At 47.5% G+C, this 101,707-nt stretch overlaps 2 protein-coding genes and 1 long non-coding RNA gene across 5 annotated transcripts; 2 read left to right on the top strand and 1 right to left on the bottom strand.

Annotated features, from left to right (window-relative positions):
• The first annotated feature begins 15,347 nt into the window (after positions 1-15,347).
• Positions 15,348-19,313, top strand: LOC146890215 (uncharacterized). Its single transcript, XR_014998949.2, has 2 exons — positions 15,348-15,593; positions 18,869-19,313. It is a non-coding gene; the product is annotated as an uncharacterized LOC146890215 (long non-coding RNA).
• A 5,959-nt stretch (positions 19,314-25,272) lies between these two features.
• Ccsap (centriole, cilia and spindle associated protein) lies at positions 25,273-42,226 on the top strand. Of its 3 annotated transcripts, none has more exons than XM_048450229.3 (4): positions 25,273-25,430; positions 25,583-26,193; positions 38,468-38,736; positions 40,555-42,226. In XM_048450229.3, exons 2-4 carry the CDS (start codon positions 25,863-25,865, stop codon positions 40,729-40,731), a joined length of 777 nt encoding a protein of 258 aa, XP_048306186.1. In that variant the 5' UTR covers positions 25,273-25,430; positions 25,583-25,862; the 3' UTR covers positions 40,732-42,226. The 3 variants fall into 3 exon arrangements, with proteins under 3 accessions (XP_048306186.1, XP_048306187.1, XP_085538015.1); XM_048450230.3 differs by having other exon boundaries at positions 25,299-25,430; positions 25,587-26,193; XM_085681889.2 differs by lacking the exon at positions 25,273-25,430 and having other exon boundaries at positions 25,467-26,193.
• A 5,225-nt stretch (positions 42,227-47,451) lies between these two features.
• Positions 47,452-71,721, bottom strand: Rab4a (RAB4A, member RAS oncogene family). The gene is made up of 8 exons (XM_048450231.3): positions 71,527-71,721; positions 55,777-55,857; positions 54,125-54,239; positions 52,675-52,737; positions 51,231-51,385; positions 49,018-49,113; positions 48,728-48,860; positions 47,452-47,995 (listed from the first exon to the last, which is right to left on the bottom strand). Exons 1-7 carry the CDS (start codon positions 71,555-71,557, stop codon positions 48,745-48,747), a joined length of 657 nt encoding a protein of 218 aa, XP_048306188.1. The 5' UTR covers positions 71,558-71,721; the 3' UTR covers positions 47,452-47,995; positions 48,728-48,744.
• Between the last annotated feature and the right edge of the window lie 29,986 nt (positions 71,722-101,707).

Here is a 101,707-nt window from a genome sequence, read left to right as displayed (position 1 = left end):
TCAGAGAAGACTGCTTAGCCGTGGGCTTAAGCCAATAGAGTGGCGTTCAGGATCCCAGTGAGCCCGATCCTTTCTCAGGACGTGCTTTTAAGCACAAAAACCATGTTCAGAGTTGATACACTTCAGTTAACAAGAACAGTTAGCCAGACACATAATTACAGAAGTCGAAAAGCAAAGTTAGTACATTTAGAGACTTTTCTAGAACTATGAATTAGGTCTTCCTTTTAATTTTGGTAGCTGGTGCTGTCTACATAATGATTTTTTGTTTGTTTGCTTTTTATTTTTCGAGACAGGGTTTCTCTGTAGCTTTAGAGCCTGTCCTGGAACTAGCTCTTGGAACCAGGCTGGCCTCTAACTCAGAGATTCACCTGCCTCTGCCTCCCGAGTGCTGGGATTAAAGGCATGTGCCACCACCGCCCAGCACTTCACTCCCTCCCAATAGCAGCTTTTCATTCCAAGATATGATTGGGGGAAAAAAGTACAACTCCTTCTTAACGAGTTTGAAGAAGAATGTTTAAAAATAAGGTGGGATTCATTAGAAACATTAAATATTAGTATTTTCTTTCAAAGACAGGAAAATTTGTATTTATGACAGGGAATTCAAGTCTTTTACCTCCCCCACCTTGTAAGACTTTTATGCAATGTTTTAATCTTCCTTCTTTCCAACACAAGCCATTGTGAATAAAGCAACGATTGGACATCTCCAGAAAAAAAAAAAGCTTACAAGGTGCCTGGACTCCTCTCTGAAATCTGAATTTTCTAGTCTTCATTCCAGCTTCTAGTGCTCAGCACGGAACAGGTGGGGAAATTAGGACTTGGGGTTCCTCAAGGCCCAGGCAGGGCTAGTCGAGCTCCCTAGTGTTAAAATTCAGGCCCCTGTCACCTGGCAGGATGAAACCAGGTAGTACCCTGGCCAGCCCAGGGTCCTTCGGCTGCTACGTCATTACATAGTCTGTATGTGCAAAGGGTCCCTTTAAGAGACAAGCTCCACCCACTCACGATCTCTTTTCCGGCTGCTCTTCTGAAGATGCGCAGGCTGGTTCTTTCTTGCTTCTTCTTCCTCATCTTTCTCTCTGTATTCTTCTTTCTTTCTTCCTTCCCCCCCTCCCTTTATCTCAATAAAACTCCCACATAAGCTCTGCCTACATGGCATGTCTATCTCTCACTGGCTGTGAGCGCTCACCCACCGCAGGGACCGCCAAGGTCCCCACAATCAGGAGTTCCCAGACAGACCCCAGGGACAACAGTGGAGGACAGGGCTGTGTCTTGCTCCCACCATGCTGGGCCTGCCCTACAAAGGAGGAATTTGGGAAAGGGACCACAGCCCCTCAGAAGTCACATAAGGCAGCGTGCGGAGATGCACACCTTTAATCCCAGCACCCGGGAGGCAGAAGGCAGGGAGATTTTTGGGAGGCCAGCCTGGTCTACATAGACCATTCCAGGCTACCCATAGCTACATAGTGAGACCTTGTTTTAAATAAAAAATAATAAAATGAAAGAAGATAAAGAAGGAGGAGGAGAAAAAAGAAATCACATAAGGTCACTTATGCTAGGGCAGCTAAGCCATGAGAGACACCACCTTTCTCCTCAGGTCCTGGTGAGGCTGTCTCTTCCCTGTTGTACTGAGGTAATGCTCCTCCTAAAGATCAGCCCAGCACTGGGGGAATAATGGATTATTTTGTTTTTCCTATTGGCGTCATGCTCAATGCACATGGTACAGGGTTACATAAGGACACTTTCACATACAATGTGCACTGAGCGTTTCCTCCACCCACCCTCCCCTCCCCTTCTCTCGCCTCCCTGCTCCCATTAGTCCCCCACAATGCTAGGCAGTTTCATTTCCATTTTGGAGGATTTACCAAAGAACTCCAAGTCAAGCCACAGAGTCACCTGCACGTCGACGTTGACAGCAGGATTGCTAAGCTATGGAACCAACCTAGGTGTCCAGCAAGAGGAAGAGATAAGGAGAACAGGGTGTATGTGCACAACAGGATTCTTAGTGTAGAGGAGAAGGACGCTGTTCTGTTTTCAAGGAGATGGATTCATCTGGAGAGAGTAAATGTGGTGACAGTGGGCAGGAGACGCAACAGAGACCAGAGAACCAGCGCCTCCTCCTCCAGGGAGCTGAGCCGCCTAGCAGGGAGGTCCATGCTCATCAGCCAGCAGGTCCACACAAGCCATAAAGGAGAAGGGTTAGACTCAGACACAGTGCTGGGGAACGGGTTCAGGGGGCCAGGAGGAGTTGACGTGTGTTGGGAGGGGAGGCGCTTGCAAGGCCATGGCTGGGCCTGAAGGGAGGTTGTGGCTGGAGAGGGTCCAGAGTTTAGGAAGGTCGTGGGGGGTACATTGGAGCCTTAGGGCTAACAGGGAGGTTCAGTAGAAATGGAACTTGGAATGTTCTGTGTAGAACATCCAAGACTACTGAAGGGCGAGAGCTCCTGCTGCCTTGGCCCCTGCCTATTTTATGCCCCTTATCCTGCTGGGGAGGCCCTGCTCTGTAAGCAGGGGTGGGAGTAGGGGAAGGAGAAGGAAGGGAAGGGTACTGGCTGGGAGGGGAGCTTGATGAGGGGAGGGGGAGGGAAGGAGGAGGATTCACAGCAGCTGTCTACAGAGCCATCCACCAGCCTGCCTTAGCGAGACACTGAGCGGCGCCCACTGCCTGCCTCTATTTTTAAACCAGCGCCTGCTCATATCTTACATGAAATAAGCCTTCCAGTTGGTGGAGGGGAATCTGATGGCAGAGGGTAAGGACTGAAAGCCATTTGAAAACCTACACAGGAACTGCAGGGCAATTACTCTCTGTAACTAGGAGCTCCTTGCCTTCTCAATTGTCAGTGATTTAGGCCTCTGTCCGGCAGGTGCAAGGAGCTACCAGCCCTCGGTGCCATTAGAGGCTCTGGAAACAGAGAATCTCCAAGAACAGCAGCAGCAGCAGCCTGGGATGCCGAAGGCAACTGCTTTGGGCAGGGCTCAGAGAGCAGTGTGCACAGGCACCCATGTGGTAGGACTCAGGTACCAGAAGCGAGCAGGAAAACCACATACAGAAGCCCCGAGGCTGCCATTTTGAAAAGGATGGTAAACTTGGATCAATCAGTCCACACCTTTAAGCCTCCATTCTCTCTGTAAAGAGAATACTAAACCAAGCTTTGTAAACCTTCTCAGAAGAGGGACCCAACTGAGGTAGGAGCAGCAAGCTTCTCCCGACATGCTTTGGGAAGGTGGATAGTTAAAGTGAATGTGTGTCCCACATCCCCAGGACAGACGCTGGCTGCCAGTTTGTGGACCTAACGGAGACGAGTCAGAACTGTCTTCAGAGAAAGAGCCTAGGCAGGGCCTCTGTGCACCCTGAAGCTCACGACCAGCTCCCTCTTCTGGCACAGTTGCCCCTTCTGGAGGCTTCTGGCTGCAGCTGACCTCTCATCAACATCACCTGACCCCAGCAGGACACCCACAAGCCTGCGGTTCTTGCTCACCTTAGGCAAGTGAGCAGAGCCTGAACTGCAAGCTTGGGTCTGAGAGCCACTTTGCTAGGCGCTTCTCATGGGTCCAGAGAGTCACGGTTCCGGTCCCCAGCGGGAAGCGACCCTGCCTCAAGCTTCTAGACGCTCTCCTTCACACACCATTCTCTGACTTGGCCCTTGTAAATCTCAGAAACTTGGGAAAAGTGGAGACCTAGCTTCCCCTCACGACTGGTTCCCTCCCACCAGGGCCAGTTGGGGAACCGTCTCTGCTTATTTGGACCTGCGGCGAGGGTTTGTTCCTCTGGGAGCTGCCTGCTGGGGTGAAGATTTTTGAGGAGCCCCTACTTAGTGACTATGAAGAGCAAGACTGAGGGGGCCGTGATCATGGATACCACAGTAACAAGAGGTGGTCTCTACCTGCAGCTTCCCGAGTCATGAAATCTTGAGAAGAGTGCTGGGTTGCTGGGGCCCAAGGTGGTTCCCTCCCTATGAGAGATGTGGGGTTCCACTTAGGCCTTGTTCATGCTGTCATGCTCTAAGTGACATCCCTTCCCCGTGTGTGGTGGTTGGGTTCAGACTGGAAGAGAGCAGAGCTAAGAGTCATGACAGTGCCCTGTGGTCTCAGCTCTGCTGGTGGCTGGGCAGGGCTGCCGTGACAGCTGGGCGCATGCCGGCCATTCCCGCCAGCAGGCTCACGCTCTCAATATAGGCCCTGCTGGCCCTGGGCAGCCGTGCCGCCTGAGGGCAAAGCCAAGGGACAGGCCAGGGCAGGCATCAACTTTCTTCCTGTCCTTGCATGGCTAAGGACTGTGGCCTGCCTTCTGATTTGTGTGTATTATTAGGTCGCAGGAACTCCACAGCTTGGACAACCCAGAGACAGGGGGTAGGGTGGGGTAGGGTGGGGTAGGGTGGGGTTTTCATTCTGGACAGGGCCCTGTCTCTGAACCTGAGCTTGCCCAGGGTCCTCAAGTCCTGCAGGAAGCCAGGCCCAGGGCCTTCAGACAGAGAGGGTATCTGGCCTATCTTGTTGTCTCCAGACTCCCACTTGGGTCTACCTTGCTTAGTTGTCTGTTTCCAACTCCTGGTGACTCTTTCTCTTCTCGAAATTAGCCTGGTGGGAGCCTGACCAGGCCCTGCTTACTTTCCCCTCATAGTTATGTTTGAGTGTGCTTACCAGGGTAGTTAGACTAGCTCAACAAGATAGGGTTAATTTTGAAATGGGAGATAATGCTCCTAGAGAAGCAATGGGGCAGGGCCCACCTTGCTCTGTGCCAAGGGCTTGTCAGTTGAGTTTGGACTGGGGGTAGTGTACGTTGTAGTCCACTTTATTATTTGGAAGAACGGGGTGGGGGTGAGTGTGACAGGCATCTTCCCAAGTGTGCCTGTCTTTCACTCATTGCCTCCAGCAAGAGGAGTCCACTGCAGTACGGGGCTCCAGAGCCAGATCCATGGAGAGGGTACCTCAGAGCTGGGGCTGAGTAAGAGTCTGCAGTCCCCAAGGCCTCCAAGGTGCGGTCTTAGGCCCAGCAGGAATACTGCAGGAAGCAGCTGGGGAGCTGTTATAAAGCAGTGGGGGAGTTTGGTTCCACTGGTTCTCAGGTCTGTCAATCCCAGGGAGCCTGGCAAAGACTGGTAGCCTCTTGTGAGACCACAGTACCCTCACAGTGACATGCCCTGGAGCCTACAGCTGCTAGGCAGCCTCCCTGGTGTCCTCTCTACTGTGGCGTCACGCTGCCTGTCCTCCAGAGCTGGGCCTGAGTGACTCTTCTGCATGGTATGCCACGGCACAAGTGTGTTTCATCTCTGAGACGATGGCTTCCATTTGGCCTCAGATTCTGTCACCATCCAGCGCTCCCACCTTCTGCTCCCTAAAGCTGTCTTCCCTTGCTGCTGGTCTCAGCAGATGTAAAAACACCAGGGGATGCTTGCTGCAGCTGGGGTTGTACCCATGTACTTGTCGGTGGGGAGACTTCAACCTCTGGCCGTGGACACACAGTGCAAGAGAGTCACTATGGAAACCACTTCTCCATCCATGCACTGACAGGAGACAGTCATGAAAGAGATTGAGTCCTGCGTCAAGGCAGCCAGGGTCTGATGGGGGAGGAGGAGAGAACAGTGCAGGGGACCCTTTGTGCAAGCCTGGATCCTGTGCTGGCCTGATGATGGTCCAGCTCTTCCCACCCCCAGAGATGTATGCTACCCACACCAAAGTCTGTCACTGCGGAACCCATTCAGGACACTCTGTAGTCACTGTGCTTGCTGATGCTCCTCTGGGCTGTGGCAGGGCCCTAATCTCTCCTTATTTTTCAATAATCTTGACAACACTGAAGTCCTTGGTCAAATATTTTCATTTTGGTTTAATTTGATTTATTTTTGAGACAGAGCCTCATGTTGCCCAGGCTAGCTTCCAACTCAATATGTAGCTGAGGCTATCCTTGAACTCATGTTCCTCCTCCCATTGCCTTCCAGAGCTGGGATGACAGGCCTGAGCTACTATACTTGGCTCCTGGTCAGATATTTTGCAGATCGTTCTTCAATTCCCGCTATTATCTTCTGATAGAAGCTTCTAGAACAAACATGGAAGTAACAAAGTGACTTCTCATTGACTAACACATGTATGCATCAAAAGTACCCCTCACTACGTGGTGTGTGAGCATGTTGTTTGCTGGGTCTCCTTGCTAAATTAATTCATTGTTAACCTGCGGTTTCCCCGAGCCCAGGTTTTTGGGAATAGGCTCCACCTGCTAGAGGGGGAAGCAGTCACAGGTATTATTCAGAACCTTGGGCCAGGGGCTGCCCTCTCATATTTCCTTATCCAGTCATAGTTTATACTGTATGTACTTATACATATTCACTTGTTGTTGGAAGGCATCCCTTTTCTGGCCAGATCTCCCTTCTTAGCATGGACTAAATCTGCAAAGCAACAGGGAGCTGCAGGGAAGGAAGCATGTGTCCTAGGGTTGGTATAACAGACACATATCACCCCTAGGTCGCTAGCATGTAAATTACTCATGGGCTCCCATCACTTGCCTGTCAAAGTCAAGTGTGGGCTTCTTGGCCCCTTGAGAAAGAAACAGACTCATTCTTCTCTCTTTGGCATCCTTGGGAGTTCTCATTTGCAGCAAGAACCCCCCTGTCTTGGCATTTGGAGCATCTTCATTTCCTGACTATCAGATGACTCCCGCATCCTGCAGTTAGATGGATTCTAGGCAGCCCGATGACTTGTTTTCACACGTGGACTTTTCCTTTCTGAATAGCTGTCTCCAGGGAAGCAGCTTCTCCGGAGCTGGGCTACGGTCCAGCTCTTGTGTGCACGTGTCTGTGAGTGTGTGCAGGCTGTGTGTTCTAAATCTCTCCAGAAATAGACAGCTAAACCTTCAGCAGGATTGAGGAAGCCAAAGTCCTCCTCACACAAAACCAACCCACACATCACCAAAAAACAAGCCTTAGCTTTTTTTTTTTTTTTTTTGCGCTCCGTGGCTGTTCAAGACTGAGTCAGAAATAGTCTTTGACACAGACCCTCTGCCCTCCAGAGCAGGAGGGCCCTGGAGCCTGCACACATGACCAGGAGCCGGGGACTGCTCTGTTGAGCCCTACAGGCCAGGCTGAGCTCCTGGCATGGAGCCTGGCATGGTGCCTTTGGAGTGAACCAGGGAGCCCTGAGCGTGTCACTGTAGACCTGCTGGTCAGAAACCTGTTTACAAATGATGGTGTTTTCCGTTCCTTTCTCTTTTCTTCCTTCTGTAATAAGGTCTTATGTATCCCAAGCTGGCCTTGAACTCACTATATAGGCCAAGGATGTCCTGGGACATTCTTCTTCTTGTTGCTTTTGAGACAGGGTCTCATTATACAGCAGGCCTGGAGCTTGCTGTGTAGACCAGTTAGCCTCCAATTTACTGAGATCCTCCTGTTTCTGCATCTCACCGTGCTGGGATTATCAGCCTAATCCACCAGGCCCAGCTTTTGACCTTGACCCTTTGATCTCTTTCCTCCGTTCCTGAAAAGTACAGTTACAGACACGAGTTACCACACTCCATTTTACTCAGTGCTGGGGACCCATGTATACTAAGACAAGCAAGCACTCTGCCAACTGAATTCAGCAACAGACATTTATTTTTTTCTGAGAACTTGTCAGGAGAGCAGGGTTAGACCCCTTCTTAGCACAGCGTTTGAGAACCAGACCACCTGGCTGGCCTTGGGCTCTACTTCTTACTAGTTGATTGGCCATACCTCGGTCTCATGATCTTTCTAAAGCTCAGCTTTCCCTTTGTAAGAGAAAACTACAGTCTTACCGAGCACCACAGGACAAGAAGCTCCAAAGGGGCTGAGATATACATGAGCCTTCTTGCCTGGAGGCAAGGTGTGCATCTGGCACATCTTGGCTGTTACCCTAAATTCAAGTCAGTATCTTGTTTATGGTAACCTGTATCTGCCTCCACACACCTACTGATGGCCAACTGATTATCCACAAATAGGCAATTCAGGGAAAAGAAAAACAGTGATTTCAACCAATGGGTTGAGGGTGGCTGGATTTCTACACGCAAAAGAATACAATTGGACTCTTCTATGGTACTGGGCATGGAACCCAGGACTTCATGCCTGATAAGTAAGCTTTCAGTCGTCAGGTTAAATCCATAGCTCTTATTAATTAATTACCAGGCTGTTCTTGAACACAGTACTGCAAGCAAGGAAGTCTTTATTTTTTTTTAATAAAAAAATATGTGTTTGATGTTTTGCCTCTATGTGTGCGTTATATCCATGAAGTACTTTTGGAGGCCAGAAGGCATTCTTGGGGTCCTGAACTCCATCTGTATGGGGCACGCTGAGGGGAACCAGTTCTTGGTCCCACCATGAAGATTTCATCCAGGGAGCCCTGGTGCCCACCAAGAACCTTCCAGATCATGGCCGAGGTTTCATGCTGCTCCATTGTTGAGCCCTAATGAAGAGTATGGTAGATTATAGATTAGAGGGGACACCTTTGCCAGAGGACAGAGGTAAGAGTGTTTCCTCTCAGAGAGGTTCCTTCACCACTGTCACTTCATGGTCTCCGTTTGCACCTCCATCCTCTCAGGTCATATTCACAGAGGTTCAGGAGAACAATCCCCTGTGTCAGAGCGTAGGCAGCGTGCATTTCTTGCAATATCCCCCAGGAGTGGAGGCCCGCAGCCCTCCCATAGCTATGGCAGTATAAGAAGCTCACAGCAGCCCCTATAGCCCAGGCCCACATCCTGTGTTGGTCTGTATGGCTACTCCCTTGAGTGATAGACTCTAAGAAGACACTGCCAACTCCCAGACCACTGGGACCCTGAGTGGAGAACAAGGAACCAGACTTTTCTCTTCCTCCTCTTCCTTCTCTTCCTCCCCCTCCTTTTTCCCCAGTTGATGTATTTTGCTCTGAAAGAATTGAAAAGAGAAGGTTGTGCTTTTACTAGAAGGTGTGCTGACTGTTCACTGGATTTTTCTGGACCAGGTCTCTACCAGGAAATGACACTTGGGCTAATTCCTATAGAATCAACTTCCTGCCCGTGTAATTCTCCAAATAGACCTAATGCGTCCCTGGCATTTCCCTAAAACATAGATGAATTCTCAGCTGTGGAGCCACAAATGACTTCTGGGACCAGGAAAAAAATGGGGACAGAAGTCAGATGGGCTGCCAACTGCTGGCTGCAGAAAAATAGAAGAGTTAAAAAAAAAAAAAAACAAAAACAAGGGACTGATGGGCATGCGAGGGGCAAGAACCCAACCCCATTGTTGACATTTTTCAGTCATTAGAAATCTGTTATTATCATCATCATTGTTACTATTTTTGCTTTTGAGACAAGGTCTCTCTATCATGTAGCTCTGGCTGCCCTGGAATTCATTACGTAGACCAGGCTGGCCTTGGAGATCACAGAGATTTACTTGCCTCCTGAGTGCTAGGATTAAAAGTCCAGTCCTCTTGCTTAGTTGTTGACCCACAGTCTTGCTATGTAGCTCTGGCTGGCTTCAAAATCATGGCAATTCTCTTGCCTCAGCCTTCTGAGTGCTGGAACTAAGAGTGCATGCCACAGACCCCCTTTGAAGGATATACTTCCCTTAATTTCTTTGAGGTAGGTTAAATGTAGTTTTTTTTGTTGTTGATGATAAAGGATAATATTGAATAAAAAATCAGGAAAAAATTATTCAGAAATTTGATTTTGATGTGCTTTTACTTTAATCTTTTTTTAATTTTTTTAAAATTTATTTATTTATTTTTAATTTTTTTTTTAATTTAATCTCTAACATAACTTCCCACCATGTAGCCCAGGCTGGTCTAACTATCGTGAGTACTGGAATTACCACCTGAACTACCAAGAGTAGTACTTACTGTGTTTAGAGCCAGATTTTTTTTATTTCCAGTGCAAACAGGTGCACGTACTAAACATGGTGGAAGGATTTCTCCTGGGACCTCTTCTTGCCTTGCGGATCGCATCCTCTTTTCTGTTTGCTGTCCTCCTTAAGCATGCGTCTTTTCCAGTGTCATCTTTATAGGAGCACAGCACATGACAAATTAGGCCTCTCCCCGAGGACTCCATTTTATTACATGACAGACCCTCTTTCCAAATAAGGCTGCTCTCGGAAACCTCTGAACACAGTGCAGTTTATCACACCCTCCTGGGACTCTCGCTGCCGGTCAGTCTCAGAGTCAGCTTGAAGGAGGGTGCTATGGTTTGAACATGAAACGCACCCCTCCAAAAGGCTTGTGTGTGGAACACTTGTTCCTGGCGTGGGGTGCTGTTTTAGCGGTTTTGGAACCTTTAGGAGGTAAGGCCTTGGTAGTGGAAGTGGGTCATTGACAAGCCTTGTTGTTTCCACTCCCATATTCTGTCCCATTTCTGCTTCTCGGTCTGCTCAGATGTAAGCAAGTAGTTTCTTGCTACCACAACCCTGACCTCCTACCCTTGGTCCACAGGCCCAAACAAACCTTTCTTCCCTTATGTGACTCCTTGCTAGATGTTTGGTCACAACAACAGAAACAGTGGTGAAGAGTGGGTATTCACACTGGCCGCACGCACAGGTATACTCAGACTCTGTCTTGAACATTCCTTGCAGGCCAGAAAACCAAAGCCAGCACAGTCTGCGTCAGAAGGGATGCGTGGATGTGAGCAACGGCTTGTTCAGCGGGTGCAGGCAAAGGCAGAGTTGTACACATGGGACAGGAATGGGTCCGCCCGGAAGAGAAGAGGCCCAGCTCTCACCCGACAAAGCTTATGCTTCATTCAGAGTGGAAGGGAGGCCGAGGAGTCCTGTCAGACCTTGTCAGCCCATGTATCTGTTTGTAAGTGCGTGTATACATGAATATACGTGTATATGTGCACATGTGTGCAAGTGCCTGTTCATGCACGTGCACAGTCCTGTTGCTTTGGGTGTTGATGACATTCGACACTTTCATCAGTCTCTGTTTCTAAAATTCCTTCCCTGGAGAAGACAGAAGCCAAGCTTACCCCTCCTCCTAAGGTCCCAGTGACAGACCAAGACATGATTTCACAAACCACTCTGGGGAAGCAATGAGTTTATTGGGTTTAGAACATAGGTGGAGGGGTACACACAATGGTGTGGGTGTTCCTTTCCCCTAGACCTGCACTTGGAAAGCCTTTACCTGATAGGGGTGAGGGCTTCCCCATAGCCCGCATAGGGAGAGCCCCTTCTCCTAGTCTTCTCTGGCCTATGTACTCTAGCCCCTCCCCTTGCGCCAATTGCAATTAAGGCAAAGTTGCATGGAGCATGAGGGTAGCACCGAGTGACAGGATACACCAGGACAGGGTCCTGGGATGCCCTGTCCTTCCACGAGGGGACACAAACAGTCAGCAGCCCGGCTGGGATAATCCTTCTGCAATCAGGCACAGCTGAACTCCCCAAGATGACGGTTGCTTGCTTCAGAGGATCTCATACACACTGTTTTCAGAAAGGCGGGTGCTTGCCTCTGGCGAGGGTTCTAAGACTCTGGTTTAGAATTTGAAGTCAAGGCTTTGCTGAGCTGGGTCCAGCCCCCTCTGTAGTGAGAGTTACGTTGAGAATCATGGAACTCCCAAATGTCCTCCTGTGTTATATTCTCCTGTGCTGTGACTCATGTATCTTAACAGGGATTCAGGGAAGGACAAGGGACCAGAGCTAGGGAAGAAATGGATCAACAGATAAAGGCACTTGCCAACATGCCTGACAACCTGGGTCTGATTGCTGAAATCTATGTGATAGGAGAGAACTAGCTCCCATGACTTGTTCTCTGAACCCCACCAATATAGGACAGATGTGCAGTAAGTGCATGTGCATGCTTACAAGTCCATGCTCACATGTGCACACTCACATGTGCATGCTCACATATGCATGCTTACATTGCATGCTCACACGTGCACACTCACAAGTTCACACTCACATGTGCACACTCACATGTGCATGCTCACATGTCCACACTCACTCAATAACAATAATAAAATTTACTATAATTAACATCATAGCCTCTTACTTTCAATGTGAAATCTCTTTATTGTGTCCCTAGATCCCCGTGGTAGTTTGAATATAACTGGCTCCCATAAGCTCATAGGAAGTGGCATCATTGGAATAGTTATGGTCTTATTGGAGGAACTGTGTCACTGTTTGGACTGACTTGGAGGTCTCATATATGCTCAAGCCACGTTCAATGTCTCAGTTCACTTCCTGTTGCCTGTGGGTCAAAGATGTAGAGATTCTCAGCTCCTTCTGTAGCACCATGTCTATTGGCATGCTGCCATGTCCCACCCTGATGACAACGGACTGAGCTTCAGAACTGTAAGCCACCCCAATTAAATGCTTTCCTCTGTAAGAGTTGCCATGAGCTGGGTTGTGGTGGCACATGTCTGTAATCCCAACACTTAGGAGACAGAGGCAGGGAGGCCAGCCTCGTCTACAGAGCGAGTTCCAGGACAGCCAGGGCTACATAGAGAAACCCTGTGTCAAAGAAAAGAAAGAAAAGAAAAGGAAACAAAACCCCAAAAAACAAAGTTGTTGTGGTCCTGGTGTCTCTTCACAGCAATAAAAACCCTAACTAAGACAAGTCCTGTGAACTTCCTGATCTGAACAAAAGACCCTGTGCTTTCAGGAGTGATGTTGACTGCGATGATTCAAAGGGCTTGAAATGAGGCTGTTACAAGGAGAGAAATGAATAACAATGCCGCGAATGAGTCATCTCAGCGATGCTCAGCTCAGCCCTGCCGTCTGTACGCAGGAAGATCATTTCTGAGAGTCAGAGAGAACAGTTTGCACCTTTATATAACAACAGAAATAGCATGTGCTTTGTCTAGTTTGAACCTTCGAGAAGCAAAATCTTGAGCATTTCCTGTGAGCCTAGCTCTCTAGCAGGAAAAATCCCATTACCACCTACAGGGCTGGCATCTGATGGGTAACACAGCATTCTACATGATAATTATGGGAGGAGTCCCTATTTTTCTACTGGGAAAAGTGTATGTAGGCCCCGTGTCATAGCGCCTGCCTATAATCCCAGCGATGGGAAGCTAAGGCAAGAGAATCATCAGTTCCAGCTCAGTCTGGATTACATAGCCAGATCCTGTTTAAGATACAGAAACAGAGCCAGGTATGATGATGTTGATTAGCTAATCCCATCACTCGAGAAGCTGAGGAAGGATGGCAAATTTGAGGCCTAACTGGGTCACATACAAAGTTACTAAGTATCAGCTTGGACACAGCAAGACCCTATCTCAAGGGGACTGAGTTCACCAAAGTCTGTCTGAGCAAGAAGCTATGATACTGACTACAGAGCCAGATGGGGCTTGAGTGTAGCTTGGTGCTGGGATGCAGCACTGGTCTCTGTCCCGTGTTCTCACAGGGTGTCTTCACAAGGTTTCTGAAGCTCGAGGCAGGGGCTGTAATGGACACTGGGTGTGTAATTCCCTTTTCTGGGGTATGAGACAATGTGAGGGAACTGGAGAGGTGGCTTCCTGGGCCGGGACCTGGGTGGAGACAGGGGTCAGACACAGAGAAGGGTGCTTTTGAAGACCCTGCTGTGGGTGCTGACCGTGGTGTAAAATACAGTGGGAGAAGAGGATAAAGCGAGCCAGCACGAGCCTGCAGAGCATAGCCAGCTCACCGCACACTGCCTCTGGCAGAACACTCTAGAACTCTGTCCACGACGATGAGTGTCTGAGCCACTGGGCAGAGGGCAGCTGCAGGCGCTTCTTCAGAATCCACTGTCCTAACTGGGTATGGTGGCATAAACCTAGAGTTCCAACACTCAGGATGTAGAGGCAAGAAGATCAAGAATTTGGGGACACCCTGGACTACAAGAGACCTTTTTCTCAAACACAATACCAACCAGCCAAACAAACTCTGAAAACATTTCCTTCCTCTTCTTTTTTAAATGTAGCAGTGTTCTATCTGCATGTATGTTTGTGTGCCAGGAGAGGTTATCAGACCCCGTTATAGATGGCTGTATATTGCTATGTGGTTGCTGGGAATTGAACTCAGGACCTCTGGAAGAGCAGTCAGTGCTCTTAACTGCTAAGCCATCTCTCCAGCACTGCTCAGCACTGCCCACATCACTCCTCAGGTAGAAATAAGATTTACCTCATGCTCTCGGAGACCTCCAAGGGGCAGATGGGGGAAGGATCAGCCAGTCTGTCCTTCCTCCCAGATTCCAGACCAACTGTGCCTTCCTCCCGGAACCCCGGGTGAGCAGTCTACACTGACTCCTGACTGCTGTCCTGCCCATTCTCTTTCCAAGTTTCTACACCCCACGGCAGGGAGTGGGCGTCCAGCCCAATGGCTCAAGGCTGTAGTGAGAGACAGATAGTAAGAAAGATGCCAGGGTAGCGGATGTCCTTTGCATTAAAGTCAGCGCCTGAAGCTCATCCTGCTGGCTCACCCCCATGCTGGGTGATGTGTGTACATCTCAGACCCCAGCACAGGATAGGCAGGGTCTTCCCTGAATCAGACTGGGTACCCCACCCAGGGTCCCTTCTTCTGGACAGTCATGTAATAAACCCAATTCTCTTTCCCAGGAGCTGGACCGTGACCTCCACAGTGACCTGAAAAGGGGCAATTTTCCCACTAGGTGTCTTGGGGGAACTGGATCAGTGAGGACCTGCTGTGGAAGCCATGGGACATTTCTCTGCTTCTCAGTAAATTGGGTCATTAAAGCTATTTGGAAAGTAAGTCTCGAGTCCCTTCCCCACCACCGGCTCCCATCCCCTGCCAGTGCCCTAGCCTCTAAGGTTTCTGGCCTTGTGCTGTCTGGTTCTTGTGGCCACAAACCCAATTTAATCCCAAAGGAAATTAAACTGAAAACCCTGGATTCCTATAATAGTCTTGACTTGATGCTTTTGAAATCATAAAAACATTCTTTTCCCTCACCTCAGCAGTGCCCTTTACTCTCAGGAACACCTTGAACCTAGAGCAGAGCTGAAGGGCTATTTATAGCCCCGGCAGGCTGCACAGGCTTTGATGAGCGCCTGCACAAGGCTGGCTGTCTGGGCATGTGGACCTGGCTATGGTATCATTTACCTCCTAATCCACAGTGGCTGCTACCCAGGAGATTGCCTTGCCGCAGGCTTAGTCCCTGAGGACCCCAGCTGGTGGGTTTGCAAAAGTCTGGGCCTGTCACATGCGCCGGGCTGGAGAAGGAAGCAGTCTGGATTTCTGTGTCTGTTTGTACCACCAAGGAAGTTTCACGGCTCATATCGGACTGTGTGCTTAGGCAGGGTGACGACCTAGTGTGGGCCTTCTGAGCAAAGACTGTAATTGCTCAGGGTATAACTCTTTAGGGGGAGGGTATGCATGTATATATGTATGTATGCATGCATGTATTTAGAGACATGGTCTCACTATATAGCTCTGGGCGCTCTCAAACTTACAGAGATCTTGTCTTTGCACGCCTAGGACTTGGATTAAAATTGTGAGCCATCAGGCTGGGCTCAAGTGGGTTGGCCGGTGATTTTTAGTGAAGAATTGTTCAAGTACCAGAGAGAAGCTGTGTTTGGTGGCTCAAGCCTGGAATCTCTGATTGACAGAGGCAGAACAAGGAAGACTGCTGCAAACTTGAGGTCAGTCTGGTCTATACATCGTTTCAACCTATGAAGAGCTACAGAGTGAGCAAGATCATGTCTCAGAACGAATGAAGAAATAGTAAGTTGATAAATACCAGAATGATAGGAAATCATTAATTTTTTTTACAGGTTTATTTATTTATTTATTTACTTATTTATTATGTATGCAATATTCTGTCTACATGTATGCCTGCAGGCCAGAAGAGGGCACCAGATCTCATTACAGATGGTTGTGAGCCACCATGTGGTTGCTGAGATTTGAACTCAGAACCTTTGTAAGAGCACGCAGTGCTCTTAACCGCTGAGCCATCTCTCCAGCCCCCTTTAATTTTTTTTTTTTAAAGAAAGATGTCTCACTTTTTGGCTAAAATCAAGTGAAAAGGAGGGTGCAGCTGACCCTAAGAGGTGGTTGGAGAGTATATGGCCAGTGACCATCAGTAGCAAGAGTAAAGGCTACCAGGACTCTGTGTCTCAGTGTTCTGTTGCTGTGAAGAGATGCCATGACCAAGGCAGCTCTGTTTGTCTGTTTATTTGAGACAGGGTTTCTTTGTGTAGCCCTGGATGTCTGAGAATTAGCTCTATAGACCAGGTTGACCTCAGACTCACAGAGATCTGCCTGCCTCTGCCTCTCAAGTGCTGGGATTAATGGTGTGTGCTGCCACCACCTGGCTAACCAAGGAAATGCTTATAAAAGAAAGTATTTAATTGGGGGCTTGCTTACGGTTAGTTTGTGATCAGCACGTGAGGTAGCAGACAGGCATTGTGTTGGGGCAGCAGTTTAAAGCTTTATATCCTGATCTGCAGAGAGAGAGAGAGAGAGAGAGAGAGAGAGAGAGAGAGAGAGAGAGACTGGGCCTGGTGTGGGCTTTCAAAACCCACAACAAGGCCACACTTCTTAATCCTTCCCAAACAGTTCCATTAACTGAGGCCCAAGCATTCAAACACATGAACCTATGGGAGTCATTCTCATTCAAACCGCCACCCTAAAGTGTGCTCATTTCTAAAGAAAACATCAAGTTAAAGATATAAATACATGCCATTCTCTGTAAGACAGAGCTTAGCTATTACCTCAGAGGAACATGGCAGAGAGCATCGAACAGGTCTGTAAATTAGGTGCTGCACACACACCTTTAATTCCAGCAAGGCAAGGCAGAGGCAGATGGATCTCTGAGTTTGAGGTCACTCCAGTCTACAGAGTGAGTTCCAGGACAGTCAGGCCTACAAAGAGAGAAAAACCAAAATAGATAAATATATAAAAAATCTGTAAGGTTGACAATATAGCTCAATAGTAAAGGTGCTTGCTGCCAAGTCTCATGAGTTTGAACTGCAGAACCCATGTAAAGGTGGGAGAGGACTGAATCCACAGAGCTGTCCTTTGATTTTTACACATATATGTCCCTACCACAAATAAAAACAATAAAGTTTAAAGAGAGAAATTCATAAGGGACTTCACACAGAACCTGTGTATAATATAATATGGGTTGTGTGCTAGCAAAATTTGTCAAAGATCAATTCATTGAAGAGTTACATTTTTTTAAAATATTTATTTATTTGTTTATTGTGCATACAGTATTCTGTCTGCAGGCCAGAAGAGGACACCAGGCTTCATTACAGATGGTTGTGAGCCACCATGTGGTTGCTGGGAATTGAACTCAGGACCTTTGGAAGAGCAGGCAATGCTCTTAACCGCTGAGCCATCTCTCCAGCCCCCAAGAGTTACATTTTTTTAAAATATTACTGCTGACATTGTAGGAGGTGGTGCAGTGTGTTCTTGTTCCTCGGTGTTTGAAGTGGAAAACTTGCCATTATCTGTGGGTAGCACCAGGTTTATCAGGAACTTCCTAGACATTGACCAAACCCATCTCCTAAATTTAACAGCCTGAAACTGTAGGCTCAGGCCCATCTCTAACCTCCATGCTATTATGGTTTGTGTGTGTACACACATACATATACATACATACGCATCATACATACTTACATACATATATACATGTAAGATAGAATGTCTGCCAAGGTAGTGTCCAGGTTTGCATTAAGGTTCTTTCTTTATTTAGACAGGGTCTCGGTTAGCCCAAGCTATCCGTGAATTCCTACATAGCCAAGGACGACCTCATCCTCCTGCCTCTGCTTCCTTCCTGAGCGCTAGGGCTGTATGTTGTGCCATCATTGCCAGGTTTATATGCTGCTGGTGCTGAGATCAAATCAGACTGTGTACGCCAGGCAAGCACTCTGCCCACTGAGCCACATCCTCGGTCCTGCACTGAGACTTAGCAATGGAAGGACATCTTGGCAATTTCTGTGGAAGAACCCTAGAGAGCCAAAGGGACCACAGTGTGTTCCAGTTGATTAAAGTTGCCTCCAGCCCTGTCCTGTTTTCCTGGGACACCAATAGACCAACATCGATCAGAGTAGAAGAAAGTTTCCCCCCAGCTTTTGCTGAGCTTCTTGCATTTGAAGACCTAGGAACAGTGCCCAGCCCAAGGACACTGTGGGCTGGAAGAACAGGGAGGGGTCCCAAAGCACCTCACACTAAGCCTGCTAAACTTCAACGATTAATGCATATGTATAATTTTTTAAAAATATTTATTTATTTATTATGTATACAATATTCTGTCTGCATGTATGCCTACAGGCCAGAAGAGGGCACCAGACCTCATTACAGATGGTTGTGAGCCACCATGTGGTTGCCGGGAATTGAACTCAGGACCTTTGGAAGAGCAGGCAATGCTCTTAACCACTGAGCCATCTCTCCGGCCCCATATGTATAATTTAAGGGTTTTTTTTTTTTTTTTTGGTTTTTCAAGACAGGGTTTCTCTGTAGCTTTGGAGCCTGTCCTGGAACTAGCTCTTTGTAGACCAGGCTGGCCTCGAACTCACAGAGATCCGCCTGCCTCTGCCTCCCGAGTGCTGGGATTAAAGGTGTGCGCCACCACCGCCCGGCTATAATTTAAGTTTTTTATTTAAAAAAAAAAACAACAAATGCTAGTATCACATCCCTTTAAGTTCAGCACTCTAGAGAGAGAGATAGACAAGTCTCTGAATTCCAAGGTGTGCTGGTCCAGTTTGAAGTCAGCAAGAACAGTAAGACTCTGTCTCAAGCAACATCAAACAGAACAAAACAAACAAACAAAAAACAAAGCAATTACAAAAACACAACAAGAAGTTCACAGAAGATAATGAGATACCCTGACACCCTGTGTGGGGTAGTTTCTGCCATGGAGAGGGTGAGGGTGAGCTTAGGGCTGGCCTGGCTCTGAAACAGTTCCCTTTTCACCAGAGATTTAATGTTCCTGTAGCCTACCTCTAATGGTCAAAGAAAATGGCTTGCTATTAGATGTATCTGTTTTCAATCAGAAGACAGGAGGAAGGCTTCGTGGTCTTGAAGAATGCAGGCTGCTTCATGCTACTCCAGAACCAGAAAGACACAATGGGCTCACCCGGTGATTGACAGCTGGCAAACCAAGGAACTGCTCCTCCACCTCCACTACGGGTCAGGTACCAAGCACTCTGCTATGGTGTCACTTGTCTCTGTGGGTCAGCATGACCCACCAGAGAACCATCACAGCCCACCAAAGCTCCAACCTTAATCTGTCAGAAAGTTCTTTGTTCTGAGACAAATGCTGCCTCCCCTTCTCCCCACCTCCGACCCTCTATTATGGATGTGTGTTTCCATTTTAAGAAGACAAATGAGCTGTTCAGATGGAGGAAAGATCTAATGGACTGTCTCCTGCGAAGTTTCCGAGGCAGATCTAGGGCAGCAGCACACAGCGATGATCATAAAAGAATGTTTATTATCCTAGTATAGTGACGCATACTTGTAACTCAGAACCTGGGAGGCAGTGGGAGAGGCAGGAGGATTGCCCAGTGAGATCTTGTCTCATGAAGAAGAAGAGGGAAAGGAGGAGGTTCTGGGGAGATGTCTCAGGCATTAAGAGTGAATACTGCTTTTGAAAAGGACTGGAGTCCAGTCCCTGAACTCACATCAGGCTAATCACAACTGATTGGAACTTCAGGGAACCCAACACCTTCTTCTGGACTCCATGGGCAACTGCACTTACGTGTGTGTGTGTGTCTACCACACACACACATTTAAAACTAAACATTTTAAAACATTTAAAAGAAGTGTGTTTCAGAGGAGGGTTGAAGTAAGGTATTGCCCATTGACCCAGGATCAAGCTGCCCTCAGGCAGTGTTCCTGTTATGACAAGGGGCATTCCAAAAGTTTAGCAATATTCGTTGGAAGTAGCTGTAGAGCGAAGATAGTAAAGATAAACCCTTGGGCAAGGTTAAAATCCTTATCTAAAATCTAAAACATTTTCCTTTAGATAAGTTTGCCAAGGCAAACTTTTATTTGAATATACAAACCTTAGCACAACTGACTCCATGATGGAAGTACCATACAGGCTGTAAAACTCAGCGTGTAGACAGCACCACCTGCCAAAACTAAAACAGAGTCCTAAATCCATCAACATCCATAGTTCTGGGAAAGTCTCTAAACATACTAACCTTGCTTTTTAGCTTCTGTAGTTCCGCTGCTGGCTAACTGCTCTTGTTCACTGAAGAATGTCAACCCAGAACACGGTTTTCATACTTTAAAGCTCACCCTGAGAAAGGTTCAGTGCTACACTGGGATCCTGGACACCTGGTGTAGGTGCCAATCAACTAATAAAGGCTTTCTATTGGCTTTAATTTGCTTTGTTTTGACATTTTTTGTCTTATTGATCTTTTGCTTGTCTCTTTTGGTTTTTATTTTTCTGTTTTTGAGGGAATTTTATTCTATGTGTTCCTGTTTTTGTTTCTTTTTTTTTTTTGAGAGAACATGATCAAAATACGCTGTGTGAAAACAATTTTCAAAAAACAAAAAAATAAAAGGTTTTCAGTTAAAAATAATAAGGGACAAAATTAAAGATATGCAAGGAAGCAGGGACCCACTGCTAAGCACCAGCACCAGCATCATTAGCATCAATACTAGTACCAGTGTTATCAGTTGATTTAACATCAACATCAGTATCCTCAGCATCAGTACCAGCATCATCACTTCCATCATCATTGTCCCAGCCTCAGCAGCAGCAGCAGCAGCAGCAGCAGCAGCAGCAGCAGCAGCAGCAGCAGCAGTCTACATTATAGACAAAAGCAGTGAAACTCGATCTGGGCACATTCTCAAAGCAGGTGTTTTCGATGCAGCCAAATGAGGCAGCACATAGAATTTTGTGTTCTGGTAAATTGCCATGGTAATCACACTGTTCTTCTTCATTTGACAACTTATTATCTAGCAGTCAAAGTAATTGGGGGAAATTTTATTTCTTTATTACATGGTTCTAAGAGTGGGAATATCAAAGAAAGATGGAGGGAGACAGGGGCATCATGCTTCAAGACTCGGAAGAGAAAGAGGCAAAGAGAGGTAGAGATGGAGAGGAAGAGAAAAAGAGGGGGGGGCTGAGGGAAGGGAGGGCAGGCACAAGGGAGGGAGGAGGCAGAGCAGATAACAAGAAAGGAAGTGAAAAAGTGGAGGACAGAATCATGCCTGGTGCTGAAAGGAAAAGATTGAAGGGTATGGGAAGGCAGAAGTTCAGGGCATCAGTGCCAACTGAGAGGCTTCTCAGGTGAGAAGAAGCTAGGCCAGAGTCTAATCAGGGTCTGCAGTTGGCAGGTTCCACAGAGAAAATCGTTGTCTTTCCTCAGTGAATTAAGGTTGCAGGCAATTTGCCTTGGAGCCTCAGAAACCCGTACAGGGAGCAGCTGCCCTTCACTGTAGAGACAGCATGCAGACACTGTCCTCTGATCTATGGCTCGTGCATGTCCAGGGGTCCAGCTCATCTATTGGAGGGGGAACATTTCCAGTCTGACTCACGCTTCAGTTTCACAGCACATCCTTGATATTTCCTGGAGAAAGAAGGGTATGGCCGCCAGGGTAACTGAGAGCAACAGACACTGTTCTGAGCTTCACTTCCTTGGGACGCTCTCACTGCGTCTGCTGTAGATGGCCAAGAAGGGGTCAGTGAATCCTTGCTGAGCTGTCATCAAGGACTTGATTCATTTATTATTTTATGTGTATGAGTGTTTTGTCTGCATGTATATATGCGCACTACATGCATGCCTGGTGCTTGAGGTCAGGAGAGGGTGTTGGGTCCCCAGAAACTGGAGCTAAAGACAGCTGTGGGCTGCTGGGTGCTAGGAATCTACTCATGGGGCCTCTGCTAAAGCAACAAGTAAGTATTCTTAACTGCTGAGCTAACTCTGCAGCCCCAAGGACTTGTTTTAAGGATCTTTGCTCTGATTCAGCTGCCTGAGTCAATGTGAGACTCTGCCAACTCCTTTTTGGATCTCAGTTACAGGGGCTAGGGGACACTGAGAGCACAGTAGCTCAGTTGGGTCCAACCTGGCTGCAAACCCTCCCTTTGGATCTGTAGGACCAAGAAAGCTTGATGCTGGTGGACTATGTCCCAACTTGGCTCATCAGCCCCAACCAAGGAGACAATGGAGGAATGAGGGTAGGGTTAGTGATGGGACATTGTCCTGTAGATAGGATTGCCCTGCAAGTGTGTGAAGGAAGTCCATTTACACAGAGTAAACCCTTGACAAGGAAGCATAGCCCAAGACAAGAAGAGAGTCCCAATGACATTGACTGGGTTGACCTATGAACCAGAAAGCATTTGTTTGGAATATGAGGTCCCCCAAAGGCCCATGTGCTGAAGGCTTGGGCTGCCATATGGCAGCGTTCAGAGATGGAGCTCTGGGAGGTGAGTGGATCCCATGCACACTGGGTTTATTCACAGATGGATTCACACATAGTTTTATGATGGAAACCAGGAGATGGAGTGTGTTTGGAGGAGGCTGGTCACTGGCGGTGTGGCCTTAAACAGGGCATTCTGCTCTTTCTTGCTTCCTCCTTGCATGTGGTCTACCATGCTGTGAACAGCTTTGCTGTGCCATGTACTCCCACAGGCGTGGCCTGCCTTGCCTTATATCCAGAAACAATGGAGCCAACCACCCACAGACGGAAACTTCTGAACTCATGGGCCAAAAGAAATGCTCCTTCTCTAGCATTGATATTTTCTCCCCTCCCCCATCCCCATCTTTCTTTTGTGGTGACAGGGTAGCTCAGTAGTACTAAGTACTTAAGAGTACTTAGCCAGTACAAAAGTACAAAACACTCATACACATAAAATAATAAATGAATCAAGTCCTCGATGACAGCTCAGCAAGGATTCACTGACCCCTTCTTGGCCATCTACAGCAGTACTTAAGCCAGTACTTAAGAGTACTGGCTGCTCTTGTAGAGGCTTCAGGATCTATTCCTACACAATCTCTTGCTGCTCCAGTTGCAGGGGATCCATTGTTCACTTTTGGGCTCTGCAGGCACCAGGCATCCATGTGTGCAAATTCACAGAAATCCACCTGCCTCTGTCCCCCAAGGGCTGGGATCAAAGGTGTGTGCCACTACAACTGGTCTTAGATTTTTTTTTAATTTAAAAAATGTGTATGAGGACTGGGGATGCAGTTTGGGTGGCAAGGTGCTTGCCTAGCATGTATGACGTCACAGGATCGATGCACATGTGGTGTGCATGCCTGTATTCTAGCACATAGGAGACAGGATTGCCCACCAGTTTGAGGCCAGCCTTGTCTACACAGTGAGTCCCAGATCAGGAACTGTGTCAAAAACTAAAGCAATTCAGAAAATAATGAAAGTCATACCTTTTGTTGTTGTTAATACTTTGGGATAGGGTCTTACTAGGTTGCTCAGGCTGGGTTCAAACTCATGGGCCTCTGCTTCCCATGTGCTGAGAGAAATACATCTTAAGGGTGGAAAATAGACACAGTAAGATCGTGAATGATTCTGATTTTTGTTTCTATAAACATTGGTACTGACCCCTAAGAGTCCTCTTGTGACAGTGCAGGCAGATTAGTTGCACACTGAGCCACTGATTCCTGGCAGCGAGCAGTCCTCTTCCGTGTGTCAGTCTGGTAGAGTTGGGATGGGACTTTTTCTCCCTGCAATCTTCACATGGGAACTTATTTGGACATCAGAATATGGGAGATCATGCATTTGATTTTTTTAGAGACCAGTCTAGCCTCTACACATGGCAAATGCAGCTAAATTTATCTGGACCAGCCTAGTCCCCTCCACAGAATGCTAGACTTCAGGGGCTGCCCAGCTCACCTTTATGCTGTCATCCAAAGAAGCCATATTGACTGCTTTAAATCATTGTGTCATTATTCATTTTCTTTTTCAGTGATGGAACTCAAGGCCTTGTACACAATAGGCATCCCTAGTCCTAGTTTGTTTTTCTTTCTTTTTTTTTTTAAATGGGTCCTCAGGCCTCAGTATGTAACTCAGACTGTCTTGAAGCTCACTGTCTTCTTGCCTCTGTCTCCCCTGAACTCTAGAGATCTGGGTTATAGGCAGGCATCACAGGTGACCCAGTCCATTAATTTTGTAATCAGGAAGCAAAAGCTGAGACACTCTAACCCTACTCCGATGTCTCGTCATCTCTTCCATACTATTAAAAAATTATTTGCCTAGTTTTGGAGACAAGGTCTTCTACAGCCTCTGAGACCTGTCAAGTGCCAGGGTTACAGGTGTGCCACCATGCCTAGTGACAAAATATTTATAAGCTTGTTTTGGTTGCTAACACCATAGATCAATCCAGTCAGCTTAAATAAAAGGGGAATGCAATGAGATGCTTCCCGGGGCTTGTTGAAGGGTAGGGCGAGAAGCCTGGCCTCTGTGGGAATCTCAGCAGCAGCTTCCTTAATTCCTACCAGAAAATGGCTCTGAACAATTCCACAATATTAGATACCAGTTCAGGTTCTCGGGACAGCCAGGTAGGCCGTCCTGCCGGCTTAGTGTCTTTCCTTCAGGACTTTCAGCTAAGAAAGGGTCCAGGCAGGACTAAACACGTGTGAATAGTTCATCTGAACTGCAGAAATCTCAAGTGTTAATTTGCTAAGTGGAAATGGTTACACATCCTGGCTTGGGCCTATTTTTTGAACTATGGCTGTCTTTTCTGAATGACTTTCCCTTTAAACCTTCCCCTCTGTAGCAAATGACTGCATCAAGACTTCTTTTTACAAAAGCAACCTGTAGCGCAGGATTGCAACAGTAACAACCCTGGAACTCCGTAGCCCCGGAGGCAGGAGGGAGGGTGAGGGGGTAGGTTTTATCTATCTATCTATCTATCTATCTATCTATCTATCTATCTATCTATCTATCTATCTATCTACCTACCTACCTACCTACCTACCTACCTACCTACCTACCTACCTACCTATCTATCTATCTATCTATCTATCTATCTATCTATCTATCTATCTATTACAATTGACCTGTAGATAAGGGTGAGGGCAGGTGAGGCTGGCTTGCACTTGCAATCCCAGCAGTTGTGAGGTTGAAGCAGAAGGATCAGGAGTTCAAGATCAGCTTGGGTTCTGGAATGAGTTCTAGGCCAGCCTTGGCTACATGAGACTTGTTTCAAAAAGCGGGGTGAGGGAAGTGAATGTATTACAATAAGAAAAAAAAAAATCTTAAGGCCTTTCTGTTCGCTCTGCGTTGTGAACAGAAAGGAAGGAAGCAGAACACATGATTTGGGTCTGGCCCAGGTGCTGGTTGCTCACAGGCACAGGTTGCATCTACAGCTGAAGCCTGCTCCGGAGGGCGCCAGTAGCGAGTAGGCGAGCGAGCTGGGGGTTCACAGGCAGCGTCCCAGGCGGGCGGGGGCCCGGCGGGCGTGCGGGGAGGTGCAGGCTTCAGGCTGGGGCGGATCCTTCGCCTCCGGCTGCCGTAGGACCGCGGGGCCGCCGCTCCATCGGCGACATCTTGGTGGAGGACGCGCTGGTGGTAACGTTGGACACCCTGTGGCTGCAGCGCCAAGATCTCTGCTGACCTCCGGAGCGCGCAGGATCGAACACGCAGGAGGTAAGGCTGCTGCTCCCGGAGTCCCCACTCCCCGCCCAGGAGGGTGCCTGGGGACCTAGATACCCAGCCTCGCCACCCTGAGTCCGGTAATCTACACCTCTACCCGGTGGAGCCGACCCCAGATTACCACCCACGAGTACCACTCCTCTTAGCTAGGTCGCGTCTCCTGGAAGCCCTCCTGGAATCCCGCCCCCGCGGCTACCTGAACCACCGGTCCCTCCCGGCCCGAGACTCCGCCCCCGCCAGGACTCCGCCCCTCTCCCAGAATCACCCCGTCACAGACCCGCCCCCTTCCCGCCCCTACTTGCCCCAGCCTCCGCCCTCCGGTCCGGGCGGGGCTCCGGGTTTGAACCGCGCGGCGGGCCAGGCCTCTGAGTCGGGTCGAGCCCATAGGCGGCAGCGCGGAGCTTGCAGTCTGCGGCGCGCGGCACCATGTCCCCGGGCAGTGGGGTGAAGAGCGAGTACATGAAGCGCTACCGGGAGCCGCGCTGGGACGAGTATGCGCCGTGCTACCGCGAGCTGCTGCGCTACCGCCTGGGCCGCCGACTGCTGGAGCAGGCGCACGCGCCCTGGCTCTGGGACGCCTGGGGCCCGGACAGCCCCTCAGACAGCTCGGCTTCACCCAGTCCGGCGCCCAGGGGTCCTTTAGGGGAGCCCTTGGCGCCCTCCGCGCGGGAGGAGGAGCAGACGGTGGGGGAGCGCGGCGCCGAGCTGCGGGGCGCGGAGGTTGGGGACGCGGAGGAGCAGGACACAGTGCTTCCAGGTACGGGCACGGCGGGTCGCTCCGAGCTGCGCGTTTCTGCCGCCTCCGGGCAGGCGCTTCCTGTTTTGGTTTGGTTTGGTTGGGGTTGACAGAATCCGCTTGCCGAACTAAGACGGGAAGGTGCCGGCCGCGTCTCCGCTCTCCCACCCCGGATTTGTCTAATTTGGTAACTCTTGGCAGAGCCCTATATGACCTCTAAGTGCCCACCCTCCCCACCGTACCCTACCCTACCCGATCCTAGGGTCTGGAATCCTTGGTCGCAAGGCAGTGGCGGGCACAGTGAGCCCTCAGTCCACCAGATGGCGGATCTGTTTCTTTCTGCGCATCCCTCTTTGCGAGAGGCGCTTTTCATCTCAAAGATGACCCACGAAGTTAAGAACCCCTGAGCTGTCATAATGGGGTCACGGTTGGGGTGTTGGCCTGGCCGCACTGTCTCTGAAGAGCGGTGTGCGTGTTTGTGGACGAACCCTCTTTGTGTACGCTGGTGCCAGCTGCACACCCTGGTTAGGCTGTGAGCCACTTTTCCCGCTGTTGCGGAGTGGGTCTGTCAGCAGAGGGGCCTGGAGGGTGCCTGGGCTCGGAGCGGTGCTTTAGCACAACTGGAGATCACAATGGTTGTCAGCCACCTCCTTGAGAGCTTATGAATAAAAAAAAGTTATTACTCAGTCACTCGTCTAGAAATATCGCATTTTCTCACCCGGCCTTCAAAGAGTCATAAAATGGGGCCTTTGTTTTTAATCTCAGTTTTGTAAACAAAGACAGAGTCTGAAAGGATCGGGTTGCTTTGCTCTTGGTTACTTTGTTTGACTGTTCTCAGTTTCTGCCTGGCGGGGTCGCCTGTCATCGTCATTGGGTCGCTTGTGACACCGCTCCTGATGCTTCAGTGATATGGTTATAAATGGGAGGGGCAAAAGGTGTCTGTGGGGAGGGGGACTAGGAGCACGTCCTAGTTATTCCGGTGCAAACTGAGCCCTAGCTAACTATGAGGTTTATTTTATCTGAGTGAGTAGCAGGCTTTTATTTTTCACTCCATGATTTGATGGGGTTACCCACTAGCAGTGTTCCTGGCTCTATGTAAACTACCCACAGCACTTTTTTGGTGCCCGCGTTTGCCTACGTAGGAGTGCCCCGAGTTCATGATTATTTGTGTTTCCATGGAGATGCTGAGACCAACCCCAAAGATTCGCTAAATCCCTGCTAAAATTTTTGGTGCGTAGGCATCAGGGAATATAGAAGATGTGCCCTGCTTCGGATTCCCCATAACCAATTCTTTGGCATGACTCCTGCAAGCCAGTGGCAGTGTGAGAAATGCTCCTGGTGCTTGCTTTGTCTGCTGGACTGGTGAGCCACAGACTGCCTTGCTCTAAAATACAAATGCATTCGTCTTATTTTTACTGCAAGCCATTTTTTTTTTTAAAGACGGGATTTCTCTGTGTGGATCTGACTATCCTGGAACATACTCTGTAGACCAGGCTGGCCCCAGACTCAGAGATCTGCCTGTCTCTTCCTCCCAAGGGCTGGAATTAAAGGCTTGTACCACTGTTGCCTGGCTACAAGGCATTTTTGCATGAAGACTCTCGTAGCTCCGTGACGCTTCTTAGAAAATCATGGTGCCCTCCAGCAGCTACCCACTTCTTAGGTAACCTGCGTCCAGCTCCTCTGCTTTTCCCCTTTTTCCTTTTGTGGTACCTTGGGCGAATGCTCTACCACTAAACTACCTCCCTAGTTCTCTCTGTGTCTTTCGGTTTGGAGATAGGGTCTCACTAAACCACACCGGCCTTGACCGTCCTCTGTAGCTCAGGCTGGCCTCAAATTTGTGATTCTTCTGTTTCAGTCCCCGAGACAAGTAGCTGGTATTGTAGGTCTGTGCTACCAAGCCCAGCCACTTCCTATTTGTATCCTTATTTTGGGGCCAAGTCTTACTGCGTTGCCTAGGTTGGCCTCAAACTACTAGGCTAAAGACATCCTCCTGCCCCAGTTTCCCGAGTAGCTCAGCCCACAGGTGAGCATCATCACACTTGGCTGGTATTTACTTCTATGTACCTTTGTTGACACTAATTGATATTTCCCAGTTTTTTTTTTCCCACCTTGGCTTTTATTTCTACCCTCCTAATTCACACATGTCTGTCTGCACACATCCTTCCTAACCGTCACAGTCTGTGTGGTACTGGCCCATGAAAATGGAGGAGTGCTCAGAGCTGACCCATTTTGCTTCTCTGGGTCCATTTTCTTTCTCTTAACAATGTAGCCCGTCCAGTGGTTCACCATCACACTCACCTTCACTCATCCCTCGGGGCCACCGACCTACTTCTGCCTGGCCTGCCTGCTGCCCTCATAGCTGGCTTAACTGATGCTTGTTGTCTGAAGAGGGACCTCGGCATTGTGCCAGGCTCTTACAGCTTCTCTCTCTCAGGTGGGAACTGCGGTCATGTTCTGACTTACCCCCTCACGGTAGAGGTCATCAATCAGTTAAAGGATGAGTGAAAAGTTGAAGTTCTGGGACCATTGTTTAAAAATAATCATAATTTTTGAGTTTGTGATGGTGGTTCATTGTTTCTAAACTATCTGGAGGCATTGCTCCACTGCTATGACTTCTGATTATTTTTTTTATTTTAATATTTATTTATTTATTTATTATGTATAGATAATTCTGTCTGTGTGTATGCCTGAAAGCCAGAAGAGGCCACCAGACCTAATTACAGATGGTTGTGAACCACCATGTGGTTACTGGGAATTGAACTCAGGACCTTTGGAAGAGCAGGCAATACTCTTAACCACTGAGCCATCTCTCCAGCCCCTATGACGTCTGATTATTTTGTTTGTTTTGTTTTTTTCCAAGACAGGGTTTCTTTGTTTTGCCCTGTCTGTCCAGGAACTCACTATGTAGACCAGGCTGACCTCAAACACACAGATATCCACCTGCCTCTGCCCTGAGTGCTGTGATTAAAGGCCTGCGCCACTACCTCCCTCCTTGACTTCTGATTCTTGAGCCATACCTTGAACCACCCTGAGGGCTGTTAGAACCTTTTGTCTCTCCTCACTCTCAGGAATTGATGTAGGTCACCTGAAAGTCCCTAGAACCAAGCTCTTATATTTAGTTTCCTTAATTTTGTATTTTATGTGTGTGTTTTACTTGTATATGTGTCCTTGCACCGTGTCCATGCAGTACCCTAAGAGGGCAGAAGCGTTGCATCCCCCGGAACTGGAGGTTGTAAGCTTTCTTGTGGGTGGTTGAACTAGAGCCTGGGTCTTCAGGAAGAGTAGCCAGTGCTTTTAACTGCTGAACCACTCTTTAGTTCCCAATTTCTCTGTTTAATTCTGGGAAGCCTTCTTGTATTATTTTTTTTATTAGTATTTCATTTCGTTTCTCCTTTGGGGGTTTATGGTGCTGGAAGTGGAATTCAATACTTTGTGTATCTAAGAAAATACTCCAGTTTATTTCTTTTAGAAATTAAAAAAATGATAGATAAAAATTATACACATTTATAGTTTACCTTGCCATGTTTTCACAGTTACATGCAGTGTATAATGCTGAAATCAAGTTAGGCATGTGTGTCATTTCAAACTCTGGGCAGCTCAGTTGGTAGAGGGCTTGTTTGCATGAATGAAGCCTTGGGTTCCGTCAGCACAAACAGATGTGGCTGTGCTTGTAATTCCAGATCTTAGGTGGAGGCTGGAAGTTCAGAAGTGAGCTCCAGGTCAGCCTGGGATAGATACATAAGACCTCATTTCAAAGAGCAAAAAAGTAGCAAGCTTATTGTTAGTGTAATTTTTTTCTTTCCTGTTTTAGTTTTAGGCCCAGGCTGGCTAAACTCTGAATCCTCCATGTACTGGGAATCACAGGAGGGCACTACCCTCTGCTTGCAAAAGTATTAGGTTCCTGACAACAGTATACTGTATTTTTTACTTGTAAAAGATATTATTAGAGGGTTTTGTTTCTCTTTGTGTGTTTAGCAGAATATATCCTCCCCTTTTTTGTTTCTTTTTGCTTGTAATTCTGTATTGCTCTCTGGAGGCTTTTTTTCTTCAAATAAATGGGCTCTGCTGGCTTCTTTTTCTTATTTGAAAAATGGCTGTGCTAAGTTCCTTTTAAGTTCCTCGTGCCATGTTGGAGGTGGGAGTGCTTGGTTAGTAGGAATTCTCTAACTTGCTAGGCATCTTGCTTTGAACAATTGTGAAGACTGCCTCCAGATTTATTTTTGTGCTACTGGGGATCTAACACAGGGCTTCTCCGAGCTAGGCAAGTGTGTCAGCGCTGGTTCACAACAGCTAAAATGTCAGCCTGCCAGCCCATCTCCAGTTCCTTAGTCCATAGTCACATTTTCAACTACAATTTACTTATTTGGTAAGGTTTACATGTGCCTTATTTTAAACAACCTGTTTGAAGTTAGGAAGGTAACCCTGCCCCATGTACCCCTCTTGCCCCCTTCACCCTTGCTGTTTCTTGTCGCTCAGCATTTTGTCGTGGGAGGCAGAAGCTTTCAGAAGATGCTTTTCTTCTAGGTAATTCTTGGATTCAGTGGTGTCCTTTCTGTCTTTACGCACTCACTGTACTGGACTTTTTGAATATGGAAGCTTCTTGCAGATTGAGATTTCCTAACACTAAAATTGATTTCCTCTGCTTCCTTTCACTGCCTTTTTCTTCTCTCCCCTTCTCTTATTGAACCTCCTCCCAGCCCTCTTTTCCCTCTGTCTTTGAGACAAGGTTTCACACTATAGCCCAGACTAATTTCACATTGTTAAGAATTTCCTGTCCCAGACTTCTGAGTACTAAGATTATAGATTTGTCCCACCATGCTCAGGTTGTTTTCTTTCTTTGTTGGCTGATATGCCTCTTGGATCAAACCTCCTAACATTTTCAATTAAGAATTTTATTTTATTACTGGTCATGGTGGTCCAGGCCTTTAATCCCAGCACTTAGAAGGCAGAGGCAGGTGGACCTCTGAGAATTTGAGGTCAGCTTGATTTACACAGTGAGTTCCAGGGCAGCCAATGCTATGTAGTAAGACCCTCTCTGAGGAAAAAAAGAAATTGTTTTGTGTATATAAGTATTTTGTCCATATGAATATGGTCCTCAGGGAGGCCAGAAGAGGGTATCAGATCAACTGGGGCTGGAGTTATAGACAGTTGTGAGTCACCAGTGTTGGTGCTGGGAATGGAACCCAGGTCCTCTGGAAGATCAGCCAGTGCTCTTAACCACCGAGCCATCTCTACAGCCTCTCATATTGATCTCGAACTCTCCATCCTTCCACTTCAACCTGGCTAGCTGGTGCTACAGGGTGAACTACTGCACCCATCTCTGTCTCTTCTGTCTAAACGTGCACCCGTGGGCTGCTGAGATGGCTGGGAAGACAAAGGGACTTGCTGCAAGTCCGAAGACTTGAATGTGATCCTGGGTCCCACATAGTGCAAGGAAAGAACCAACTTCTGCGAGCAGTGCTCTACCCTCTACACATATGTGCGTGCGCACACACGCGCTCATACACACATACATACACACACACACACACGGGGAGGGGGTTATACCCAGACATCTGCTCCTAACCTATCTGGTCATATTTAACGGTGAGGGCTGAGAGTGCCCTGAGGGACCTGGATGTGGAGCCTTGGGATTGCTTATTGGCTGTACAAGAGAGAGACACAGGTGTTTCTCTGGGGAGTTTAGAACTTACCCTCTGGGAGGCTCCTGTGTGCCCCTCCCAGATGGTGCCTCCAATCATGACCCGGGGGAACCAGCCAGTCTGCCACTTGCGTGCTTGGAGTCCAGTAGGACAGTTCCTGAGAGCACTTTGTGCTGAGGCCTCCAGGCCTGTTAGGAAGTTAGCATCCTGGCTTTTGCTGTGCTGGGGTCCCAGGTCTAGGACCCCTCTGCTACTCCATCTTTAAATAGTCCTCTGGCATTCAGGGAGGGGAGGAAAGAAAGAGACTGGGTGGTGGTGGTGTTGGCAGCAGTGACACATTACTTTAACCCCAGCACTTGGGAATCAGGCAGATCTCTGTGAGTTCAAGGCCAGCCTGGTCTCCATTGTGAGTTTCTGTACAGCCAGAACTAAAAGAGAAAGAGTATGAGAGGGTAATCCATTGCTGCAAGGCTGTTACCTGAATTCAGTCAAAACCCACCCCACTCCTAAAGCATTGTAGGCTCTGAGTTAGACACAGACCCCTTTCCAAGGCTGGTACATTGTCTGATAGGTATTATCCTTGGTTTCTGCTGAGAGACCAGTTGAGCTGTCTCAGCACTTGCAAGGCTTCCTTCCTCCTGTGCTGGGCCTTCCTCATTGTGTGGAGATGGTCTTTCGGATAGCACACAATTAAAACAGACTAGACGCAGGGCTCCGCCTTTCCAGTTTCCCTGTAGATCAGACAACATCTCTCCCTCAGTCTGCTTTCTTTAGAAGTTCCAGAAGTCTCCACAAGTCTGGAGTTGGGGGTGCCCTGACCCAGGTCTCAGTGGAAATGTGTCCATTGCTTTACAAAAGGTGTGTGGGGTAGGGACCAGCTAGTGCCTGGACTTTGGAAAGGTCGTCCACTGCCTGACCCTGTGAGAACTCTGTGCCTGGTGGACTCTTTCTGGCTCAGCTTTTGATCTGGGCCTCCCTTCAGGCAGTCAGCCTCCTCTGCCTGATTTGAATCTGTGTTCCTCTCTCATCTGCTTCTCAATATTTTAGTGAATGTTCTGTGTGATCCTATTGTTATTTTATTTTATATCTTATTGTTTATTTATTTTATATCTTATTGTTCTGTGTGATCCTGTTGCTTCTCCTGTCCTGCATCTTTGTGTCTCTTGGCCTTTACTGAGTGGACTTGGGGGAGGAAGAGATCCAAGTGTATGTTTGTAGTGTTTATTTCACAGAACCTCCTGCTTTCTTTTTATTATTTACCTTGGCATATATGTATGTGTGTGAATATGCACATGTGCATGCAGGTGCCCATGGAGACAGATGAGGATGGAGGAGTCTCTGGACCTGGAGCTGCAGACAGGAGCTACCTGATTTGATGCTGGAACCTGATACAGGTCCTCTGCAAGAGCAGCGGGTGCTCTTAACTGCTGAGCCATCTCTCCATACTCTGCTTTGTTATTTATTGACTCATTTATCTAGAGATAGGGTTTCACTTTGTAGCCCTAGCTAGCCTAGAACTCATGTAGACTAGCTATCCTTGCACAAGAGACCCACCTGCCGTGCTTGGATTAAAGATATATACTATGTCTGGCCTATTTCTTTCTTTCTTGATTAGGCTTGCCAGAAGCTTATGATTTTAACTTTTTGTTTTGTTTTACCAAACTAACTTTTTTTTGTACCAAACAAACTTTTATCTATGTGGATTTCTTTCTTGGGGGTCTTGCTAGGAACCTCTGGATAACTTGGGACTCACATGTGGTCAGACTGGCCTCAAACTCACAGATTCTCCTGTCTCTGCCTCCTGAATGCTGGAATTAAAGGGTTACTACCACCATGCCTAATTCTGTTTTGGTGGTGGTGGTGTTTGCTTTTTTGGTTTGGGATTTTTGACACAGGGTCTGTACATAAGGAAGAGACCCTGTCAGATAGGTTTGTCTTGAAACTCCTTGTAGACTAGGCTGGCCTTGAACTCATAGATCCACCTGCCTCTGTTTCCTAGTGCCGCTATTAAAACCACCATGCCCTGGTTTTGCTTTATTTTGTTTTATTTAAGAATCTTGCTATGTAGCCCAAGTTGACCTTGAACTAGAGGTCCTCCACCCACCTCCCAGGGATTATGGGTACTTGTTATCTCATAACCCAGGTTGGCCCCAGATTTAGTGTATAGCAGAGGTGACCTTAAGTTCAATTCTTTGCTTCCATCTCCCAAATGTGATTACAGTAGAAACTCCAACTTGTGGTAAAATGTATAGAACACAAAGTTTACTGTTTTAACCTTAAAGTACACAGTTCCCGGCATTAAGTACTTTGTGTGTTTTACAACTGTGTGTTTTGGTTTTGACTCATAGTTGTTTAAGAATAGTTTCTCTCTCTCCTTCCCTCCCTCCCTCCCTCCCTCCCTCTCTCCCTCCCTCTCTCCGTCCCTCCCTCCCTCCCTCTCTCTCTCTCCCTCTCTCTCTCTCTCTCTCTCTCTCTCTCTCTCTGTGTGTGTGTGTGTGTGTGTGTGTGTGTGTGTGTGTGTAGGCCAGAGGAGGATGTCAGCTCTCTGCTTTGCCATTGTCTTCCCTATTGCCCTGAGACAGACTCTCCCACTGAACTTGAGCTAGGCTAGTGGCCTGTGAATTGCAGTGACCCTTTTCTGCCCCGCCCTCAGCCCCGGTGCTGGGTTACAGATGCCCAATGCTACACTTGACTTTTTACATGTGTTCTAGGATCAGAACTCAGGTCCTCAGGCTCACGCAGCAAGTACTCTTACCCACCGAGCCCCTAGATGTGTTTTCGGATTTCAAAAATAGAAATTTTTGTTGTTGCTGTTTTGAGATTGAGCTTCACTCAGTAAACACCCTTTGTTCAAATAGGATTTTAAAAGCGTGGATTTATATGTAATTATCATGTACCAAGCTGCCCTAGGACTCACTGTGTAGACCAGGCTGATCTCAGATTTATAGCAATCCTCCTTATCAGTCTGCCTAGTGCTGGGGTTATGAGTGTCGCCTGCCACATTGGGCTCAAAAATGAAAGAGATTTTTGAAAGTTACTTTTTGATGCACTAACTTCATTTTCCTAGTGGTTGAGAGAAGTTTATGTAAGTCCAGTTCTGTGTGTGTGTGAAGATTCCCTTTGGTTGTGAAAAGCTTGTGTGTGTTCCACCTCTGCTTGATGAATGTACCACCTCCAGCTGCCTTGTGTTGGTGCGCTCTACCCCACTGGGTCATTTGTTGTTCTGGTGTTTTCTTCTTTTCAACAGGACTCCTCAGAGCTCTGTGGTAGTAGATGCCTTTTCTGTAGCGTCCCCTGTGGTGACTCTGAATGGCTGGCCTAGCAGACATGCCTAGCGGAGGTGCACAATCTTCTCATTTTACTTTTAATTTACTTGGATTTATTTTAATAGCCACATGTGGCTAAAGGCTATTGTATTGGGCAACTCCATTCTAAAGACTGGATTTATTTTAATTTGAATGTCCTCTCAGTTGATGAGAAAAATGTTGCAGTCTTCCCCCGAATCTTGTGGGAAATACTGTTTTTGTTTGCCTGAAAATATCCTTATTTTGAACATCATTCTTTCAAATAGGATCTTAAAAGCATATACTTATATCTAATTACCTTGTACCAGGCACTATTTTGAGAGTTTTATAAATGTTAAAATTACAGCAATTACGCTCTGTCTCTTTTCTTCTGTTCTGTCCGTCTTTTGTCTCCTGCTGGGGATAGTTTTCATGCGTTATCTTTTTCTTAAGCACAGAGTGTAAGCACCGCTATGTCACCGTCTGAAGATGATAATTTCAGTCTATTGCTCCAGCTGGCTGTCTCATCATCGCTATCTTTTCTTGGGTGCTGGGCTTATCTTCTGTGACTCTGGTAATTGTGTGGGATTATTTGTAGGAGTCATTTGGATGCTGGGGTCCTGCCCAGGTCCTGTGGGCAGTGACTTTTGTCCTTCACTGAGCTGGTTTGGGTGTCTGTGGTAAAGGAGGGTTGATCCAGTAGCTTGGTGGAGCAGACTCCACTGCTCGGTCACTTGGCTTGGTCTCTGACCCTCCTGTCCCCTCCTGCTCCTACCAGAGCCTTTCTGATAAGTTGTCGGGTTTCCATCCATCATCACGCTGACTTCTGTGGGATGTGGCACTTCCTTAGGTTTTCTTCTGGTTTCTTTTCTTTAGTTAGCTATCCTTCCTGTGCCCTACTCTTGGGTCATTTCTCTTCCAGATCACTACATAAGTGTCCCAGGGACCCAGCTGTACCCTTTTGGCCTCCTGCTCCACATTTTCCTGGGCAGTCCTGTGCTCTCAGAATCTAGTCCCCAGCCTGCCGTCTCTCTCCAGGTGCCAGGGGATATCTTTTAGCAGCCTGCCTGTCTGTTTCATCCTGTACGGTCCCTTCCTTCATGCCTGGGACACCTCGGGTCCACAGATAGGAGGACCATCTGCTTAGAACATTCATGGAGACCAGTCAGGTTCTCCTGCCCCACACCCATGCCAGCACGGTGCCGGTGCATCTGTTTACCCTGGTCTGTTGTCAGCTTTTCCTGGCAGGTACTTGGCCCTATTCTTTTATCCAACCACCCTAAAATACAGACAGTGCCACATCGTTTCTAAGCTTAAAATCCTTCCATAACTCCCCATGGTTTCTAAGGTATAATCACTCCCACTTCCAGTCCACGTTCGGCACAGAACGGCTTTATTTCCCACCTGCTCCCAGCCTGGAGCGGGAGGCTCTGTGTACGCACTTGTCCTTAGAGCTGCTGATCCTTCCCTCTTCCCTTTCAGTTAACACTCCTTCTTTAGTCTCTTCATGGTCAGCATCTACTTTTTCCTCAAAGAAAGGCATGATTGTCCTCTCTGGACAGGCTGCCCTGGGAGAGCTGGAGGAGAGGAGGAAAAGGAACAAAGCTCAGGTCGCTACAGTTTCTCATTCTCTGTATTTGATCTGGGCGGGTCCTGCCCCATGCTACTTTTCCTCTTTGCTTTGAGTTTGAGGGTCCCTCTTTTCCTCGTCCTACACTAAGGTGAGGAAGGGTATGGGTGTAACATGCAGAAAGGTACTTGAGCAGTGAACTGACTTCAGTTCCTGGGATGAGGTGCAATCTGGTGTCCCATCACCCCACGATCTACTGCTGGGGTTACAGCCTGCTGTAGGATGGAGATGTTAGATCCCAGGCTTGGCTTGTGTCTCCTGATACTTAAGGGTTGTTAGAGCTAAGGCCAAAGCTAAGGCGGAAGTAAGGTTTCCTACAGTCAGGCATGCCCTGTCTGAATTGCCCACATGGGATATGCTGTCCCATAGAGGAATATGAATCAGATGCCTAGCCGAGGGCAGCAGGGCTGAGGGTCTGTCCTCTGAGGGGAGCCAAGCTCTGCAGCAGCTGATGGGGGAGGGTATATAATGCCTGAGCCACGGGTGACGCACACGGAGCTCATATTCCAGTGTGTGTAGGTGGGAAGGAAACAGGCTCAGGAAGGATTTATGTAAACATCATGTCTTACAAAGATGTGTATGTGTGTGTGTGTGTGTGTGCGTGCACGTGCATTAAAATGTCAAATCCCAAAAGGTAGGTAAGGGAAATTAGAGACATTCTGGAGCATTCTTTCATACCTGATATTCACCTCAGGTTGGGTGACCACATCCCCCATCATTTCCCTCCATTTTCCCAGGGTTGCTGACACCGTTCAGGCCCCACACACCATACATACATGTCAGTTATTTTTCTAATCACTGTGACCTGATACCTGATAAGAAATAACTGAAGGGTGGGAAGGTTTATTTTGACTGTGCTTGGAGAGGTCGTGGTCCGTCGCGATGGTGAGGTATGGCAGAGTTCATGGGAGCTTCAAGCTTCTTGATGGTTCCAGAAACAGAGGTTAGGTCAAAACTGGAGTCAAGCTATAACCCATAGCACTCATCCTATAGTGACTCACTTCCCCCGTCAAGGCCGCATCTCCCAGAGTTTCTACCACCTCCTCCAACAGCACCACCGGCTGGAATCGTCAGATTCCTGAGCCTGTGAGGACATTACATATTTAAGCACAACACTAGGACCTTGACTCATGCAGACACTTCTGTTTCATTATCTCTTGCTTTTTGCACTGGGGATGCTGTAAAGGGCTACGTTCAGGTGAGCCGCATGGTGACCACATCCTGTCGTGACAGGTGCCCTTAGGCTCAGGTGGACAGCTGCCTCTTTGGAGGCACAGGTAAGGAGGTTTTCCATCAACATACATCAAAGAGGAAGCAGAATTCTAAAACTCAGGGAGTGACTTAGAAACCAACCTTGAGTAGCCGCCTGGTGAGGACAGCCTATCTGTCCCAGAGAAGGCACAGAGAGGAGCACACACCCTGGGGCTTGTGGAGGGAGCTCCCAGATGTGTGCACTCCCTCATCATCGTGATGATGGATCCTGAAGGTGGCCCTCAAGGTTGCCTTGAAATTGTTTTGATTTCATGTTGGAACCTTTGTTGTCAATTTTTAAAATGGGGTAAATGACAGTTATTCTACAAATTTGTTTCCATACCTTGCTTTAAGTAAAACCTGTTGAGTTTAGCCATAGTAAGCATGTAACTGATTTCATGAAGCATTATTTTTCAACTTCAGTTAAATAATTATATATAAACTTGATTTAAAGTGTTTCCATCTTGTCTCATTCCTTTTTTCAAAAGCACCACCCAAAAAGGACATAGAAGGAAAACCCGAGCAACAGACTGGGACAAGAGAGACTGACAGGGTGCCCACTGGCCCCGAACCACGACAGCAGCCTAGTGCCTTATTTGCCAGAGGAAGTAAGAAAACAACCAGAAGCCCCCAAAGATCAGCAATCAAAATAAAAGAGAACAAGCACCCGTTTGCTCTGTATGGCTGGGGAGAGAAACAGATGGACACGGGGAGCCAGAAGACGCACAATGTCTGTGCATCAGCCCCCGTACATGAGGTGTGCCTCGGAAGGGCGAGTCTAGCCATGCACTGCCACAGGGCTTTTCTCCTATGGCTGCTGATGCTCTGGGCCATGGGAGGTCCTCGGGTGGTGTGGGGTCCATCGAAGCCAAAAGAAGGGGTCTGTGGTCACTAGGAAGATGGAGTAGACTTTGGTGGACTGGGGCTACAGCCAGGAGAAGAGGCAGATGTCACTGTGGTTTTTGAGTTCTGTGGCCTGGGCCACAGGGGAAACGTATGCCGGGAGCTGGAGCCGTCCCCTGGAGAGGTCTCATTTTCCCTCAGCTTTGCTAACCTGGGTCTTTGACCAAGGCTTTCTCCTTGGCATGTCTGACTACTTGGCATCTTCTAGGGACCTCTGTTTCCCTTCTGATGAAATTCAGCTTGCTGCTTTCCTATGTGTATGCAACGGTGTTTTGTTCCATGGAGCTCCAATCATCTGACTCAGCCTTGGCTTGACATTCTCTCAAGACCTGAGATATTTTAGACAGGGGACAGAGAGGGTATGGTCCATCTTGAAACGGTTACCGTGTTAGCACCAGCTGGATGCCAGGGGTGTCCGAAGAGCAGGCAGAAAGAGAAACTGCAAACTCAGTTTCCCTATAATGCCAGGCAAGTGCCCAGAGCAGCTAGGTGGCAGATGCTGTTTATTTGAAGTGAAATCTGAGACAAGGGGGCTGCTGTTAGTAGAGAATTCTGACCAGTCTCTGGGGCTAATTTAACAGTGTGAATATCTGTCACAGGATAAACTCCCCTGACAGTTTTTCTTGTTTTATTTTTATATTTTGAGACAGAATCTCATGTAACTACGGGCCTGAAACTCACTACCTAGCCGAGGATGACCTTGAATTTCTGATCTCCCTACCTCTACCTTCCAAATTCCGGGAATACAGGCTGTGCACCTGCACCTGGCTGTCTCCATTTTCCATGCAGTGTTTTAAAGCCTTGTCAAGAACTCAGACTCTTCTACGTTTAGGAATTCCCACAGATTTCCAGAGCTTGTTGTGGTGGCACACCTATAATCTCAGTGCTTGGGAGGCAGAGACAGGAGGATCCCTGGAAATTCATAGCCAGTGTGATCTATGTAGTGAGTTCCAGGCCAAACAGCTACGTAGCAAGAGCCTATCTCAAAACAAAACAAAACAAGTTTTGCCAAGTTGGTCCTAGATCACATAAAAGTTAGATGTTTGCCGTTTATATCTAAACTTTTATTTTTTAAAAAATTTTTATTTTTAGTTATGTATATGTGTGTGGGTCTGTGTTTGTTAGTGCTGGTGATTTCAGAGGCCTGAGGCATCAGATCCGCTTGGAACTAGTTACAGACAGCTGTGAGCCACCCAGCTTGGACTCCGGGAATTGAACTTAGGTCCTTTGCAAGAACAGTACTTGTGCTGGCCTCTGAGTGATCTTTCAGCCCTAAAATTTAATTTTCTGTGCTCAGCCTTGCAGTCACTGGTAACGGTGAATTGTGGTGGCAGGATGGTTTATTCTATGAAGCGCTGATGCCATAGACTGGTAGGACTTGACTCCTTGCTTCAGGGAATCAGGCTAACAATGTAAGATAGTCTTGTGTATCCCAGGCTGGCATTGAGCTTCCCATGTAGCCAAGGATGGCTTTGAACTTAAGATTCTTATGCCTCTACCTCCCAAGGGCTGGAATAACAGGTGTGTAGCTCCATGCCTAGGGATAGAACCCAGGGCTTCATCTTTACTAGGCTGCACTGAGCGACATCCCCAGACTTTTAGTTTTAGATATTGTTCAGAATTGGTCCTTTAGCCACTTAGGCTACTATCTTTATCTTTGAACTTTCTTTAGATTCATGAATCCGCTCTTCGAGCCAAAAACAGAAGACAGGTGGAGAAAAGGAAACTGGCTGCCCAGAGGCAGCGGGCTCACTCCGTGGATGTGGAGAAGAACCGGACGGTAAAGCCAACTTCCGCAGAGAACCCGTGGCTGACGGAGTACATGCGGTGCTACTCAGCCAGGGCCTAGATGCTGGCACGTCCTCTTCCAAGTGTTTATGAGAGAAAAAGAAAACCAAAACTGTCAAATGAGACCATGCGTGGGTGGAAGAAATCAACTGGTCCTGCAAAGCTCCTCTTAGGGATTTTCAAGAGATGGTTTTGCTTTCGTGATGGTTGGTCACCTGCCTTATTAGTTAGGGCAGACCATCGAAGCCATAGATGTTGGCTTGTTTATGAAGACAAGTCCCCAAGTCTTGATATTCTTGTAAGAGTTTTATTTTAAAGATTTTAACCTTTGGAGATACCCACACCAAATGCCTTTAACTGGCTCTAGGCGCTCCCAACCCGCACCCTCCTCCAGCACGGTCCGAGCTGTCCTCTTTGATCAGCACCACATTCCACAGCTGGCAGGGGCATCCCATCCCACAGTGCAGGACTCCCAGGCACAACATCTGTGCAGTTGGCCCCAGGAGCAGCAAGGAAAACAAGGGCAAAGGCATGAGATCGATGCTGTTCCTGATGAACTAGGACTTTGGCAGCTGCTGAACAAAGACACTGGACATTTCGTTTCTCCTCACCTCCATGTAGACTATGATAGTTAAGAATTTTTCTGGCCAGAGCAATGGTCACCTTTTTTTTTTAAATTGTCACTTAGATATTTATTTAACTTATAATTTAGTAGTTCTGGGACAGTCCAGTGAACGACGTGCCGTGCAGTCCGTGTTTAATGGTGACATTTCTTTTGAGTCAGCGTCATATTCTTTTAACTGCAGCACTCCCCTTTAGAGTACACAGGGTATAGTCAGCCGCTCGTTAAGCCTGACCTGCCAAGCCCCTCTCCGGAGAGAGCAGACGATGATATTGAAAACTTGAAATTTGAAATGACCTTTAATGAACTGAGTTTGCTTGGCCTGTGGGGATGGGACCGGCAGACAGCATGAGCGGCCATCACCTCCATTCTGCTTTTCCTTCTGGAGACCGTGATGAAGGCTTCATGATACACGGTGCTGATAGTGTAGGCTGAAAATGTGACTCCTTGGTGTCCGGCCTGGTGATCGGTGCTGCCGAACTATGGAAATGTCCTTCCTCTAGTAGGGGGACAACTGTCGATGGTTTTAAAAAAACCTAGGTTTCCATGAGATGGGTGCCTTCTCCATCCTGCTGAAGGGATGCTCAGGAGACGAGCACCATGTTCTTCCTGAGAGACAGGGAGCTCTTTTGCCTGCACCCACTCAGCATCTGAGTTTGTTGGGTAGAACTGGGCGTGTGGCTGAGCCTTTCCATGATGTTTTTCCTTTGGGTTTTTCGAGTATGATAATTTCCAGAACACAAACTGATTTCATTCCATATAAAATCGTCACACGATGTCATCCTAAAACTGTATGAAGCTTTGAAGATGCATATTGAAGAATCATGAGTGTTTTAAAAAAAAAAAACTTTAAAAATATTTGCCTATTTTGTATAGACCCTTGTGTACAGAGCCCTCCCACTGAGGTGTGTATTTAATTAAAGAGTAAGTTCTACATGTTGTCCAAGTTGTCCAAATACAACCTTGCTAGTGACTCTCTTAACCACATAGTCCCCAGATGTCACACAGGCAGGGTGACTGGGGCAGTGGCCCAGTTTGCTGAGTATTACTCTTCGTAAAGCTGTGCCCTGAAGGTCTGTGTTCCCCACCCAGCCCTCTATCATCAAGCCGCACCCGATAATCTCAGAAAGACGGGGGAAGGGCACAGGACCCCCACCCTGGCCTTCAGACGCGCATAGAAGACTGTCCATCCTTTCGCATGTGTGGTGGAGTACAGGCTGAGGTGTGCTGAGATCCATGCTGGTGTCTTTGCCACCTTCTCTTTACACAGAGCACAAATGATCAGGACTTCGGAGGATATTTAATGTTCATATACCACAAGGAAGTGCGTATGGATTAGCTGTGACTCCCACACCTGAGTTCCTAGTGTTTAGGCTTCAGTTTCTCTCCTTTTCAAAAGGTGGTGATTACCTTTTAAGCTTATGAATTTTTTTTTTATTTTTTTTTTCGAGACAGGGTTTCTCTGTAGCTTTGGAGCCTGTCCTGGAACCAGCTCTTGTAGACCAGGCTGGCCTCAAACTCACAGAGATCCACCTGGCCCTGCCTCCTGAGTGCCGGGATTAAAGGTGTGCACCACCACCACCCGGTGAGCCTATGAAATTTTTAACAAATCGATCTTAGCAACATCTTTTTTCTGTCCTTGGAGCTAATACAAGACATGTTTCAAGGCAGTGCGATAATTTAAAGTTAGCTTCCATGCTGGAAATGTCTGAAAATGTTTGAGAATACCATCATATTTAAAATAAATGATACACAAGTCTTTTTTAAAAATTTGATTTTAAGGTCTTAATTAAAAAATGTTTCCATAGTGTTTTGGGTTTTTATGCTACTTTTACCTCAGAGCTAATAACAGAACACTGAGGTAAGAATGCCCAGTTCTGCCGGAGTGACGAGAATGGGAAGAAAATAGAAATGTTTCCTTAAACGGTCTGTTTAGAAGACATCTGCGTACTTTTGTTGCTTATGTGTCTGCTCATCCGCTCCACCCCCATGGAATCTCTGACGTGTTTAGCATCGTAGGTGGTCTCACCTGCTCACAGTGCAGCAGCGCATGCGTGCGTCTCTCCATTCCCATGCAACATCTTTGCCACTGTGTTTCATTGAAGGTTGGCTGCTAATTGCTCAGGTTATTACAATAACCAGACTGCATTGTAAGAAAAGACAGCGAGCAAAGGGGCTGTTGTTGAAGGCGTCCTTTCCGACATAGCCTACGTTCTGGGAATGTAGCTGGGTGATAGGGTGTTTGCCCGGCATGGAGGTGCCATGGGGTCCCCACGTGGCCAGAAATGAAACAGCAGCCAAAGAGATTCTGCCCAGCTTTCCGATTAAAAACATCTTCAATGGACTCCGTGACACTTGAGACAGCAGAGGTAGAGTTGGAGAGGAGTGGAGAGGCTACTTTCCAGGTAAGGTCACTGCCCAGAAAAACCAGGACAGCTGAACGGTCTGCTTTATGGATAAACTCGTGCTATGCCATGGCCAATTCTGCAGTCACCTGGCCCAGGTAAGGTCTTTGCTGTATGTATACTCCATGTGGTATAAGTGTTGCCCTTTCAACATGACCTGGTCATTTCAAAATGCCTGCTTCTCAATTTGAAGTGGAACTGGAGTCTCTATGTAGCCCTGATTGTCCTGGGACTCACTCTGTAGATCCGACTACCTCTACCTCCCAAGTGCATCCGCCACCATGCCTGGTTATTTTCTTCTTATTAAAGACAGGGTCTCATGTAGCCCAGGCTGGCTCTGGAACTAAATAGCCAAGGATGACCTTGAACTTTCTGTTCTTGTCTCTACCTCTCAACTGCTGGGATTACAGATGTATATATCGCCACATCTAGTTAATTTTGTTTCTGGGGAGGGAAGAATCCAGGGCTCCATGCATGTTAGGTGGTTACTCTGCCAAGTGAGTTATATTTCCTACTCTTCAAAATAGGTAGACTTTAGGTTGGCAGCAACTACATGGTTTTTGCTACCAACTCCTACAAGGTGAGTGAATGGCATATTGAGGTCTCTGTAAACTGGTCCACCCATCATTTGTGTGTCTTTATGAAGGTCTTCCCTCTTTTCTTTAACCTAGGCTTGTACACGACACAGTTACATGAGACAGAATCACCATATCATGAGGTGGCTGTTCGGGTCCTGGGACACATCCCGCAGAGGATCTCAGATATGACCACGTGAGGACCAGCTGCTCAACCGCCAGGCTTTCTAAGGCACCAGAGTCAGCACCATGGAAGGTGTCCAGGAACACGATCTATAATGGTTCCCTAATACCTCTTCTTGTAGGGAAATCTGGACAATCTAGGGGGATTCTTGTATTCACAAGAGCTTTCAAATGGTTGAAATTACTTGAAGATTTTTAAAAATTCTCCGTAAGAGGCAGTTATTGGTCATCTCTGGGCATTTTTTTTAACTTTATGAACCTTGAGTGGGGGATTTTAGGCAGTGGAACCTGGGGGTGGCCCACAGGATGGAAGCTGGAGTGTGTCAGCCCTCAGTCCTGCGATAGATCCAGCATTCTGGATTTCATAATAACAAATTTGTATTTAGGAAAGTTTCCCCTTATTCTAAGCTTATGTTGAGTGAGAAACAACACAGGCTGGGTGGGCAGGGCTATGGCTTAGTTCACCCTGGTCCTAACTAGCAGACCAAAGGAAACTGAACCAGCAGGAAACCTCTGGGTCACAGGTAGGGAAGGTCCAAATAAACACAGTGTCTGGTTTTAGTGTCTGGAATCGATGCTGAATTGGGATCCAGCTGACAGAAGGCAGGTTCAGACAAGGTCGACTCCACAAAGTTAAACCCTTCAGCCTCAGTGAGGCCATGGCCATACCACTCAGCATCCGAACTGGGAGGCTCAGGGGGGAAGACCGCAGATATTGATACGGACATTGAAATAGCTCTCATGAGCAATCAGAACACTCTCAAAGATCAGAATATGGATAATAATGACAAAAATAAGTGAATAGGCAGATGTGTTGGGGGGCATCTTAATCCCAGAATTGGGGACGTAGAGGCAGGAGACCTGTTGCAAGTTTGAGCTCTACAGGGAGTTTCAGGTCAATCAGAGTTACAGAGCAAGACTGTATCTCAAAAACCAACCTCTAAATGAAAATACTGGCGAGCACAGCTGGATAGACTCCATGGCAGGATGGAGACAAAAGAGAATCACCAGTCTGAACAGCAGAAAGAAGAGATGAAAAGAGCTTCATGGGGGCCCGTGGCATGGGAGATGAGAAAGACGGTGAAGGCGTTCAAAGATGGGAATGAGCAATGGCTGGAAACGCAATCTGATGAAAGATAAAACTAGAAGGGTCAAGATGTTGCGTGAACTCCATGTGGGATAAACTCAAAGGGATGCACTGAGCACCTGCCATCCCAGCACCGGGAGACTAAGGCAAGAGGACCTGAGTTTGAGGCCACATCTGGCTATGTAGTGAGATCCTGACTCACACAAATACCCATCCGGATGCACCCTCCTCAAGCTGCCGAGAACTAAGATACCAGAAGTGCTCAAAGAAGACCGCATGTTGCACTGACAGTTTGAACGATGACACATTCTTCACGGAGATCCTGGAGGCCAGAGTGAAAAGAAACATGTCACCTGGGGATTCTGTAGCCAGAGCGGGGCATGTTGGCACACACCATAATCCCAGCATGAGGGGAATTGAGGCAGGACTGCCATGAGTATGGGGCCAGCTGAGCTAGAGTGAGACCCTATCTTAAAGGGGGGGCGTCTGAAAAGACTACATTTTATAATGAGATAATACTAAAGATTACATTTTATAAAGAAATAATACTAAAAATGTTTAGCCTAAAGAAAGCAGGTTCAGAGAAACTGAAAAGCATTTTAAAAATGCAAAAGAAGCCAAACATATCCGTGTAGACAGTGCCTTTTCATGTTTCTATGTCAACAGTGCTGTGACGATGCCGAGAACTCCTGGGACCCACGTGACTGCAGAACGCGAGCATCATGCCCAGAGTGATACGGGTAAGTGAAGACAGCCTGTGTCTAGCAGCTGTGTCGGACTGAGGCAAAGTCTGTGTGGACGGGCCCAGAGCTGGATGAGTCGCCTACAGATAGGAATCTGATGGGACTGGTAAGTTCAGGGTAAGAGCTGGACACTAGAGGTTACAGGTGAGAACCAGCCACGCAGGAAAGCCTGGTGATGATGAAGAGCCAACAGTCAGGAGCTCCAGCTCCCTTCCCCTTCAATCACGTAAACTCCCAAGGACACAGTATTACCAAGACACCAATCCAGTCAAAAAAAAAAAAAAAAGAAAAAAAATAAGATTATGCATTGTATGTTTGTGGCTGTTGTAGAATTAAACTAGAAATTCATGACAGAAGATCTGGTCAGGTGGAAATTAAATGGCACACATATGAAACATTGCCAAAGAGAAAGTCTCAAAGTTGGAGAATGTTTTAAATAAAAGAGAAATGAAGTTTGGTCATATTAAAGTTTTCACAAGAAAAGCAGTACTCAGGAAATATTGCTTGTTAGGAAAGCAGGCTTTGCTGGGTGTGGTGAAACATGCCTTTAATCTCAGAACTCTTAAGACAGGCAGGTAGATGGATCTCTTTGAATTTGAGGTCATCCTAGTCTACATAACAAGTTCTAGGGCTACACAGTGAGATCCTGTCTCAAACAAAAACCAGACCAGTTTGATAATGATATACAGTAAGGCATTTATGTATTCAAGAAGAGCTGCAGAGAAATTTTGTGTGATCCACCTCTACCCTCCAGCCTCTTTAGCTCAAGATGGTTTTAAGGTCATGCCAGCCTCCTGCTGCCCCAGTCTACTGAGATGGATGTGTGCCACTGCACCTGGCAGAAGGATAATGTGTGTGGTGTGGAGGTGCTGGGGATCAAATCCAGGCAGGGCCTCGCACACATGGAAGGACGCACTTTACTACCGAGCCCAAGTTTCCTCATAAACAGACTCCTTTGCTAGAGGTAGCGAGTTTGCTGAAAATGACTACAAAACAACGTAAGATGTGGAAAAAGAGGCACGTACGCCCTCACCACGGGAGACAGAGTGGAGGTCGAGGGTGATGTGGAAGCCGAACAAGACAGGCAGGTTGACCTGGGCCCACGGCAGCTCTTGCACTGACCTCGGCTAAGAGCCTTGCAGTCCACAGAGCAGGACAGTGCGGTGTGCGTGAGACACTCGGTTCCACTTTATTTCCAGATGACAGTGAGTCCTTCAGGGGTAGCATTTCAGGTGTGGGTCACAGACACGGTGTAGAAAGGGCAAGAGGGATTAAATAAGAAATGCACTGGCTCTTAGCGCCAGAGTCCTCTGATACTGAGTCGTGTGTAACCAACACGATGAGAAAAACACGCTCACATTCACAAACTGCATTTCCTGTGAGTTGAAAGAAAAAAGCTTCATTGAGAGCAGGATTCTATCATGTCACACTGGCTCTGTGCGGGAGGAACGGGCCAGGCTGTGTGCAGCACAAGCTTGGTTTCACGGAACAGGAAGGGGTAGACGTGGGGCGGGGGTCTTTGCATATGTGTGGCATCTAAAGGTCCTGTCCACTGAGTTAGTTTGCAGTGTGGCTGCTGAGCCCTGTCTGCCAGTGTGCACTGCGGCTTCCCCCATGAAGATCTGCTTCTGTGCGGGGTAGAAAAGGTGGCAGTAAAGACTCCAGACTCTTCAGGCTCCAGCAGCTGTGCCCCAGAAACCGCCACGGAACCTGAGAAACGTGAAGTGTGGTTAGACACCTGTGTGGCTGGAAATGCGAAACAGCTCACAGCCCAACGGACAGGTCAGTTTCACCTTTGGATTAACACTAGCTCATCCTGCTAGGCAAGGCCACGGCGAGCTGGGCATGATGGCACACACGCGTGATCCCAGTATTTGGGAGGCTGAAGCAGGAGGAGTGTCATAAAGTGGTAGGCCCATCTTGGGCTATATAGTGAACTCCTGCCTCAACTTCCCTGACAAAAAAGGTCACTGTGGTAAATGGGGGAGAGCTATCAAAGTATGATAGCTGGGCGGTGGTGACACACATCCCAGCACTCGGGAGGCAGAGGCAGGCAGATCTCTGAGTTCCAGGCCAGCCTGGTCTACAGAGCGAGTACCAGGACAGATATATGGAGAAACCCTGTCTCAAAAAAAAAAAAAAAACCAAGAAAAAAAAAAACAAGAAAAAAATGTTTAACGGAGAGCTTCCTGGTTTTAGAGATGCTCCTGGGGAGGCTTCAGTTAGGCCAAGTCTGCTCCATGGTTTAACGAGAAGGAATTGCTGCCCCAGCAGATACCTGCCTTTGCCTCTGAGTGGTCAGGAGGAGTTCCTGCAGGGTCAGTCCTGTTGAGCACACCTCTGACTATCGCTATGGATCTCCTCTCCTGCTCTCCCCAACCCTCCCATTGCAATTTCACACCCTCTCTTTTCTGTCCAGCATGCAGGGCCTCCAGCACCCACCTGTGTTGCTGGCGTGCCTAGCAGCCACATTCCTGTGCATTTGGGGCCTGTGTACGCCGTGGTGACCGTAGCTGTCTCAGGGCAGCGTCTCCATACTGGATGCCAGAGCCCATTCTCTCCGGGTCCAGCTCACCTGAGGACCAAGAAAATGTCTAAGAGTCTGTATTCAGGCAAGTGTGATTGGCATGCTGTTTAGGGGTGCTGTACTACAGTCTTGCTCCTGCAAGCAGCAGGGGGCACTGTTGAGCTACAGGGTAAAACCCACAGATGAGGTCAGGGAAGACTGTTACCTGATTCGATTTTGTTCAGTATTTTCCTTGCACACTGCATGAAAGCCTCTTCGACGTTCTCACCCGTCAGTGCACTCGTTTCCAGGAACATCAGCTCTAAAAGTGACATTAAAGGATACTGTGAGTCACGGTTAGAAGACAGCGATCTTTACATTTTTAATTACTGCATTTACTCATTCACTTTGGAGAGAGTGTGAACTACGGCGCATGTGTGGTGGGAGAGAACACATGGTAGGAGTTACTTCGCTCCTTCCACTATGGGGGCCCCAGGGATGGAACCTGGTCCTCAGGCCTGGAGGCAAGAGCCTTTGTCCACTGAGCCGTCTTGCTGGCCCAATGACAGTGACTTTGAACTGCTAACAGCCTGCACAGCATTCTCATAGAGTGACAAGCAAAATTCAGTCCAGTACCTAAATCTAATTTCTATAAACATAAAATTAATATACATAAATTTACATTTTTTTGGTTTCATATAGGTTTCATATAGTTGAGGCTGGTTTGAACTCTTGATTTTTACCTCTTCTGTCTCAAGTGCTGGGATTACAGGTACCATCACATCCGGGTACATTAATGTATTAAGTAATGGGGAAGTCATTGAAGAATGATCATTATTATGCCCTAATTCCCGAGCTGACAAGAAGTAAGCACACTGGCTAAAACTGTGACCTACGGCCGCAATTTCCTTCTCCAAGTGATCTGCAGGTCTCCGTGAACGCAGACACGGAGCTGATGCGTCACGGCATTGCACTGCACACAAGCAGGACCCATGTCTGTCCGACCAGACAGAGCCCTGCAGCCCAGGAAAGCTGTCCAGTTTGAAGATGTGTGCATTTGGGTATCCTAGATAATGTTTACTAATTTTGCTCTCCTCTAAGCATTACCAGTTTTAATTGGGGAGGCTGGGTAGAAGTCTCACTTGATTTACTTTTACTATTTTGTGTGCACGGGTGTTTTGTCTGCATGTATGTCTGTGTACTACGTGTGTGCCTAGTGCCAAAGGAGGTGGTGGGCTGGGATTGAACCTGGTCCTTTGCAAAAACAAGTGCGCTTAGCCACTGAGCCAACTCTCGAGCCCTGACGTCAGGCTCCTTTATCCCCAGAGCAGGGGCTGATTCCAGTGGAAAGCCCGCTCCGTGCATTAGCTGCACCACCACTATTAGCCTCTGGTCTGTCCTGATAAGGGACTTTCCTCGTTGTACTAAACAGCTCCTGCTTTCTAAGTAGCTCTAAAACGGCGGTTCTCAGCCTGTGAGCTAGGACCACTGGAAAGCAGATATTTAGATTATGATTCATAGCAGTAGCAAAATTACAGGTATGAAGTGGCAACAAAAACAATTTTATGACCGGGGGTTAGCACAGCATGAGGAGCTGTAGTAAAGGTTCGCAGCATTGGGAAGGTCGAGAGCGGCTGCTCTGAAGCACCCCATGTACTAGTCTGCATTGGGTCTGTCTTCTTCCTGCCCGCCCCTCCCCCCACTTTTGGAAACAGTTTCCTTCAAGCTTTTAGTAATCCTTCTGCCTCTGCCTCCTAAATACAAGGATTACAGCCCCACCACACTGTGCCTGGCGTATGTTTATTTTTTTAGTAAAAACCCATCAAACTGGGAAAACAGTTTTCTGTCTTTGAGTCCAAACAGATGTGGCCATAAGGATCTATTAGTGTGAGCTGGCTCTCAGAATTAAGGCTCTTCCTGAATGTTTATCTCTATAAACAATGGATAATTTTGCAATGCAGTTTAAACATTATTAAATTTGTTACCTAGTCTACATAGCGAGTTCTAGGGCAGCCAGGACTACATACACAGAGTCTGTCTCAAAAAAAAAAAAATCAAACAAAGATTTGTTACCATTAAACAAATGACTTAATGTAAGAAAATGAAGCCAGCTTGTCAAGTGTGTCCTCTGCTTCCTTTCTATGAGGGATGACTACTTCACCAATTATGTTTCAAGGCACATAAAATGCATGCCACCCTAAGATGGCTAACATCCCAGAGACCTGAAAGTCCTTACGGAAGGTAAATACCTTGCTTTCCTCAGCACATTGGCCTTTGTCTGAGCTGTGCTGAACTGTATCTAAGTAGACGGGGGAGATTCCACAGTTTCATAAGATGATTTAATCTCAAAACTCCACCAGATGTTTTAAACCCAAAGAAATGTCACTGTGCCCAGACCCACCCCGCGATGAGAGGCTATAAGAGGAAGAAGTCACTTGCCGTTCTCTTGTGCGAACCTGGAGGCTTCGAGGAAGGTGACTTCACGGTCAGCATCCAGGTCCTTCTTGTTCCCGCAGAGGATGATGACAATGTTCTGACTCGCCAGCATTCTGGCATCTGTTAACCAATTAGTAAGCGCATTGTAGGTTTCTCGGCTGTGTAACATAAGATTGTGGAAATAATACATGTATTTTATAAAACCAGCAACTCTTTCCAGTCATCCTCACCATGCACACTGCTTGTCAACATTTCAGCAAGGGCAACGGGGCCTCAGAAGTGCTGTGGGAACCCAGTGATACATCAGGCCCACGGGCTGTGTTTAGCTTGTGTGACGACAAAGTCCGTGAGTCAGACAGTCTGGGTTCCAAGGGAAAGGGGTCTTTTCATTCGCTTCACAAATGCACCTGAGCCCTGAGGATGTGCAAGGTACAGGCCTGACTTGCAACACTCATCGCTGTCACCTGCAGAGTTGTGGGCACCTTGATCCACAGGAGTCCACCACATTGACTTTGCAAGGACGCTCCTGCCATTAGGAGCTGGGGGCTCAGGGACATGCAGGACTTCCTAGCTCTGTCTACCCAGGACCAACTCAGACCTACAGATTGGCTCTCACATTTAAGGACGCACAAGTGATACCACACCCTGGTAGGTTGAGCCTCTTGTGGCACCGGGGGAGAGGAGGGTGGAGTCAGGAGTGTCACCCTCTCAGAAGAGAAAGACAACCATGCGCTATTCTCTTTTGGATCAGATTCTTCCCAGGAAGGGCCCCTTAGTGGAACCCTCTGGATCACATGCTTCCAGGACAATGTTGCAAATTCTGAGGCCAGTGCATTGATGAAATATCCACGAGGACAGGAATGTGCTGCAAGCTGTGTTGGCCAATTCTGTGGTCACCAGCCACATGTGGCTTGGAGGAGTTGAAATGTGGCCAGAGCAACCCAGGAAGAAGCTAAGTTGTTACATGCAGCTAGTAACTGCAATAAGTATTTCACTAGTTGGTTTAAACCCACCCCCTTCCATAGCTTTCTGAGGGTTCAAGTATGTTACCCTCATCTCATAGTAGATGAGGAAACCAAGACCCAAACAGGGAGATCCAGGCCTACAGAGATCACAAAGCCCCTGACTCGAGCTGGGATCTGAACCCAGGTGATCTGAGCCTGAATCTGCATCTTTAGCCCTTTGATTCACTTCTGAGAACTCACAGAGCCCTGCAGACCTCAAGGAATGTGTCCCACGTGGTGTGAAGGAGACCAGTAAGGCAGAAGGCTCGTTTCAGCCCCCAAGAGCTCACAAACACACACTAAAGACCTCTATGAATCCCCTGGAAAGGGCCCAGAGGTTTGCTGGGTACAGCCATGCTGCCTGTCTAGACCCAAGTGAATCACACGTCTCACCAACATGGATGCAGAACACCAAGTAGTCTGTGGTGGGGAGTTGACTTTACCTGGTGATGTCGTAGACGAGGAGAGCCCCAGCTGCACCTCTGTAGTAGCTTCTTGTCACAGACCTGAAGGAACGACAGGGCTTCTAACAATCAAGTCCCTTTTCTTCTCCCCATAAAAACCATGCTTCCTCTGCATGTGGTCCAAGTGTCCTTAGCTCTATGTGGACACCACGCTCCAGGGAACCCTCACATCTGTCTGCCACTTCCGGGTGCCCTGTGCTATCTCCTCCCTTCTTCCCAGGAAAAGCCCAAGATGGGAGCAGCCTAGATCCCTGCCAGCGGCCCACATCTACTCTTCACTCTACAAGGACTGGCCTTTTGTCTACTTCACATTCTCAATGATCTGTTTTTCAGTAAAACATTTTCTCTTCCGTAACGCCAACTTCTCTCTCTCTCTCTGTTTGCTAGTTTGTTTTTTTAACTTTATTATTGCATGTATGATGTTGGGGTGAGGCATGTATATAGAAGTCAGACAAGAACTTTGTGAAGTCCTTACTTATACCTTTGCATGGGTTCTGGGGATGAAATTCAGATTGCCAGGCTTGCCCAGCTTTTACCTACTGAGTCATCTTTTTAGATTTTTTTTTTAATACTAGCAAAATAACAATTGCTCGGGCACCTCCTATGTCTCACACTATATTGCTCAGGCTGGCCTTGGTCCCCTGAACTTAAGTGATCCTCCTGTCTCACTTCCAAAATAGCTAGGACTATAGGCACCACTGTACTACAGCCCCAATTTTAATCAAAAAGTGAAAAGTCTGTTGTGGGGGTGTGACTATTCCACACGGAATCTGGACTCTGTGGCTTGTGGACTATACAGAAAGTACATACATGGTCTTGCACTCACTGTTACAAGATACTAGCTATACAAGCTGATTAGCAGGGACCTGGAGTCAGCTGTGCAAGAGTGGCCTCCAGAGCAGCTGTCACAGCATGTTCCAGTTAGTGTAAAGGAGTGAAAACCCATTACAGGCGGTTATAAATTCCTCGTTCAAGTGTAATATGGAAAAAGCCATTTGTCCTGTTGCATTGCCATGATTTTAATCTAAAAGCATACTGTGGCTGGGATGGTGCTGCACACCCATCATCCTGACCCTCAGGAGCATGACGCACGCAGGTCAGAGGCTTGAGGTCCCACCTAGACTGCTCAGTCAGACCCTGCCTCAAAACATGGAAGGAAAGACTAAAACCCGAAACCAGCTGCAGGGATGCTCAGCATCACAGCCTCTAGACTGAGCTGCCGCCTGAGACGCTAGTTACCGAGTGCTCTCTCTTGCTTGTTTTGGTATCAGGGGTCCAGTCAGTGCTCTCTTAGCAGTGAGAGCTTCCAGGCCGAGCTGGAGCTTTTGAAATCAGTGTGCATGTTGGTTTGAGACCACATGCAGTGAGGAAATCTAGCTAAATAGTTTGGGTCCAAGTTCAAGTATTCTTAGTAAATTAGGAGAGCTACCTGAATCGCTCCTGTCCAGCTGTGTCCCATATCTGTAACTTTACATATTTACCACCAACATTTATTATTTTTGAGCCAAACTCCACTCCTATGGTATGATTTGAGTCATCTTTGACTAAAAAAGAAAAACAAACAACAAATAATTACATTTTAGAGCACAAGGGTAACAGTTCACAGATTTCAATAGTAACATTAAGGATCAGGGGCTGAAAAACTAAAATAAAAATCGTAAAAAGAAGTGGGGGAGGGGCTATCCTGAGGGCTCTGTAGATGGAAAGGCTTCGGCCATCCATTCTCTCTCAGCTGACGATTGGCACTAACTAGTAAATCACACGATTCCTGTTCTCAAAGAGACAGTAGAGAGTTCCCCATCTCCTCATACAAGGTGTAGTTACTGGAAGAGGCTTCCCTGAGCCTGAGACAGAAGACTAACATCAGCCACTTGACACCAGCCTGCCACACAGTAGGGCGTGTGCCTGGTAACACTGGACACTTAGTCAGAAGTGATCAAACTAGTTATTTCCAAAGACCTGAATAGAGGAGGCCCAAAGATAACTTGATCATAGAACTCTGATTTGGGGTCTTTCTGGGAATTTTTTTTCTTTTGGTCCTTTCTTATGTGTATTATAGTACCAAATGTTCATTAGTTGTAGCACTGCAGAGCAAAACTATGAATGCGTTTACTGGAGAGTCCCATCACTTCTTATAACAGGGGATGAGCTAGAACAAACGCTACCCCTTCCCCCGCTGGTTCTCATGACTCGGACACAGTGTACTGCTTCAGAATCGGGGGGTCACTTGATGATGCATTTTTTTTTCTCTCCTGGAGGCATGAGAGGTTAGATAATCTAGCCTGCGCCAGAGGCAGATTCCAGTGTGGGATCAGGTAGGAGGTTCCCTACCCCAGCCCCAGGCACACCACAGGGCGGACCTCAGCAGCAACCCAGATGGAGGCATGCTCTTGTGGCAAGGAGAATCTGGGGACGGTTAGGAATGGATGCACCATCTGCCTGGCTGCTCTGTTGTTTGCAGAGATGGAGTGGGCACTATAAATACAGAAAAGACGACCTATGTGCTGGTTTATGACTGCATGCCGTCCCAGCAACTGGGAAACTGGGCAAGAGGATGGCATGGATTTGAGGCCAAATTGGCTATATGTTAAGTCCCTGCACAGGACACGGCCATCACTCATGAACTCACAGCGCCGATGGGAAGGTCTCTGCACAGAATTGAGCCCATCAACATTCCAGCATGGAGGACTGAGGGGCTCAGTAGGCTCTAGCCCTAGCTGAGGAGATGTTAGTCCGGCTGCTAGGGGAAGGACAGTCATTTTACTTCAAGGGTGTAGCTTCTGGTAAGTTGCCTGTTGTCTGTAATCCAGTATAAAGCCCCACACACCTATGCATGTAAGCAACCTCAATCAAATTCAATGATATTACATGGAAGCAAGGAGAGAGTGGGGGGCATGTTAGGCTCTAGAGGGAGGTGGAGAGGATCAAACTATATACATGTATGAAATTTTCAAAAAAAATTTTTTAAGTGAAGCACTTCGAAGGTATGGTTTCCCTCTCCAGAAAGCTCAGATTTCCCAGAAGCACCCCTGTGCCCAGGGAAGGCTCACAGACATTACACAAACGTCCGGTCTCACTCACATTTTTTCTCAATGAACTGATGAAGCAAGCAAGATTTGCCGGTTCCCGCATTCCCGATGACCAAGAATTTAAACAAGAAATCTGAAAGGGAAAGAAAGAGTAAGGAATTAATTTAAAGGGAGGTATAAACACACTCAGGCTACGGTCATAAAACCTAGTGGCGTGCCAGCTGCTGATAAGAAAGAGGAGGCGACTGACTTCTGCTTAAACACAGACACCGGCTGGCCTTTCCTAGCTCCGCATTGCCCCTGTGCATAGTTCTGATATAGTCAGAGCTTTCCCGAACGGTTCCTTCAACGACTTCAGAAGTTGGAAGGTTGGAAATGAACTGTGACAACGAATGAAACGGGTCCCCGTCAACCTCTACAAACACGCAGACTGAGCTGCAAGCTGTACTAGTCTAGCAGTGGAAGCCTGCTCCTCTCTTCTCTGCACACAGGCGAGTTCCTGGGCGAGTGGTGCCACTGTATCACTTCTCATCCCGCAAGGCGGCTGAGGCCAAGTTCAGGCTACATGTCTAGTGCCTGACTTAGTGCAGACAGGGTTGTTTAATTTGGGGTATTTCTTTTAAAAATGTATTACTGTATGTGTAGTGGGGGGTTTTGCCTGTATGTCTGTGTCCCTACCATGTGTGTGCAGTGCCTGCAGAGGCCTGAAGAGGGCACCAGATCCCCCTGTGTGAGCTGCTGTGTAGAAGCTGGGAATCAAACCTGATTCCTCGGGAAGAGCAGCCAATGAATGCCCTTAACCTCGGAGACAGTGGTTCTCAGACTTCCTAATGCTGTGACCCTTTACTACAGTGCTTTATGTTGTGGTGACCCCAAAAATAAAATTATTTTTATTGCTACTTCATAACTATAATTTTGCTAATGTTAGGAATCGTGATATTATATCTGACATGCAGGATCACTGGACCCCCACAAAGGGGTTGCAACCCCGAGGTTAAGAATTACTGCCCTGCAATAGCTCTCCAGCTCCTGGGGAAGCCCTTTCACAGGGCTGAAAGAAAAGATTTCCAAGATGGAATTTGTTAATCAATATGGAGTAGCTTTGGAAAGTCAGGGTTGCAAACTTTCAGTGTAGTAGAGGCTCCTGCTCCTGAACTCTTGGTCCTCCTGCCTGTCTCCTATGAACACCATTACAAGTGCACCATACCCAGCACTTCAACTGCTCTCTCTCCCTCCACCTTCTTCTCCGAGACAGAACCTCACTATATAATCGTGCTGGCCTCAAACTCTCAGAGATCTGCCTGCCTCCACCTCTCCAATGCTGAGATTAAAGGCGTGATGACTAACTTGCTTTCTTCCTTTGTGACTCCGAGTCTTACTATGTAGCTCTAGCTGGCCTGGATCTTGCTCTGTAGACCAGATTGGCTTCAACTCCGAGATTTGTCTGCCCACCCGAGAGCTGAGATTAAAGGTATTTACCACCTCACCTGCCCAGTCACTTTCTCTTTAGTAAGAACTCTCGTCCTGCATAGCTGGGAGCTGCGCACCATGGACTCCTTGTCCGCTGAATGGACCTCCTAGCCTAACCTTGTCTTAGCCCTGACCCGCTGCACGCCCCACCCTGCCCGGCACCCACGCTCTGTATTCCTAACTCTCTCTTCCGGATGGGACCAAGTGTTGATGACCCTAGCCACCCCTTGTTCTCCCCGCTAAGCTGAGACAGCTGCTGGGTTTTGACATGGCCCTGTCACCAGCTTCTAAGAACTATCGCCGTCACTCAGAAGTCAAACCTATTTGGTCTCCAGTGATAACCAAATGGCTGCAGAAAATCATGGGGCAGCAGCATTAGAATCGTGCCAGCATTTAAACGCCAATAGCTTCAGCTTCTCACTGATTTTAAAGCATGACGTCGAGACTCCACGCTTCTCTGAGTGCCTACACCCACGTTCTTGCATGTGTCTGACTTTCTTCTTGAGGGCTTCTCTTTCTCTTAATCATTAAGTATAAAATCTATATTAAACTATCTTTTAATAAACATCAACTCTAGTTCAAAACCAAGTTCTAATAAGGGCTGGAGAAATGGCTTCATAGTCTCAAGCACTGGCTGCTTTTGCAGAGGACCTGGGTTTGTTTCTCAGCACCCACTCGGCAGCTCACAGCCATCCTCAATTCCAGTTCCAGGGAATTCAGTCTCCTCTTCTGGCCTGTGAGGCACCAGGCACATACATAGCGCACTTTCGTACACACAGACAGAACACATACAATTAAAAAATGAAGCTTTAAATATTCATGTTCACACCAACATGGTTCACGGTAGTAAAACAGGGAAGCAACTCAAATAAGTGTTCATCAGTGGAGGAACAGACACACAAAACGCGGTAATCTCCATACAACAGACCAGAACTTAGCCTTAAAAAGGAAGCGCTTCTAATAACTGCTATAGCAGATGACCTTAAGAATACTGGTGACTAAACCAGTCATAAAATGGCAAGTATGGGCCTGGGGGTGGAAATGGAGAATTGCCATTTCAGGGGCATGAAAATGAGGGTTCAAGAGATGGGTGGTGGTGACCATTACATTATGACATTATGTAATATGACATTATGACAGGTGACTGTACTTTTATTTTTGTTCTCTATTGGAGATCTTATTTATTTTTGCTTTATTGTATGGGTGTTTTCCTGCATGTATGTTTATATACCCTATGCACGCAATGCCTTTGCACTGGCTCCCCTGGGACTGGAGCTGCCAGGTGGGTGCTAGGAATCAAACCTGGGTCCTCTGGAGGAGTAGCCAGTGCTCTTAACCACTGAGCCATCTCTCTAGCAACCCAGGAGATGTGGCTGTACTTTAGCACCACTGAAATGCACACTCAAAATTTCAGTTGGTTCAGATTCCCAGTCTAAAGGGAGCTACAATTTCTCAACCTTATTCAGTATTCTCTTTTGTTAGGAAGTAACATTATGTAAGTTATAAAGAGAGTAAAAAAGAACTTTGGTTGGGTTTGTTGTTGCCTTGGGCGGGGAGAGAGAAGGTAAAGACAATGACAACAGGCAGGCAAAGGGAGACTCCCATGGAACACTAACGACTCCGACTCCGCTCAAAGAACACAAATCCCTGCTCCTGGACCTTGGACTTGCATAGCTGAGTGTGCACTCTGCTCAGATTTGCTGAGCTGTCCTTTACAAGGTAACTGCTGACTGCCCCATTGCCACACCTGGCCAAAGAGTGACACGTCAGCGTGCCGTGACGGAGAAAGGACTGACAGGACCTAAACTATATATAGCTTTTTTTTTTAAAAAAAAAATATGACAGCCTTGCCTGGCCCGATTGTAGAAATATATACTAGAATTACTTAAGTGAGAAGTGGGGACGCTAAGGAACTAGGAAGAGGGGGTGGTGGGATGGCTCAGAGGTTAAGAGCACTTGCTGTTTTTGCAAAGGACCAGTGTTCAGTTCCCAGAACCCCAATAGCAGGTAACAACAACCTTTTGTAACTCCAGTGCCAGGAAATCTGATGCCCTTTTCTGGCCTCCAAGGGCACTGCACACATGTGCTGCGTGCAAGACACTCATACGCATAACATCTTAAAAGCGAGGGAAGGTCGGAACGGAGGAAGGCAAGGGTTCCACCCTTTACTTTGGGAAAATGGCATCAGTCAATGATGACATACTGCGCGTGTAAAATGCTGTGTCTCTGGCAACCACTAAGAAGCTGTGACGCGAACCATGTAGGACAGGTACAGGTGTGGGGTAATCGGCACTTTGTGGGGTGTGGATGCAGCAGAACCAGGAATTTAACGTCACTTCAGCTATTTAAGGACTTAGGAGCCAACCAGGGCTCTGTGAGACCGTATTTCAACAACCATAATAAATACAGCAACCCCCACACCCATCCACCAAGCAAACAACAGAAAGGAGAGGGTGGAGGGGACGTGAGCTACCATGACAAGGGGCTGGCGAGGTAACAGCATGGTAGGCCCTGAGTGGTGGAGTTTGACACTTTTTTATGAATATTTATTACATGACTTTTTTTTTTTTTTGGTGACCTCTGTTCCCTCCCAAATCATGGATTTCCCTTCTCAGAGTATATCTTTTTATTATACTCACAAGGTCATGGGAGAATCAGCTTGAAGGCAGGGAAAAGTCTGGATCCCAAAATAGGAATGCTAAAATGGGCTATTATGCCGGTACACTTTTAACTTTCCATATGATAAATGTCGGGTGGGATTATGGGAAAGCTATCAAGCAATCAGCAATCAGTGGGTAGGCATTAGCCACCCTCCTGCAGAGGCATCAAAGAGCAAAAACAGTACCAGCTGCCAGAGGACATGACATTCAGTGCCCTTACCGCCTCCCCAGACCCTCGCAGACGCGCAGCGGGACCACAAGCTAAGGCACAGAAGCAGGGTACGCAGCAGGGGACCACTCAACATGAGCAAACACCACAGCACACTATGCTCAAAAGCCAGCGCCAGTGACCGCGGCTCGGTTAGCAACAGCGCCTCTGCCTGTGTAGCATTATGGAACCGACTGATCTGAAATTGGGATGCCCAGTCCTCAAGATGAGAGAATGCCGTGTGTGTGTGTGTGTGTGTGTGTGTGTGTGTGTGTGTGTGGTGGCGGCAGTGGGGGGGAGGGGACTCGCCACCTGCAGTCTGTTGTCAACACCAGATTTCAAGAGACATGAACCTGGTCCTCCCAAGAATGCTGCCCACTTCTCTAAGGAAGGGAAAAGAGATACACGAGGCACAAACACGGTGGCCTCCTCCCAGGACGCCCACCCTCACGCACGCTACCATCCTCACAGTGGAGAACGTCTGAACACAAGTTCTACGACACCTCCCTAGTTTCCCCTTCACGTAGCCACTTTGATGTTAAGATTTCCATGCGCCATAGTAGGTTGGAGGCCCTTGAACTGCAGGACCCTCTCCAGGGGTCCCTCTTCTTGCCAGGAAGGGTTCAGGCTGGATGGTACTTGGTTTTGGATAGGTAGAATGTAGGCATTTGGGGGATCGTTGCTTTCCTGCTTGGTTTGTGATGCGAAGACCCCCCCCCCCCATAAAGGATGCCAAAGGTTGCAAGCAGAATCTATTTTGAGATACTGAGTGGCAGAGTCATCTGAAAACACCTGTAAGCCAACAAGGTGAGCCCACAGGAAGCGTCCTTCACAGGGTTGACCATGAAGAGGAGACTAAGATAAAGGTCTCTGGTGAAGTCCGTGCCCCTGAGGCAGAGCAGAATCCTGACTCCGGTGGGCGGAAGAATCAAGTGATGTCATGTGATGGAAATACTGTAAGCCCTTCCAGAAGCCGGGAGGGAAGAGGCAGAGGATGAGGAGGCAATGCAGAGTGGTAGGTACACGCCAGAGAAGGAGGGGCTGAGACGTAAGCAACTGAGACCTGGGGCAGCTTGTGCAAAAGGCTGGCTCATCTTGGATGGGGGAGGGACTTCTTCTGAGACAACAGGGAAGGCACAGGTGAGTGTGCTGCCTGGATGAGATGGGCACATTCTTTGCTGGTATCTCCATCTATTGGTGGGCTCCACCGGAGCACGTAATGGGTTGAGATGTGAAAGATAGCTGACATACAGGAAAGGGGAGAGGTAGCAGTGAGCGAGCTGTACACCTGCCACCGTCCCCCCTACAAAGCTCTCTGTCCTACAGCAGCCGGTCTACAGAGTAAAGGACTGGGGCCAGGACTTGGCACAGCACGTGCCCTAGAGAAGCATTGGCAGCAAACAAAGATGCTGGAGCTTGGGGTGGAGGGCAGGGTATCTGGAAAGGAGGCAGAAAGGAGGCAGACTATGACCTATCAAAGAGCCAGGATCTTCCATGTCAGGGTGGGTGTAGTCAGTAATGGGAACTGTACAGAGGATGTCCAGGGGGAAGCCAGGGAACTGAGTAACTGAAGCAGAAGAAGAGAAGGTGACCAGAAGTGACGCTGCGGAGCTGTGGGGCTGAGGGACTGGCCAGTCCTCTGTCCAGATGCTGCAGGTGCCAGGTCAGCTAGGAGCTGAGAACAAAGCAGGATGTCCAACAACTGACCCGGATGATGGCTGGCCTGAACATCCGTGGATGGCGGGGCTCAGCGTGAAGGGGGTGTGTAGTTCGGAAAATGCAAAGCCTGGTGCTCTCCTAAGGGACAGGCAGCCCAGAATGGGAAGTCAGCTGCCAGTGCAGGACACAGTGAACCAGTGATAAAGAGGTCTGATTAGAACAGCTGCCTTTAATGAGGAGCAAATTTGGGGGGGTGCATTAAAGAGTAGACTGTTGAATCTGATTAGGTTAGCAGAGGGACAAAGCCTGCCAAACTCTATAAAGAAATAATGGCAAATCATCTGTCAAGATGATTTGTGGAATATTTCAACCAGAGGAGAGACAGAGAAGAGAAGTGGGGAGAGCAGAATAGCTTTTCCGTTTTAGACAGGGTCTTAATATACAGTCTGGGCTTCTGCCTCTGCCTCTCAAGTCCTGGATCACAGGTGTGCACGACCCCACCCAGTGTGAATAGCTAACTTGATTTGTGGCTGAGCCAAAGGGCCTTCCTGATGTTCCATGATGTACTGGAAGGTCAGGTAAGCATGCCAGACAAAGAGTAGTCAGCTTGCTCTCAGCTCCTCCTTTATGGGGAGCTGGCTCATGTGCCTGTTTTGACCCGCTGAGGGCAGAGACTTCTCATCTTTGAAAGTCTGACCTCCTGCTGTTGTGATCTGGCCACCATAGGCGCACACAGAAAACATGCATTTTCACAGTGCATTGCTCAGATGGACAGCGTCTGTGCTCCAGGGGCCTCCTAGGGCTGTGGTACCACGAAGCACTCCCACCTTTTAGTCCCAGTTAGCCCTGGATCCACAGATAGCTTTTGCTCCGTATGGAACACAGTGAGTCAACAAGATCTGGTCACATCAGTAGGGGTGCTGAAGGCTAGCCTATTGGCCATCTCCACCTGTACGTGGGACCCAGGGCCACCTCACAGTGGTTCTACGCACCAGTACACTGGGCATGAACTATACCATCTGCAGGCAAGACCATCTGCCCACTCAGGCACATACCTGCTCCTTGGGTGGGGAAAGTCCCCAGTGTGGTACTGGGCATAGGACTGTCACTGGTGTCAGAAGAGCTTCAGACAGTTTTCAAGGTATTGACCTGAAAGCTGAGGCCTGGCAATGGTTAGCAACAGTCCACTCAGGAGCCTGTGTAACTAGGCAGCAGGAACTGTATCCCTAAAACAGACCAGAACATTTGGAATGCTTTTATGACTATAGAGAGCCTGCCCGGCATGCACAAAGTACTGGGTTTGATAGCCAGTATCCATAAATTGGGTGTGGTGGTACACACCTCTCAGCACTCAGAGGGCGGAGGTAGGAGCATCGGAAGTTGAAGGTCATCCTTGTCTACATAGGGAACTGGAGACCAAAGTAAATGAAAGGCTACCGAGTAGTCATGACTTGGGACAAACGTGAGTTCCTTCTGCAAACGGGAACCCTGAAGCCAGACATCTGAATGCATGGGGGCCCTCCACTGAGAAGCATCCTACTGGGGTTCCAAGCTGAGATCTGGGCATAGATGTGCCCGACAGTACCTGGGCAGATCCCCCAAGACCCTGCTTGTCATCCTGTTCCTTCTTTGGCTGCCCAAGTTTCATCTGAACATCCCTTGAATCTGGGAACTGCAGAACCAGGTCCTCCCACGCTTTGCTCTGAGGCCTGGCAGGGCCTTGGCTTCAGATTCGGGTCCTCAGCAGGGATGTTTGTGTTCCCTATTTTCAGGCTCTGTGAAGTGCCCACATGACCTCGTCAGTCCAGGAAATTCGATCTACAGAACGGGTTTTATTAGAGTTCTGTTTCCACTGGCACAATGGAACCGTCTGACTTCTCCCACAAAGAACAAAGTCAAGCCAGCCCTCCAAGTCAGGTTTCTATTTATTTTGGCTTTTTGCTTCATCTTCCCTGAGAGCAAGATCATTTCTCAAATGGATTCGCATCAAAGTCTGTTTTGGCAGTTCTGTGCCCTGGATTGTACAGAGGACCAAGGCAGAAGCTCACCTGGACCCTCTGTCCCCAAAGATGAGAGTTTACTTTCCAGTACTGAAAAAGAGATTTTGCTCTGATCATAAGAAACAGCTGATCTGCAAAAAGGCTGCAAGGGCTGTGCGCAGACCCGCGTTCACTGTGCGCGCATTCTGCTGAGAACTGCTACGCCAGGTACCTCAGGAGACCCTGGGGCTGCTAAACGCACGCGCTATCTATCTTGCCAGTGAGGACAAAGGGCGGCTGCTTTGTTCTTAAGCCTCCAATTGCTTTTCTGCACGATTAAAAATTTATATTTGAAAAGAAAATGATAAACGTCTCTCTAAAATAGACCTCACATTCATAATTTATTAGCACTTTATGAATAGTCTCCTTCCTTCCCCCACCTAAATATCATTGAGTCCTTAAGGCTTAAGTGCCAAAGCATGCTGCACCTGTGAGGTGGTGTAATCTGGGAATCTGTTTCAGGAGGTGGAGGCAGAAGGATCAGGATTAGGTCCAGCCTTAGATACGAAGTAAGACTAAGGCCTGCCTGGGTCATATGAAACCCTGTCTCTTTTATTACTTTTATTTTTAAAACATCCTATGTGTACATGTGCGTGGGTATATGCACACGGATGCAGGTGTCTGCAGAGGCCAGAGGTGATGGGACCTCCCGGAGCTGGAGTTACAGGGGGTAACAGGAGTAACAGGGGAGTTACAGGTTGTGAGCAACCTGATATGCAGGCTGGGAATTGAAGTCGGGTTGTCTGGAAGAGAGCAAACGTTCTTAACCACTAAGCCATTTCTCCAGCCTGAAACCATGTCTTAAAACAACAAAACAAAACCAGATGAGAGAAGCAGAAAGACCCACAAAGACTGGGCCACTAAGTGCCGGGCGCCGATGTTTGAGGCAGGACTTGTTTTGATGCAGCACCGGCGCACAAGGGCTACCTGATGCCAAGTCTGCTGTCATCACACACTGGTTTGTACTGACCGTATCTTTCACATCGTAAACCACCTTGGAAACTCTTACGTTTGAAACAAGGTCTCATTTGGACCCCTTGCCGGCCTGTGGCTCTCTGTGTAGACCACGCTGGATCTGCTTGCTTCTGCCTCCAGGAGCTAGGGTTAAAGACTGTGCCACTACACCCAACTTTCTTGGAATTCTTAGACAAGCTTAAAAAATAGATAAATAATAAAATGTACAAGTATACAGTGCTTACTTGCTTTATGTTCTCTGCTATAATGTGGTTCCTTTTCTTTTATCTTTTTTAAAGGCCGGGTTCCATGTAGCCAAGGCTACCCTCCTTCCTCTACTTCACAAGTGTTGGGACTCTTGGCTCTACATCCAGTTCTACCCGCTAGATTACAGTGCCCTGTGTCATCTGGTATTTCATCCCACAGTTACAGTCACTGAGCCATAAATGTCATATGTGACATTGACTTCAAATGCACAGAAAACAGTCCAGCGGTGAAACAAGGAGGACAGCACCGCCTGGGCAAGGGCTTGATCCCCCCTCACCATCACCTGCTCAATCCCATCCAAAGCCGTCTTCTGACCTCTGCAGGCACCAGGCACACACGGCATATTTACATACATGGAGGCCAGCACTCGTACACATAAAAGAAAAGCAAATCTTTAGCAAATAACTAAACACACACAATCGCCCTATCTCAGAAATTCCCTCACAGCAACAGGCGTTATGGCACAGGCCAGGATGCAGGCCGGCTGAGGCTTCCAACACTTTAACTGGGCCATGTTCTACTAGAATTACTAAGAAGGATAAAAACATGCCAGCTTGGTTTGACCACACCCCCTAGGAGGGCTTGAGAGAAGACATTCCAGAAACAACAAGAACCTTTTCTCATTTCAAAGAAATCTTCAGGGTTGGAGAGATGGTTCAAAACTTAAGAACACTTCCCACCCTTCCAGAGAACCAGAGTCCAATCCCAGCACCCAGCTCAGTCACCTGTAACTCCAGATCCAGGAACAGGAACTCAGATGTCCTCTTTTGGTCTCTGTGGGCACCCATACATGTGGCATATTTACACACACACACACACACACACACACACACACACACACACACTCCCAGAGATCCTCCTGCCTCTGCCTGTTGAGTGCTGGGCTTAAAGGTGTGCACCACCACTGCCTGGCATACATGTGAATTCTTAAAAAAACAAAGAAACTTTCACGGTCTCTAACAGAAGAGACTATCATAGCAAGAAGAAAATTCCAAACAGATTTACCAATATCGGTTTTTGGAGAATTTTCAAAGTTTGGGGGAATTTAATTTACTCAATCATCATGGTTTTTCAATGATACTGCATTCCAACATAATTTTCTCAAGGTCCCTTCTCTCAGGCACAACCAGGGACTGTGGGTGCTGCGAAGCCTGCAGAAGCTACCTAAGATCCAGGGCTAGATGTGTAGCCACAAGCTGCTGGATCTCACATGCCTGCCAGTCCCTGAGATGGGAACCGCGTGAACCCCCTTTACTTAGGATCTTGCCAAGCAGCCCTGGCTCGACTTCCCTTTGCCTCTTCCAGGGAGGAAAGCAACATGGACTCTGTGGAAAGGGCATTTGGAGATTTAGGAGACAGCTGGACTCAGGAGCTGAGGGCGGGGAACTGTTTAAATGGTGATTTCTCCGAGGCAGGTGGACTCAGCAGCAGCTCGGTGGGTGGGGGGCGGAGGGTTATGTGACTGGGCATGGGACACTCTGTGTTCTCATTCTCTGGGGCACCCGGGTGGAGGACGTAGGCAGGGTACTGAGAAATAAGATATTTGGGATTAATGGTGGAACTGGTACTATAGATTTAGGGGCCATCCCAGAACCAGAAGTAAAGTTACAGGCTTTAGCACCCAGATGATCATGAGAGGGGAAGTGGTCTCGTTCCGCCAAACAACCGTGTTTCCAAAGTTCTTGGATGAGCTGTGATACAGAACAGTCTATATCAACTACATTAATATGTGTCTGACCTATGGTCATGGTCACAAGCAACCCAGGATAGCCATGGATGCTGCCCAGCACATTTGTAGACCACAACATCATGTAATGTCAAAAGGCTGGACATCCCTGATAAATCATCCAAACACGGTTACTGAGTTACAGCACCTCTCTCTCTGGAGCTTCAGGGGAGACTCTCCAGACCCCTGGGACTAACCCCCTTGTAGGTGAAACTACAGAGGCTCAGGACATGTGGGCTCTCGAAGCACCAGTGCTTGTCTCGAGACGTGGTTCCTTTCCCTCTTTCTCTTTATTTCCTTCTTTTATAAATTATTATTATTACAGTGTGTGTGTGTGTGCGTGTGTGAAATGTGTGAGTGCATAAGTGTGTAATGTGTGTGTGTGTGTGTGTGTGTAGGTCAGAGGACAACTTTGTGGAATCAGCTCTCTCACTTTCATGTGGGTTCTAAGGACTGAGCTCAGTCTAACTGCAAAGTGTGTGCATTAACCCCACACCCCCAGGCATCTTGCTAGCCTGCCTGTCTCTCCTCCCCTCCATGCTCCCCTCTTCCCTCTTCCCTCTTCTCTCCTTTCTTTTGATACAAAATCACATGCAGCACAGGTTGGTCTCCAACTCCCTATATAGCATAGCAAAGGATGACCTTCAACTTCTAATCCTCCTGCCTCCACCCCATAGTGGACATGCCTCCCTCCCACCCCAGCCCTAGACCTGACTTCTTGAAATGCTCATTGGTTAGTTTTCAGTGCGTGAGAAAAAGAAAACTATGACTTTGGCAATCAAAAATGTACTAAGTTAAACAAATGTTCTGTTTTCTGATGTCTGCTTGAAGCGCTAAAACATTCTGTCAAATTGTAAGCTAAGGTAATATTAATTCAGGTGATTCTCCTAACAGGAAATTAATTTTACTTTATGAATGAGAGGGCTTTGAAAAGATTGCTTTTTTATTTGGGATATCCTTGTCAATCCAAACTGCTTTATCAAGCCTATATTTCTTAAAGACTCACTGTATAACGACTAAGTCCTGCGAGTTAGCTTCCGAGGCTTTGCACCTCAGGGTGCCCCAAGTTCATTGGCTTAATGTGACAGCTATTTGCTCTCAGAGCCAGCGTCTGCACTGAGATGTGGCAGTGTTGAGCTCCTGTAGGCTCAGGGAGGGGCGTTTCCTGCCTCTTTCTAGTTTCTGGTGCTATGCTGTGGGTACATTGGCTGGGTCCTGGTCCTCTTCAACCTGAGGTGCACTTCCACAGCCCATTCTCCTTGTGAATGTGTGTGCCCATGTTTCTCTGGTCTCATTAGGGCACAGTCACTGAGTTTGGGACATACGACTCCAGTATGACTCCACCTTCAATAATCATCAGCAAAGATCGTCTTCCAGGGGGGGTGGAGAGATGGCTCAGCAGTCAAGAGCCCTGGCTGACTTAGGGTTCAAGTCCCAGTACCCACATGCAGTTCATAAATGTCTGTAACTCCAGTTCCAGGGGATCTGACACTCTCACATCAATGCACATAAAATAAAATTAAATAAATCTTTTTTTTTAAAGATCCTATTCCAAATAAGGTCACATTCACAGGTCCAGGGCTAGGACGTAAGAGTGACTGAGGACACAATTCACACCTCACATACACAAATGAGGATACGTAGTTAGCAGAAAATACTCTGATGATCTCAACCTTGTCTGCTAGACACTGGATGCTGTGTGGGGAATATTCTAGGTGGAATATACTATGCTGAACAGACTACAATAGAAACAACCACAGGGCCGGCAACACGAGCTGGATTCTTCTGTCTCTGGAGTTTTCGCATAGCACATGGCATAAATTGTAGTGTGCAGACACCTGTCTCAAACTCTTCCTCCACACCAGTCCTCTCTAGCACTGAAGGTTTAAAAGCTCCCTGGCATTTTCCCACCACAAACACGCTTAGCAATTCCTGTGTCTGACCATTTGATGTCAGGAAGTACTTAAGGATCGTTTTCAAACTCTTGGGTCACAAGCTGCTGGCATGAGTCCTTGGTCCCGCTAATGCTCACGAAACACAGATAGCCATTCAATGCTGGATCTCTAACAATAAGTAGGAGAACCTCCCTTCAGGTTAGGGACACTTGGGTTGAGGGTTTAGTGTTAGCTGGGACCAAAATGCCTGAGAGAATGAAGGGAGGAAGGATTGGTTTGGCTCGGTTTTCCAGGGGTCGGCCCATCGCAGCTGGGGATATGTGATGGACAGGTCACATCAACAGAGGCCAGGAAGCAGAGAGGCAGGACTATAAGAAGAGGCAGGGGTAAGAGAGCCTCCAAGGACATTCCCCCAGTTTTCTCCAATCATGTCCCAACTCCAACCTTTGATCACTTGCCAATAATAACATCAGATTAGTTTGGAGCCCTCGGGATCTAATCCTGCCTAGAAATCCACCACAGATGCATCCAGAGGTGTGCTCTGCTGCCATCCGAGTGCCTCAGTCTAATCAAGTGGACCAGGTGAACCACATTTCAATGAGAGGCCTACCTGTTTAACATCCCAATTTATATATGATACGATGTGATCGAAAGCACCGTGTTCACAGGGTGAGGAACTTGAAGAAAGTGCTGGACACCACTCCAGTACCAGAGCAAGGTGCAGGGGCTGTTCTCCAGGCCATAGCAGCCAGTTCATTAGCAGGAGCCATAAGTACGGGCTCCTATTTTCCATCGAATTTCCACCAAGCTGCACAGAACCTCATTTCACAGGAGACAGAAAACCAGCCCCAAACACACGGAACTTAAAGGTTAGGCAAACATTCCTATGCCAGCCAACAGGCAAACGTCCGGAAGGAGAGGTCTTGGTTGTTTTAATTTGGGGAACAATACTGTGTAAACACCGCCAAGGATGAGTGAAGGTGACAGCCTCTGCCTTGGTTTGGGGTGACTATTCTTTTAGGCCAGCAGCTTTAGAGACCACCCTTGCCTTTCTAAAGATAAAGTTCCACTTATGAGTTTCTATTCATTTTTTGTTTGTTTATTTTTCTCCTTTGAAAGGAAAGATTAAATTCAGACTTAGTTAAAAAGTAAAAACCTGGACATAGGGACACATGTCTATAATCCTAGCACTCGGGAGGCAGAGGCAGGGAGATGGCCACAGTGTGAGGCCAGCCTGGGCTACACTGTAAAGTCGAAGTCATTCAGAACTATAAAGACAGAAATTGTCTTGAAACAAAAAACAAAAATTAAAAATAAAGGCATTATTTGAAAAACACCTTAAAATGAAAGAAAAGATAAACACACCTGTGGCCCTGACAAAGCCAGTAACCCGTGGACAGTGCTTACGTTTTTAGGATCAGACAGACATTATGCCTCCGTGCCAGGAGTGCTGGTGCCAGGAGACAGTGAACCAGGCTGCTGTATGCCTCATAATACCCTTCCCGGGGTCCCACCCTCTCAAAGTTCAAATCTCAAGGTTCTTCAACTGCTTCCTCACCCTCCTCAAGTTAAAGTGCCCAAACCATGCTCTGAGACCTGAACCCCAGATCTGCCTGTTCACTTGCCCCTCTCTGACCCAATGGGACAGCTTTTTCTTACATAGTTGGCCAGACCACGCGCCTTTGGAACTGCTGTCTGGATTTTAATTGTTCATCCATTAAGGTCACAACCGAATTAGCCATCTATTCCTCACTAGACTGCAAACTCTTGGGGAAGTGTCTATGGCACTTTTACAATAATTAGAACCTTCCTGGCTGGCCCCTGGTCCCACCCTGGGGCAGGAAGGAAGCAGGGAGCACATTGAAATAACCTGGACTTGTTTACCATGCTTTTCCATGAGAATCCTTCCCGGGAACCAGCACATACCAAGCCAAGTCTCAAGTCTCATTAGGGACTGGCAACCATGCATAGTATCGGTTGTTTATTCTTATCTCGATTGGGTTGGGAGGGGACACCCTGCACGGGGACACCCAGCACATGCACTGGAAATGGCTAGGTGCTGTAGGAGAGACAAAGCTGAAAAAGACACAGCCCCATATGAAGGGCGTATGTATGGTCATAAAGAGGGTATGTGTTTATAAAGAGCTATAATTAACCCATAACAGAGTGGAGGGAGGGATGGACAGGCACATGAGGCCAGGGGATCTCCAGAAAAGAGCTGCACTCATCCATTTCAAACTCATTATAATCTCAATGCAAAGAAAGGAATTCCAAACCTCGAGAGACCCACAGCCAAGCCCCCAAAGACATTGAATGCAGGCGTGGCCCTGAGACAGTCCCTGCGCTCCGGTGCGCAGGGGGGAGGGGGAGAATCAATGATAAACTGGCTCCCCCAACCTTGAGCTATTTAAACAATCCAAGGAGGAAAATGTAGGGTGAAACCAGGGTCAAAACAAGAGGGAACTTGGAACAGAGGATCACAACGCTCTGTACAGCCGGGGGGCACCTGCTGGGCTGAGAGTCCAACCCAGCTCCTGACACCCCTAGATCCTCATGATTCCAGCCCAGCCTCAAACATTCAGGCGCTCTCAAGTTCTAGCCCGACCTTGACAACCCAAGAATCTCAGGATCCCAGCAGCTGACATCCCTGGATTCTCTACCCGGACCCTGAGACCTAGATTCTCAGAATCCCAGCTACTGGCACCCCAAGATTACCAGGAGGATCCCAGCCCAGCTCTAAACATCTCAAGATTCTCGGTATCGCCATCTGGCCTCTGCCACCGCCAAGTTCTCAGGATCCCAGTCCAGCCGCAACATCTCGCTATTCTAAACACCGGCTCTGGATACCTAAACCCAGCCACAAACATTCCGGGACCCCAAGGCCTGCCCCACTACACACATGCATGCGAACCCGCGCGATTTACCATAAGTCTCGGACATGGCGGTCTGCGCCATCCTGCCGCCACACTTCTGCGTGGTCGGTCTGGTCCGTCCTCCAGTCTCCGCAGAGCGACGGGAAACCGAGCGTGGAGGGCCGGGAACAGGCCCACTGCGAGCCGGCCACCGGCTGCGGCCCAGCGGGACTCGACTCCGCGCCTGCGCACCGCCGCCCCGCGAAAGACCGGCGTGGGGTAAGGGGGCGGGGGGCGGGGTCGCAGGAGAAAGGAGGAGCCGGGCTGGGGAATGGGAGGAGGGAGAGCGAGAGAACTGGTGAAAAGCTCCTTCTAGGAGGAGGAGGCAAGGAGGATGAAGAGGGGGAACCAGGAAGGAAGGAGGGGCGGGGCTCGGGAGGGGTGCCCGGGAGGGGTGCCTGCACCCGGTAGGTCCTCCCAGCTGTCATTGCAACAAAGACTCAGCCATCCTTAAGTGTGACCTACCAGGCTATAGTGGACAGGAGGCCGCCGGGGGTGAGGAGGGGGGGTGGAGGCGGTGGGGGGCTTTCTTTGAAAGGAAGAGGGTTCATTAGCAGAAAGCCAAACTCTTATTCCATGCACGATTTGCAGTTAAGATTGCCTGGCACGGTGTTCCCTGTCGGTAATCTCAGTATTCAAGAGGATATTTTTGAGTTGGAAGCCTACCTGGGCTACACAGCAAGGAGGGAAAACAAAGATAAAAGAGACACAGCTCAAAAAGAAACAAGTAAACAGGTTTTAAAATAACAAAACGATTGCTTACACAATTTTTAAATATAGAGATATTTCATATACTAATGTTAAAATAGCAATGAATTGTGCTTCCGGGCCCAGTATGTGACCTTTGAGCTTAGCTTAGTTTCTTTCCCAACCGTAAATCTGTACTATTTCGGAGAAGCTGACAAACAGATTACATTCAAAACACACATCTCAGTTGGGCATGGTGACACAGGCCTTTAATTCCAGAATTCAGGAGGCAGAATCAACAGATCTCTGAATGTGAATGCAGTTTGGACTACATAGTGAGTTCTAGGCAGGCCAAAGCTGCTTTGTGAGACCCTGTCTCAAAAACAAGCAAACAAATAAACAAACAAAAATTATGTCTTAGCCTTTGTGATTTAATATAGTAAAGAATCTTTTGGCACTTGTGACCTGTTTTTATCTTGGCCTCTAATTTTATGGCGTGTACCTCAGAAACAACTCTGTGATCTCATTTTTTAAAAAGAAAGGGAAGACATCAAAATTGCCAAGTGTGGTGGCATGTTTATAACCCCATCCCTCAGGGCAATGGAGGAAGGAGGACTGAAAGTTCAAGCCAGCCAATCTTAGCTATATAGTAAGTTTGAGGCCGGCTTGACCTACGTGAGACCCTTTCCTGGTTGGTTATTTTTGTCAACTTGACACGAACTAGTATCTGAGAAGAAGGCACTACAATTAAGAAAATTCTTTCATAAGACTGGCCTGTAGCCAAGCTGATATGACATTTTCTTTCTTTTGGGGAGGTATGTGGGCATTTCCTTGATTAGTGGCCCATTCCGTTATGGAGCCAACACTGGGCAGGTAGCCTGAGTTATAAACAAAGGCAGGTTGAGCTAGCCGTGAGGAACGAGCCCGTAAGCAGCGCTCCTTCATGGCTTCTGCTCCAGTTCCTGCTTCCAAGTTTTGCCTTAACTTTCTTCGATAACAGACTTTGATGTGGATGAATAATCTGAAACAAACATTTCCTCCTCAAGTTGCTTTTTGTCGTGGTTTTTTTTTTATCACAGTGAGAGAAAACCCGACTTAGATAGATCCTGACTCAAACAAAAGCAAGGGCAGGGGAGATGAGTCATTTGGTAGGGTGCTTGCCATGCAAAGCACCGGGACCTTAGCGGAGATTCTCAGCACCAGTGTAGAAAGCTAGGCACAGTGGTGTGCACAGTGGTGTGCACATGTAATCCTAACACTGGGAGTCAGTGAGAGGGACCCACGGGGTCTGCTGCTCAGCCATTCTTGTGAAATCGGTAGCCTCCAGATTTAGAAAGAAGCTCTGTCTCAAAAAAGAAGGGAGTGATAGAGAAAGATACTCAACATCAACATCTGGCCTCCGCATATATGTACACAGACATACATGTGTACGTGTACACACACAAACAAAACAAAACAAAACAAAACAAAACAAAACAAAACAAAACAAAAAACCCAGGGCTGGCAGGAAGACCTAGTGAGTCAAGGTGTTTGTCGCCGAGCCCAATGACCTGAAACCCGCACGATAGAAGGTTTGTCCTCTGACCCCAACGCTCAGTCATGCACACACAAAATAAACAGTAAGCACACATGTGTGCATGCACAAACACAATAAATAAATGTATAAAAGAATTAAAACAAAATAAAAACCAAAATCACATATATGGTAATGTTAAGATACTTAAAGCTGTCTCTCTCTCTCTCTTTTTTTTTTTTAGTTTTTGAGACAGAGTCTCATGTAACTAAGGCTGGTCTCAACTTGCTATGTAGCTGAAGGTAATGTTGAACTTCTGATTTTCCTACCTCTGCCTTCTGAGTGCTGAGATCAGCGCTTTGCACCACCATGCCTACCTTATGCAGCTCCAGGGATTGAGTTTGGATCTCGTGTGTGCTTAGTAAGCACTTGACCAACTGAGCCCCATCTTCAGCCAGCACTCTCTCTGTGAGAATGCCCCTCACCCGTGTCCTTTCCTTTTCCTTTCTCTCTCTCTTTTAATTTCTGTGATTAAATCTTTACTAATCTTAAGGGAGCTGGAGCGGTAGCTCAGCTATTAAGAACACTGATTGTAACCAGTGGTGGTGGCATAGGCCTTTAATCCTAGCACTTGGGAGGTAGATCTCTGAGTTCGAGGCCAGACTGGTCTGGAGTAAGTCCAGGATAGCTAGGGCTACATAGAGAAACTCTGTCTCAGGAAGAAAAAGAAAAAAAAAAAGAAAAAGAAAATCAGTGGCTGCTCTTTCAGAGAAACCAAATTCAATTCCCAGCACCCGCTTGACAGCTAGCAACCTTGGGTAACACCAGTCCCAGGAGAACCCAATGGCCTCTTCTGGTCTCCGTGGGCATGATATGCTCATGGTTCACAGACACAGGTGTGCTCAAATCCCTAGACATGTAATAGAAAATTAAACAAGCCTGTCAAAAAAAGATTTATTATTTTAAAATTTTATGTGTGTGGGCCTGAATGCATACGTGTGCATCACACGCATGCAAGTGCCCTTAAAGGGCAGAAGAGAGTATCAGATCCTCTAGAGTTACTGATGTGTGTGCCGGGAACCAGACCGAGTCCTCTGCAAGAGCATCGGGTACTCTTGACCACCGAGCTTCCCTCCCCCCTTTACTTAATAAACTGCAACTTTACTTCATACTGACTTGTTCTGAAATTATTTTCTGTTGTGCAGTCAAGAATCCTAGCTTCGACTTGGCATGGTGGTGCACACCCTAATCCCAGGGCCTGAGAGGCAGAGGTGGTGGATCTCCATGAGTTCAAGACCAGCTGGATCTAAGTAGTGAGTGCCAGGGCATCCGAGGCTAGGTAGATAGACCCTGTCTTAAAAAAGAAAACAAACAACCCCCCCCCCAAAAAAACCCCAGCTTCCCCTGATTAGAGATCTTTTATAAGAACTCTGGCAGCTGCAGGCAGCTGCATAGAGCTGTTTCTTGCTCCTTGTTGCTGATTCTAATTGGGTTCAGCCAGCCGACCTCTCTGCTGAAGTACTTTGGAAACTGTAATTTCCTAGAATTATTTTGTATCTAGTACTTCCAGGACTCAGGTACTTCCTTCCTTGCTTTCTTTTTGTTGTTATTGGTTTTATTTTTGATACAAAGTCTCACATTGTAACTGAGGCTGGCAAACCACTATGTACCCACATGGAACTGGCATCCATCCTTGTATCTAGGTCCTCAAGTGCTGGGATTGAGGCATGCGCCCTACTGCTTGGCCTTCTGCTGCTCTGGGGGCTTAGGCTTTCAGCAAAGCCAACTGCTTCTGATTAAAGCAGTCTGGTTCCCAGACCAGGAAGAGGTTAGCATTACCTGAGATCAGCCTCCTCCTTCAGATCTAAATGTCCTTCCTGTCACACACTGCCTCAGACAGGAGGAAGTCACTGGATATGGAGCTAATTTGTGTGTTGGCAGAAACTGGACCCACAAATCTGAGAAACTTTCTCAGGGTCACAGAGAAAAGAAAAGTACGCTTTTGGTTGGTCAGAAGGTTGTGAATTATCTCATTTGTTCACAGTAAGTTGCAGGTTGAACTCCTGCACTTTCCCCTCTTCTCACAGCTGAACTTTGGGGGACAACCTTCCAACACTAAAAACCAAACCAAAACACCAAACCTTTGCGACACACACATCTGTGTCAGGGACTGTTTGCCTGGGTGGGGTGTATTAGCTGCTGGAACAGGGTCATCCCAATGCATCGGTGTTTAACACACCAACGTTCAGGTCCTGCTCACACCATCTTGGCACTTCTGGGCTGGATGGTGGGGTTCGCTGTGGCTCTGGTAGCCCCAAACTGAGCAGGTGCATCTGAACACATTTCCAAATCACTCAGGTGAGGGCAGGAAATGAGACATTGTGTATCAGCTAAATAAGATGTCCCTGGGAACTAATGGGCCAGAGAAATCATTGACCATAGCTAATTCTAAAGAGGACTGATAAGAGTGAGAGTATCAAGTCCCCAAGGGACTGAGAGGCATGTGGGAAGCTGTTCCAACCACACTGGAGTTCCCAGCTCTCGGAGATTCATTCTTCATTTACTTGAAACAACTTTATTGAAGCACAGTGGACATCATGATTAACACTTCGGTCATTTTGCGTTTGTGTAAACCTGTGCTTGCTTCTGCAGGTGCCACAGCTTTATCAGGCTCAGCCTATGCATTTGTGTCCAGTGATCCGGGTGGTTTCTTTCGTTGCTTCTCTAGAATAATGTCTTGTAAGGTTCATGGAGTGGCGGCTGTGAGGACTCTAGCGTCGGTCTCTGTATCATCCCAGTCCTCCTCCAGTGGTGTCTCACACACTTCCTGTGAATATTGAACTTTATGACAGTTACCGCTCGCCTCTGCCAGCACCCATGATCCGGATGTCATGACTCTGGCTATGTGCTGTGTCTGCTTTAAGCAGCCAGTTCCCTCCCGTGTGTGTGTGTGTGTGTGTGTGTGTGTGTGTGTGTGTGTGTGTGTGTGTGTGTGTAAATACACTTACAACATCTATATCTCAACTAAGGAATTTCAGTCCTGGCAGTCGTAGTAGGTCCAATAATTCCAGCACTTAGGAGGTGAAGCAGGAGGATCAGGAGTTCAAAGTCTTTGCTGCATTGTAGAGTGGAGGCCAGCTTTGGCTGCATAAGATCTTGCCTCAAAGAAAGAAAGGAAAGGAGGGAGGGAGATGATAGATAGATAGATAGAATTTATTAAGTAGAGAAAGATATAGTGCATGCTTTAGCTTCAAGTATGAGTGTTGTAAAAAACCTCAGAGAAGCTTAATATTTACATATGTGAACCTGTGGTTTTTAGGGCTGTATTACTCAAAAGACATAATATACAACTAGGTTAAAAGATAAGCAAAGTTTAAAAATTAGGTAACAGTTAAAGATTAAGTAAAAATGAGTTAAGTAAAAACCCATCAGTGCTTACGAGTTTGCTTAAAGAATTTTCTCTGGTGACTGAACGGTAAGGTGGCTTAGGAGGCTTATTGTTTGGGTGTAGGGATAAAAGAGGGGCGCTGATAGGTTAAGCCCAAAGGTCGCCTTCTGGCCCTAGGTAAGCAGGATTCATTTGCTTTGGTGAGCTTGTCAGTTGCGCTGCAGTTTCTCGACTCTGAGCCTACAGGAAACGTTATCAGATTAAAAGATGAGGTGTTTCTTCCCTTCCCACGTCCCCTGAACTTTGCTGTTTTCCTATCTGGTTCCCAAAATGCAATTTCTTAGCTAGGTGTGGTGGTCCACACTACTCTAACCCCAGCACCTGGGAGGCCAAGGTAGGGTTACTGCGGTTCCAGACATCCTGGACTGCAGAGAAACATGTAATTTCAAAGAATTGAAACAAAAATAACAGCAAAATAATTTAAATTCTTTCTTTTCGTTTTGGGAACAGGGGCCCATATTGCCCAGACTGACCTCAAACTCACTACGTAGCTGAGGATGACCTTGAACTTCTGATCTTTCTGCTTCTACCTCCCAAGTGCTGGGATCACGGGCTTGATCACTCTTCCTGCGTTTACGTGATGTGGGGGACAGAACTCAGGGCTCTGTGCATGCTGGATAAACCTCTGCCTGTTTTCTCTCATTGGCCGAGCAATATTCAATATGTTGAATGCACAGTCTCAGGTAGTCCAGCCTGGCCTCAAATTTGCTATTTAGCTGAGGATGATCTTGGATTGTCTTTGTTTGTTTGTTTGTTTGTTTGTTTTGAGTCAGGGTTTCTCTGTCTAACAGTCCTGACTGTTCTGGAACTTAACTTAGTAGACCAGGCTGACCTCAAACTCCCAGAGGTCCACCTGCCTCTGCCTCCTGGGTGCTGGTATTAAAGGCATGCGCCACCACCACCCAGCTTGACCTTGAACTCTTGATCTTCAGGATTCTACCACCTTCCAAATCCTGGGATTGTAGGCATTCACCACCACACTGGGTTTAGACAATTCTTTTAAATAGTTTTTGCAGCAAGTAGGCTCAGTGGGTAAAGGCACTTGTTTGATTCCCCAAACCCACCATGGTGGAAGGAGGGAACTGACTCCCCCAAGGAGTTTTCTGAATAGCAGATGTGTGTCCATACTTATAATAAGTAAATGGGGCAATAAAAGAAAAAAGGGCACATTATGTTTATCAATTAAGTCCCACCTTGGGTTTATGTCGCCTGGTACCAGTTCCTTCTGCACAGAGGACTCTGGTGACAGACCTGGAAGCTAACAGAGAATTCCTTCAGCGTCACACGTGGCCATAAGCCATGCATTCTTGAATATGCTCAGTTGAAAGTGATTACTGAAGTAAGAAAGATGTCAGGCACATTTTGGGGCAGGAAATGTGTGTTTGAAAGGTTAAAATGGTGGACAAGAGTGCCTCTGGGCATGCTCAGCTTGCACACAGGTTTAGCCAAAACTAAATAAAGGGCACTTTGAAGGTGTATTACACAGCCTGCCCCTGAAGTGCCGACTCACTTAGAGGTGGATGGTTTCCCATAGCGTACTGTTCGTCAAATGTGTTTCCGGTGACTGTGTGCGTCGCTCTTATCTTCATTTCTTAATGCGAAATGAGCCACTTATCTCGGCTTTTAATGATCTCATCTTTTTCTCTGGTTTTAAGCAATTTGATCTTGATGTGCTATTGCGTGCTTCTCATCACGGTTCTTGTTCTTGGGTTTTATTAGGTTTCTTTGTTCTGCAAGTTTATTGTTTTTATCTGACTTGGAACATTTTTCAACCGTTGTCTTTTCAGAGGTTTCCACCCCTGCCCTTCCCCCCGCCCCCCCCATCCTTTGCAGTTTGTTAGGATGTCTGAATTTGTATTTCTGCTGAACTCTTTCGCTGTTTCATCTTGTATGGTTCCTTATTTCTGTGTCTTTCAATTCAGAAATCTTTCAGCGGTATCTCTTTGCTGTGGACCACATGGGTGCATTGCCCACCTCCCCCCAGGTGCTGCACTTGCTTCTCTCATTCACATGGAGCGAGAGACTGTAAATTTTAGCTACACTAAGTTCCCATCTCTCCTCCAGCTTCTCAATTGCACAGTCTGCTTTATATTGTGTCTATGTATGTTTGTGTGTGTGTGTGTGTGCATGTGTGTGTGTGTGTGTGTGTGCATGTGTGTTCCTGTGTGCTCAGATATGCATTTGTGTGTAGGCTCTCATGGGTGGGACAGAGACAACTTTGGTTGTCATACCTCAAGGACTACTTGTTTGTTGGAGATAGAGTCTCACTATATAGCCTTGGCTGGCCTGGAACTTGTTGACAGAGGTTTCTGTCCCTCAAGGACTCACAGCTGTTCAGTCTCAAAGAAACACACAGAGACCTACATTAATCATAAACTGGTTGGCCTAGTAGCTCAGGCTTCTTATTAATTAATTCTTACATCTTAAGCTAGCCATTAATTCTTGTCTGTGTCAGCCATGTGGCTCAGTACCTTTTATCAGTAAGGCGTTCTCATCTTGCTGCCTCTGTGACTACTGCGGACTGACTCTTTCCTCTTCCCAGAATTCTTCTGCTCTCGTCACCCCGCCTCTACTTCCTGCCTGGCTACTGGCCAATCAGTGTTTTACTAAGACAATATACTATAAGTGACAGGGTATAAGACCATTGTCCCACAGCAGGAACTTCTAGAGATCTACCTGCCTCTGTGTCCTGAGTGTTAAAGGCATGCACTATCATGCCTGGCTGTTTTGTTTTAGGTTATATTTATTTATATATGCATGAATGTGTATGAGAGTGTACACACACACTATGATGCTTTTGTAGAGGGCTGAGGACAACCCTCAGGAAGTCAGTTTCCTCCTTCTGCCATGCGGGTCCTGAAGATGGAACTCATATTGCCAGACTTAGTGGCAACCAATTTTACTTTCTGAGCCATCTTGCGAGCATGGACTTTGCTCCACCTGGCCGTTGCTCCTCAGAATGCTGTCTATCTTGGGGTTTTGTTGTTTTTGGAGACAAGGTCTCTTGCTGGTCTTGAACTTGCCAAGTAAGTTGTATTGACTGACCAGTGAGCCCAGGGATCAGCTCATCTCTGCCTTCCCAGTGCTGGATTACAAGTGTGGGCCACCATGCCTATCCTCTCCATATGGGTTCTGGGGATTGAACTCGGGTCCTCATGCTTGCAAGATAAGCGTTTAACTGACCAGACTGTCTCCCCAGCTCCCAGCATCCCTTTTTTTTTCTGAAGATAACAGTCACATGAATGAGGGCTCGACTCACAGTTTCATCTCCGTTATCACATCTGCAAAGTCCCCACTTCCAAACCCAGTTCTGTGCCAAGGTGCAGTGGGTTGAACTGAGGGGCACAGTTCGGCAGCCCTTCCCCTCCCTGCTCTGCTCTGCAAATCTGAATCACAGGACAACAGCAATGCCCTTTCCCAGAATGGACCCTAGGCTCTCCTCAAACTGAAGAGAAGATGACTCCACTTCTCTTCTCTCTTTCCGTAGGCTAGGGCTCCCAAAGCCTTCATTTCTGGGTTGTCTTTGTCTCTGACAACACAGCCCCCATGCCTGCCAAAGGCAGCTGCTGTTAATTTCACAGCTCAATTGACAAATGATAGAGTCGGCTGAGTGTGTAGAAGTGAATTCCAAAGAAATGGAGAAATCCAAGATACAGCTTTTTGAGGAGCCAGGAGGGTGAGGCTAGACCCCCCCCACACAGCTGGCGGAAAATCCCCCACTGGCACCGCACACCTTTATTAAATATGGTTTCACCAATGTTACTTTGATACATTTCACTCCGGTGCAGATGGAAACCCCACGGCTAATCCAGCTGTACAGTATCTTGATGTCTTTGATATGACATCTGAATTTTTAAGACAATTTTTTTCGATTTATTATATGTGTGTATGAGTGTCTTGCCTGCATGTATGTCTATGTACCATATGCATATCTGGTGCCTGAGGAGGTGGTAAACCTTCATGTGGATGCTGGGAATCGAACCCAGATCCTTTGTAAGAATAGCAAGTGCACTTAACCGCTGAACCACCTCTCTAGCCCTGCATCTGATTTTTGAACCATTACCTAACTACATTGCACTTTTCTGCACTGACCATTTTAGCTATAATTTGTTCGGCTTATCTCTGACTGTTCTTTTTTTGGTGTATAAATGATACAACGACTTTTGCTTTGGTGGAACTAGGACCAAACACAGGGCCTTAAGCTTGCTGGGCAAGTGCTTTACACTGAACTATATTCCCAACTTGCTTGTTTATTTCTTTTAGACAGGGTCTTGCTGTGTAGTCTAGGCTGGCCTAAAGCCACCCAACTTCTATGATTTCAGGCATGAGCCGTCATCCCTAACAGTGCAGCCATTTTGAAGAAAGTTCTTGCATGTATTTCTAGGCACACTCAAGGCTGGTATCAAAAGAGTGTTGGCTATCAGCACAGTCAAGTATCTGATGGGTTCTGTGGTCTCCTGAGCTAGGTCACAGCAGCCACGTCCACCCATCAGGGTCACTGATGGTTCTGAGCTTCTAATCACCTCTGTGGAGCCCTGACCTCTTTTGGGGTCAGTCTAGCACCCCAGGCCAGGCCTCGGTGGGCCCAGGAAGTGGTTTTGTTTCTGGATCACTTATATACAGGACCTTTAGTGGGAACAGAGTGGAGGGGCTGGATCTCATCGAGTGCCCCCGCAGTGTAGACAGTTGTCTGTGTCCGTGCAGTGAGGACACCCTTCAGGGAACTTACTGGCTCAGCCCTCACAAGACAGAGGTTACAGATGTGAATGTACTTTCAAGCTATACTGTGTCTATTTTGTGGTGGCGATGTCCTTTCAATGGAACGACTCCCTTCCCATGCATTCTTCTTCACCCACAGCAGCTGCAGGATTCAGACCTAGAAGATGCTCCAGAAGGTGGGGAGAGCTCTGCATTGTCCAGAATCCTTCCTTCTGCATTCTCATGGTTCCCAGGGAAAGTTTTGGCCGGGGAGCAGTCCTTGACAGCCCCCTCCACCACGGAGAGAGCCGATTTCCATACTGGTACACCTCTTCCCACTCCCCTCCCCCCAACTCCCTCCTCCAGGAGTTCTAATCTGTTCAGCCCGAGTTTGTAGCCTCTGACCCTAGATACAACCTCTGAGGTCAGAGACTAGCCTTTGTTCCCATGTTTGACTTCTCTATGCTTTCCCCAGACCCGGGCACATTTTTTGGTCCCAAGCAAACATTTGTGGAATAAATGAATCAGAACTAGAGAGTACTGTCATTGCCCTAACCAGATGGAAAGGGAGTCATGGAGTGAACCATGATTAAGGCTCAGCCCAGGAGCCTGGGCTTGTTTAAGGCCAGCCAAGCATTAAATCTCAAGATAGAGATGACCACTTAGGTAGTCAAGTGGCCTGTCTGAGCCACCCCCCGGCCATGTGTGTGTTTCTCCCCACCCCTAGTGAGAGGACCGAGAGAATGTTGCAATTTCCCCTAAGAAAGGAGGGACTCTTGCTTGCCACTGAGCATACGACAACTGGAAATTGGTTTGTAGAGGTTTTAGGAGGCTCCATGGAGCCTGCTGCACAGTACCGTCAGATGAAAGTTGGAGGGACCTGTGTCTGCCTAGGAAGGAGAGCAATGATGGGCCTGGCAGGGAAGTGGCCACCTCGGGTGTCTTTCCTGAAGGCTTGTTGACCATGGAAGTGCCCTCCCCTAGGAGGCTGGATCCCCACTTTCAGACTGGCTGTCTGCCCTAACCTGTATCATCCCCCTGAGCGCTGGGGAGCTCCAACCCCTCCATTACCAGCCCTCAAATTCTGGAGAGGTCTGGAGCCAGCCTGTCTCCCGTGGCATTGAGTTCTAAAGTGGCTTAGCATCTGTGACCAAGAAGCTAGGGCATGCTCCATCACGAGGCCTTGTCAAATGTGGAGACCTTCACTTCAGAAACACAGTTGAGGGCCAATCTCACACATCATTTTTTGGTCCTGCGGTGCCCCCTGGTGGCCGGAGTCTAGCTCCTAGCGGACTCAGCCTGGTGGCCCAGAAAGGGTGGCCATCCATGAAGGCACTGTGTCTTGGCTGATGATGAAGGGTGCAGTTTATAAAAGTGATGTGGGTTGAATTGTGTACCTCAAAGATGTAACTTTGTCTGGAAAAAGCTTCTCTGCAGATGCCCTTTTGAAAAAGAAGCCGTGGCTAGAGCGATGGCTTAGCAGTTAAGAACATTTGCTGTTCTGGTTGAGGACCCAGGTTTGGGTCCCAGCACCTTCGTGGCAGCCAACAACCATCTGTAACTCCAGCTCCAGGGGATCTGAGAATGGCTTTTGGCTCCTGCTGGCACCGGGCATGCATATGGTGTATATACATACATACATACATACATACATATGTATGCACATGCTTACATACATACATACACAAAGCACTCATACGTGTCACAAAAGAACAGGAGGAAAAGATATGGACTGTTGAGATGGCTCTTCCCTATTGGGTAATAGTGCTTGGCAGCAAACCTGACCATCTAAGTTCAATCCCTGGGACCTAATTGGTGGAAGAACCTAACAGCCTTCTGCAAATTATCCTCTAACTTCCGCCACATGCGTGCATGTGCAAACACACATGGACACACACACCCTGTAAAAAGAAAGAAAGGTGTAGACCTTGGGGTGGCCCCTTAACCTAACGTTCTTTATGTCTTAGGAAGAGGAGAAATGCCGGGTGGTGGTGATGCACCCCTTTAATCCCAACACTTGGGAGACAAAGGCAGGAACATCTCTGAGTTCAAGGCCAGCCTGGTCTACACGGAGAGTTCCAGGACAGCCAGGGCTACACAGAGAAATGCTGTCTTGGGGGAGAAAAAGGAGAGACATAGAGGCATACATAGAGCAGGAATACCATGATCGCAAGTCAGAACTTGGAGTGATGCACCTATAGGCTAAAGTGTTTGAAGAGGGGCCTGGGTCAGATGGTCCTCGGCTTTGGAAGACGCCAGTCAGGGCTTCACATTCGTTGTGGATTTCTAGCCTCCGGAGCTGTGAGAGACTTGGAGACATGTGCTGCTAAAGCTTCTTTGTAACATAGCAGATGGCGGAGAGAACAGAGAAAGGGCTAGAGACAGAAATAGAGACAGACACAGAGAGAGACAGCCTCAGAGAGTCTGGGCCACTTCGCCGGGCCTACTTGTTTTATTTAAACAGATAAGAGAAAGCCCCAGGAACTCTGCTAATACAGGTAACTTTTGTTTTAAGTAAATGTATCCTAAACTGTAGAGCAGAAGCATGCTCTGAAATAGAATCTTTCTGTCTGGGCTGTGGCTGTCTCTATGGGTATTGTGCTTGCCTAGCATGTACAGAGCTATGGGTTCAATCCCAAGCAGACTAGGGGTGAAGGTGCATACCTGTGGTCTCGGTCCTTGGGAGATGGAGGTAGGATTTTAGGCCAGCAGAATAAATGCTGCACGTCCTGTCAGCGCCACAGTTTGCTTTAGACCCGCAGTGGCATGAGTTCTGTAAGGTTCCAGATGCTGAGGGCCACAGAGTCTGTGCTGCAGTTACTCACTTCTGCCACAGAGGCAGCATAGAGACACGCTTACGGTTTAAACCGCTTTCTGTGATCCCAAGCGGAAAACAGGCGATTCATCCCGCTTTTAAAGAATCACACCCGAGGCACGAGATTTTAAAACACCCACCCGCATGTTCCCACAGCGGCCCACCGTCCTGCCTTCTTCAGTATTTCCCTCCTTCCTGAAGACATTCGTTGGGCATTCTGTAGAACAAGTACACCAGCATCGCGAGTCTTAGCCCTTGCTCGTTTGAAAACCTTATTTTGCTCTCAGCTTTGTCAGGTGTTATTTCTTGGCATAGGATTCTAGGTCAGCAGGTTTTTCTTCCCAGGCTGCCTGCTGGTGTCCGTGGCTTCTGTTGGGAAGCCAACTGCAGTTACGCCAACTTTGAACTCCACACAAGCTGTTTTATTTCAGGTTGCCTTTAAGATTCCTCTCTGTACTCTTGCGTTTTAGGAAATTGACTGTGTTGGGCTAGCTGTGCCGTTCTGGCGTTGGTCCTGTCACAGAATCAGTCTTTGAACTGCTAAGATCTGTGGTGTTTTTAGAACCCTAGAAAAGTCTATGTATTTTATACTACCCCTTCAGATAGCTCTTTTTATTTTAAAATAATAAAATAAATATTATGATTTTATTTTATCCATTTTGGGGATTACAGCTGTAGGGTGTCGAGCCGTTTGCAATGTGTTGCTTCTCTTCCAGCATCACCACCATTGCTGTCACCACTGTCACCACCACCGCCTCCACCCCCCACCTTCACCTTCACCACCCTACTCCACCTCTTCCTCCACCCCCCACCTTCACCACCGCCTCCACCCCCACCTTCACCTTCACCACCCTACCCCTCCTCTTCCTCCACCCCCCACCTTCACCACCGCCTTCACTCTACCACCATCTTCACTTCGGCATCAGTACCTCCACCCCGTCACCTCCATCTCCACCATTACTGTCTCTACACCAGCACCCCAACCACCACCTCTACCTCCACCCCCTCCACCTCCATCACCAATACCATCATCACCACACCACCACTATCATCCTGGCCACTATTACCACCACCACCACCACCACCACCACCACCGCCACGTCCACTAGGCAGCTCCTGCCTTCTGTGAGTTCACCCGTGGCCTGTGTGCCTGGTCTCCCCGCATCACAGATAATGAGTTACATCCCAAGACCGGAAAAGGAAATACAGGCTAGGTCCAGATACTTTAGATGTCTAGGTAGAAAAGTTGAGGTAACTCAGAGCCAACTTCCAGTGCAACCCCAAAGCTAGAGACATTGTGGAGCGTGAGAAACACGAACGGAGCATGCTCACCTTGACTTCGTGGCAACAGCTCTGCTTAGAAGGGAAATAAAACACCTGAAGTTTCCTTCCTGTCACTTGCTTCCTAAAGTCCTCTCCATTTCCTTACTGGTTGTGCCCCTATTTCCTGCTTTCCACCTTTGCCTGACTTGCTTTTTGTACTCTCGACGGCCGTCATCCTGAGGTACCAAGCTCCTCCACATAATCAACCTTTGGGAATGCTGGCTTTTGTTTTCTTTTCTTGACCTTGACATTCAAGACTTGATTGATATGTGAAGATGGGTGGGGTAGATAAAGAGAACACTGGGCCACTGGACAATTCCTGCTGGATTTCACCAGCAGGGTTCAAGGGGGAACAGAATTTGTTTAGAGAAGAAGTCTTGGGTCTCGAGTGGCTTTGCATTCCCTCTGCCCATAGCAGGTGTTGACAGGCTTAGTGACAGGATGACGTACTGGGATCATCTTTGCCAGCTGTTTTATTTCTAAGTCTTATACTTTTCCAGTTTTGATATTTTCTTTCTTTCTTCTTCCCCTTCCTCCTCCCTTCCTCCTTCCCTTCCTCCCCTGCCCTCCCTTCTTACTCCCTCCCTTTCTTCTTCTCTTTCCTCTTTCCTTCCCTCTTTTGTTGTGGGAGATTTGTTCACACTGGCAATTGGAGACTGCCCATAAAGTTTAACCTTGAATCAGGGCACAGAGTTAGTGACTGACTGACCAGAATTAGCTATAGAGGTTTTGGAGAACCCTGGACACATATTTAGAGACACAAGAAGTTGTAGCGAGGGGCTTAGGAAGACTCATGGCCCTCTTGGATTGGGGACGGAGAGAGAGAGGAGGTCACTGGTCATTTCTCTGCCGCTTCTCTGATCAATCAGGCTTTTATCCTGATATCTGACTCCCAAATTTTATCTAATAATAGAACAATATAAACAAATGCTTCATCTGGCACCCAGCATGGGGAATGAGATCACAAGGTAGGCCTGCAGTTTCGCTGCCTCTGGGATTGTCACTCGTGGTTGACACTGTCATTTAGACTTTGTGCCCTTGCTTCCCTGGCTACACTAGTTTCTCCTGCACATCCCCCTGCTCCCCCTGTCCACTTTCAGGCAGCTTGCTTCCTCTCTGCAAGGGTTGTGGGTTTTCCCTGGACACCCACCCAGGCCTCCATTGTGTAAGCTCAGCTGCCTGGACACCTGCTTGCCCTCACTTGGCTTCCACGACTGCTGCCACCACTGCCCCTGGCTACACAGGTGCCCTCAGCCCTGACCCCTGCCCCCACAGCCAAGTACCGCAGCTACAGCTGGCTCACTCCCCCCACCTCCGCACAACTTTTCTATCCGCATAGTTGCTGCTGTGACAAACTGAAAAGTCATCAGATCCGGTGAGACACCTAGGAATTCTTAAGAAGGAATTTAGATTTTATTAAAAATAAAATCTTTCCCACATTAAGAATGGGAAATATTAGGGTGCAGCGAGTTAAGACTCTGTATGGTTCCACAGTAGATGGTTTGAAACTGGAAAAAAAATAAATGAAGGAAGAACGAACATAGCTGGGATTGACATATTTTTGATTATAATTATTTTCAGTTTAATAATTCATCTTTTATCCTTTAAGAAGTGGTTTGATACCCGTGTCAAATATGAAACATTGACTGATAAGATACAAGCCTTAGAAAAACTTACCAGTGAAATCAAGAAAAGTCTTTACACACAGAAGAATTTAGATCAGAACCTATTGCAGGATACCATACAATCCTACAGGACAAACAGTTATAGAAAAGACTAATCACACTCTAAAGACATGCTTAACAAACAGAAGGGGCAATAAAGACCCCAGAGACAGATTACACAATGCTTTATTAACTTTAAAATTTTAAAATGCTAATGAGAAAGGAACAACAGCTGTGGAGAGACATTGGATAATAGGAAAAAAAACTGCTGAATTAAATCAGCCTGTATACTTTAAAGATATGTGGTTCTCAGAATGGAAACCAGGATATGTGTTATGTTGGGGAAGAAGTTATGCCTGTGTTTCTACAGGAGAAGAAAAGCTATGGATACCATCAAACTTGGTAAAGATTTAACTCAAACAAGAGAGACTTCTTGATTAGAAGAGGCGAAGTTCATCAAATAGTGTGACTATTCAATATAAACTAACTTGAAAGACTAACAAATGCCTTTCATTTTATCAGATACAACCCGCCAAAAAGAGAAGCTTCCCCAAGTTAGGGTTGGGGCAGGGTTTTGTTTCTATCTTTTCAGGAAAATAAAGGCACCCAACTAAGGAATTTGAGGACTGGACAAATGAGACATATGAAAAAGAAGAGAGAATCATCCAGAGAAAATGTCCCAACAAAGAGTAAATTGACCTAATGGAATAGCACATTTCCAACAGTTTAGAATTTCACAAATCTTCCCAAATGTTTGTTTCTGTTGTTCTCTACAGATGTAGAAGGTGAATGGTCTTTTTGAAGTCTCAAGTCAATTAAAATTACATCTGCTTTGCAGCTAGAGTGTGGCTCTCTCCTTATCTAAACCCAAGCATATTTGCTAAAAGAAAATCTAAAATCTGTCTCATATCAGGAAAGCCTGGTAGGGGACAGAAGAAAAACCAAAATTTAGGGATTATTCTATTGACACTAAGCTCATAAATAAAACCTTTGGTTTTATTTTGACTCTTTAAAACTTTTCTTAAGATATAAATATTATCTCAAAATTTGTAAGATTATTATACATATTTAAACTTTCTGTCATGATATTAATGGTCATATAAAGTACGAGCTAATTCTAGAAATAGGCTTCATCTAGCTTCCTGTATGTGATTTGGGGTTTGAGTCTACAGCACGTAACTAGGAATTAAGCTTGTACCCTGGGTGCATTTAATAGATTATGGTCCTTTAAACTCTCTGAGATCTGCTGCTTATGGACACTTCAGATGTTTATGTTTTCTGCAGTGAACCCTGACCATTCCTGGCAGTGACTTTTGAAATCTCCGAGATGATTTCAAACAACAATTTGAAATTCAAACAACAATTTGAAATTTGAAATTTGAATTTCAAATTCAAATTTGATTTCAAAAAACAATTTGAAATTCAAAAAACAATTTGAAATCAAACAAACAATTTGAAAAAAAAAACAATTTTTTGCAACAACAAATCCACCTGACTGCAATAATGCCATTAAAGCTTACAGCCACCACCCACAAGTCAGCTTCTGACAACCAACTGCTCAGAACAACTTCAAAGCTGTCAACTAGGAGGGTCCAGCCTCATAACTACTCCAGCCAGGACTTCAAACAAGCCCTGCACTTTCCCATCACACTGAGACTGGAAAACACCTAGTTCTCCCAGGACTTGACCATTATCTCAATTTTCTCAAGGACTCCTAAAGATGCCGTCACCCCCAGACAATAGGAAGTAATTTTAAGAACACAATGCCCATATTCCCAAGAGATAGGGTGGGTGATTTTTTGGCCAGCCAGAGGGTTATGGACGCTTATCATCATTTAGAGGGTTTGGTCATGGTCAGGGAAGAAACTAAACAAAGGAGACTAGATTCAGGGATCTTGTTCTGGAAAGAAAAAAAGGGGGGTATAGGAGTGATAGGATAAAAGGGTAGATTATTGAATCTACTTTTAAACTAATGAAGCAACTACTAGTCTTAAATATCTTATGTTGATAAGGATTTTTGTATATTGATACAAATTTAAGTTTATTTTTGTTATACTATATATATGGTTCTCCTCTTGTTTAAGGTACTGCATGTATGCAGCTAATTGAACAATGTAATGTAAATTTGTAGTCCTTAAAAGTTATTATTACAAACTATTTAGGATAATTAAAAAATACAGGTTAGTAGTTAGTCATCTAACAGTCAAATTTGTGACCATGTTAGTTAGGTATGTTTTCAAGGTCAGACAGATATATTTTAGATAGACAGATGGCTTTCAAACATTTCAGAGACCTACACAATATGAAATTTAAGATGTTTTAATAACAGCTGGTCGGTGGTGGTACATACCTTTAATCCCAGCACTTGGGAAGCAGAGACAGGGAGATCTTTGTGAGTTTGAGGCCAGCCTGGTCTATAAGAACTAGTTTCAGGACAACCAGAGCTGTTACACAGAGAAACCCTGTCTTGAAAAACAAAAAAAAAATTTTTTAATAACATAAGGCTTTTCATGACAGATATGTTTGTTCCAGACAGTACCAATTTACTTCAAAAAAGAATGATTGGTACCAAAGAACCTCCATATGGAGTTTACTTTCATTGTGGCAAAGTTAGCCACTGGGCAAGAAACTGCCCTTGCCTTGACTGATGATGTAATGTTGTCCAAACTGGGCAAGCAGAACACAACATAAGGTAGTGATGCCAAACTTTGCCAAGATAAAGTAAGACAGTCCTTCAAAAATTCCTGCTTCACAAAAAAGTCTATCAGACAATCTAGGCCTGTAGGCCAAAGATGGATGCCCCAACATGGGTGACTATCCAGGCAGCCAAATGTCTTTGTTGTTTTTGTTGATTTTGGAAGTTGTTTGCTCTGCACTTCCTGCTTACTGAGCTAATATTATATCCTTCTTGAGTCTCTGATGGTGTTGAGGACTAGATAGTAATAGTTTTCCTTGTTACCAAATTTAGAAAAGAAACTCACAAAAGAGATGTACATATATAAAGTTGAGAGACATAAAAACTTAAGTTGTTTATCTAAGAAAATGCTTTAAGGTTTAAAAAGATATTTCTAGGTTGGTAATACAAGTTATGATAGAAAGTGAATTAAGTACAAAACTTTGGACTCACAAAGATAGGACAGATGATAGAGTATTTTCTCCAAAGATGTCAAAAACAAATAGACTAGACATTGTAAATGTAATTCTTACCTGACAATTGTTCTTATTGTATACAGTTTTACTGTGTTAGGTGAAAGGTTAAAACCTTTCCTTTTTATTTAGACAAAAAAAAGGGAAATGTTGTGGGATATTTGCTTGCACCGACACTCTGATCTGAGACCACTGCCATTAAAGTTTAACCTTGAATCAGGGGCAGAGTTAGCAACTGGCTGACCGGAATTAGCCATGGAGGTTTTGGAGGACCCAGGATACATATAGAGAGACATAGGAAGCAGAAGGGAGGAGCTTCGAAGGATTTGCAGCCCTTTTGGATTGGGGAAGGAGAGAGAGAGAGGAGGTCACTGATTATTTCTCTGCTACTTCTTTGATATTTTACCCCAATATCTGTCTTCTGAGTTTTATTTAATAATAGAACAATGCAAGTACACCTTTGTTCCTTCCTTCCTTCCCTCCTTATTTCTTTCCCTCCCTTCCTTCCGTCTTTCCTTCCAGTGCTGGATTTGCACCCAGGACCTTGTGCATGCTAGGCAAGTGTTTTACCACCAAGTTACTTTCTTAGTTTCCCCATCCCATTATCCTTCCTTCCTCTCTTTCTTCCCGACTCCCTTCTTCCTTTTGTTCCTTCTCTTTTTTCTTTTTGTTTTGACAAAGCCTTACTTACTCTGTAGCCCAGTTTGTCTTGAACTCAAAATGATCTTCCTGCCTCAGCCTGGTTGGGATATTTTCTAGGTTGATGTAGGTCACCACTCTGTAATTGTCTTACTGAGCAGAGATGAGAGTGACAGGAAGTGACAGTGTTGGGGAAACTGAGGTGCAGACTGTGGCTGAGACTCTGAGTGCAAAAGTAGCTGCCCAGGGTTGCAGATTTGCCCAGATGAGTGGTTTCCATAATCAGAGGCTCTGGAAGCGTGAAGTTTGGTGTTAGTCTGTCCCTAAGAGGTCTTCTATGACCGGCCTCAGTGGGACCTCAGCAGCTCCCTTCCTATTGGTCTCAAGAGCCTGAGAAGTGAGCCATGAGGGACATGTGGCCCTATCTGACTTACGAGCTGAGCTTCAGGGTCTCACTGCAGGGTCAGACTTCTTCCAGCGCTGTGGGACACTAGCTTTGCCCAAGAATCTGATTCCAGAGTCTGAGGATTTGACTTTGACAGTGGGGCCTCCAAGGAGCTTTCAACAGAGCACATTTTGTCATGCTGGGTAAACACAGCCAGGCTTAGCCTGTGCAGAGATGGGACGGCCTGCTCCTCCTCTACCCTTTGTGCTTTGTTAACAGAATGTCCCTGGCACACTGGGCTCTAACTCGTGCCAACTTAGTTTGGCCCTCGAATTCGGCTGGGCACTTTCAGAGCCAGGGTCCTGTCTCAGAAGGTAGGTTTTTCATTTCAGTACCTGCCAGGAGTTTTGTTTCAAGGTTCACACTCATATGCCTCAATTGCCTTCTGCTGCGACCCCGTTCATCAGCCTCTCCCTCTGGGTGGAAAGGAGACAAGATCCCAGGGGGCAGCGGCACTGCCCTTGCCGCGGTCAGTTGGTGACGTCTGTCTCCTTCGTGCTCCGGAGCAGCCTGAGCGCTTGGGGAAGAGCGAGCCTCCTGAAGTCAGTCAAGGTGGATTTGACCCGGGGCTTGCTGCCTCTCTGGCCGGAAGGCAGGGCAGAACTCCTAGCAGGGGAGAACAGAGTGGAGAAACACGAGCTCTGGGTCTCGGGACCTGGAGTAAGGTTCAGGTGCCTCTGCGCGCCGCCAACTTTCCTCCTTGTCCTTGGGAAGGCCACATTCCTTTCAAAACCAGAAAGACAACTTGCAGGGAAACTGCCAAGCCTGGGCTCCCGACTGCTAGGCTCTGGGTGAGGTGGTCCCGGTGCTAGAAAAGATAGATGCTCCACTAAGGAGGGCAGCAGTCGGTGTCCTGTGGTGAGGCCAGACACGGCCGCCTTAACCACTTGGTTTCGTGGTTGTTTGTTTTGGTTTCCAGGGTAGCAGGGTTAAAGATGGGCACCGAGCAGCCTTGTCACACTCTAGAAGATGCCCAGTCACATGTTACATTATGTAACCTGTCTCATGTCTTTTGTTCACTATGCTTGCTTGTCCTGCTGCTGCCACATACATGTCCCTTAGCATGTCAAGGCCCCATTTCCTACAGCTCACAAGCTAAATATTACTTCAGGGCTCTTCCAAGGAGCAGGAAAGCCAAAAAAGGTGCCACATTGCACAGGTGAGACTCAAATATTATTCTTTTATTTTGTTTTTGAGACAGGGTCTCATGTAGCCCAGGCTAGCTTTGAAAACTCTATATAGCCCAGGCTGGCCTTGAATTCCTAATCGACCTGCCTCCACCTCCCAAGTGCCAAGGCATACACCACCACAATTGGCTTCTTAAATATTATTATCGCTGACAATAATATCTTTTATTTATGTGTGTGTGGTATGTGCATGTAGTCTCACGTTTATATGTGTAAGCATGCATGTGGAGGCCAGACTGGGTCAACTTCCGGTGTCAGTCTCTATTCTTCTGCATCTTAGTTTTTTGAAAGCCTCTCATGGGGCCTGGAGCTCACCAATTCTTTACTAAGAAGCTGCTTCCCCAGCCCCTTAGCAGCCTTCCCTATAGACACATAGCTTTGCTCTTCTTACTTTGGTCAAGGACTAACCTCGTCGCTTGCCTCTTCAGTGAACTTGGAGCTCAGGCACCCCGCCTGCTGCTGAGACCTCCTGCAGCTGGAATTCTGCACTGCCTCTGTGAGCCTGGCTTTGAGGTGCCCCCACCTCACCCCAAACCCCTTCCCTGATCTTGCCTCTGCTTTATTCTGGGCTCCTTGCTATGGCCTTTGTGGAGCCGTCCTCCGAGAAGCAACCAGCAGAGGGCGCAAGCTAGCTGCTGCTCTCTGTAGAGCTCCATCCTCTCCCTGCATAGCTGGCTCTGCACTGTGCAAACAGAAGCCTGAGCAGCCTCGGGTGGATGCAGTTGTGTCCTCTTCTTTGAGCCATCGAAATTCCTTGAGTTATTGTTTTTTAAGAAGCCCACTTTGCCTCCTGTAGTTGCTGAAGTCACACCCTGCTGACAAACACAATGATCCCAGAAATATGGAGCCAGGAAATGGTGGCTTAATAATATTGGAAGTGAGAGGTGGGGGGCATCCCTGGGGCACCCCAACATTGCATCACCTCCTTTTCCCTGTGGCATTCATTTCCTGTGTTGGAGGCTCACCTGCATAGATGAGGGGCCTCCTGGCAGGGGCTAGGGCAGAAGGATATCAACAAGAATAAAACTGAGACCGTCGTTCACACAGTTGTGGCAAACCACTTCTGTCTTATCATCCTTGGGCATCTACCTGGGCAGCTGAAGGACAGAACACTTCAGGGGTCTGGGAGTTATAGGTCTGGCTGTTCCAAGGAGAGTTAGGCTCTGTGCCAAGCTGGGACAAGCTATGACAGGGGATCTTAGTGTCACGATGTGTGTGTGTGTGAGCGCGCGCGTGTGTGTATGGAGGGGGCTATTCTAAGGAGGCTTAGGCTCTGTGCCCAGGGACTGAGCTCTGGGCTGATGCCTGTGATAGTTAAGGGAAAGCCTGAAAGCCTTGCTCTCCCCCTTTGACTTGGCTGGCCCTGACCTTTGAATGGGTCATGGATCTGATGCATCCCATGTTTGGGTCCCATCTCTGAGCCCTGAGGTCTCTTAGTGGAGGGACAAGGCCTGTGGGCAGGTGTTCAGTTGTTCTGGTTTTAGGTGAAAGTGCCCTGTTCTGGCGAGCTGGTCATCCTGTGTGTAAGGAGGCCATGCGCCGCCTCCTGACAGGTGCCACATGTGCCACCTCCTGACATGTGTCACGTGTGCCGCCTCCTGACATGTGCCACATGAGGAACTATGTCAGCGGGAGTCTCAGAGAGAGCCTGTGGTGCTGGGTTGTGATGGGGCCTGCTGGAAGAGAAGAACTGACTACCTCCTCCCGACCCAGAACCAAGGCTTCATGTTGACTTAGTCCTTAGAACACCTAAGGCTGGGTCTGGCCAGCCAGCCAATCAACTACCATTGGGGCAACCTGAGTGAGTGCGCCCTAAACAGGCTCCAGGTGGCTCTTGGACCGAGCCATTCAGTCAGAAAGGATGCCTGGGGTAGAGAGAGAAGTATCCAGTCCATACCTGAGAGCTTAGCCTTAGAGGCCCGGCCCGTACCCACGTGAGCAAGGACCACACTGGCAGTTCAGGCACGTGACCTCACCTTCATTCCACCAATCACAGTGTTGGGCCCTACAGCCCAGCAGAGTGGCAGATGCAGGGCTCGGGAGGGGCAGTAAACCAAGGCCACACCTGCTGACTGCACTGATCAGTGTGGCTCTGGCCAGCTCCTCAAAGTGGTGGCTGGCATCTGATGTAGAACCTCTGCAACATCGGACTTCTCAGCAACATACAGTCCAAGGGCCATCGGGCAGGACCTCGTCCCCACAGAACAGAGTTGGTGTGGGAAGGGTAGAGCCCCCTAGAGCCGGGGTGTTGGCTCTGAAAAGCAAAAGGACTGGAGTGTACAATCTACACAGCCATTTCCTAGGCTGTATTAGAATACAGAAGAAGCCAGGCTTTATTTCAGCCTTCAAAATGTTCAAAGGAACCCACTTCCTGATTGGTAGTGAGGGCACCTGAGCCCGAGGAGACTGCTGCCCTGCCCTGCCCTGCCCTGCCCTGCCCTGCCCTGCCCTGCCCTGCCCTGCCCTGCCCTGCCCTGCCTTGCACACAAATCCAGTCACTCCAGATCATTCAGGCTGCAGAGGTCAAGCCTTCCTTGTCCACAGGTGAAATCACAGTTTCCATCAGGCTTCAGTTGCTGCGACAGAATACTGTGGCCCAGAAGCAGCTGGGGAGGAAAGGGTGTATTCAGCTCACACTTCCACACGGTAGTCTGTCACTAAGGAAGTCCCGATAAGAACTCAAACAGGGCAGGAACCTGGAGGCAGGAGCTGATGCAGAACCTTGGAAGGTGCTGCTTACTGGCGTGCTCAGCCTGGTTCTTATAAAACCCGGGATCACCAGCCCAGGAACGGCACCACCCACCTCCCCCATCAATTAAGAAATACCTTACAGCTGCATGTTAGGAGGCATTTTTCTCAGCTGAGGTTCCCTTCCAGGTAAGTCTAGCTTGTGTCAAGTTGACATAAGACTAGCCGGCATATACACCATCACAGAAATGTACAGACATGAGCACACACAAATATATACACACAGCAACGCTATTATATACATACACATGTATACACAAACACACAGACAGACATACTCGAACACCCACCAGCGCACACGCATGCACACACATATATACGCATACATTTAATTAAACATTCCACCCAAAACACACTCAATATGTATACTACATGTGGACAAACACAAATTCATCAAATACATGTGTTTTTAAAACACACCACTCAGGCACACACATGTAAACATATTTGGCGCAGGTGCCCACACATACCTTCTGTTGTGGGTGGGTTGGGAATGAGAGAGATCATGAACTTTTCTCCTGGGCTTTACCACTTTGTGCTCCCAGAAGGTAATTTCCTAGGCTTTCCAATATCTGGTTGACAGCCTCCTAATGTTTGCTTCTAGAATGTTTCACTGCTATGAAAATACATATACTTCCAATGGTTCATGACTTCCAAAACCCAGTCATGGCTCCACATTTGAAGACCTAAAGCCAGAACTGTTCTGAAGGCTATCTTATGCCTCACTGGCTTTTCTCCAGGTCCGAGTCAGTCACTCAGGGTCATGTCCTTGGACTGTTTCTAACCATGACCAGCCTTACACTGAGTTCACCCTGTTGACCAGGACCCATGTCTCTAACAGGTGGACTATGTGGGATTGACCCTCCCCTGTGACCACTGCCTTCATTTTCAGGGATGGTCCCCAAGGGCTGGTGGCTCTGAGGACCTGTGGACCAGCTCTAGCCAAAGCCATGCCCTTGGATCTCTTTCTGCCCTCAGTCTTGCAACACCTGCTTACGATTCTTGGGAGGAGCAGGCAGGCATTTTGTAGGATGCTCAGCACTGGTGACAATCCAAAGTTTGTCACCTACTAATGAAATGTAGGTTGTGACCAACACTTAATTAAGTAGGGGAGCAGAGGGAAATGCCCAGTGACTAAATTCAATCTTCATAATCCACTTTAAAAAAACCTGGAGGTGATGTGGGATTCCCCTCTGTGTGCTGTAATTACCATTAATGAATAAAGATACTGCTTTGGACCTATAGCAGGGCAGAACTTAGCTAGGCAGGGAAAACTAAACTGGATGCTGGGAGGAAGAAGGTAGAATCAGAGAGAAGCCATATAGCCCTGCCAGTGATGGATTTCCGAACTTTAGCTGATAAGCCACAGCCACGTGGTGATATACAGATTAATAGAAATGGATTAAGTTAATATGAAAGAGTTAGCCAATAAGAAGCTGGAGCTAATGGGCCAAGCAGCGGTTTAAACAATATGGTTTCTGTGTGATTATTTTGGTTCTGAGCAGCTGGGATGAGCAAGTGGCCTCCTTCTACAGCAGGTGGCATGGGTTTGTGATCTTAGTGCTGTGGAGATGGAGAAAGGAGAATTTTGGAGGCTCTCTTTTAAGCCAGTCTAGACTACTTGGCAAGTTCCAGGCCATTGAGGGACCCTTTCTCAAAGAAACAAGGTGTTTGATGTCTGAGGAACAATAGTCAACATTGTCCTCTGGCTACCGCCCCCCCCCCAAAAAAAAACCTGCACACACACACACACACACACACACACACATGCATATAAAATGCACATGATACTTAATATACTTAATAGATCTTGAACGTGAGGTTCTAAAGTTGCTTATGATAAGAGGAGATGATGCTCTGGAAATACACTCAAAGGGACTATATCCTGGGGAGGTTTTCCTGGCAGGTAGGTCCCAGACCTCATTCCTTGATGCACTCTGTGGGGCTGGTCTCAGGCCGGGTTGAGGCTGTGCTGATGGAGTATAGGAGGGATCTCTGCCGCAGCCCCACTGGGACCAGGACCTCAGTCAAGGTAAACAGATGAAGTTATCTGGAGCTGGTGACTTTTTGAAGATAAGCTAGCTGTAAGTAGTACTGGGTGATGTGCACCCGGGATAAAGGATGTGCTCTCTGCTTTCCGACGGCCCTTTGGCTCTTTGGATAACGTGTTGCATAACGAGGACATTTGGGGAACACCGAGTCAGTGTTAGATACATTCCCCCTACCCCTGCAGCCTCCAGTATCTGATCTGTATTTGTATCACCTGACCATTGCTATGTGACAAATTATCTCAGAACTTGATGACTAAAAACAGGACTGACAGAGGTGCCACTCGCTGGCCCTGTGCGGCTGTGTGGTCTGGATAGGCTGGTTCCAGGTCTCCTGAGCTGCAGCAGAACTATAGGCTTTCTTGTTCAGGTTGGGCTTGGAGGAGTCCTTTAGGAGGGTTCCTGCCGGACTGCAGGTGGCATTTGGGAAGAGCTCAGTTCTCCGGGGATCCTTCTTTACAGAACTGCTACTGGCCCTCAAGCAACAGAGGCTCCTCTTCCAGGGAACAAGACAGAAGCTGCAATGCCTGACAAAGTGAAAGTTGATCCCACTGTCTTTGTGACTAGTGTGTCAAAGCGAGATCCTGAACTGCAGTGGAGACCCAGTGACAAGGTCTTGGATGGTTACCTGGACCAGCAGTACCTGGACCAGTGTTCAGTAGATTTCGGGGTGTGTGGTATATGTGCTTATGTACAGTGCGTGTGGTGTGTGTGTGTGTGTGTGTGTGTGTGTGTGTGTGTGTGTGTGTGTGCGCACACGCGCATGCGCAGCCCAGACTGTGAGGAGAGGCTGATGGAGTTTACTCTGAGTGTGTGTTGGGCAGGGGTCGGGGAGGGGGAGGCAAGGTCAGGGCACTGTGGCACAACCCAAACTGGGGGAACCCTCAGGTCTACAGACAGCACCCACTTTCTACTGCAGGGGCCATTTTTCATGTTAGAGCAATCAGTGCCCTTCTCGGTATACTGTTGCCGGAAGTCCCCAGGTCCCGGTTTGGAGTTTCTGTTCTTAGGACCTTCCTCATCTTTATCTTCTTGCGCCATTTCTCCTCCTAAAGCCCCTTTCTTGACTTTTCCTCCACGAAGACCTTCAGTGGTCTAATCAGAAGGAAATGGCGGCTGAGATTAGGTGTCCATTGTAGCAGCATTTTCTCTCTGGGCCGAGACTTGCTCTTCATGAACACAGCCTGAAGTCCTTTTGGAAAAGGCAGCTCTGTCTTGTGCAAACAGAATGGGCAAATCCGGTTTGGGATTTCCCCACATTGGGAAAAGAAACAACAGAGTTTCCACGCCAAGTCAGACGAGCAATTGTCCCTGGAGAGGCCATCATGTCCAGCAGATTTGCTCAGGACTGAGCTCCATTGCGGTGCTTTGGCCTTGTCCCAAGAAGCCTGCCTGCTGTGTCCAGGCACTAGTTGCCACCAGCTCCCCCGCTTGCCCCAGCTGCCTCTTAGGTTTCTGTTTACTGGATTCAGCTGTTGGCCCATAGCCTGTTCTGGAGACGGTGTGAGGTAGCTGAGGCAATCAGTACCCAGAATTGTGGCCTGGGCTGATCTGTACCAGCTTGGCATGCATGAGGTAGGAAAGAGCCCAGCGTCAAAAGGACATAGAGACCCACCCTCTGGGTGTGGCCCAGGAGGACCAAGCTGGGCGACAAGCTCATCATGCTTTGTACCTACTGGGGCTGAGGTGATATTCACCTGTAACTGTCTACCTTTTAGGTCTAAGTTTTAAAATATCCTCCTGTTCCTCCCCCCCGCCCCCTGCCTTTGAGACAGGGTTTCTCTATGCAATAGCTCTGGTTGCCCTGGAGCTCACTCTGTAGACCAGGCTGGCCTCGAACTCACAGAGATCTCCCTGCCTCTGCCTCCAGAGTGCTGGGATTAAAGGCTTGCGCCACCACCTACTGGCACAGATTGATTGATTGATTGATTGATTATGTATGTAGTGTTTTGTCCTGGAGGTCAGGGTCGTCTCTGGAGGGAGCTGATCACAGGGTCACATTGTCATAGCAGTGCTGATAGCCACGCAGATTGGTCATTCTTTCTTGATTCAGGCTGTGCTGTGGGGTACCAAGGAGGAAGAGCAGGCTAGGGATTGGCGATCCCTGGACCCATATCCCTCTTTCATTGTCTTCATTCAGTCTCTGGGGTTACTGAAATCAGAAAGAGACTCTTCAGAAAGCTAGATGATTACAGTCGGGCACATCTGGTCTCACTCAGACTCTCAACTTGGACTTGGTTCTAGGAAGAGTAGCCTGCACCTCCCTGATGGCCCCTTGGTTGTCTTTCCCTCAGACCTGGGACAGCGGGTTGCAGGAGCAGGACACACGTGTGAGGCGGAGGCCCATTCTGTCCTTTGACTCTTTCCTCTTAAGAGATTATAGAGCTCGGCTGTGTCTCCTAGGAGAATTATTTTTGCCCATGGCATAAATAAACCCCCAAACCAGCCCCAATAATCACAAAGACAAGAAGCTTCCAGAGCATGAAGACAGAGGCAGAGGTAGTGAAGATCCCTGCTCCACGCTAACCTTACAGAAGTGGCAGGAACTTGTATTTAAATCCCACCAAGGAACTGGGGAAATGGCTCCTCAGGCCAATGTGCTTGCCAGACAAGCATGAGACTCGAGTCTGATCCCCAGAAAGAACCTGAAATAAAAAAAAAAAAATGAAGAGGTATCCTGAGCATAGGAACCTCAAAGCCCTCCTCCACAGTAACACACTTCCTCCAACAAAACCACACCTCCTAATAGTGCCACTCCCTCTGAGATTATAAGGGCCAATTACATTACAATTAAACCACCACAGCCACCCTTTGAGAAGTAACTTCAGAAGCCACCAAAGGCCTCTACTTGGTTATTGTAAGGAGACTCAAGTTCAGCTCTCTTGGGGGGCCCATGACTCATGCTTGGGGATGTGTGAGTCTTTCTCCAAATTCCTCTGTATTACACCCCCTCCACCTGCTCCAGCTTAAATTTAAGTTAACTCTCTTCTTCATAAACTCCAAGTGTGCTTTATAATGTCTGGGTCTGGTAACTCTTTCCTAGGGTAGAGTCGGGCATCCCGGTTCACACGTGAGCCAAGGTCTCCGAACTGAACTCCCCAGGCGGCTGCTGCAGGTGGCAGTGTGGAGCCAGCCCTATTAGCCCCTTGGCAGTGGGAGTTTTTAACCCTTTCTCAGGTATATGATTAGCATTTTTTTTTCCTTTCCACGGGCTGTGTTTTTGCTATTGACTCCTTCACAGCTTTCAGGTTTGTCTATTTTTGCTTCTGTTGCTTGTGTGCTTGGTGTCATATCCAGGAAATCCTTACCAAATCCAAAGGCAGCTCTTAACCAGCAGGCGCGGAAGACCTACCCGGCTTTACCGCCCTTCCTCTGCTCTCGTTGGCTGTCACCCAGTGGAACGGCTACTGTTCTGCGCGGCGACAGGGTTAGCTGGTGAGAATTCCTTGCTCAGTGTGGGTTCAGGGATTTCTGTGGTGCATCGGCAAAGGAGAGAACTCACTTGGTCCTCCTGTCACAGACTGCTGTTTGTCTTCCTTCCCACCTACGACAGTGTAGATCCTCACAGTTTGGGAGTAGACACAAAAAGCATAAAGATTGGGCATCGTGGGAAGGGGCATAGCCTCCCACAGATGAGGCAATGCCCATCCACCCAGCACCCACTTTTAGAACAACAGAGCACAGACCATGTGGGGTGCGGTTTTGAAAGCTGCCACTTGGCGAGCAATCCGTGCCTTCCACGCTAATGTAGTTTAAGGTCTTGTTAGAAAGATTTCAAAATCAGAATCAACATTTGGGAAGAAACAAAATCTTTTCACGCACTTAGAATTT

This window comes from Myodes glareolus, chromosome 22, assembly GCF_982192425.1.
Source record: "Myodes glareolus chromosome 22, mMyoGla1.1, whole genome shotgun sequence".
NCBI classification, from domain to species: domain Eukaryota; kingdom Metazoa; phylum Chordata; class Mammalia; order Rodentia; family Cricetidae; genus Myodes; species Myodes glareolus.
The sequence above is the reverse complement of the archived record's forward strand: the minus strand, read 5'-3'. Positions and strand labels throughout refer to the sequence as shown.

Excerpts from the sequence above, each read along its gene's own strand:
- Ccsap (XM_048450229.3), top strand. The coding sequence starts at position 25,863 with ATGTCCCCGGGCAGTGGGGTGAAGAGCGAGTACATGAAGCGCTACCGG. Across the intron at positions 26,194-38,467 it reads GCAGGACACAGTGCTTCCAG|CACCACCCAAAAAGGACATA; the intron begins GTACGGGCACGG and ends TTTTTTCAAAAG. Across the intron at positions 38,737-40,554 it reads CATCAGCCCCCGTACATGAG|ATTCATGAATCCGCTCTTCG; the intron begins GTGTGCCTCGGA and ends AACTTTCTTTAG.
- Rab4a (XM_048450231.3), bottom strand. The coding sequence starts at position 71,557 with ATGGCGCAGACCGCCATGTCCGAGACTTATG. Across the intron at positions 55,858-71,526 it reads CGCCATGTCCGAGACTTATG|ATTTCTTGTTTAAATTCTTG; the intron begins GTAAATCGCGCG and ends TTTCCCTTTCAG. Across the intron at positions 54,240-55,776 it reads TCAGTTCATTGAGAAAAAAT|TCAAAGATGACTCAAATCAT; the intron begins GTGAGTGAGACC and ends TTTCTTTTTTAG.